Below are 139,848 nucleotides of genomic sequence, written 5' to 3' on the forward strand. Positions count from 1 at the left end.
CTGCCCTAGAGGTTTCTTCTGACCCCCTTGCCTGTCAGCGAGTAGTACGATCTGAGTCGGACATGCGCAGGTCAGACTGCATTTACGCAGTGATGTGATTCCCATGCACATGCGCAGGAGTTTTACTCGCACTGTTTTTGGCCAAGTCTGTTCCTAGGTAGCAATGTTGCGTTTTAGGTGCATTGCCAGTGTATGCTTTCTGTGCGCATATGACCATATAGTGCTATTAGGAACTCCTTTAAAGTGGAACTACACTGTGTCTGATCACCACAAACCAAAAACACTATTTAATTCATATTTAATACTTAAAGCAAACTCCCCCATCCATCCATGTCTCCATGCTTTTTTTGATGAGAAATAACTTTTAAAAATACCCCTTAGCATTGCTGGCCTTGGCCATCTTGAGTAAGGGCAGATGGTTATTGTAGCATTTATTTCCTGGAATCCATCTACCCTTAGCTCAGGCATGCAGTCAGGAGGGTGTGCTTAGCTGAGAAAACCCCTCCTCCCCTCCTGAAGACTCCTGGGATGTATGATATCATTTACCTAGGCATAGAAATCAGGAAGTAACAGAAGAATGTAAAATACAGTTTAAAACAAGAGAATACAATATACTTTCCTATCTATTTACTAAATCTAGAAGCATAAGGATTAAAACTAGGCAATGTTTATTGAGACAGTGAAGTTCCACTTTAAGTATTAGTGAAAATGTAATTAATATGTGTCGCACTCCACTAAATAAATGATATATGTGAACTATAATATGTAAAGTGCAATATGTGCTCAAATGATAATATTATCCAAATAATATATGATCCAAAACCAAAATGCATAAAGATTTATAAAGTGAAAAAATCAAATATATATATATATATATATATATATATATATTATAAATATCAGATGGTGAATAAATAAATATAAATCGATATATAAAAATAATTAAAATAATATCCAAAAAAGTGTCCAAATAATAAAATCCAATAATGTGTCCACTCCGTGATTATATTCAGAATAACTGGATATACTTTTGTTATATATGCGCTCACCTTAATTTTAGCCTAACCATAAATTAGGTTAAAATAGCTTTTTTTCCTTAAATGGACAGATAAGATCATTTCCAATGGTAGTATACTTCCAGGATATGATGAGGGAGTGGATGAGCTGTTTAGTGGTTTCTGGGGTTAGGAACGTGCGTATTTTGGCGATGTTGCGGAGGTGGAGTCTGCATGAGCTTGTTAAAGATTGGACTTGGGGCTGGAAGGATAGGTTGGAGTCCAGAATGACACTGAGTACTCTGGCCTGTGGGGCGGGTTTGATGGTGGCATTGTTGGATGTGATGGAGAAGTCAATGGGGGGTGGTGTCCGGGCTGGGGGGAAGTCAAGAAACTCTGTTTTGGAGAGGTTCAGTTTAAGGAAGTGGAGCGACATCCAGTCTGATATGTCGCTCAGTAGGTGTGTGATTCGGGCGGAGACTGAGGTGGTGAGGTGGGGGGTTGAGAGATAGATTTGTGTGGCGTCGGCATATAGGTGGTAGTTGAAGCCATGAGAGTGTATGAGTTGGCCAAGGGAGGAGGTGTAGATGGAGAAGAGCAGGGGCCCGAGGACAGAGCCTTGAGGGACCCTAACAGAGAGGGGGAGCGAGGGGGAGGTGGTAGCATTATAGGTAACGCTGAAAGAGCGTTGTGACAGGTAGAATGAGAGCCAGGAGAGAGCAGAATCTCTGAGGCCAAGGGAGTGTAGTTTTTTGAGGAGGAGGGGGTGGTCGACTGTGTCAAAGGCCGCAGAGAGGTCAAAGAGTAGGAGCACTGAATAGTGGCCATTAGCTTTGGCGGTTAGCAGGTCGTTGGAGAGTTTAAGTAAGGCAGTTTCGGTGGAGTGTAGGGGACGGAAGCAGGACTGTAGGGGATCGAGGAGGTTGTTGTCGTTGAGGTGAGAGCTGAGGCGGGTGTAGACTAGGCGCTCGAGGAGTTTGGATGTAAATGAGAGCAGGGAGATGGGTCTGAGCTTGTTTGGGTCATTGGGGTCCAGGGAGGGCTTTTTAAGTATGGGGGTGATGTGTGCATGTTTTAGAGGGGAGGGGAAAGTGCCGGAGGAGAGGGAGAGATTAAAGATGTGGGTGAGGGAGCGTAGGATGGAGGGGGAGGGAGGTCGTAGGAGTTGTGAGGGGATAGGGTCGAGGGGGCAGGTGGTGAGGCGGGCATCAGAGAGGATCTTGGAGACTTCCTCGATGGTAGTAAGGTCAAAGGTGTGGAGTGTTGGGGGGGCTTTAGTATGAGGAATGTAGGGTGGGGTGGAAGTGGAGGTCAGAGCAGTGGTGGGGCCATGAGAGAGGGGTGATGAGAGGGTAGCTGAGTGAGGGGGAATGGGGTTGGAGGGAGTTTGAGCAGCGACAAAGTCCCTGCGGGTTATGTCGAGGGAGAGGGGGGATGAGGGGGTAGCTGTGTGAGAGGGGACAGGTTGAGAAGGTGTGTGAGTTGCGGCGATGTCCCTGCGAATTGTGTCAATCTTGTTTTTGAAGTGATTGGCAATCTCAAGGGCGGTGAGTGAGGTGCTGGGTGGCGAGAGTAGAGAGTTGAAGGTGGAGAAGAGTCGGCAAGGATTGGATGAGAGGGCCTTGATGAGGGTCAGGAAGTAGGCTTGTTTGGCTGCGTGGAGGGAGGAGGTGTAGGTGTGGAAGGCAGATTTGTAGCGGGTGAAGGCTTGTTGGGATTTTGTTTTGCGCCAGGGCACGACTGTGTCATTTGAGGGTTTTGGTGTGATCAGTCTGCCAGGGCTGGAGCAGTCGGTGTCTGATGTTGCATGTGGTTAAAGGCGCTAGTGAGTCAAGACCTGTTGACAGCTCGTTGTTGTAGGCTGTCATAGCCAAGTCGGGGCAGGACAGGGGGAGGATGCTGTTGTGGAGTTGATAAGCTGCAGAGTGGAGGGGGGCAGGGTTAAGGTTGCAGAGGTTAAGGCTGGTAGTAGTGTGACATTTGGAGGGGTAGGCGTTGGAGGACGAGGAGATAGAGAAGGTAAACAGGTTGTGGTCAGAGAGAGGAAGGGGGTGTTAGTGCTGGTTCAACATGTCTGGTAGGAGGGTATCGATGTAACAAAAGCACTAATCAAGGTTCAGTAGCTGTTTCTTTTGGAGTCAGGCAACAGGTGGTATGGCAAAAAATTAACTTACATTTGCATTAGTGCACAGCTAAGAATCTTATAGAGCACTTTGTCAGTAGCCTGTGAGGCGGAAAAAAATGCCAAATTTGAATAAGTAAAAGTAAAAGAAACACTAGGAATGCAAATCCTTGTACATTTGTGCCCAAAGATGTAAATATAGATTGTGTGTATAGCACTGCAGTATGTGTTGTAGGATAAGGATATAGTGTATACTATATAGCAATCAAAACATGTAATCCATGAACCAGTATGTAAAAGGCATACAAGGAAACCCACCATTACCTCGTTCACGTTGTTGGTCCCATTCAGGATCCAAGCTTCTCCAGTCATGGTGAGCATACCCTCAGAGGAGTTTTCAGGGTCAGGGTACCATCAAAATGAACCACAGCCCTGAATCACCCTATGGCTAATTACACTTGTTGCTCCATGTGCCAAGTTGAACACTGAACACAGGATCCAGTGCCCAATGCAAACACTACAGAGCATCCTCACAGCGATGAGTTCTTGATAGAAGTGTCAGACAAGGGACGTAAATAAATCTTTTGCAAAAACTCTAACAAAGTCTTCTCCATCTCCTAAGGACACTAGAACAAAACTAGAGCCTCAGAGAGTGGGTGAAGTTATATGGGAACACTTGGGGACAAACCAAATAAAGTTTTTGATAGTGTCCAATCACTTGAAGGTGGCAGCCTACAACCCATGGTCTATGGCTGGATTCCTGCGTCCTATGATAATGATATACTGGTTTTTTATATAAATGTGACACACTTTGAGGGCAGAAATGAACTGCACATCGATGTTTACACAGGCTGTTGTACTATTTCTCAAATCATATATACTGCTTTAATGATACTTTGGAATTTAAGGCTTTGTGTGCTAGTTATTCAATCCCCTGTGAGTAGAAATTCCAGGGATCCTAATCCTCAAGATGCAATTACATTTTTTCCACTGGACAAGAATGCACTTTGTGGTCAGCTATGGCCTAGCAGCCAATCAGCACAAACCATGTCACCTGAAATTAGGTTATAACTTGGTGTAGGTGACCTACAGTCATATTTGCAGCTATCTGTGTCATTTTGAATCAGAAATCTCTTGCAGGACATAAACAAACACCATGATCTATTTATATATATAGAAATGTTGCCCAGTTTGCTACAATGGTTAAGTGCTGCAGTAAGAGAGGCACTCACAGCTAAGGTTTGCTGACCACTATAGCTGGTTTCTTGAGACTAACAGTATACTTACTAAAGATATATAAATCCTAGAGTATTGCTACTTGTTTGGTATAGCAATCTAGGAACAATTATACATCTTAAACAAAAGAGACCATATTAATCCTATACTTAGCATATTCGGAAGGACACACATTAAAAAATCATAAAGTTTGGCTCCGGTATGCATTTTTCAGAAACAACCCTTGAGGGCATGATCACCTTATATACTGTAAGATGGTCATGAAAACTGTTGATTACATGACTTTTCATCATTCATGTTATCATATGCTACAGTGTGTCAATAAAGAGAAAGGTGATAGAGTGCTAAATAGTAGATATGGGACATACGTAAACCTTCATTACAAAATTCAGTCCAAGGATGCATCCATGTATTGTATACTTTACTTGTCAGGTGATAAAGAATAATCCCAACAAGTCATAGCTGAATTAAAGCAAACTTACCACTAAACATCAGCTACCTCTGCAATGCTTTGGTATCCAAGCTGCACACTAGGGTTGGGACAGTCACATCACTTGCAGAGCAGGGTATCAGTTTTGATTAACAGCAGAAGCTACATATAGCCCAATAGTAGCTTCCATCCAATTCTTTTCATGGAGAAATACTGATCTGTGATAGCATAGCTGGGCTGTCTTTAGCCTGATGCTGAGTGCCCAGGGCAGCAGGATAAGGATGACAGGCCTCAACATTTACACACTGTTACTCTATTTCTGTCCACCACCAGGTATTGATTATTACATTTAGCAAGTGAACAGTAGGGGAAAGGAGGTACAGGGGATGTTGGGAGTCATAAGACTCACTATAGTTCAATAAACAAGAAGCCATCTCTTCTCTGTCCTGTTTAGATGTTTGTATAGGTAAAAGTATCTGTAAATACAAACCAGTCTGCATGCTTCTTTGAGTAATGCATTCTCGATAGGATTTAATAAAATAATTACATGACACACTGAGTGGAGTTGGTACAAAAGAATATCATTATTTAGGACTGCCTAGGGCATTCTGTTATCCTGATACATCCCGGAAGCACAGCAAAAGTAAATAGTTGATCTAATTATTTTTAGAATCTGGCTAAATCCTGTAGAATTCTCACTATTTATTCACGTCATACAACTGTAACCCTATGGTTTCCTAAGTAAAATTTTGCTAATGCTGTTCCATTAACAGTAACACATTTTAACCATCTAACTTTATGTTTCTGCTTTCCTTTTTGGAGAACCTTCTGTTACACATAAAAGTCTGCTGTTTAGCACTATAATGGTTCCTGTAATGACTATGGTCAACTACATACCATGATGGGTTTTTGTCTGCCCAGTTGGTAGAGTGGATGGGTGAAACCTTGCCTGTTCTCACATCTGGCCAGACACTGTTGACCTGTATCAACATTTCTTTTTGAGTGAAATTCCTTCTGGAATACAGTTTATACAATGTTACACGGAACTCTTTGTCATTGACTTCTTTGATGTAATTCCTCATGCATACATAAGGACTCTTTAAGGGTTCCCGTCTGAAGCCCTCTTTTTTCATAACACTCATTTTTGATGCTCACTTGTTATCGCCAATGTATACATTTTGAATACGTAGCCAATTCACTTTGGCACATGATTTAGTAATTCTGTACTGCTCCATTACCATTTGGAAACTCAATTAAATGATATAATTAAATGAAACAGAAAAGTAACACCTTTTGGTTGAAAAAAAAGTCATATAATGATTTTCCAGAGAAATGCAAAGCCTCAGGATCGTGATGGCCATTGTAGATTAATTTCACAGTGACATACAGCATGCTAGAAGATTGTCAGATGATGAATTAGTAGCGCATTTTCATTGATAACATAAATACATAGATGCACAATGCAAGGAATATGCACAAAGACTAAGAAAAATGACATGGTCAAATCATGGCATTTTAACTATCCCCAATGGATAGGTGGTAAGACAACCATCTAGCCTTTTTCAGTTTAGACTAAAGGAATGGATCCTAAAATAAGTAAGATGAACACCGTGGTCACATCTAGATGTCTAGTAGCTTCCTACAAATGAGGAAATGTGGCACAGTTTTTTAGATGCATAACTTCAGAGAATGTAGAGCAGTCACTCTGCAAAGCTGAGGTCCATTCATCATCAGACTTGCTTTAGACACCAGATTACACAGCCAGCTGTGCAAGTGTTTCCTTTGTTATTTCAGCAGTTAAACAGAAACTGTTATCCTGAAATGAGAGCTTTGCTATACAGCAGATCAATGATTATAGAAAGTAATGTTTCTACTGGTTCTGTCAGCATCTGAGTTTCAGTTATTGGTATTATAAATAATTACTTCTGGTCTAAACCTAACCAATAGCATTACCCATAATTTGAAATTTCCTATTACTGAAACCAAACCTGTAATCTAACTCTAAAACAATTAACACTGATGTATAGTGCCCAAACCACAACCACCCCAGTGCTCTATATTGGGCCATATGTAGATCTTGGTAGGCCTGGGGCACTTCTGGTTTGAAGGGCCCCTTATACACAGGGTTGATTTGCATTCTCAATGACAGTTACACATTTTTAAAATGCATGATGGAACGCCATTCTGAGGTCACACCTGCGCACACACATGCAGTCATAGCCCTCTATGTGTGGTTCGCTTTAGCCACCAAAATACATTCTTAAAAACCAATATACCAGACCTGTGTAAAAACGTTTACAGATGATGACTGGAAAAATATTACTTCCCAAGATATATTAAAAATTTAATTTGGCACTGGCTCTCTACAACCTAAACTCAGCACCCCTTCACTGCATAATAGGCACCCTGCCTACACTCTTCTACCTCCCCTCATGCTATAGTAGACACCCCCAAGACAACCCCAAACAAAACCTATCCTCTCCGCCTCCCTGCTGTTTAGTAGGCACTCCACCTACACTCACACCCCTGCTATATAGTAGGCACCCTGCTTTTACACACTACACCACTAAAGTTTATTAGCCACCCTACCTTAAGTCACCATCCCCCTGCTCTATATTAAACATCTCACCTATGCTCACCAGCTCCCGCTGCTGTATAATAGGCACCCCGCATATACTCATAGCCCCCTCCCCCCCAAAAAAAACGCTATAGGCATCCCATCTATACACCCCCTCCCAAACCCCCACTGTATAGTAGGTAACTCACATATACTCACCTCTCATGTTTTATAATGAGCACCCTACCTATACTTACTATAATCCCCATGTATATTTATCGCACCCCATCTGTATTCACCCAACCTGCAGTAAGCACCCTGATTCTTCTCAACCACTCTGCTGTATAGTAGGTTCAGTCTACTATACTCAATGCCCCCCTGCTGTATAGTAGATACCATATCTATACTTACCTCCCCCTCTCCACGCTGTGTAGTAGCCATTTTGTCCATACTCACCCTGATACTTCTTTCTTGAAAGTTAGCATCTCTCCTAAAACCCAGTGCCGTAATTGAATAGTAGGCAACCTCTTCCCCATACTAATACTCATGCTGTATAGTAGCCCCCCCACTTTATAGATATCAAATTACAGTGGCTTTTTGGCCATTTGGTTTTCAAAAATGCTTCTGAAAGTCATGTGACCAGCAAAGTACCACTCAAATGCTGCAAAACATTCCATCCCTTCTGATATAAATAAAAGCCTCTCCCCAGAGTTTTTTACTCTTCAGTGAGGGAGGAGGCTGTGTAGGGACAGCTTGTTGTTGCTCGTAGGGAATGTTTGGTGGGGTTAGAGTGGAGACTAGAGCATCTGTAATAGGTTAGCTTCTTAAAGGCACAGCATATATTATGTCTGCACCTGACGTGAGCTGAGTGTAACTGTATGCAGCATCTGTGTACACTGCTGTAGTCTATTTGCCAATTGCTCTCTATTACTTTCAGAGATTGTCACATTCTCATTGTGTGGTGTGTCTGTGCACTTAAGTATTCATATTGGCTATGAAATGTGCAAAACTTTGGAGGTTTGCAAATTATTCAAAAAGTCAGATGACAACCAATCAAACTTGACCTGCAACTAACATCAGCCCTGTGACTGCAATGATAGCAGGCTCCAATAAAATAGGGGCCCCACCTATCACCAATTAAAGATAATTTGACCTTTTTATAAGCATCAAATAAAGGTAGATAATAATTTAAATATGCACAAAATATATATAGCCAGGTGCTGCGATTCCTCCCCACTACACTGCAAAGGGTACAAACCTATTGTCAGAGTCTGTGCTCTACATCCAAGTGAGTGGAGCCAAGACCAGGAGCTAAGTGGACCTGCTTCTGAGTTTTCCAAGTTGCCCAGAAACTGAGCTAGAAAGAGTCGCTGCATTTCCGGGACTGGTACCAAGAGACTGTCCACTGTGTGAGGATCTGGGACCCAACTTCTGGAACCTGCAAACTGCAAAGCCATTGGGACCAGAAGAGCCAACTGCCAGGAGGGGATGAGCCGACCTGCACATCCTAAACTCCCACCACATGCTAGAGACTGTTCTCACCCAGCTGAATACCTAAATCTGTCACTTACATTCTTAAAGGGACACTGCACCACCTAAAGAAGGGCCCCAATGGAAGCTGGCCAACCTGACACATTGCACAAACCTTCTAGGGGTACAGCGCATAGTAATACTTCCAAATACATACAGTTGGGGTATCAGTGTCAGTTTACAGTGTGTTCAAGAACATTCTTATTGCATTAACTGGATATGACCACACTCATTGCTAGTTACCTTAGTTCAAACTGGCCTAATTCTGCATTGCTAAAGAGTTCTATTGTGTAAAGCCAATTTACGCACCATTTGCCTGCAGAATCTTACTACAGTCACTTACTCTACCATCTGGTGGTCTGTGATCTAATTTATGTGCATTGTTTTAGAGTGGTAGTTTACTAACACTTTGGTCACACAGGTGTGAGTGAGGCTGAAGTCACAACCAGGTGCTTCAGTGGAGAAGGAGCCATATACTGAGTCATGGCAGTACAGTGAACCCATCATTTCCAGTAGCTTCTGCTGGGCGTAAGTGCTACATATACACGGTTTGAAAAGTTAAACAATTTACAATCCTGGTTTGAAAATACTCCTTTATTTTGTATTATAGCCTTTTGACCAATAGCCATTTTCTTATTATTATCGAAATATAATACAGAAAAAAAATCCTATCTGTAAAATGACATTTGAAAATAACGATTATCAGTATATAATACAAACAGCTGAAAGAAGAAATAAAACATTGCACAAAATAACAGACAGCCAAAAAAACTTCATTCACCTTAAAGGTCTATTTATAAGGGATAATTTGTGCACTTTCCATGGCAAATGTCTGCGGGACATTCCTCCATCTGTATTTTACAACATTCGCTATCATTTTCAAACAGGAATCACCCTGTTCACCTATCATTTTCAAAGAGGATTCGCCCATCAGCAGCCGCATTTAATACAATAGAGAGAGAATTAAGATTCACTTGTCTTATTTAAAGCGAAGCAAGATTCATTCATCAGCAACTGCATTATATGTAGGGTGAATCATCTTTGAAATGAATTGCCATAAAATATAGCTAGACAAATGTATAGCATGCATTTGCAGAGTGAATTACAAAACAAATCCTTCAAAACTAGACCCCTATGTTCTTCAAACAATAGAATATTTTAATTCACCCACCCTTTTATTTGTAAGGGTTAGTAGTTTTTAAGTCCCCAACAAATATACAATTGCTTGTTATTAAACACTTGAATTATATACTCCTGTTTAAAGCTGCCAACTTGTCTTCTCCGCCTCAATAAAATCTCCACAAATATTTTCTTCTTACCTGGAGAGATAAGTGGGCAAAGATATATGTAAAGGGTATGGGTACCAGCTCAGATACAGTAACCACTGATGTATGTCTCATCTTCTGGACATTGACCCAGCGGGGCAAGCTATGGCTAGTGAGTAAACCAGTTCTCCAGATATTGTACTAGATAGTGAAATTGTGCCTGGAGTTTCTCAAAGAGCAGTCAGTAACCCACCACTGGTTAAACCTGGCCTGGCCTGGCATGAATGGTGCCAAAGGGTGGGAGTAAAGCCAGGGATCAGCAGCAGTAACTAGAGATGAGTATCAAAACCAGGGCAGAGAGCAACAATGTGTAATCAAAGTCAGGGCAGGTGGAGATCAAGAATGCTTAGAAGTAGGTCAACAACATAGGTGAATTCTTGGAAGATCAAAGAGTCAAACCCACAAGTTAGCAAACTCTGAAATGAGTATTCTAAGAGTGAAACATTTTGCTCTTAAAAAAGAAACCTGTGAACATGCTCAGCCAAAGCTCTCCAGGTGGGAAGCCCAATTTATGGCATTAACCAATGTTTGTGCATATGTGTAGATGCAGAGGTAGACTCTTGGGAGCCCTCTTCAGACAGAGTCAAAAGCAGTGAGAGCCAGCAAGATCTGCACACCAAAGGAGGCTAACAGGAGGAAGAATTGTCATAATGATGAGCCAGCAAGGACTGACCCCCAGCCAAATGCTCATTGCCTGACCATTGCACAAATGGCTGATTGCATGGTTAGATGAATAGCCTACAGATAACTACCTGATATCATCGATACAACATCCGAGTAATGGGTAATTCATGAAACTTCAGCTATCAAGTCTTGTTAGAATTTTCAGGGCTCTTTCCCACATTGACTTGTTGCAAATTGCATTGATATTGTGATACCTACTGTACATAGAAATGGGATCATAGAATCCAGAAAGCTTGCTTTCATGTTATTTAAAGGCTCACCTTGGGTCTGATATATCAATGTATTCTTACTGAGAACTGGAGTTATTTAGTCCATACTCCAAACATACGTTTGATTAACCATACCAGAAACAATTTTTAAAATGATACATATCCACAGAGTTCAGATGAGTAGCGTGTCCCTCAAGTGGCTAATTAATAACAAATGACAACTTTTGTCTGACTTCAAAAAGTAAAAACTTAGTTAAAGAGTCTCTCAAATAAAGAAATACCATTATTTCATCCTTAAAGAAGATATCTACAAACAATCATCGTTTTCATGTGGAGGTCAACTCATTATAATGTTCTTTGATGTACAACAGCAGTGTACAGCGGATGCTACAGAAATGTCCAGAATATAACTTCTTAGTGCTTTACATAGATGAAATAAGTACTTAATAAAAATATAAATCCTTCCTTCTCTCTTGTGCATGGAAAAACTCCTTTCTTCTATCCTGGGCATGAAGACCTAAATTGAAGAAAAATATGGTATTACAGACACTAATTTGCAGTGTAAGATTGTACTTTCATTGTTATGACAGATAAGTAAACTGCAGTAAGAACATTATTGTCTTTAATCTGATTTTGAAAGTTAAAACAGCAAAACTCCAAGACAAAAACCTAGATTCAGCAATAATTATGTAAAGTAAAAAAAACTGTTTATCAATGTTTTAACTGAACAGAGCAGAGTATTCCCTCTCTGTTTTTCGGGTACACTTATTTCTGAAACTTTTATGTCATTAGTGTTGCTTTAAAGCGGTGTTAAACCCAAAACCAAAATGAAATATATTGCAGCCTACCAATCCTTAAACATGGTGGCTGCACTTGTGTTTTTTAGGCTTTTTCCCATTATTTTCACATGGAATTTTGGTCAGTAGCAGACTTTCTGTCTTGGGATGCCTCCACTCTGGATGGAGAAGTGAAGGTGACACCTTGGGCAGCAGCATTGTCAGTCTGGATAAACGGTAGTGTTGGATGCAACAGATTTAGATACACTTGATTAAGAAATGAAAGCCAAACTCCAGCTGACACATTTTAAAGTATACAGTATGTGAACCATCACATTGTAAAACAACAAGTTTTAAACAATTAAGCAATATTTAAACAATCAGTTTAAATTAGAAATACAAGGTAAAATATGTGTGTATATACAGTATAAAAATATTATAAATACTTGTCTCTTTTTTTCATAAGTGATCTTAGAGAACTGGGGGTGGAGACTGCAGGGAGTGTATCAGCAGGAGGCAGAGAAACAGCAGTACACTGATCTTAACAATGATTAGCTGTGCAGGAGGGCATGTCAGCACAAGTCTGACCAGTAGAGTACAAGCAGGCTGTGCTCCCAAGTAGAATGCAAAGAGGTAAACTAACCATGCTGGGATGGATGTGTTTCCATGCTTGGTGTGGTCAATTTGAAACTGGAAAGCAGAGACTTGCAGGATCACCAGGTATTTCACACAAAGGAAGCAATGCAAAAAATCTGGATATTTTTTCATACAAGTACCTGTTACAACAGACACCTCAGGAATATGAAATGTTGGGGTAACATACACTTTAAGCAGTTATAGCAATAGGTTTTAAATAAATGAATAAAAGATGACCATTGTAAGCACCCCTGTTAGTGTTAAATGGTCTGTCTCAGCCCTCGAATTGCAACTTTTGCAGGACACCTTGAAGGAAGTTGAAAAATAACATACTTAGAAAACGAATGTAGCCACCATATATAAGAATTGGTAAGTTGCAATATATTAAAATTGCATTTTTGGGTTTAAAGCAGAATTAAACCTAAGAGCAAACATTCATTATATTGCAGCTTACCAATTCTTACATGTGATGGCAGCATTAAGTTTCTTTTTTAGTCTGTCTCTCTTCTATTTTCATCTGGTGAACCAGCCAGCAAGTCTATTGTTTTCAAAAAAACAAGCTCTCCAGCAGAATGTATCAGTTACAGGTTTGAGATAAACCATTTACCACTGAAAGGGGTGCTTACAATGATCAGTTTTAGTTATTTATTTAAAACCTTTATCTCAAAAAGAAAAAAAAACCTGTTATCTGTAACTACTTAAAAAGTGTGAGGTGAAGTTTGGCTTCAATCTGTTAGTGTATCTAAATCTGCTAGCACATTTAATACTCCTTCTCCCCCTCAGGACTGAAAATGCTGAGGTTCAAAGGTGCCCTGTGCTTCTTCATCCAGAGTGGGGGAACTCTTATACAGGAGATGTGTTACTGGCCAGATCAGCAGGTGAAAACAGATGGAAAGCCTAAAAAAAAAAAATTGAATGCAGCCACTACATCTATTGATTGGTAAGCTAGAATATATGACATTTTTGGTTTTGGGTTTAGTATCACTTTAATACTGCTTTAAGGTTAGTTAATATGGCTATGACATTGAAATTTCTGCCAGTTCTACTTGCATTCGTAAAGTGTCAGTGGTCTACAAGTATGACAATTTGAGCAAAGAAAATAAGGAGAGTGATGCTGTTATTGTGATTCTTGTGATTTTCATAAATCGTATGGCAGAACCAGATCGCTTACTTCAGTTTTTTCTTATTTTATGTTATTGTTTTCCATGTTTATGAATCAGTCCTTTTGCAGTATTATATCCAATGGGACCCTTAAGGGTCAATTCACTGTTGTGTGAATTATTTAAACTATGTTACTTATGTTATGTGTATCAAACAATTATTTTCATTCAAAACCTTCAATTCATATACATAAAAATTGCATTAGTGCTGAATCATGATTTTGAAATGGTTTTAAATTGTTTGTGTACTGCAAGCCACTAACTCCCATGAATTGCTATTTTCTCATGAATCACAAGTTTTCTTTGAACCTTGCATGTTTCCATATTTTGCTCCCTCTCAGCAGGCACCTAATTGATCCACACAATTATTGACAGCCCAAAGGCTAGCGGTGTTTTATGGGACAAAAATGTCAGCAATATTCTTCACCTAATTTACTTTTATATAAAAAAAAAACACAAATCAAAAACAACATCAAATAAAGCAGCAGTGCAGTACAGTGCAGGGAGTACAGCTCCCGAAATGTGTCATTTCTCAACCAGAAGGTTCCAGAACAGGACCCCACGATCTCATTCTGAAGCTATATTGATACATGCCTGTTTGTACGTTTGGTTTGTAAGTACCCATTTGTCTTTTTTATAATAACATCTATTTATCACGGTAATGCACGAAGAGTGTGTGCCCTCTTGTGTGTGTTTTTCTAGTGATTTGATGACTCCCCAATCCGAGGAGGGCTGCATGGAGGGAATCTTTCCATGAGACTACATCCTGATTTGAGCACTGATATGATTTGTATGGCTTCCCAATAAAGTGGTATTAAAGTAATTTTTCTTTCCTAAAACCAGATAAAAATAACTAAACTTCCATGTACTTGATGTGTTTTTTTTTAAATGTCCTCCACCGAAATTGGTTCTTTCTGTGCTTGTGCTCTGTACTCCAAATGTACATGCAGCTGCTGCGAGCACCGAACACACACAGTAAAATCCATGCCTCTCCTTCTCTTCCACAGCGGTGACTGAGAGTGGCTTTTGCTCTGTGTGTCTCTCTCATGCCTCTGTGCGTGCGATGCTCACAGCAACTGCATGTAGAGCTGTAGCATAGGAGACTCATATGAAGTGCTGCGTAAATTGACGGTGCTATATAAGTACCTGAAATAAATAAAAAATAAATATGGGACCTCATAGGTCCCAGGGGCACAGTGGATAGACATAGAACAGGGGGGGTGTCTGCACAGCCAGGGGACAACGTAACGTATATGTAAGTCCTCACCTTGTAAAACAACCTATTCAGTTAAAAAAAATGAAAGTCAAAACATTTATGTATAGATCTAAAAAAAATATAAATAATTTTTTACCCTTTTTATAAGTGATCACATTCCCTTTGTTTTCAGTTGCATAAGCTGGGGGAGGAGCAGCAGCACACTGAACTTCCCAGTGAATGACTGTGTGGGGACAGCATGTCTGGACAAGTCTGATCATTGGAGGAGAGCAGGCTAAGCATATCTAAAGAACTGACCACGTTGTGTTCTCCTGCTTAGTGTAGTCAATTTATAATAGGAAAGCAGTGGGACTGCAAAGAGAACAGGATACCTTTTCATACAAGTACATGGTACAGCAGGCACATATCAGGAATATGAAATGTTTGGTTTACATATTCTTTAGGAGTAAGCTCAAATGAAGAAATGAATTGAAAAAAAAAAGATAATACATGGATGTAATTTAATTTGTATCTGCATATGAAAAATAAAAAGATAATACATGGAAGTAATTTTATTTGTATCTGCATGCGCTTACAGACTTACTTTTAGGGCCCCTGAAAATTCTCATAAATACCTGTTGAGTCTTTCCTGTAATGTCCACCTAATGCATCTTCTTGTGATGGTGAGGCAATGATGCTGCACTGCTCCTGAATTCAGACCAGAGAGGTCACTCTCATGTGTCTACTTCCATTATGGTGGAATGAAGAAATGTTGCAGAGGACATTGCAGTCAGCATTGTCACTGTAGCTTGTCAATCAGTACCTGGCCACACCTAGCCCCAATCACTGCTTTCTAGATAGAGATTACTGTCTCTGTTTTTAGACCCCTTCCCTTGTAAGCTGCACTGTCTAGGGAGGGAGTATGTGAGACACAAATGAAGAAAGATTTGACTTACTTAGCGGAGGGTAAAAAAAGGTTTTTTACTTTATGAGACTTGTACATCACATAGTAACTAGACTGGGTACTTGTTTAGACTGTCATACAAGAGGCTTTAGTTGTACATTTAAAACACTTGTGATAAACAAATATCTATACTTTGTAGACCAAGGATAGGCTTGATGGATCATTTGGTCTTTTTCTGCCATCATAAATTTAAACTTGTTCCTACTCTGTGCAAAACTAAAAAATATCCGGAATTAGACTTTAAAAGCTAAGTTCACTTTTCCGGCAAATAGCCTTAGCCGTCAAGGGGCCCAGGTAGATTAAAAAAAACTGTACAGCTTTGTAAAATGTTCATTCATTTCTTTTTCATACCTGTAGAAAAAGTTCCTCCCAGAAGCTAAAAAAACTCCCATTTATCAATCCCCATATTCTGCCTTGTTGCTGGGACATGAAAACTGTTGGTTTTCATTTCTGTAATGTTGGGAGCATCCAACGGTTTCATGTCTTAGCACCAAGACAGGATCTGGGAATTGCTAACTGGGAGATTTTGGCCAGGCTTGCTCTGGGACCCAAATGGCTTACAGGTATAACAATATAATGAATGATTGTTTTACAAAGCCACACAGTTTTTTAATACCTACTGAGGACCCTTGGGTGCATGGACTATTTTCTGGAAAAGTTGATCTTGGCCTTGAAGAAGAAAGAAATTTGCTTTGGGCAGAATTTCCAATCAGTCTGGTTATTGAACTGATTCACTCTTCATTTCTTCTGCTCTCGTCTTCCTCACCTTTCCTTCTGTTATAGCCACAATAAGGTAAGGTGTCTCACTTTCACTTGAGACCAGGAAACTCAACTCTGTATGTCAAAGTCATTGAAAGTTGTTAAATGTCTCACTAGCATTTCACCACAACTGATATAGTCACTTTAACAGACACTTTAACACTGAAAGGCAGAAACGTACCTGCTTGTGCGTGAGTTCTTTGATTCACATTTTCAGATATAGGAGGCCCAGTAGCTGCAGATGTGAGGAGTTCAGGTTTGGAGGCTGACTCCTGCACCGGACCGGAATATCTCTCAGGCTGCAGGAGATTAAGAAATGAACCACATTTTCCATCAGGTCCTGGAACCATTTGAAATTCTGGGACTGAATGGTGGTGATACACAGAATTAACATGGCCAGGGGGTCCAAAATGGTGGAAATGCCAGAGATCTGCCGGCTGCTGGTGCTGCTGGTAGATTACTGTGGATGGGTAGTGTTCAGACGGTGAACCCAATGGCGATAATACAGGAGATGTCATCTGAACAGGGGGGTTGGATTGATAGGGCTTTGTCCAGGTGTAATCTTCCACCAACACATTACTGCCTGAAATGTCAAGAACAGAAAATGCAAATTGGTGGAAATAACATTTCAGAAAGGTAATACTATAGTGTATTTCAAGCCTCAGCGCATATTGAGAACACATACTGAGTACGTCATGTAACGTTTAACTGAAACGAATGTTTGATATGAGCATCTTATATAACCAACTGTGTTGTGCTGTATTTTATGAATATACATATATTAAATTTACAGCTCTTTCATTTTACTTACTGATTTTATATACAAACCATATGCACATGCTCATTTTAAACAGACTTAAAGAAAACACCTAGTCTATGTTGCTGTAAGTTTAATATCTATTTGAACAATCCTTCCAATAATGTCATTTTAGTCGGTACACCTTTTGAGTTGCTATTGTGATGTTTATCTGAGTGACTTTTAAGGCTCTATGTGTTAAAAGTTTGTTGTGCAAATGTGTCAATCATTCCTACAGGTGCAACTAATCTTTACTGTAATTTGTTTAATATGTTTATTTCCAAAGATAATCAGCACCATCTAGTGGAAATAATGTAATATGTTTTCTGGATTGAGGTATTTTAAGAAACATACAGCATTATTGGCACTAGATGGCACTGACAATTCTAGAAAATAAACATATTAAGCAAATTATGGTGAAGATTTGTTGTATTAATGACACATTCGCACAGTAAAGTTTTATACATAGGCCCCTTAGTGTAACTTTCACTTTTTTACATGCTTGCTGCAATATATTTTGACTACTGTATCCTGGATACTGATTTGCACAGTACGTTAGTTTTTGCTGCTGGGAGTATGGTTACATAGTTACATAGCTACATAGTTAGTCACACACAAATAGGAAAGCTCCATATACACAGTCCTATGCCCACATCTGATCCAGAGGAAGGCAAAAAAAAACCCAATAAAGAATTAGAAGTATGCCCCAATGTTGTCAGGCATGCATACAAGCAGGTGGGGGCCATACAAACTACCGAGTACCATTTTAAGTTGCTGCAATGAAATTTCAGCAACAATGGACTAGCCTGCTGCATTTTTTTTTCACTTTGATTTTTGGGGTGTCTTGATGTGTTTTCAAAGTGTTCCTTTAATTTTTTTGAGCAGTGCATTTTGGGCATTTAAGAAAAATCCAAGCCTTTTTAGGGCAAACAAGTAAAAACTTTCCATAACGATTTTAAACTTAAAACATATTTCTTGCCCTAAAGCTCCCCCCATATACAGCCCCAACTAAAAAAAAAAAAATGTCATAAACTCGTAGTTTATTCACAACAGAAAATAGAAAACATTTTAAATGTGAAAACTGAGAAAATGTACCATTTTAAGGAAAAATAAGGTGATTTTGAAACTTATGGCAGCGACACGTCTAAAAAAAAGTTGGGTCAAGGCAAAAAAAAAGCTGACAAAATACAACATAGGTTTTACACAGCGTTCCAACTTTTTCGGATCTGGGGTTGTACTTAGCCCCCAATCTAACTCCTCAAATCTTAACCTCCTTAACTCTCTAATGCCTTAACTCTTAACCTCCTCCCTAACACTTAAGGATAACACTAACACATAGAGTAACCTTTAAATTCAGTCCTGAAACTAAATTAAATCATGGGCAATTACAAGTGAATAGATGATGAAAAATGAAAAAGCAGAGGCTACCTTCAGTGAAGGATGTATAGCAGAATGATCCAGAGACTCACAGATATAGGCAGCATGTAAATATTGACTTTTCCTGTAAAAGTCACACTAGGAAATGGTCCCCCCAGTCTCTCTGACAATCTCTTTGGGTCCTTATATGTGATGGATGGCCTCACTAACCAACCGGGGTAACTCCTGGCCCCTGATGATGTCCACTGTGACAAAACATGTTGAGTAGAGCCTAAGCTGCTGTCTTCATCACATCCACTTGCAAGGAGACTTTGAGCTTGTTTCATATATTGTCTTGTGAGTACGCTCTATACTGAATAAATGCACCAGTATTATACAGTACTATACTATCTGGTGTGCTTTGTTTCTTTCCCTTAATGTCTCCTTCTGCCCTCTTTTCAATGAGCTGATCACAACCTGGATTGTGATATGTGCCAAGCTGGCCATTTCCCTCCTGCAAACACTTTCAGTATGTGTAAGTGGTTATGTATTTCTGGTAAGGGGGTTTCATCTCTTGGTGGTGGTGCACTGGAGTTGGCACAATTGGAGTGTTGATCTACACATGTAGTTTTTCCCAGAACGCATGCTCATTGGATTTTCAGAACACATGCAACTGGAGCTTTTAATTCTCACATGATTGTATTTTCATTTATATGATAGTATTTCATTTTGTTGTCTTTGCATTATTCAAGGTGATGTTTATTTGAGAGCACAAGTTGCTTGTCTTAGGTTGAAAATATAAAGGGGAAGTGCAACACAGATATTTCCCATCAGATTAATTACCTTGTGTTCGGTTACAAGTGAGTGCAGTCTCCCCATCGCTTTTATTTATTCAAGGTTTGATTCAAATTCACTGAGTTTTACAATATTTATTTTAACCAAACTGGGTGTATTGATGAAAAAGAATTAGGTGACACGAGTTTTACACAAAAAGTTGTGCTACGAATATCTTTTCAGCAGTTTATTTCCCTAAATTTGCAAACTATTTTAACATGAAGTCTTTAAAGGTACTTCTGTTACATATGCCATGTTTTGATTTCCCAGGTTTGTGAGAGGTTGATTTAACTCACTTTCCCCAACACCTGACCCTAAAATTTAACCCTTACCTGGAACCATTGGTAATTCCCCTAACCCTTGACTGTAACACAAAACTAACCTAACCTGCAAACTGAACTTTGACATTATACCATCCCATGCTGCAGTATATGTTTTTTAGGACTCATGTAGGCATTCTTATCAAATGCAGCATTTTCCTTTTGAACACTGCTCAAACGCATGGAAAAATAGAATTTGACAAAAAAAGGCTAGATTTTCCCTGTTTTGCCTGCAGTTCAAATACTCCTGTATAGGGCATGCTCCACCCAAAGAAACACAACACAATGCAGATCAAATGCAGCCTCTGAACTTTATTGAAGGCAATAGGAATTTTCTGACCTGCATTTGATGTGTATTTCAAACGCAGGTCAAATAAAGACAAACAACAACCTTCTACGTGAGCCCTTATTTTACACTGGGAGAAGTACCAACATTTCCTCATAGTCCTATGCCAAACACAAGTTGACCAACACCAAGACGCTGCTGCTGAAAGTAATTTATCCACATATTCTCTGTCTAGTGGCTATCTGCATGTCCTATGCTCTGGACCATGAGTACCATTATGGTAAATATAGCCCTGATCACAGATATTATTGTCTGTAGTTTCAGTTAAAAAAACAAATCCAATTTAGGGGTATTAGGATTAACTAATGGCTCTCGTAATCATTACTGAATTCCATTTAATGAGTATGCCTCCTGGGAAGAAAAGAGTCTGAAAAAATTCTAATTGACAGGTTAATGTGTCATTACGTTTGGTGCTATGGCTAACAAGTCTCGCTAATGGATATTGAAACCTGCTAACTGCTAAAAGTTCACACTGTAGGGAAGACCTTAAGCACATCCATACCAACACTTGCAAATGTTTGAAACTGCCTAAACATTCTGTGAATTGTAGCTGAACAATTTGACTGAACATCTATTTGTCGCTGAGTAATACAGAGTTACCAAGATAATGAGGATATAAGCAGTAACTAATAGCATCATTTTTTTTTAAACCAATTTGTTTTAAAGACGCATTTTGGAGTGTCCAGATGATAGTTTGTCACATTTTATTTAAATGTTTGAGTGTAATTTGATGACTATGAAGCACTGAGAGTTGTTAAATACTTTTTTAAAGCTTTTTTTTACAGGGATCTCTTATATATCTCTAAATTGCATGCTAGTTTCAGAGACGTAATGTTACTGTCATTGAAGCTGGATATATTTAGCAACACTGTTACATGGGAGATAAATCAGGACAGGAGTTGGAATGGCAGGCTTATCACACAGTTATTTTAAATTATAAATATTAAATATAAATTTATTGAAAATGTAAAACTCAGCATGAAGAGATATGATTTGTCTGTGTGGAGTTTGATTGCTTGTTTTTTCGTCAATCCACTGATACAAAGCTGTCTGGGCCCCTTCCAGTGACATTCAGGCACATGCTTCCTTCTGCTTCCACTGGATGTCACACTATAGACATCTATAGGGTGCCTACAAGGCCAGCTGCTATTGCTAGTAACATTTTAGGAAGATGGATAATTTATAAATGTATGCTGTAGGTCTCAGAAATGTCTGGGTGGTTTTAGTTTTAAAAATGTACACTCTTCAAATATCATAAGGTAATATCACATCTATTAGAGACAACTCAGGAATTATCAAACGTAATTCCAAAGATGTGGTTGGCATTTTTTGCGCTTATATGAAAGGTTTTTTTTTTTCATCGTGCTTTTCTAACTCTGAGGTATAGGCTGAATTCCCCAAAAGTATACCACCACCTCATTTGAGCATGGAAGATATTAGGTTCATGCACTCTGAAAGATTCCTAAGGAGGTTATTAGAGCTATCATACACTCTACTAGTGCAGAGGCACCAAGCCCTGATCGCATTGCCACTGGTCTGTACACATTTTTTATTGAAGATTGCTACCCAACTCGCATCCCTTTATAACCATACAGAGGGGAAAATAATTATTTGATCCCCTCCAGATTTTATATGTTTGCCCACTTACAAAGAAGTGAAGGGTCTATAATTTTTATCATAGGTGTATTTTAAATGATAGAGACAGAATATCAACCAAAACTCCAGAAAAAAAAACACGATACAAATGTAATAAACTGAGTTGCAGTTCAGTGAGTAAAATAAGTATTTGATCCCCAAGCAAAACATGACTTAGTACTTGGTGGAGAAACACTTGTTGGTAAGCACAGAGATAAGACGTTTCTTGTAGTTGGTTACCAGGTTTGCACACATCTCAGGAGGGATTTTGGTCCACTCTTCTTTACACATCTTCTCTAAATCCTTAAGGTTTCTTGGCTGTCGCTTGACAACTTGAAGTTTTAGCTCCCTCCATAAATTTTCTAAAGGATTAAAGTTTGGAGACAGGCTAGGCCACTCCATGACCTTAATGTGCTTCTTCTTGTGCCACTCCTTTGTTGCCTTGGCGGTATGTTTTGGGTCATTGTCATCCTGGAAGACACATCCATGAACCATCTTTAGTGTTCTGACTGAGGGAAGAAGGTTCTCATCCAAGGTTTTGCATTACATGGCCCTGTCCATTGGCCCCACAATGTGGCAAAAAAGGCCTTTAGCAGAGAAACAGCCCCAAAGCATGTTTCCACCTCTGTGCTTGACTGTAGGAATGGTGTTCTTAGGGTCATAGTCAGCATTTTTATTCCTCCAAACACAGCAAGTCGAGTTAATGTCAAAGAGCTCAATTTTGGTCTCATCTGACCACAGCACTTTCTTCCAATCCTTTTCTGAATCATTTAGATGTGCATTGGCAAACTTCAGATGGGCCTGTACATGTGCTTACTCGAGGAGGGGGACCTTGCATGCGCTGCAGGATTTCAAGCCATGGTGGCGTATTGTGTTACCAATGGTTTGTTTGGTGACTGTGGTCCCAACTGCCTTGAGATCATTCACAAGCTCCTTCCACGTAGTTCTGGGCTGATCCCTCACTTTTCTCATGATCATGCTTACCCCGTGAGGCAAAATCTTGCATGGAACTCCAGCACGGAGGGCAATTGATGGTTGTTTTGTATTTCTTCCATTTGCGAATAATCGCTCAAACAATTGTCTCCTTCTCACCAAGCTTCTTGCTGATGGTCTTGTAGCCCATTCCAGCCTTATGCAGGTCTACAATCTTGTCCTTTGACAGCTCTTTGGCCTTGCTCATGATGGTGAGGTTTGAATAGAAGAAAGAGATTCTGTGGACAGGTGTCTTTTATTCACATAATGAGTTGTCATTAGGAGCATCTTCTTAAATTGGCAGGACTAATCTGTGTACCACGGGAGCACATAGCCAGTCTGTAGGAGCCAGAATTATTGTTGGTTGGTAGGGGATGAAATACTTATTTTACTCACTGAACTGCAACTCAATTTATACCATTTGTATCATGTGTTCTTTCTGCATTTTTGGTTGATATTCTGTCTCTATCATCTAAAATAAAACAACAAAATCTGCAGGGGATCAAATAATTATTGTCCCCACTGTATCTACTGGACCAAAGCTTATTTTCTTCTCGGAGATGGAGGCGTATAGTCATATTTTAAAATACTATGCTTTCAACATATCCTATCAAAGTGTCCCAACAGAGATATGCAATAATAAATGGCCAAAATGCCTGCAATCATGTGGTAATCTTGATCTTCTGCTATAAAAGTGTTCTCAAATAGCAGTCTTATTATAGCAGATGTTTAGATTAATGGCTAATCGTTTAGGTGACATAGGGAATTTGTGGGGATTTTAACCTTCGCTCTGTGTCAGCATTTTATACAACCTAGGGACTGCTGCAACTTCAGTACCAGAATACAGATATCCAAACAAAACCATACCACAAAAGGCTGCGCTGTCCCTTTAAAAATAAAAAGTGCTCAAGTGCAACTAAACATATAAAAATTCATGTAAAAAATTATTATCACAAGTTATGCATCAAATTCATATCGCAAAACTGTGCATCGTTCATTAAAACTTTTGGACCCATATTGGTGATCCTCAGTGTGCTGGTGACATTCTCCCTTGCCGATTCTGTTCGGTTCCAGCCGACAGCACCCACTTATACACACAGCCATTTTTAATGCAGGAACATGTGCGTTTGGGTTGTACACTTACTATTTGCACCAGCCACTTTAGGTCTATTAGCACTTCATAATCAGGTACTGCAGCCAAAACTACTCAAAAAATCCTTTTCCCAGTTGAAATGAATCATATTTGGCTGCTACTGTTGTATTAAGCCAAGCTAAATACAAAAGCTGAAAAAATCAGTTACACATCCAAAATATTTAATGCCAGAATACAGTGTCGCTAATGCTGTCTCTGAAAATCATACTGTTCCATAACGCTACACACTCCCAGGCATGTAGTTAAAGAATTAGTGTTTTTTTCATGTCACTCCAGAAATCGTATCTAAAAAAGAACCCTCTCCCAGCTGTACATTTAATTTTCATTAAATGTCTCTCATGACAGTGCCCACCTCCCAATACCCTGTATTGACATTAGCTTGCTAATTAACCATGAAAATGGTCAGAGTTTAATATCAAGATTTACCCTCCTTGACTTTAGTAGGATGCGCAACTACGTATAGATTTCCCAGATTTCAAGCAGGATTCTTCTAACTCCACATGAACCAGGGCGGATTCACTCATCCCTTCTTATAACTATCGCAGCACCAGCAAAGTAGTGAACCTCCAAAATATGCATCTGGGGTAAGTGTATGGAAGATACCAAATATAGGGGGTTGGACTGACAGTTCATATACAGTTGTGTTCAAAATAATAGCAGTCAGACATCACTAACCTGATCAATCGCTGTTTTTGGTAGAAATGATATTTCTACATGGCAAATAATTTACTAGCAGGTGTAGTAGAGTAATAGAAATACAACAGACCCAACAGTCATGACATGCATGCTGCTGATTCTGTGTAATTGAATCACTAATTGAAAGGGGCATGTTCAAAATAATAGCAGTGTGGAGTTCTATTAGTGAGGTCATTCATTCTTTGAAAAACAGGTGGCAATTATTGCCCTTATTTAAGGAAGTAAGGCAGCAAATGTTGTACATGCTGGTTACAGTGCATTTCTCTCTGAAATTCTCTGAGGAAAATGGGTCGTTCCAGACATTGTTCAGAAGAACAGCGTACCTTGATTAAAAAGTTGATTGGAGAGGGGAAAATATATATAAGTGCAGAAAATTATAGGCTGCTCAGCTAAAATGATCGCAAATGCTTTAAAATGGCAACCAAAATCTGAAAGACGTGGAAGAAAGTGAAAAACTACCATTCGAATGGATAGAAGAATAGCCAAAATGGCAAGGACTCACAATCAGCTCCAGGAAGATGAAAGAAGGTGTAAAGTTACCTGTGAGTACTGTTACAATTAGAAGACGCCTATGTGAAGCCAAGCTATCTGCAAGAAGCCCCCGCAAAGGCCCACTGTTGAAAAAAAGACGTGCTGAAGAGGTTACAATTTGCCAAAGAGAACATTGACTGGCCTAAAGAGAAATGGCGCAACATTTTGTGGACTGATGAAAGTAAGATTGTTCTTTTTGGGTCTAGTGGCCGGAGACAGTTTGTCAGACGACCCCCAAACACTGAATTCAAGCCACAGTACATTGTGAAGACAGTGAAGCATGGTTGCGCAAGCATCATGATATGGGGATGTTTCTCATACTACGGTGTTGGGCCTATTTATCGCATACCAGGGATCATGGATCAGTTTGAATACATCAGAATACTTGAAGAGGTCATGCTGCCTTATGCTGAAGAGGAAATGCCCTTGAAATGGGTGTTCCAACAAGACAACGACCCCAAACACACCAGTAAACGTGCAACATCTTGGTTCCAGACCAACAAGATTGACGTTATGGAGTGGCCAGCCCAATCCCCGGATCTTAATCCAATAGAAAACTTGTGGGGTGACATCAAAAATGCAGTTTCTGAGGCAAAACCAAGAAATAGAGAAGAACTGTGGAATGTAGTCCAATCATCCTGGGCTGGAATATCTGTTCACAGGTGCTATAAGTTGGTTGACTCCATGCAACACAGATGTACAGCAGTTCTCAGATACAGCGCTTATACAACTAAATATTAATTAAGTGAAAGCAAAATCTTCAAACATTTTTCAGTTTATATAGTGAATGTTTGAGTTTGTAAAGAAGAATACAAACACTGCTATTTTTTTGAACAGTCTAATATTCACTTTTCTTCAATTTTTTTAGAGGAACAACACAAATTTGATATATTTTTCTTCATGTTTTGATTTGGAATAGAATGTGTAGTGTTCCCAATGCATTTGTGTGTATGGAAATAAAAGCTATTAGAAGGATTTTGAGCTTTATTCACTTTTTTCAACACACTGCTATTATTTTGAACACAACTGTATATATGCCCACCATGGCAAAAGAGAGATTTCAGTTTGTAAGCAGGTACTTACTGATGTGCTACAGTGTTGGTGGTGTTAAGTATTTCTGAGGTAAAGTATATTTCTTCTGTGCTAATTGTACTACTTAATGTTTCCGAGCAGAAATGGTGCTGCCCGAGAAGCTAGGGTTAACTCTACTAGCCAGACTTTCCCTGGTTTTTCTACAGAGCCCTGCACCCCTGCTGGAGAAACATATAAAAAGAGACCAGCATGTGTGGGAGGAAGAGCTCCATGATAGGAACTAGAGAGGAGATGCTGGCACTATGTGAGTGAACTCTGCCTTTGTGTAACCCTTGGGGGGGATCCTAGGACATGGACATTATGGACCTTATAGGACTTTCTGCATTGTTGAGGTATGATACACACGAAGCAAGAAGGCTACCTGAAGGCACCAGAGTTAGAGAGAGTTACTTGAACTGTGAATCATGCTGAAGGAAAAATGTTGCCTGGTCTGATGAGTCTCGATTTCAGCTGCGACATTGAGATGGTAAGGTCAGAAAATGGTGTAAACAACATGAAAGCATGGATCCATCCTGCCTTGTATCAATGGTTCAGGCTGGTGGTGGTGTAATGGTGTGAGGGATATTTTTTTGGCACACTTTGGGCCCTTTGGTACCAATGGAGCATTGATTAAATGCCACGGCCTGCCTGGGTATTGTTGCTGCCCATGTCCATTCCTTTATGACTACAGTGTACCCATCTTCTGTTGACTACTTCCAGCAGGATAATGCACCATGTCACAAAGCTTAAATCACCTCAAACTAGTTTCTTGAACATGACAATGAGTTCACTGACTCCAATGGCCTCCACAGTCACCAGATCTCAATCCAACAAAGCACCTTCGGGATGTGGTGGAACAGGAGATTTGCATCATTGATGTGCAGCCGACAAATGAGCAGCAATTGCATGATGCTATCATGTCAATATGGACCAAATTCTGAGGAATGTTTCCAACACCTTGTTGAATCTATGACACGAATAATTAAGGAAGTTCTGAAGACAAAAGGGGGACCAACCGGTACTATTAAGGTGTACCTAAAATAGTGGCAGGTGAGTGTGTGTTTGCTTCAAATTCCATACACAACACAAAAAAGTAATTAGAGTTTTCCAACAAAACTGAAAATCTCTAGATTGCTTTGTAAGAAAAAAGATAGGTCCTCACTCCAAACCCTCAATACATTCAGAGGTGTGGATTGAAGATTTCACATGCAGTTAGGGGCGGACTGACCATTGGAAAACTCGGGCTCTGCCCGAGGGCCTGGGGTCAATAAGGGGCCCCATGAGATGGGGCGTGGGCGTGTATGGCTGCCAATGGAACTGGTTCTCTTGTATTTATTGATGATGTGACTGCTGACAAAAGCAGCAGGATGAATTCTGAAGTGTTTCGGGCGATATTATCTGCTCATATTCAGCCAAATGCTTCAGAACTCATTGGACGCCGCTTCACAGTGCAGATGGACAATGACCCAAAGCATACTGCAAAAGCAACCAAACAGTTTTTTAAGGGAAAGAAGTGGAATGTTATGCAATGGCCAAGTCAATCACCTGACCTGAATCCGATTGAGCATGCATTTCACTTGCTGAAGACAAAACTGAAGGGAAAATGCCCCAAGAACAAGCAGGAACTGAAGACAGTTGCAGTAGAGGCCTGGCAGAGCATCACCAGGGATGAAACCCAGCGTCTGGTGATGTCTATGCGTTCCAGACTTCAGGCTGTAATTGACTGCAAAGGATTTGCAACCAAGTATTAAAAAGTGAAAGTTTGATTTATGATTATTATTCTGTGCCATTACTTTTGGTCCCTTAACAAGTGGGAGGCACATATGCAAACTGTTGTAATTCCTACACCGTTCACCTGATTTGGATGTAAATACCCTCAAATTAAAGCGGACAGTCTGCAGTTAAAGCACATCTTGTTTGTTTCATTTCAAATCCATTGTGGTGGTGTATAGAGCCAAAAATGTTAGAATTGTGTCGATGTCCCAATATTTATGGACCTGACTGTAAGTTTACGTCTCTGCATTTACAGGTCTGTTCAACCACTGATTCTTTTTTAACTGCTTAATGTACTAACACAAAATGAAACATTTTATTGATATGTTTTACTTCCTTTTGCTGGCATACTTTTAACATATAAACATTATAATCCCCTCAACCCATCTGTTGAATCGAAACTTATAGCCACTGCTAGAATCTTCAGCATCCAACACTTTTTGGTTGAGTCAGTGTCTTTGTCCACTATTAAAAATTACTGCTGTATACATCAGTTATTCTAGGGATGCTTTTCTATAAGAGATCTTAAAGTGGACCTCCACCCATGCAGAGTTCCACGTCTGGGCAATCGGAAGTGGGAGGTCCCAGAAGACTGCGGGACCTTTTACCATGCACATCACTACTCGCACATGAGAAGTGGGCACCTGGCTGTGAAACCGCAAGCCCACACTGTGAACAGTGAACCTATCTGCAGTGAACACACTGTTGGATTTCTTTCACCAGAGACTGGAGTTCCACTTTAAAGATGTACTAAAAACATTTTAAAGACCATTTGAATGGAAAATGCTCAATTCTAAAGACCACTTTCAGCAGTTTATGGGATGTATAAAGCTGGCCATAGATGAATCGAAATTCAGCCAGTCCAGTGGGGACTGGATGAATTTCAATCCATGAGTGGCCTTTTTGATCTAAGGATCGTTTTCTGTCAAATAGTAATGTTGTAAGGTTTTTCTTGATCAGCAGCTACAGCCAGTATCCCCACAGTCAGAATACAATGTCTCAGCGGGGAGGATTCCTTCATCTATCTCGCTTGTGTGGATGGGGAAATCTGTTAATCTTTTTATCAGTCTGCTGGCTGAACAAAAAAAAAATAATGAGTAATTTATGGCCAGCTTAAAGTGGATGTACAAATATGTACAAAGCACATTCTTCCATAGTGTGTACTAGCCTGAATCTAAAGCGCCCAGTGTGGTTCCTCTCTGATCCCTCTGCTATCTACATGAGTCACTTAACAGATTCTAAGCTGACACAGCAGGATAGAGGGAGGTAACCCGCCCCCTTCAGCATACAGCAGGTGACTCATAGGGGCTGATTTACTAAAAGCAAATAGACTGTACACTTTGCACGTGCAGTTGCTCCAGAGCTTAGTAAATGAGATAAAGCTTCACTTTGCAAATAATACCCAATTACGTACAAGCAAAATAAAAAACAGCATTTTTGCTTGCACATGATTGGATGATGGAAGTCAGCAGAACTTCTGCTTATTTACTAAGCTCTGGAGCAACTGCTCTTGCAGAGTGCAATTCCACTTTGCAAAGTGCACAATCTATTTACCTTTAGTACAGGTTTGCAGTTGTGCCATACTCTTTTCATTTTTGGAACATGGATTGAACAGTGCTCCGTGAGATGTTCAAAGCTTGGGATATTTTTTTTATAACCTAACACTGCTTTAAACTTCTCCACAACTTTATCCCTGACTGGTCTGGTGTGTTCCTTGGCCTTCATGATGCTGTTTGTTCACTAATGTTCTCTAACAAACCTCTGAGGGCTTCACAGAACAGCTGTATTTATACTAAGATTAAATTACACACAAGTGGACTCTGTTTACTAATTAGGTGACTTCTGAAGGCAATTGGTTCCACTAGATTTTAGTTAGGGGTATCAGATTAAAGAGGGCTGAATACAAATGCATGCCATACTTTTCAGATATTTATTTGTAAAAAATTTTGAAAACCATTTATTATTTTTCTTCCAGTTCACAATTATGTGCCACTTTGTATTGGTCTATCACATAAAATCCCAATAAAATACATTTATGGTTTTGGTTGTAACATGACAAAATGTGGAAAATTTCAAGGGGTATGAATACTTTTTCAAGGCACTGTATATCAACCCCATAGCCATGGCTCTGTATGTTTTCCTATGGCAGTGTGTAGAGGAGGTTTATCCCTTTCTGATACTCAGATATCAGAGAACCCTGTCCTCTAGCTTTGTAGTGTGTGTGATGCCAGATCCCTGCCCGCGTCTACTAGAGCTGAGAAAAATCGTTTGATCTGTGTTATTTTAGATGGCTCATAGAAGAAATGGCTGCAGATAAGCAAGCACAACATATGTAGGAGGATGTGTTTCATCTATGTGTATCATCTGAGGCTAGTCACTTCACTGGATCTATTTAGGATTTTACAACCACTTTAAAGTATACGTAAACCCTCACCTTGAAAAACCCATTCAGTTTAAAATAGAAATGAAAAGCAAAACATTTGTGTGTGTATGTATATATATATATATATATATATATATATAAAAATAAATAAATATCTTTTTCCCCCCTTTTTATAAGTGATCACATACCCTCTGTCTGTTCTCACTGCATAAGGAGCTCAGAGAGGAGAAAAAGCAGCACACTGAACTTCTCAGTGAATGGCTGTGCTGGGGGGGGGGGGGGCTGTCAGGGCAAGTCTGATCACTGGAGGAGAGCAGACTGAGTTCCAAGCATAGCTATACTGACCTCACTGTGCTCTCATGCCTAGTGTGGTCAGTTTTTAAAAAAAGGCAAGCAGAGTGACTGGCAGGAACCACCAGGGATTTTATACAAAGGAAGCAAAAAAAGGAGTACAGGATATTTTTTCATACAAGTATGGGATACAGCAGGCACATATCAAGAATTCAGGGATTTTTGGGTTTACATATACCTTAACTCTAGATCTGATAAAAAAAAATGTGACAGTGCAGGGCTTTGCTACTGTATAAAAGTAGGTAAAAGGGACACAGGGTTTGCATGAATGCATAGTGTGGGGCTTCGGAATATTGATTTTGAGTGGAGAAAACTGTTTTTACAAGTTTATCCAGGTTATTTAATTCTCTGGGTTTTGGAGTTTGGAGACTTCAAAGAGTTTTGGGAATGAAGAAGCCTACAATCCAGTGTCCAGGTCTTTCTGGGGACCGATAGGCTGTATAGTTATAGTTTTGGGCATAGATAAGGGCTTCCATTAGCAGACAGGTGTGCTGCACTGAGAAGGCAGTCCTCCATGCTGAAGTTAGGAGGTTTCTTTTTTAGAGGACAGAGGGAGTCAAAAGAAGTGAGCAAGTCTAAATGACAAAGAGAACCTAGAGGTCTGGGAGGACTGAGAAAGTCGGAAGAGCTGAAAGAGAAGCACATACACACTGGTGCTGTGTGAGAGGGTCTGAAGGACCAGCTAAAAGCCAAAAGGAAAAAAGCTTGAAGCTGAGTAGCAATGCTGCTAAAAGAAACCAGGTGGCTTGGTAATATTTTTCCTATTCATGTTGAGATGCTGAAAATCCCCTGTGAGAGCAACTATTTTGTGTTGGGCTTTTTAATTAAAAGTGAGCCAACAAGCCCTGACGCGGTTTCGACTATTGTGGACTCACTGAAAACACTACCACCACTGACCTAGGTTCCCCCATTACACAAATTAAAATTAAAAAAACGCCATGCTTTCCCAAAAGAAAGGGTTTGTCAGCTGGGGGTGTTATCTCCAGGTGGCAGGGGTGCTGTGCTATGGCCTGTATTTTTGCAGTGTCTTGCATTTCCAAGATACATGATATGAAGGGGGATGGTGACTGAGGACTCTGATGTAAAAGTGGTGGGATAGGGGACACAGGACATGATGGGAAAGGGGAGGATATGAGGACTTTGATGTAACAGCGGAGGATACGGAGGACTCTGATGTGAAAGGGGAGGACCTGAGGACTCTGATTTGAAGGTGGAGGATACTGAGGACTCTGATGTGAAAAGGGAGGGAATGAAGGCCTCTGCTTTAAAATATAAGGGGGGACTCTAATGTAAAAGGGTGAGCTTCTGGTGTAATGGGTGACCCCATTTTAGACTGGTGCCTTGAGATTTTGTAAGGGGTGCCATGGCTGAAAAAAGATTAGTAGTCACTTTCTAGTGGTCTGTAGATCACCATCCTCTCCCATCATCTAGGATCTGCAGTGATGTTCCCAGCGATCAGAGGCCCCCTTCTGTGTTAGCAAGGTATTACCTGATCAGGCATGGAATGCATGGTCACTTGCGGTGATCACAAGGCTGGAAGAGATGCATAGACGGTCCGCCCCCAAACTGACATCACTGGGGGCAGACTGCCTCTGCATCTCCTCCAGCCTTGTGAGCATGCAAGCGGCCGTGCATTCCATGCCTGATCAGGTAATGCCTTGCTAACACAGAAGGGGGCCTCTGATCACTGGGAACACCGCTGCAGATTCTAGATAATGGGAGAGTATGGTGATCTACAGACCACTAGAAATTCAAAGACACTAGATTCAGGAGCAGGGCACACAATGGGTGGCAGCTACAGGGTTAAAAAAAAAAGCATAATAGCCTAACAAAGAGGAAAATAGTGAGGGGACCTTACCTGTATAATAAGTGTCCAGGCAAAATAAATCATAATCCACTTTGACAAGCCTAAGGTTTATATCCAACACATGTTGGTCATGATTTACGACGTTCAGCACTGCAGACCAATGACAGCTCCGGAGCAGAGGGGGAAACCACATGCGATTTGGACAGGAATTGCACCACATTTTGTATGGGCTCAAATAGTACTGCAAAGATATCGGTATTCGTACTCGCCGGTAAAGAAATTAAATGGTATTGGTGCATCCCTAGTACTTTTACATATTTTTTGTATGGTGCTACTAGTTTGTTTACATAATACATGTCTTGTGTACCTTGACATTAAACACACTTCAGTTGAATATGCATAGAGACATTCCTATCCTTTCAAAGAATCCATTCAGCCAATAGTTGTCAGAATGCTCAGAAAGTGAGAAGTTTTTTTCGTCCGATACTGAGGCTGCAAAGCGGCTATGACCTCACAGGTGTCAAACTGGTGGCCTTCCAGCTGTTGCCAAATTACAAGTCCCATGAGGCATTGCAAGATTGACAGTTACAAGCATGACTCCCAAAGGCAGGGGCATGATGGGACTTGTAGTTTTACAACAGTTGGAGGGCCGCCAGTTTGACACCCCTAGACTATGTGATGTATTTGTACCGAGGTTGTGGGTTTGTTTCCCACCAAGGAGATTTAATTTCTCCTTATGCCTGTGTGCTCACACTTCACTAAGAGATACAGGTAGGTTGCCATCTAACCACATTGTTCTTATTGCGTGTACACTAGGGGCAGCATACTATAAGAAGAATGGTCTGGAACGTACCCTGTAAAGTGCTGTATAATATGCTGGCACTATATAACTGCGAAAAAAAGAATTACTTAAAGTTCCCAAAACTTACTGTTTTTTGGAAGAAAGTCATCACTCCTATTTTTTGTACTTAAGTCTTGTGGGTCTTTTGTATTCCTTAATGCTCTGGAAAAGTGCTCGTCAACCACACTGTTAATGTCCCCCTGATAATATGTGAAAACTACACAGCGTGAGCCTATTTCGGTGGTCTTCACTGGCTGCTCTTTACTCCTATATTCCGCAGGGCTCTTCCTCAGTTCTTCCATGTCTTAACAACAGTCAGTGCCTGTTAAAAACATAATATAAATTAATTCTACTATACACTCATAATTTAGAATTCATAATATCAAGGTCCATTCACAGAAGATACCTGGGGCTGCACTGTGTAGTCTTCCCCGACACAATCCCAACACAGACAAGTTAAAAAAACACAAATATTGACAGGCTCTGTAGATTCTCATCTATCACCTAAGCAGGCAGCAGGTCATTAGAATGAATGGTTGATTTGCTGTTTTCTGTGAAATTGAACCTTGTGCTGGACCCGTGTCAGTTCAATTTAAGCAACATTGTGTGATTGAGGGGAAGAAAGTGTTGCTCCAATCCACATTAACCAATGTATGCAAGCCGTTTATGGTGATAACTGTTCATGTGAGCACTATGCATCGCTGGGCCGAAAGATGGCAAAGCGGAATATACAAATTGTGTGACAAAGGTGTGGTCAACCTGTGATAACATCTGATGAGCTTCACAAGGCATATGTTAATAAACTGAATAATGGCAACTGCAGATCACTTAACCTGGCCATAGATGGGTAGAACTTCGATGAAAATTCTTGGCAAAAGAAGGTTCTAAGAAAGTTTGTTTTTCTAACTGTTAATAGGTCAAATCGATTTTTATTTTCCACTGCAGTGAGGAAAATATTTGAAGGTTCATTCATTCCAAAATCAAATTTTAAAAGCAAATTAAATCTTTTGAACATCAAATGTTCTGAGAATTTTCCTATCAATTTTCCTAAGACCTATCCAAAGAATTTATTTAAAATTCTATCCAACTATGGCCAGCTTTAGTCGAAAATTACAAATTTGAGAAACACATTTGAGAGAACACAAATTTGGCAACACAATGTAGGACACATTATTGCTATTCATGGATACTGGAAAGTTTGCAGAGATTCCCTTTCACTTTCTGATGCCTCTTTGGGATTTATAGCACACAAAGTGAGGGGAATTCTCAACTTAGGCATTTGTTACCAGTACTTTCTGAGAGAATGAGTCAGAGCACCTGATCTGAATTCTTCTGTAAAAAACACAAAACTTCTGCGTAGACCAGTGTTTCTCAACCTTTTTTCAGTCAAGGCATACTTTAAAATTTTGCACAATCTCGTGGCACCCCATTCTAAAATGTAAAAATTTCAACTAATAGTTCTACATAATGCAGCAACGTGACACGTAGGACACCCAAAGTAAGAGGTGACTTATTTTTACAAAGCAAATACACCTTTGCACACTGGTACTGACAAGTATTCCAATGTTTCTCTTCTCCCTCAGTTTTTCTTCCTCACTCAAGAAATGTAAACCTAGTGCTAATGGAGATTGGTAGGGGAGGGGCAAACCAGGATACTGTGCAGGGGCCCAACACCCTCCTTATCAACCGATGATGGTTGTTAGGACCCAGGTGGCTAACAGGTTGTAATGGTGCACAATAAAAACCTATGGCTTTGTGCAACTAAAAGGCAGGCTTGATCCACCCACTGGCCTGTATAAAATTTTGGGGCAATTTGTAAGCATTTTGCCAAGGAACCCCTGATGAAACTTGAAGGCACCCTGCTCAACAAAGGCTGGCATAGATGATATCATGCAAGACACCTGACCCTATTCAGCCTCTTGCTACAAAGTCGAGATATATAATCTAGAAAAATATTGATTATTTTACTGCTGATTGCTAAGGTAGCATGAGTGGCTTTTGCATTGTTTCAATCTGCTTTAAAAAATATTTCATATTGTATGAAAGATTTACCTTGAAACTTGGTACCATACAAGTTAAAGTCCAACTCAACGCTTAAAAAAAATCACTCAAATCATTGGCCCAGCATGTTTAAACATTTACAAAATTATCTCTGGCTGCAATACTCATCTCCCCAACTGAATTCTCACCGCTCCCTGGTCAACTGTCAATCCTCTTCCAGATGTTGGGCATCATTCGGCTTGCTTCCTGTGAGCCCAGGCCACTGTGGACTCACCCCATGGGGGTGCATCATCATGCTGGCCCAGGTTCATAGTACACCCGGACAGTGCAGTGTTCACAAGTCATTTAGTGAGCTCTGTGATGGGGACTACCCACCACCATCAAGAAAGAAGAGGAAGAACCCATGATGTAAGAAGACCAGCCAGAAGACTATGAGATAAATCATATGGAATATTTGTAATGTGGTTGTGGGTTTAGGGTCAAGGAGAGAGGAGGGAAAAGTAGAGTTTGGCTTTAAGTCATTCTAAATATATATCTTAGATCACACTTCTATGTATATCTGCTGAGCACTAGAACATTAAAACTGACAATTAATTGCTCCATATGGATCATCCTGACACTTTTCCTTAATTCTACAGTTTGTACATAAATCCCCAGTTACTTGTCCCCTTTAAAATATCAGGAAATGTCAGATGATGATTTATTCACATTTCTTCAGAAGGATACATCTGAACTTTAGCCTTGACTTTTGTGTAAACACCATACCTCAGCTATAGTTGTGATTGATCTCATCCTGGAAATATGAAAGAGTAGCATAGCAATCTATAAAAACATGTATGAAGGAACTGCGGTGTCCTTCATAACATAAAGGAATTAATCTCTTATATGAAGAAAGCCTTAACTGCTGTAAATATTGCAATCCTCCCATTCAAAATCACAAACATAAAATGTTCTGTGACCTACACATGGCTCTATATTGTGGTAGCTTTATAAAGGGCTATGATCCAATGCTATGAGCTAATTGAAATCATAAAGGTCTGCAAACCACATATTTTCTTTTCTGGTAAGTATAAATGGTTATATGCAGCAAACTGACACTGTAAAGGGAACCAAACACTATATATACAATATCCTTTAGATGTTTCATCAACTTATAACTTATACAATATCCTTTAGATTTCTCATCAACTTATAACTTATAACTTACAACTTATAACTTATACAATATCCTTTAGATTTCTCATCAACTTTGTAGCATAAGGGCCTGCCTAATTTGATACAATGGAATGAATTGTTTATGTGTGCTCACATTAAATAGCTTTGGTAAACCTAAACGAGATTGTATAGAGATTGTACAATCAGATTGTATAGTGTATGGTCAGGCCCCATTCAGAGAGATTTTCTGCTTTAAGTTCTAAAACACTTAACAAGGCAAATCCCATTACTTTAAATGGCCCCTGTTTACATTTGAGTGATCTGTTGCCTGTAGAAAAATGCCTGTAGCCCCAAAAAGTACATGAGCTTCTTTTTGGCAGATTGGAAGCAGATCTGGCTGCATAGACTTTAATGGCAATACCTGAAAATGTGCAACATGAGCAATTTGTTAGGCATTTTCTGCCCTCCACCCCTAAACTCCTCTCCCTAGTGTATTCTATTGGCTAAAAATAACACCTGGGGCTGTAAAACACTTGTAATACATTTCTTAAAACGCCCAAAAATTCTCAAATAGAAACAGTTGAAAATCACTCTGCTCAGGTGAATGCAGCCTAAGGAGTCTGTAGTATATATATATATATATATATATATATATATACCAAAGAAAGAGGAGGAGCTTATTAAAAGTGTTTAGAAATCTTTCTTCTGAATAGATACAAAATAAATTCACATATTTTTAATCATATAACAAGTAAAATATATAATCAGTGTCAATCTTAATAAAAATCCTTTTAATCTTGCTTCACAACCACCCAAGTCCAGAAAGACACCTCTGCATTCCTACCCACCACCTATGGAAAACAGATCATGTTGTGATATGAACCCTATCTCTGGAAAGGTCAAAAATTGCTTGAATTCACAGTAATGTGACTCAGGATGTCAGGATCTTCACCTCACCTGATAAGCAGAAACTCATCTGTATTTTTATTCCATCCAGAAATAATTTGTTGCAATATGCTCAAAGAAGAAAAAGCAAACACATAATGAAAAACAGCTATAAAAACGTTAATCAAAAGAAAAGATCCATAAACTCACATTAATGTGTAACTTCACTCTCTCGATCAACAATGACTATCTTAATCGATATGCTGCTATCATTTGTAAATAGATAGGAAAGTGTATCATATTTACTTGTTTTAAATATATTTTTACATTTTTTTCAGTTACTTCCTGGTTTCTGGCCTAGGCAAATGATGTCATACGCCCCAGGAGTCTTCAGGAGGGCAGGAGAGGTTTTCTCAGCTAAGCACACCCGCCTGCCTATGCCTGAGCTAAAGTTAGATGGATTCCAGGAAGTAAATGCTGCATCAATCATCTTCCCCAACTCAAGATGGCTAAGGCCAGAAATGCTAGGGGGTATTTTTCAAAGTTATTTCTCAGCAAAAACAAAGCATGCAGACATGGATGGATGGGGGAGTTTGCTTTAAGTTTTAAAAATGAATTAAATAGTGTTTTTGGTTTGTGGTGTTCAGATGCAGTGTAGTTCCACTTCAAAGGACTACCTTATAGCACTGTCATATGCGCACAGAAAGCATACACTGGCAATGCACCTAAAACGCAACACTGCTACCTAGGAACAGACTTGCCAAAAACAGTGTGAATAAAATGTGATGGCATCACCACAAGGACAAGTCCAAGTCATGTACATATATTCACTATGAGCTGGCTTTTTCTTTTTGAGCATATTACAACAAATGATTTCTGGATGGAATTAAGGGGCAGATAAGTTCCTGCTTATAGATTGAGGTGAAGATTGTTACATTCCTGTTTTTTGACCTTTCTAGAAATAGGGGTCATATAACGTGAGCTGTTTTCTGTATATGGTGGGTTGTAATGCATAGACGTATTTGTGGGAGTGGTAGTGCAGCAAACGTAAAAGAGCCTTTGCTAGGATCAATGCTGACTATATATTATATTCTACTTGTATACTTGAAAAGATTATATTTTATTTTGTCTAATTCATTTTTATGTTCATGATATGACTTATAATCACTTGTGAGTACTTCCTCCGTTTGGTATAAATCTTCTTTAAGGTCTGTATTTCTAAGTCCTTATTGCTGTAGTCACCAAAAGAGAAAATGAGGTGACATGCAACCATTGACAGGTGTCACAAGTGAAGAGGAACAAGTAAAACAAATTCTTCCAATGAGGATACCAAGCAGGTTCTTCCGGTACCCAGGGCAAGGATTCAGAACTGCCCCCCAACCCCACTGCTAATGTGTGATGTGAAATGGGTGTACCATCCTGGGCCCATTCACTGTCCCTTTGTTCCACGTGCCCATGGTTGGTATGGAGTGTGTTTGTTTGTGTCAGCTGTAAGTGGATGCGGTGGAGAGTGGATATGTTGAAGCATGGTGTGACAGCCATAGCTATCAGAGCAGACATGGAGCTGTGGCCCACAAGTTACCAGCCACTGGTCTAGAGTGTGCAGTGAGAGGGCACTCCCCCACCACCACCGCACTCAGGGCAATTGTCCCTCCTGCCCACCCCCTCTCCAAACCCTGAGGATACCTGTACCTGTAATAACTGTGGTTTTGCCACCTTTGAATGTTGTCCACCATTATCACAATAATCAATAACAACCTACCAGACCTGATTTATAACATCTCCAAAAACATGAGCCTTGATGGCCATTACAGGTCCCCACATTGTGCTTCCTACACACAAAATCTATCTCCTTATTCTTTTCACAATGAACATATCTAAACTGCATTTCTAAAATAAATATATAAGCTTAGGTGACCTTCGTTTTAAATGGAGCTGCCAGATATACAATTGACAATCCAACCTCCCTCAGTCTAAACTCTCAGCAGATGGCTGCAGAGAGCTTTATAAATATGTATGCCTGGTCTAAGCTCTTCCTTTACAGTCTTTAACCTGTCTGATCACCTGCCCCCCTAGAATAGATGGCTAGTCAGATACAGCTGAAAATATTGCCTAATTTATCCAAAAAGAAGTAGGTCAGAAAAAGGTATTCTCTTGTATATACTGTACAGCTGACTTTACAAGCCTGAAAGGTGTAATCTAATTGGCCTTGATGTGGCCACTGCGGCTTACCTCCAGGCACACCACTGCTATATCTGCCCCAACTTGGAAGACCCTCAAATTATAGAGTTAGGACCACAGTACACTGGGGTTCCTTGACAGGGCCACTACGGCTTACATTTATATTTGCATATTTGTACGACTAAACCCCTTGATTTTACCGTGAACTGTTAGACAAGGTCAGTTTGGTTAAGTTGCAGTCCAGCTGGTAATTGAGCTGGGAATATTTGTTTGTTATTGATATGCGTTGCCCTTCCATGTGCTCCTTGCTCCAAAGGCTAGTCATAGATTGGGCTGTTTGACATTTGTTTGTAATCAAATTTGTCTCCATGTGGCTTTACATCCTTGTCTTCCTATTTTTCCATAAACCCTTACATTACATTTTTGTTCTCATATAATATATACTGTATGTATAAAAACACCTGTACTGCAAAGCACACTGGGAAGAATATGTTTGATTGGTAAAAGTGGAGTTATTAAAAAAAACACTAACATGTGGGATTCTTTTTAACAGAAGAGACCCTATTGGTCATAAACTCTTCTCTTTGACTGTCCTAGCCCTGCAATACTGACATATAAAATCTGACAGGCTGGTTGATCGATCAACTTTGGTACATTCAGCCAGCCCATACATGGTTCAAATCTCAGCTGGTCCCTGCTGAACTGGCTAAGATTTGAACCATCTATGGCCGGATTTAGAAGTATTGTTTGTTAATGAGGAGACTTAGCCTGTCTTTAGGACACAGTCATGCTGACATTTTTTTATAAATCCTTAAAGTCAGCCATGACACCTTCTCCTGAGAAACATCTTAAGGGTAAGAAATAATATTTTTTTGGTATGCTGTGTGAATGGGAAGACATAGTTCTCAAATTCAACAGTAAAAGTGGGCATACGCTTTAGGTGGATACTAGCAATTATATATATAATGTGTCAACCTAATATTCAGTGTGCCACGGAAGACAAACATGCAATGCGCCAAATTATCAAAGCCCAAGACCCGTGTGTCGTCATGCTGAATGCAGCTGAAAAGTGTATAATGATGGAGATGATAGGCAGGGATGTTGTTTTATATGTTGTTTCATAGCCATTACAATGATAACTTGCAAGGCTCAATGGGACTTGGTCTACAAACAGCTAGAATACATACAAGGATCTGACATCTGTGTCAAATCACTATAAAACAATAGGATACAGAGCTATCATTGGTAGGGCAACTAAGATGCAGCTATGCTCAGGGTCAGAGTTACATTGAGCATTGATTTATATACTATTAGATCGCATTTCTTTGTTCTTTGTTCTACAAGCAGGTAAAAGGTGAATCACTCTGAATGACAACTCACTCCAACAGATGGATCTAAAATCTCTAAACATAACATTTGTTTAATTACATGCTTAGATGGATTCAAGCAAAAAGTTTGACTGCCTTCAAAAATGTCTCAATGGAAACGTTTATGCAAACATTCAATGCTATATGGGAATAGGATAATAATGAAATACTGAGCACCACATTCCTGTGCAACTCACATGCAATTTATGTGCGGTGCAATTTGAGCCATACATTTTGTCTGTGCCAGATTCGAATTGCATGGCTGTTCACACCCATGCGATCCGATTCTGCACATTGCACCGTGGTTTGCGAACCAATTTTGGAGTGTTGTTAACTTAAAATACACACCCACAGCGGTTCACATGAATGGGGTGCGATTATGATGCGGTGCGGAAATCGCACGGAAACTAGTGCAAATTCCGCACCACATCAGTGTGAACCAGGGCTTATACATACATTGGCAATAACAGAGTTTCTACAAAAACATAATAGTGCTGGACAATTTGACATTCAGTCATGCAGTATTGACAGCAAAAAACAACAAAGTGGCTACATTTTTCATTGAAAAGTATCTAAAGACAAAACTTCCTTTTTTAACTGTCCTTTTCTCCCCTTTATTTCCTGTTCCAGAGACACAACAGGGAGTAAGTTAAAGCTTAATTGCAACTATTCTAAAAAATGTTCCCTCCCATCTCCACCTACCTATACTGCCTACCCTGCATAAAAAGATCTCTGCACTTATATGTCTTTAATCTGGTCCAGTCACATGATCCTGCAGCTCCAGGCTCTACTTTGTAAGGGAGTACTTGGGCTGTTAAATGTCTGCAATCGCTCCTATCTCCTGAAGCAGATGCTCACTGACACAAGAGAGCTGGAGCTGCAGGATCACGGATCACAGCAGATTAAAAATAGATAAGTATACAGATCTTTTTTATACAGGGTAGGCAGGAGAGGTAGGAGAAGGGGGGAGGGAACATTTTTAATAATAGTTATATTTAGACTTTTCTTCTTCTTTAAATCTCTACAAAGTGAGAAGAAATCCCCTTTTAGGCCACTCTTGCATGGGCAGCTGGGGCATGGTAAAAACACATGGTTGAGATGCAGTTTTACTGACCCTAGCCTAAGGCTGTAACCTAGCCTTAGACAGTAGTCACCAGAATAGATGACCCTGTGACAATTCTCACATTTTAGATTTTCCCTCACTTTTTGTCCCAATGACAAAGGTAACCTGAACAGATAGAGGGATTTCCTCCTCCCAGCAAGGATGCAGACAGCAGAAAAAAATTGACAACTCTTTTCAAACCTCCATAAAAAGTATTAGCTTTATTTACTGTAGACATCAGGGGCAGACTGACCATTTGGAAACCCAGGCACTGCCTGAGGGCCCGGGGTCAGTAGGGGGCCCCATGAGATGCCCCTGGTATCTTTTTCATAGGCTTTTTTGAGTTTGGGCAAGGACACAGGGGCCCCATGATCCCCTATTGCCCGGGGGCCCCATGAGTTGTCAGTCCGCCCCTGGTACACATTAAGGGCCTGTTCACACTTTTGCGACCCCTTGCAATGGGCTAGTACTGTTCACATCTGTGTGTTTTTACATGTGACAATACATAAGAGGATTACCATTCATTTCTATTATGCGTTAATGTTCTTTCAATTAAGGCAGTCCCTTCACTATGAAAGAGCTGCAAATGCACCACAGTGATTAAAAGGGGCACATGATCATTTTTCGGCAATACAGCATTGTGCTATACAGTGCATTAGAGTGCCATTAAAGGAGCTGCACAGAGAGCAGGTGTACCTGTCGTAGAATGAATGTGTGCAGATCCTGCTAATGTTTCCACTTATACAGTGTTCAGCATTTCCTACTACAATTGCTGGCACTCTTCCACAGAATTCTGCTTTCTAACAGTGCTCTTTATCCTAGATGTGATGATTCTAGGATAAATTCTATTTTAAAATATATCAGCTTCCTTTATTAATAGCTGCAAGCAACATGTAATATCAAAGACCTGCCAATGCAATTCAGTTAATGTAGCTTCATTCTATATTTTATATGATTGTTTGCAGCCAGATTCTGCAGGGTTTTCTTGCTGTTTCTGTTTGGGATAGTAGCCACTTGTCTCATACTATAAATCTGTACAGTGCAACCTCCCTCTCATGTTCCGGAGTGTGTGGGCAAGCTGTACTCAGATTAAACCATTGTACACACTGTTCTGCAATCTTGCACATTTCCACTAAAGCGATCAAGGCAGTATGACACTAACAATTGCAGGAATCTATTGGACCGACCACACACAGGCGCTTCAGCATCAGACACGACTTTCAGGAAATGTATAGGGTTTTATATATATATATGCAGTTTAAATCTTTAAGGCTGGTCATACACTATACAGTCTGATTGTACAATCTCCTTTAGGCTTCCATCACACAGGTGATCACCTGCATACAGCAGAATCCAGTGGCAAGGATGAGCAGATTTTTGTGGCTGGGATGACAGCTGTATGTGTGGGTGGCCCCGCAGATTGTACAATCTATTGACAGGCTGACGGTACCCATAAATATTCACATTTATCTGCACACCTAGTGGTTACCTGTGGTTAGGGACATATGTGCAAACCTGGACGTAGTCAGATGCACTAAGGCTAGGATATCCATCCCTAACCACAGGTAACCAGATACATGCCAAAGTGACAGCTGCAATCAGCCAGTCAATAGATTGTACAGGCTGATCGGCCACCACAACTCACATACACCCCCTGCTGTCGATAATGGGGTACCACCAGTCCTCCTGCACGGGGCCCAGGCCAGCAGTGGGGCCCAGGCAGCTGGGTGAATCAGATGTGGGCAGGGAGGGAGATTGGGATGGTGGGGGGGAAATGACTGGAACCGATCGCCTGTATGGCTCTCTCTCTCTGCACCAGCTGAAAGCTGGCTTCTTCTCCTCTCCCTCCTGCTGGCTTTCAGCTGCTGCAGAGAGAGCCATGCAGAGCCCACCGCACCCATCACCCTCCCTGGGATCCCATCAACCTCCCTGTGCACCATACATTCCCCCTGCTGATCAGTACCAATCACTCACTGTGTTCATTCATAACAGAAGCATAGTAAACTGTTTTTTTTTTTGGGCAGGGAGCTGTTAGGTTGGCCGTATGGGGCCCCATGGTTTCTAACATCAGCCCTGCATACACCTGTCATCCAAGCCACAGGAATCCTATGATTTCCTGCTGCTGGAATCTGGTGTATGCAGGTAATCGCCTGTGTGATCGAGACCTGAGAGTTAGCAAAACTATGCACTATGAGGGCAAACCTATACAACCGTATTTACATATAAAGGAGATTGTGCAATCAGATTGTATAATGTATAGGTAGCCTAACTGAGCTAATGCTAAGAATATAAAATCTGCCGTGATTTATTACACCTTGACAACATTTTTGTTCCTTACAAATGTTTTTGAATATGCAGGTAAGAATGTACATTTCAAAAACGTAATGTCCCATCCACACCACAGGTATAGAAATGTGATGTTTCTTGGCTCCCGGGGCAACACTGCAGTACACACAGAGTGCAGCTGAGTGAAGCAATGACTCTGCATACTGCAGGATCACAATGATACGGACCCATCGGGAGGGGGATTAGAGCTATGCCCCCTGAGTGTAAATTGTAAAACAAATGTGCTCATGAGCTGCATGCCTCTCTCTTTCATGTTACTCTCAGCATCCACTCAGCAGGTGCTCACTGTCTGCCTGACTCCTGGGGCATTATACACTATCTAGAACCAGGAAAAACATGTTATATTTGGATTTAAAAATCATTTTTAGGTATTGGCTTTTAATAGAAAAGCCTACTTTGATAGCGCTACCACTTGCCATATCTGAATGTTATGTGCCAGCAAAAGTTGGTGGTCTTCAACTTGTTATACTGTCATACTACACATTTCTATTTTATTCCTACCATACACCAAAGTAAGAATAGTAAATTAATAAAGAGAGAAAAAATCCAATAACGGAGACAATCATTGCCTATCAACCAAATCTGAACAAAAAAGAAAAAGGCTTACAAATTGTTACTTTAAACCAGCTTTTTAGATTGGTTCCAATGCAATATGTGGTAATCCATAGCAACCAGCTGGGATAACTATCATTTCTCTGGCTGCATCAATGTTTTAAAAAAAAAATAAAAATATGTGTGTGTGTTATCTATATATTTTTTAACAAAAAGATAGGATAGATGCCTTCATCATAGTTGCTATTGTGTGTATATACACATATATATATATACTGTGCATACTGTATATATATATATATATATACACACAGTATATATATATATATATATATATATATATTGTGCATACTGTATATATATATATATATATATATATATACACACTGTGTGTGTGTGTATATATATATATAAAATATATATACTGTATATATATATATATATATTTACCTTTTAATATTTTTATAGATTCATTTCTTAAAGATAGCTGTGCTTTCTTTTTTAAAATCTTGCCCCTCTCATGCTTAGTTTCCAGCTGTACAGAATACTACCAAATCTTTGTTATGGGTTTACCTTTTCAGATGCTCAGAGACAGACTTTGCTCCAGCAGAGAACTCTGTGCATGATCCTGTGTGTAGCACTCCAGTTCCAGAATCAGTGCCAGGCAGGGAAGGCTGCAGGGAGTCCAGAAAGCAGAGTGTCAGCGTGATTCCTGCCTGCTTCTACCAGAATCGCAGCATTAATACCTGACCTGGCAGTTCTACTCTGATCTTCCACCCTGAGATCTGGTGTTAAAGGCGTTTCCATTTCAGTGACAAGGAATGCATAAAATGCACCCAAACTTGAAAACCAGGAACAAGGAACAGAAGTTCTTCTGGGTTTCTGCTGTAGAGAACAATGAGTAAGAAACGTTTACTGCAGAGGGCTTTTGTTGAGAACAAAACAAACACACTTTAATTAAGCAACTATACCATCGGAAGAGTGTCCAGTGTAATCAAAGGTCAGATCCTAGGGAAGTCTTTAAGGTGATTTCAGGTTAACTAAATGGATACAGAGTGACAGTTTCCATATCCTACTTTGCAGCCACTTTAAAGTACATCTGTATTCTTCCATTGCTGACCTTTCTTTAGAAAATGCTAGTTTCCTGGCTGTCATGCTGGTGCCTTGGTCTTAAACCTTTCTGAGTTGAACAAGTATAGACATGGGGAATTTTGACACTTTTCTGGCAGCTACAGCAGGCATCTTCTGTGTCTGCAATTCATAAATACTGAAGCCAGCTACAGCTAGGTAACTATGATGCATGTCAGAAATGGCAGCCCTATGCTTTTCTCATGACAGGTCTACTTTAAGTCTAGCCAAGTATGCAAAGTTTATTATGCACCAGTGATAAGAGGGCTGGAGTAACATAGTGATTTACAGTCAATGGCGTAGTAATTATCCTATATACAGTAGCTCCCAATGTTGTTACAACTAGAAATTGGAATAAAGTCATATATTAAGAGGGACTTTTTTGAAAGTGGGGCCATCTAGCCAGAGGCAGAAATTCCTGTGTGAATGGCTTTCCAGGGCTGGAAAGTGGGGCTTTCCCAGCTATTTTTAAATGAAAATCTGACACTTTTGCTAGCAGAATAATTTTAGACCAAGGTGCTAAGCTTATTTCTATATAGAAAAGAAGCAAGCGACTCTGTCCTAAGAGAGCTATGAAGAGTGTTATTGCTGCAATTCGATTCACCTGCATTTTTCTACCTGCACTTGCTACATATTTGTTCCCACAGACCCTTCCAGCACCCCCAGTCTGAATCCCCTTTGTCCCTAGCAGTGTTCTCCAGCACCTACATAGCCCCTGAAGTACTCCCAGCTTCCTCCAATTCCCCTGGCCTTCCTTAGCCTTAGAGGTCCACAGCCCACTTGAATGCCCTTTAGATCTCTGCCATGCCCCCAGGATTCTCGAGTGCCCTCCAGCCCCTTGAATTGATGCTGTTTCTGCTGAGAAAGGACAATATTTTAAGACAACAAAGTGGCTTAAAAGTGTATGCAAAGCCAGAAAGTATTTTTTTAGTTAGTGGATGGTTAAGACCCCTGTCAGTTTTTGTATGCTGTCTGTGCTCCATCAGGGAGATTTCCCTTCATTTGCCGTCCCAAAGACCCAACAGGAAGTTGAGAGGAAATCTCTCCAATGCAAGAGAAAATCTCCTATAAGATGGTTGATCCTGGAACAGTTGTCTTCATTGAAAAATTTCCACTCGTCTTCTGTTACTGTAACAACTGTAAAATGTGGGATTTAGTTACATAGTTAGCCTGGCTGAAAAAAGACAAAAGTCCATCCAGTTCAACCATTAAAAAAAGAAAAAGTTATAGTCCTATACCCACAATTGATCCAGAGGAAGGCAAAAAAAAGCCTAGCAAAGCATGATCCAATTTACTCCTGCAGAGAAAAGAATTCCTTCCTGATCCACTGAGAGGCAAACGAATATTCCCTGGATCAACTTTACCTATAAATGTTAGTATCCGGTTATATTCTGTGTATCCAAGAAAGAATCCAGGCCTTTTTTAAAGCTATCCACTGAGCTGGCCAGAACCAACTCTTGAGGGAGTCTGTTCCATGTTTTCACAGCTCTTAAATCTAAGATACCTTTCCAAGTTTGGAGATTAAATTTATTTTCCTCCAGACTTAAAGAGTGCCCCCTTGTCCTCTGTGATGACCTCGGGGTGAATAGCTCTACACTGAGTTCACTATATGAACCACTGATGTATTTATACATGTTGATCATATCCCCCCTTAATCTCCTCTTGTCAAGAGAGAATAAATTCAGTTCCTCTAACCTTTCCTCATAGCTGAGCTCCTCCATGCCTCTTATCAGTTTGGTTGCCCTTCTCTGTACTTTCTCAAGTTCCTCAATGTTCTTTTTGTGAATTGGTGCCCAACACTGAACTGCATATTCCAGATGAGGTCTTACAAATGATTTGTACAGGGGAAATATGATATCTCTCTCTGGAGTCTATACCTCTTTTAATACAAGCTTTAGAACTCGTAGCTTGGCATTGCATGCCATTATTAAGCTTGTGATCTACCAGAACTCCCAGATCCTTCTCCACCATTGATTCCCCAAGTTGTACCCCCCTAGTATGTATGATGCATGCATATTCTTAGCCCCCAAGTGCATAACCTTACATTTATCAACATTAAACCTCATTTGCCAAATAGTTGCCCAATTAAACAGTGCATTGAGGTCAGCTTGTCAGTTGAAGACATCCTGTAAGGACGTTATTCCACTGCACAGCTTGGCATCATCTGCAAAGACTGAAATGGGATTTATAATCCCAGACCTTATATCATTTCTAAATATATTAAAAAGTAAGGGTCCCAACACTGAACCTTGGGGTACACCACTGACAACCCTAGACCATTCAGATTATGAATCATTAACCACTACTCTTTGAATATGATCTTTTAGCCAGTTTTCTATCCATTTACATAAAGATTTTTCCAAGCCCATAAACTTTACCTTACACATTAGCAGTGTGTGGGGAACTGTGTCAAACGCTTTTGCAAAATCCAAAAAAGCCACCCCTCTGTCCTATGTTTTGCTCACCTCCTCAAATAAAGAAATCATATTTGTTTGACAACTTCTGTCTTTCATGAATCCATGCTGTCTGTTGCTTAAAATATTTTTTTCCAGCAAGAACTCATCTATGTGGTCTTTTATTAAACTCTCCAGCAGGGGTGGACTGACCATTTGGAAACTCGGGCACTGCCCAAAGGCCCGGGGTCAGTAGGGGGCCCCATGAGATGCCCCTGGTACCTTTTTCATAGGCTTTTTTGAGTTTGGGAAAGAACACAGGGGGCCCATGATCCCCTATTGCCCAGGGGCCCCATGAGTTGTCAGTCCGCTCCTGCTCTCCAGTATCTTCCCAACTATAGATGTTAAAATAACAGGTGTATAATTATTTGGTAAAGATTTTGACCCCGTTTTAAATATTGGCACCACATTGGCCTTATGCCAATCCAGTGATACTATGCCAATCATTAAAGAGTCTGTAAAAATGAGAAATAATGGCTTTTGGCTTTGAAATGACAGAGCTCAATTCTTTAATGATATGTGGGTGTATGCCATCCAGTCCAGGTGCTTTATTCACCTTTATTCTGCCTAAATATTTTTGGATTATACCAATTGTGAGCCAATGTGGATCATCTGGAGCTGCGTCAATACATGCCCATTATGGACAAGAGCTCCCCTGTGCTCCTTTGTATACACAAAGCTGAAGAAGGTATTTAATAAATTTGCCTTCTCTTTGTCCCCAGTCACCCACTCTAGATTATTTTGTAATGGGCCTACATGCTCAGGCAGGACCTTTTTACTATTAATATATTTGAAGAATTGTTGGGGGTTGGTCCTGCTATCTTTTGCAATCTGTCATTCATTTTCAATTTTTGCGGCCTTTATTTCCTTTTTACATATTCTGTTATACTCTTTGTAATGTTTAAACGATGATAGCATTCCTTCATTTTTATTTTTAATAGAAGCTCTGTTCTTATTATCTATAGCTTTTTTAACCATAAGCCACATGGGTTTGATTTTAGCTTTTGAAATTTGTTGCCCATGAGAATATATTTTGCAGTTTTTTTACATACAGTCTTTTTGAAGAACTCCCATTTCTGTGTTGTGTTCATCAATGCCAATATTCCCTCCCAGTCTGAGTCTTGGAGACCAGCTCTCAGCCTTGGAAAATTAGCGCTCTTAAAATTGAGCATTTTTATTTTTCCCATATGTGTTTACTGTTTACAGCTAACAATAAATGAAATCATGTTATGGTCACTGCTACCCAGATGTTCTTTTATATGGACATTCATAATAAGCTCTGCATGGTTTGAGATTACCAGGTCAGCAGAGCATCTTTCCTAGTTGGGGCCTCTATGAACTGTACCATAAAATTGTCCTGTAGTAGGTTTAAAAATGTTTGCCCTTTAACTGTTCCTGCAGTACCATCACTCCAGTCAATGTCCCAGTCCTTGCAGCCCTTTCGATCTGTGCAAGGAGCTGAGTCTCCACCTCCTCATTAACACTGGGAGGCCTATAACAAATTCCCATGATTACCTTTGTAGTACAAACCCCCATGTGCAGTTCCAGCCATAATACTTCAGCCTCATCACACTCTCCATCAACTGCTCAGACACCCACCGCACTTAGCACTCCTCACACAATAACCCCCTCAACACTTTGCTCCCTTGACCTCACTACCACCGAAGAGGTCACTAAGATTTTCTCCGAAGCTCGCCTCACCACCTGCCCCCTGGACCCTGTCCCCTCACAACTCCTGCGGTCCCCTTCCTCTTCCATCCTATGCTCCCTCACTAACATCTTCAATCTTTCCCTCTTCACCGGTACCTTCCCCTCTCCTCTAAAGCACGCGCACATCACTCCCATACTTAAGAAACCCTCCCTGGACCCCTCCGACCTGAACAACCTAAGACCCATCTCCCTACTGCCATTTACCTCTAAACTCCTAGAACGCTTAGATTACAATCGCCTGAGCTCCCATCTCAACGACAGCAACCTTCTCGACCCTTTACAGTCTGGCTTCTGCCCCCTACACTCCACCGAAACTGCCCTACTCAAACTCACCAATGACCTACTAACCGCCAAAATCAATGCCCACTATACTATACTCCTACTACTTGACCTCTCTGCGGCTTTTGACACGGTTGACCACCCCCTCCTCCTCAAAAAACTGCACTCTCTTGGCCTCAGAGACTCCGCTCTCTCCTGGTTCTCCTCCTATCTATCGCAGCGCTCCTTCATTGTTACCTATAACGCTGCTACCTCCCCTTCACTCCCTCTCTCTTTCGGGGTCCCTCAAGGCTCTGTCCTCGGACCCCTCCTCTTCTCCATCTACACCTCCTCCCTTGGCCAATTGATAAACTCCCACGGCTTCAACTACCATCTCTATGCCGACGACACACAAATCTATCTCTCTACCCCTCACCTCACCCCCTCAGTCTCCAATTGCATCACCAGCCTACTAAGTGACATATCGGACTGGATGTCACTCCACTTCCCTTAAACTCAACCTTTCCAAAACTGAGCTCCTAGTATTCCCCCCAGCCTGTGCCCCCTCCCCTGACTTCTCCATCAAGATTAATAACACTACCATCAGCCCCACCCCTCACGCCAGGGTACTAGGTGTAATCCTAGACTCCAATCTGTCCTTTCAGCCCCAGGTCCAATCACTGACAAACTCATGTAGACTTCACCTCCGCAACATCTCCAAGATACGACCGTTCCTAACCTTGGAAACCATTAAGCAACTCATTCACTCCCTTATTATATCATGCCTTGACTACTGTAACTCCCTCCTCACTGGCCTACCTCACCGCAGGCTATCCCCACTACAGTCCATCATGAATACTGCTGCCAGACTCATTCACCTTACTAACAGCTCTATATCTGCCACCCCTCTCTGCCAATCCCTCCACTGGCTTCTAATTGCCCAATGGATAAAATTCAAAGCACTAACGTATAAAGCCATTCATAACACTGCCCCTAATTACATCACCGACCTTGTCTCTCAATACCACCCAAACCGTACTCTCCGCTCCTCGCCAGACCTCCTACTCTCTAGCTCCCTTGTCTCCTCCTCCCATGCTCGTCTCCAGGATTTCTCAAGGGCTTCACCCATCCTCTGGAACTCCCTACCCCAAGCTATCAGGCTATCACCTACTCTGCTCACCTATAGGCGCACTCTGAAAACCCATCTCTTCAGGGAAGCCTACCCCACCCCCAGCTAATACTGGAATCCACTACTCCTCCTACTACTCCATCCCCCACAGCTAATTACCTTTTTGACCACTATCCCCTTCCTCCTAGATTGTAAGCTCCAAGGAGCAGGGCCCTCTAATCCCTCTTGTATTGAACTGTATTGTTACTGTATTGTCTCCCTCCATAATGTAAAGCGCTGAGCAAACTGTTGGCGCTATATAAGTCCTGTATAATAATAATAATAAACTAGGTCCTCTTTCACACTTGCTCTGAGATCACTTCTCACATATCGACAGACACCACCACCTTTCCTATTTACCCTGTCTCTCCGAAAGAGAACATAGCCAGGAATATTAATGGCCCAGTCATGTGAAGAATGAAGCCAAGATTCAGCAATGCCAATTAAATCATAGTTCTCTTCATGCACCAAAGCTTCCAACTCACCTATTTTGCTTGGAAGACTTCTGGCATTGGTGAACAAACACTTTAATTCATTGACACCTTGTGCACACGTATTATGCATATTTTTTATTTTCATACAAATGGTACCAATTCCACTGGTTGTTTGTAACATGGGAACCTTCTTATCTGCCCTAGCCTCCCCCCCCCATCTTTCCCCATTCCACCCACCAATAAGTACCGACCCCTGTCTGATCTGTCTACCCCATTATAATCCAATTCTCCCTCCCCCCTTGATCTAGTTTAAATATTCCTCCAGCCTTCCCATAAACCTCTCCACACAGCACAGCACAGCAGACCCCCTTCCATTTAGGTAGATTTCAGAATACTTCCTGTACTGGATACATTAGCATGAATTTCATAAAACACTTATAATATTTTTCTGGTGGTATGGCTTCTTTAAAATGGTCTGCATGTTTCAGAAATCCCTGCCACCAGTTAACTTTACTAACACGTGTAACTGGATGGACTTTTGTCTTTTTTCATCCAGACTAACTATGTAACTGTGTAATGTGCAGCAGATTCAGGTACTGCCTATACAGCCATTTTTTTACAAAATGGTACTATGTTTGCACTTAATTAAAAAATAATTGCCGCCAGTTTCATTATCTCAAAGTTGGCATACAAAGTGCTGTGCATGTTTGCCACTGCTACCCACTGCACTACCAACAGGCTCCTAGAAACCAGTGAAGCTGACAGTGGGCTGATCCTGAAGGGGAAATAGGGAGACTAGTTTCCCATCAGGTCCACTCTTTCCTTGTGATTGACAGTAGGTATTGGGTGGATTCTTTAACCAACAGAAGTCCGACTGCTGGCTAAGCAATACGCCCACTACCTACTGTCAATCACAAGTGGAGCGGACTTCATGGGGAACTAGAATCTCTGAATTCTCATCAGGCTCCACCCACACAGCTAGAGCAGCGAGGAAGATGCTCAGCTGCATTGAGAACAGAGGGTACTGTGCAGACATTCCAGATGGGATGCGCCTCTGCATGCAGTGCTTGTGCCAGATTCATGTACCTCTTTCCAACATTTCTTTTGCACAGCAAGTTGGAATTCTAAAGAGTGTCATACACACTCACTATGAATTCCCTAGAACACAAGTGTCAAACTGGTGGCCCTCCAACTGTTGCCAAACTACCAGTCCCATGAGGCATTGCAAGATTAACAATTACAAGCATGACTGCCAAAGGCAGAGGCATGATGGGATTTGTAGTTTCACAAGTGCTAGAGGGCTACCAGTTTGACACCCCTGCCCTAGAATATTCCCAAGGACAAAAAGATATCTTTGTTCCTTTGGGAAGATTTCCCTTCAAGGCCTAGTGATACAAGCAAGAGGAAGTCTCTCCAAAGTGAGGCAAATAGCCCTCTTGACAGTTGTCCACAGAACAGCTGTCCAGATTGGAAGATTCTTACTTACCACCTATTCTGGTGACTCATTTTGGATTTCCCTCGCTTTCTGTCACACTGATAACTGATGACAACTGGTGAAACTGTTCATCAAAAGAAACAAAGTGACCTTTTCCATCTGGAACACAGACAGACAGGTGTTTAAATCCTTCCACACTATAATAAATATAATAAAAATTAAATATAATAAAAAATAAAAAAGATTGCATTTTACAAATACTTAGGAACCTAAGCCAACAATACAATGAGTAAGGGCTTGTTCACACCATAATGCACTGAAAGTGCATGCACGTTAACATGTGTTTTTAAATGTGGCTGCGTTTTACTGCATTTTTGCATTTTATCTGTACACAGTACATCAAGGATCAAATTTCTAACTTTCTTTTTTTATGATGATAACTGACATGCATTTTTGTGCATTGCATTGCATAAAAATGCAGTTGTGCTCCATTTTTATGCAGCACACCACAATGCACCTTTATGATGTGAACAGAGTACATAGAAAACAATTGTGCTTTATTTGTCTTTGTGTCACATCTGCGCTTATCAGCGGAGCTCAATGGACCGCTGTGAATGAGCTTTAACTGAGAAAGAAATAACAGTGTCAACATGTTAGCAAGTCATAAAAGACCTTTGACAAGCCTGAAATCACACGAATATTCCCCGCGCCTACCAAGTGCCAACAAAAAGAGTGCATTGAAATGAACAGTTCAGCACATACAGGCACTTAGCCCAGTGGATGTCAGGTATCAGTATCCTCTCCTTTCATAAAGGATCACCCATTACAGCTTAGTACAGTCAATAAGTAGGTATTTGGTTAATTGCAATGCAATCAGCAGTCTAAAATATGTTCTCGAATTCCTCCTTGCTTACTGTTAGTTTCTTGAAATTACATAATTAATTAATTAGCATGGATGCAACACATTCAAATTGCAGGTTTGTAGTGACTGGGTGAATTAAAAATAGACTTCAATCATATGCTGAGATTAGTCATTAGCAAAACATCCTGTAAATCTAAGTATGTGGCTGGATAGTATCCAACTTACTAACCAATAACTATTGCTGAGATGTATCAGCCACTCAGGAGACAGAGATTCCAGGTTACGTTACACAATGTAGCAGTCACTGAACTAACAAAGGTAATTTAGGGATTTGCACTTCATAATGACATTTTTAAGGTGAACACCACCCTTTAAGTATGATATGCTCATCTGTTTTCATTTCAGAAAAAAAATGTATATCTTCGCAATGTCAGTAAATTTTTGCAGAGTGGGATGGACTCTATCAAGCAAAATTAAATCAAGGGTTATCAGCTAGTTTCTGCCAAATGGAGCAAGCTACAATGCATCACTAAGGAGAGACACTGCTGGTGTGAAGAAGTAGACAATTATTACCAATAGCCCTGCACAGCCTGTATAGGTCCTTGCGTTTATTGTGTTTATTCTGCACAGATAATATATATACTGTAATGTGCATTTGTTTTGCTGATCTTGGTAGGGTGATAATATACTGCTTCCACTGCTGAATCTGATTTATGACCTTCTATGGTTCAGAGTACATAGGTAAAGTAGGAATTTTCACAATATAAGGTGGGCCTCATTTTCAAGGCTTGGATTCCCATCTTGGGAGGTTTATGAAGTGTCCATTGCTGCATCCTTCTTTTTTACAAGTAAGTCTATTTGTTTTGATACATTCAGTATTTTTAATCACATAATAGAGATATCATTGGCCTGCATGCAGTTCAAATGCACCTCATTAAGAAATAGAGTTGATTTACTAAAGCTGCAAAGTGCAAAATCTGGTGCAACTCTGCATAGAAACCAATCAGATTCCTGGTTTTTTGCTAAAGCTTAATTGAACAAGCTCAAGTTAGAAGCTGATTGGCTGCCATACACAGCTGCAGAAGATTTTCCACTCTCCAGTTTTAGTAAATTAACCCTGCTGTGTCCAAAGAGATGCAACGCAAAACAGATCAAACGCACCTTCTGGACTGTCATGTGTACTGATCAAATGTAGGAAAACAACCCCTGTGAACATGAGCCCTAACACAATTTCAGAAAAGCAGCCCTGTAGGTAAAGAGTTAGACACAACTTCCACAACACAATGACAATTCCATCAAATCAATATCTTTGTATGTAACAGTTCACTGCTATATTTACCCACCAAATAATGATGTTTTACAACCCTTCGATTAATCACACTTATAGTACTGTGCTGTCACTTTCAGTTAGTATTTGAGAGATGGTCTCAGTATGAGCTCAGCTAATGTGTACTGAGGATCACTGATGTGTAATGTTTATTAATCAATGATAACCTAGACATATGGATAGAACATAAAGTGCTGTCCACCTTGATCCAACTCATATTTTATCTAAAATGAATCTTTTAGTTTAACAGTTATCACTCTGCTACAGGGGTCTCCAAACTGCGCCCGTGGGCTGAATGTGGCCCTTTGATTGCCTTTATCTGGCCCTTGTGGTACTATTCCTCCAACTAACACCAATAAGGAGGCACAATTCCTTCTGTTGACATCAACAGTGGGGAACCATTTCTCTCATTAACACCAACAATGGGGCATTTTCTTTCCAATGGTACCAATGACTGGTACTATTCCTCCTGTGATACCAGCAATGGGGCATAATTCTTCCCACTGATAAAAACAATTAGGCACTACTCCCCCCCCCCCCCCAGAGATTCCAAAGATGGGCCACTATTCCTCCCACTAATATCAATAATGGGACACTATCCCTCCTACTAATGCCAATCAGGCACTATTTCTCCTCCAAGTCTGAGACTTTGTTTACTACCACTGACACTGGGGCATTTTTTACTTCCACTGGCCATTCCGTCCCCCCTAAAGTCTGATGGACAGTAGAATGGCTCTTTGTTTAGAGTTTGGAGACCCCTGCTCTATACATGAGGAATCCCAACAGGGATTGTAAATAAGGAATTAAATAAAATACAATAAAAATATATATCACCTCTCATTTATCAAAGAAAGGGGAACTGTCTACATAAATTGACTTGTAAGGACTTGGGTCCTTGGGATTTGGGAGGAACTAAGAATACATTAGAAACCATCTTGTGATTCAACTTGTCAGAAATCATAGAAATTGGAAATATCACTTTTGAAATGAGGTAATATGTAAATGATGTCATTGACCTGCCTAAGCAATTGGGTCAAAAGTAGCCTACATCCATTGGTGACAACCCAGGTCAGCTCACATTCAGAGCCAGCTGTGAATTTAGCCAGGAGAGCCAAAACCTTTATTACAAGTCAAAAAGTCAGCTTAGGTTCTGTTTGAATTTGTGAAAGATATGGAAAAGCATGTTTAGTGACAGTCCCCCTGCGTTCTTCCTACAGAGCCAACCTGGAAATCTATGTCCAGTGGTACAGACAAAATATGTGCAACAGTTGTCCATGTAGTTTAGCCCTTAGTACACAATGACCAGTAAAGGGTTTCATTTGGATAATGTTTGTTGCTAGTGTCTGCACTCTGCATGTACGTCATTGTCAGGTATCTCTGTAGGTAGAACCAGTTTGCTCAAGAATGTAGTTATATCATTTGTTGGTTTGCCCTCAGCGAATTGTCCTTAACAGGGGTGTACGTTTGCACGCCAACATTCACATATTCACATCAAATTAAACTAAAGTAACACAACCTAAATTACTTACAGTATGTGACTGTATGGACAGGGACTGAAAGATATAGCAGTTCTTGCCAGGAGCGCTGTAACATGATATGTAAATACTTTTCCAAGAATACCCACTGTAAAACCTGTCAAACTCTGTATTCAACAGAAAATCACACCAAAGTCTATATTAAATAAGGAATAGGGCAATGGACACATTTACATGCATCTGGGTCTCATGGTGTGCACATGTTAGATTAAACAGATGGAGATTGTATTATCAGTACACAGAGGGAAGCTCCAACCCACATTGAAGAAAAAATACTACAAACACCATTCAGATCCTACAATGTGCAAAAATGCAAACCTTCAAAGAGAGAAAGGGAGCTGTTCTTGTTCATGTTTCTTAAAGTTGCAGGCTCTAAAAGAAGCCATTGTGATCCATGAACAAAAAAAATAAGTATGCAATCTTAATAGCAGCACGCTTTTCTGTTGCACGCACCTGGAAAAATCAAACACCACCAAATATTCCACAACTTATTTCCATTCTTAACCAACATCTAAATATTGAATATATGTTTGCTAAAGCTCATTTAAAAATCCTCAAAAATAGTTATGTACAGTATTCAGTACGTATTTTTTTAATGTGCGGTGGGCATTTTTAAACGGGTAGAAAACAGAAGGGGTATGAATGAGGGCACAAGCCCAAAGCTGGGATTTAAAGAATCATATAAAGAGAGAGATACAAAAGGAGGCCATTACTAATCTGAAGTCGCTGTGCGTTTGGCTGTCTTGCTAATCCTTTGGGGTATATACTGATGCTTCAAAGGAAAATTGAGAGATTCTATCTCCATTTATTCTATGTCAACAGCTGTTCATTATACATTCCTGTCACTATACTTTATTGATATCAGATTAACAATATGCTGATCAATATCAAATCACTAGCAAACAATACCAATACCCCTCAGTTTAAGATTTTTTGAGATAAGAAAGGGGGACACCTTTAAGCACAAAGAACTGCATATGTAAGCAAATCTCACACCCCTGCCATGTGCTGCATGAAGGGTAAGAAGCCAAAAACTATTGTACTTAAGTACTTTTTTCACCTCTACTTTTCCTTTATACTGGTTTTTTCAGCTCCATGCACATGAGGTGTTTTGATAACGCTGGTCACGTTAGCTGTGTAAAGTCACATTAAAAATGTGAGTTTTTCAGCTTTTTAGCAATTTTGCATTAGTGTTTAGCGGCGATTCCTGCGTCTGTGTTTTTTAGTGGTTGTGTTGACCACAAAAAAAATTTTATATGGTCAAAATAAAGTCCAAAAATGCAGATTTTCCGCGCTTTTTAGCGTTAGAGCATTTTTACAGCTAAAAAACTCCTCTAGAAACCCATTAGTCCTGGGTTTTTTTTCCAGCCAAAAAACATCCCAGCCAAATAACGTTGATTACAGTCTATGTGTGTATGGACACATAGGATAACATGCTGGGGGGTTTACTGGCTGTAGAAAATACTGTCAAAAGCCAAAAACAGCCGCTGTAAAAACGTCAAGTGTGCATGAGGACTAAAAATGAAAAATACATAAGACATTTAGTACAATAAAACATTTTACCCACCTCTTGTCAGGCTGCTGTACAGATATGGCCAGGCGGGAGTCTTCTTGTTCCAGGAGGATGTACCCATACGTCCTCCCGTTGTGGGTGCTGTCGTGAGGCCCTCAGGCTGCTCACTGGCGTGATCTGTGATCACTGTGCGCACCGAACACAGTGGATCACAGATCGGGGTACAGAGCCACTGTAATTAGCCCTGTACCATGTATTCACTGTAGCCAAGCACTTTCTCACAGCGTACACACAGGTTGCCAGCTGCATCCTGTGAAGTCTTTCCTTTCACAACGATTGGCCGTGGGAAGAGAGAGAGTGTGTAGTACAGTGCTGGATACTACTACACACTGGAAAACTGAGAAAAAAAAAGAAAAGAAAAACAGCAGCGATCTGACACTGATCCCTGTCACTACAGCAGTGCAGTGTCACTGTGGTAACATTGTACTGCTCTGGTTAGGAATCAGTAACGCTGTTTACCATTGCAGCATAATGTCTCTGAACATTGATCAGAGCAGTATAATGTCACCATATTAACACTGCACTGCTCTGGTGACAGTGATCTTTTTTAAAATTTAAAAAAAAGTAACAAAAAAAAAAGACCTATTCTCACTTATGGTGCTCTCAGAAGAGTGATCTGCGTTCAGATTGCTCTTCAGAGAGCATTACACAGTTTTATCCTCCTAAATGCTAGACTACTGACTTGCAACCACATACAGTAACAGTGAGGCCTCATTCACTTGAATGGGTTGCCATCAGTGGGCAGTAATGGCAGAAAAAGCATTCCTGATCACTGCCAGACATCAGTCTGCCATCTGTACTGACCCTGTTTATTGACCATGTTTCTGCCTGCTGCATTGGCCAATCCTTTGCCTGTTTATTGGCCATGTTGCTGCCTGCTGCCTGAAATGACCCATCTGCACGTCCTATGCTCCTGAGAGACCTTGGTCCCAGCCATCTCCTGTAGACAATGGCACTCCTGGAACCACAAAATATTTTTCATTCTTCCTTTCTTCACACTTCTGTATTTACTGGCCAATGCACATGGCATTCCTGGGGGCAGCCACGTACCAGTAGGCTAGGTTTGTTTGGCTGATAGGAACTGGGGACTGCTATAGGTGAAGCTGCACTAAGTTATATTCCCTGACCACTTGTACAGAGGCGACCATTACAGTACAGTTTTCTATGTGGATTTGTGTGATACACAAGAGACAATGGGGGTTATTTACTAAAATTGCATGGCGCAAAGTCTGGTGCAACTCTGCATCAGGGGCGGACTGACAATGCATGGGGCCCCCGGGCAATAGGGGATGATGGGGCCCCTGTGCCCTAGCCTACACCCAAACTACACCCAAAAAAGCGGCTACACACAGGTTTTTGTTACATTCATGCATAGAATGAAGGTGAAAAACCATGAGACTTTAAACCACTTTAAAGTGTTACTAAACCCAGGACTCTGCATTCATCTATCTGTTCTCCCACAGTACACAGAACATGGAAATGCAATTATTTTAGCAAATATAAACTGCTAAATACCTTTTGTCATTAGTAGTATATAGCAGTCTTGTGACTTCTATCAGTGTTCAGCTGAGCACTGGCTAAAGAAGAACTCCAGGATAGGCAAAAAAAATCACCCCTACACAAAACACTAAACAGTTAATTAAATTCTGAAAATCCTTACCATTTAGGAGAAAAGTCTGACTGAATTTTCATGACCTCATCTCTGTAATTTCAAAAATACCAGCTCTGCCAAGGGGGAGGTGTAAGAGCAGGGATTGCATCATATCCTCACCTCTTTCTCTGCAGTTAAAAGGAAACTACAGTTCCCAAATATCACAGGGAACTGTAGGGAATGTGGGCGGGTACACTAGGCCTGTACATGTTGAATGTGTCTGAGAGTCTTAAAGAAAGCATACAGGTGGTACAAACACCTAGTGCATTATCCAAGGTTTATTAAGTACAAAAAATATACTCACAATCATAGCATGTGTGTAAAGCCTATAAGGCCATAGAGATGGCCACAAGGATGGCAGAGTATCCAACTGATGGTGTGGTCGGCCTCTGGCGTGCTTCAGGGACGAATCCCTTTCCTCAGAGCTATGATATCTCTGAGGAAAGGGATTCCTCCCCGAAACACGTCAGTATGCTAGGTTTGTGAGTATATTTTTTGGCCTTTTACACTTTTAATAAACCTTGGATAATGCACTAGGTGTCTGCGCCACCTGTATGCTTTCTTCCAGTTTTTTGATCTCCTCATCTGAGGAGGGCTGCATCTCCAGAATGTTATCCATAGGCTATTCATGCTTCTAATCCCCTGGCCTTGGTTCCCTCGAGGCGCTGGAGAGTTTATACATCTGTCTGAGAGTCTTGGTCCGCCCACCACTGCAAGTGGGGTTGAATTACATCACTGCATCATGGAGAAAGAACTACAGAAGGGATGTGCCAAAGCCAGTGGGTGGGGGAACAGTAGGCATAGAAGCCACTGGTCTTACAAACAGGAAACCAAAGAGAATTAACAGTCTGATTTGAAAATGAATAGGCTATTTCAGAGCAACTACTGAGTGAACCATAATATGGATTACATATTCAGTGAAGGTAGGAAATTAGCAACAAGGACACGTAAAGACGTTGTTACCTAGAGTTCTGCTTTAACCATATCCTGACCGCCCTATAGCAGATATACTTCTACAGGGTGGCAGGGGTGCGCAAAATCACGTATATATACGTGATTTGGTGTTTCCGGGTAGGAAGTGCGCAATCACAGGGTCCCAGCCGGTGCTGCCAATCACAGAGTCCCAGCAGGTGATTACCCTCAAGCGCCCGGTGATTACCGAGGATCTCTGATGGGGAGGAGGGCTGCTTTGTTTACTAACCTGTCGGCTCGGGCACACTGCTCTGGATGGCTGTGCACAGCACAGCCATCCAGAGCAGTGTGCTTACACCAACACACCACCCCCCAGTAAAACACTCCTAACACAGTAAACCCTTTGATCGCCCCTCATATTAACCCCTTCCTGCCCAGTGCCATTAGTACAGTGTCATTGCTTTTTTTTTTAGCACTGATCAATGTATTGGTGTCAGTGGGGATTTCAGTCACACCAAGTCAGTTGCCCTCAGTGTTAGAATGCCCGCCGCAGTCCAGCTATAAGTCGCTGATCGCCACCATTACTAGTAAATAAACAAATAAATAAAATTCCAGTATATATATTGCCATTTGTAAACGCTATATCTTTCACGTAAACCAATTAATTTACATGTATTGGGATTTTTTTTTAGGAAATGTAGCAGAATACATTTTGGCCTAAATTTATGATGAAATTTGATTTTTTACATTTTTTTACTGGACATGTTTAATAGCAAAACGTCATTCTGCTCTGACTGACCTATGAGGCTGCATAACCCCTGACCCTCTGTCTGGACAGTGCTGATTGGCCCTGGGCTGATCTCATGCACCCTATCAAAGAAAAAAAACTCTCTAATACACATTAAACTAAGCATGTGCAAAGTGACTCCTAGAGCTCTGTACTGTCAGCAGATGGATTGGGGACAGTAGAAGAAGGGGAGGATCAGAGAAGACAGGAGCAGCATTTTTACATAATGCAGAGGATTAACCCCTTAGGTTAAACAATGAGTATAACACGCATGCTTTACTGCATATACAGACTGATTTTACTGTTGTGGGTTTAGTAACACTTTAAGGTGGTCCATGGATTTTGGGTCCTTCTATGTGGTTAGGCTGTGATAAAGTCACACACGTGGTATCGCCATACCCGGGGGTAGTAGAAAGTGTTTTGGACATATAACTATATGTATGCCTATACTGCATTTTATAAATATCTTATTCCTTGACAACTTTATGTAAAAAATACATATTCATTTGGTTTCCGTATTTTACAAAAATGAGACAAAAAAAATATGACATCTTTAAATGACATCTTATGCCTCTTAGAAAATACCTTTGGTTTTTCCACTGTCCTAGTGCTTCAGGGCCTTTAAAAATGTGATAGGCAGTAAGGAATTTAGATGGGTAGTTTTATGCTTCTAAAAAGCCTGAAAGTGCTCCCTGAATTTTCGGCCTCTCTATGCGGTTAGGATGTTAAAAAGTCTTACACATGTGGTATCCCCAGACTTGGGGGCGTAGCAGAATGTTTTTTTTTGGGTTTAACTGCAAGTATGCTTATGTTGTATGTAAGAAATATCTTGGTAAAATGACAACTTAAATAAAATGTTTTTTATTCACTAATTTCTTCATTTTCCAAAACATTGTGCCAACAAATTACAGCTTCATAAAATTCACCAAGCTATCTAGTAAATACTTTGGCATGTCTGCTTTCCAAAAGGGTGTCTACTTTTCCACTTTTAGGGCCTCAAGAAATAAGATAGGCAGTCAGTACAAATTGATCATATATACTGTATATACCATAGTTTGTAGACTTTATAACTTTCACATAGACTAAATATTATACACTGTTTTGAGTTATTTTGACCAATTTTATAATTTGGCCTAAATTTATGAATAAAAATTATTTATTTGCAAAATATAAACAGAAACTAAGAAAAAAAATTTTTTTTCATTTATATAGCAAAAAAAAAACTGTGGCAATTAAATATCACCAAAATAAAGCTCTGTCTCAAAAAGAGATTCATGTTTCATTTGGGTACAGTGTTCATGACTGAGTAATTGTCATTCAAAGCGTGACAGCACTGAAAACTGAGGATGAAAGGGGGTGAAAGTGTCTCATATTTAAGTGGTTAGGTAATGCATTTTTATAGAGATTTATACATATGACCAAAAAGAAGAATGACTGAGGAAGAAAGTGGAGAGAGGGATTTGGCCCTCTAAACTTTTTTTTTTTTTTTTAAATCTTAATGCCTTCTCTCAGTAACCTCCCTAGCAGTCAGATTATGTCAATATTTCTGTGCTCAAAGCAGTAATTTTTTTGCATGGAAATATGTATTTTTTTTATTGTATGCCTCTAATTTTTAGGAATAACTCACTGAAATCTGTCTGAACAAGAGTCTAGTAAACATCCCGGGTAGGATAAAACTTGAAACACGAAATCATAAATAATTTAATAAATAATCATAAAAATAATAATATAATAATACATTTAATTCAATAATATAATCAAACCAAAAACACTGAATTTTGAAATATAGCGCCAAGTTCACACATCACTGAGCAAAGTCGCAAAATCATTTTCAGTGTCTGATGACGAATTTCCCCACAAATCATTATCACTCAATTCTGCAAGTGGTTCTGATTTACTATCGCTGTTCTCTAGCCGGTCTAAAACCGCTTTTCACCTAAAGGGACGCTTTTTGGACGCCATGGACGTTTCTCAGTTTCCAGGCAGAAAGAACAGTAAAAATGCAGGCAGGGCACATAAAATGCACTAGGGACAAAGTGTATGTGAAATGCTTTGATACAGTAATGTTTTACTATGTGATTTTAGTGAATGTCACTTTTTGTCATTTTTAAATTTCCTGCTGTTCCGTCCCCCATACGTCCCGACGTCACAGGGGACGGAACTCAGATGACAGATGCTGGCAGCCGCCGGATTACATTGCCGGGGACACTGCAGGAGGGACATCGCGGGAGCGCAGGACAAGGTAAGTGATCGAGGGATCGCGGAGCAGCGCCGCATGGTAAGCCCGAGTGTAGCTCGGGGTTACCGCTTGTGGTACTGAAACTTTACCCCGAGCTACACACGGGAATACCGCCAAGGAGGTTAAGGTAAAAACACCTCCCCACTGTTTTTCCTACACCCCCCCCTCTCCCCCCAAACACTTACCCGAGTCCTGTGAGCGATCCAGCACTCTCCTGGCTACAGCTCTTCTCTCTTCACTTCCTGGTCTTACAGGAAACACAGGTAACAGTGGGAAACTGAGGCTCCTGCTACTGTCACTTATATCCAGTGAGGAGGGAGTGGCAGGTGTGGCCAGGCTACGCTGTGTGTGTCTCTGGACACACAGCCCAGCTCAGAAGCACATAGTACAAGCCTTATGATTGGGGCACCCACAGTAAGAAAGAGCAGACAGCACTTGAGGGGACTCCAGAAGAGGAATTAAAGGACCGCTTTGTGCATACGATTGCACAGAGCAGGTAAGTATAACCCTTTTATTTTTTAAAATAGGCTTTAATATTACTTGAAATGAGGGACAATTCCTAGCTATGCATCATCTGAAATTGTCACATAGTGCAGAAAGATTTAAACTGACAGAATTTAAATTAAATTAAATTTCTGCCTACAGATGATGGTTTGTTATCTTTGTGTTTAAAGCTGTATTTTAAGAATTCATACATAAATGACTAATTTATGTCACTGAGAATATACTGCCAGTCTGTTTACAACTAACATCTACCTCTTCCTCAACACATCAGTGTCATTATAAAACAACATATTTTTGCCTCCTATAAGAAGTTTTTGACCATTTCCTCTTATTTTTGCACAATAGCAGATTAAATTACTACAGTATTGTGATTATTCATCTGAGAATGTTTTTCAAAACTGAAGAAAACTCTCCCTAATGCTTTCAGTTTTCTGCTTTACAGTACAGTCTCACTGGCTTTTCCTGTCTTATCAATGCATTGTGATGTTCCATGGTAACAAGTCCTTCAAACACCTGTCAGCTTTAAACACAAGAGATCATTTATATGTAAAGTTTGCAGAGTCAGCTTCTAAAGAGTGAAAAGGTTAAGGAAAATCCTACATGTTGAGGTACCATTAGAAGTTATGTTAATACCACATGAATTAGTAAATAGAGCAATGAAATGATGTGTGTGACTTTTAAGAAAATCCTTCACATGGACCCAAGGGGTTGTGTCTGTGCTCAACGCATGATGGGCCTTAAAATGTCTAGAAACCTCAACCACAAACTGCTTTTCTTTGTTGCCTTTTTGGTCAGTTAATTGTATAACTGAAAGTGTTTTACCTCTGTTCAAGAAGTGCAAAAAAAAAAAACATTTGATCCTGTCAGAAATGATGTTCTGTCCCAGGCACTCTGCAGTGTTACTCCAGTAAGACAGCTTAAGGCTCCATGTACACGGGACGTTTGGAAAACACTTCTGAACAATGGAAACTGACTGTTATAAAACATCTGTTTAGCCACGTTTGCATACCGCGTTTATGTGTGTTTGCGTTTAGGATCGTTTAAGATAACATTAGGAGACCTTCCAAAATGCTCAGAATGCACTGAAAAACAGTTAACTATTTCAGACATTTTGAGAGAAATAGAGAGAGCAGAAGCAGAGAGAGCAGTATGTGTTGAGATTACCTGTCTTTTCTGGTTGTATTCACTATGGATCCTATCATGAGCATAATGCAGCACGTTCTACCATTTTTTCCTTCACGCAAAACCTGGAACTGACTGCACTGGTGTACCGGGTCCATTTGAATACATGGAAAACACTTTGCATGCATTTCTGATGATAAAAAAAGGTTCTGGACAGCATTTGGATATGGAACAGTTAAAAACCGCTTCTAAACGCATTTACACACATTTACAAGTGTTTGAAACACTGATAAAATCTACTCCTGAATGCAAGTTTGGTGCGTTCACAAAAATGACTGTAAACTCAAGTGCCTGCAAACGACTTTAAATGACTATTTTTACATGGACACATAGGAAAACATTAGGGAGAGTTCAGCGGCTGCTGAAAAAAATGCAGAGAAGCTCCTGAATGTGAGTTTATCAGCTGCAGTGTACATGAACCCTTAAAAACAGTCCATCATTGATCTCTCTAGCGGCTTGTACAGTACTGTGAAGTAATTCATTCTCAAATATCACAACAAAGACTCAAAAGGCTGGATTTCAGTCAACAGCTTAGAATTCACCTTCTGTTTATGATTCCAAGATTCTGTTCTAATAGAAAATAAAAGGAAAAAAACACCTACATTTTTCTCTGTTGTGAACTTTGAAGAGGACCTTCTCTACGATTCCTAAAACCAACAGTGGGGAACGAGGGCTTGTTTTACTGTTTGTTCACAATATGTAAATACTTTATCACAGTCTGTGCACAGGTTAACATTAACAGTCAATAATGAAACCTCTTTTTGAAGTGTAATAGAAATCATCCATTTTATTCTGTTTTTTCATCAGAAAAAACAAAATCCCTATACTATGAATCTGTAAAAGTAACAACTTTGTTTCTTATAACACAACTTACAATAAATACATGTAGATATCACTCTGTAGGTATTTACAATGTTGGGTTTTATGTCTGCCTAAGTAATTATTCATCAAGCTCTCCTACACACTATGGTATTTATAGAATATAAAAATATTTCTTCTCTATGAAAACATACATATTGCAAACACACAGTGGATGCAGAAAACAGTCACTACTGTTTTAGGTGGACCACCTTTGTGAAAACGAATAATGCTTTATCCTGCAGTTACCTGATCCAAACAGGAAAAAGAGCAAAGCTAATGTGCAAAGTTAGGTTACGCAGAGCAGTGCAATTACAGTGGAAGCAGTGAATGGGCTCTCTACAGTTAGGTCCATATATATTTGGACACAGGCACAATTTTCATACTTTTGGCTCTGTATGTCACCAGAATAAATTCAAACGAACAATCCAAATGAATTTGAAGTGCAGACTTTCAGCTTTAATTCAAGGGGTTGAATATAAATATCAAGTACAAATTTTAGGAACTGCAACCATTTTTATACACAGTCCCTCCATTTTCAGGGGCTCAAAAGTAATTGGACAAATGAATATAATCAAAAATAAAATGTTCATTTTTAATATTTTGTTGAGAATCCTTTACTGGCAGTGGCTGCCTGACGTCTGGGACACATGGACATTACCAAAGACTGGGTTTCCTCCTTTCTGATGCTTTGCCAGGCTCTAAGTGCAGCTGTCTTCAGTTGTTCTTTATGGGTCTTTCTGCCTTTAGTTTTGCCTTCAGCAAGTGAAATGCATGCTCAATCGGGTTGAGATCAGGTGATTGACTCGGCCTTTGCAGTATATTCCACTTCTTTTCCTTCAAAAGCTCCTTGGTTGCTTTTGCAGTGTGTTTTGGATCATTGTCCATCTGTACTGTGAAGCGATGTCCAATCAACTTTGCTGCATTTGGCTGAATCTGGGCTAACAGTATATCTCTAAACTCTGCAGAATTCATTTGGCTGCTTTTGTTTTCTGCCATATCATCAATAAACACCAATGACCCAGTGCCACTGGAAGCCATGCATGCCCATGCCATCACACTGCCTCCACCATGTTTTACAGATGACGTTGTGTGCTCTGGATCATGAGCTGTTCCAAGCCTTCTCCACACTTTTTTCTTCCTGTCATTCTGGTACAGATTAATCTTAGTTTCATCCGTTCAAAGAATGCTTTTCCAGAACTGGTCTGGCTTTTTTTAGCAAAGTCTAATCTGGCTTTTCTATTCTTTGGGCTTATGAATGATTTCCACCTTGTGGTGAACCCTCTGTATTTGCTCTTGTGAAGTCTTCTCTTGATTGTAGACTTTGACAATGCTACGCTCACTTTCTGGAAAGTGTCCTTCACTCGTCGGGATGTTGTGAATGGGTTTTTATTTACCATAGAGAGGATCCTGCGATCATTCACCACTGTCCATGCCTTTTTATGTTGCTGAGCTTACCAGTGCGTTCTCTTTCCTCAGAATGTACCAAACTGTTGATTTGGCCACTCCTAATGTTGCTGCTATCTCTCTGATGGATTTGTTTCGTTTTTGAAGCCTTACAACGGCCTATTTCACTTGCATGGACAGCTCCTCTGAACGCATGATGTAGGTTCACGGTAATAGATTCCAAATGCAAATATCACACTTAGAATCAACTCCAGACCTTTTACCTGCTTAATTGATGAAGAAATAACGAAGGCGTAGCCCACACTTGGCCATGAAACTGATTTTGATTCAACTGTCCCATTACTATTGGTCCCTTTAAAAAGGGGGATGGCTACTCTTAGGAGCTGTAATTCCTAATCCCTTCCTCCAATTTGGATGTACATACCCTCAAATTAAACCTGAGAGTGTGCACTTTCAGCCCATATCCATTAAATAACTATAGCTTGAATATGTTTTGATAAATACCTGAAAAAAACTATAATTGTGCCCGTGTCCAAATATATAGGAGCCTAACTGTATGTTCATAATTTGATCAATAACTTTACAGGGCCCCACAGAGCGTTCTTGATAACGCTTGGGTCACATTGACTTTAGCTTATATAAGAGCAGGGTGTATAGCATGCTTTTGGAAAGTTTTTTGAAGCCTTTAATGCCCCATTTTGCACTGGTTTGGTGAGATTAAACACAGATCTTAATAGGAGTGCTGTCACTTTAAATAAACTGCTAGCCAGCTTTGGCACTACTTGAATTGTGTTGAAAACCAGCTGAAGCCTGCTAACTGCTCCTTTAAAGCGACAGCCAGCATTCCCATTATCTGTTTAACCTCCCCATACAGGAACTAAAGTGTTCTTCAAAGGTTCCAAGAAAGCAGATTGATGCAAGTTTTACAAATGGTTTTCAAAAGCCTGCTGTACACACTGTTTCTATACAAACTGAAGCTGTTTCTAAACAAACTCAAATTTTTATTAATATTTTGAGCCACATGTTGCTTGCAGGGTCACCCCTGTCCATTCTCAACATAAGGGTGCATTCACACCCTAGGTGTGATTATATGCAAGAGCCCCAATAGGGGTTCCTGCGATTAGCTGCAGCCCCATTTAAAGTAATCAAAGGCTGCTGGTGCTCGCAGTTAATTGCACCCACTCACATGTAATCGCAGCATGAGCATTTACATGAGAATGAGTGTGGTTAGCTGTGAGTCAACAGCCTACTATTGCTTTCAATGCAGCTGCTGCTGTTTTATTTCCTGCTGTAGTACTCAGGGATGTTCGATTCCTACCGCCCGACGCCCTGGACATGTAGTTCCGGGCGTCAGGCAGGTAGTTTTTTTTTTCTACCTTTAGTCCTGCTGTGGGCAAGCAGAGGGCTCACCTGTCAGGTCGAAGCCCACCCTCGGCGGTGAGCCAGTCCCGGGCCCGCAGATGGGCAAGCAGAGCCCGGGACTGGCTCGCCCCCATTGCCTAGAGGGGAGGAAGGAGAGAAAACATGTCCGTACCCCTCCCCTTCTTGTCCTGAACTGGAAGTGATGTTACATCACTTCAGGGTCTCCGTTGAGAGATTCTTGGCCATGAAAGCCAGGAAAGAATGTAATGCAGTGCGATGTGCACTTAATTACATTAATTGGAGCACAGGGGAGACAAAAAATCATCACTTAGGAGACTTTGTCCTCTAGGTGATGAAAAAAAAAAAAGTAAAATAAAAATTCACAAGCACACACAAATTTAAGGTTTGACAACTTTGATATTTACTCGGTGCAACCTAATCTTTTATATTTTACAAAAAATAGGGTAATTAATTGTCTTTTTTGTGCCCTAAAATTCCCTTGTATTTTTTACTGAAATCTTGTGGTAATATCATGTGACATAAAAAATTAACTATTTTATTCTCTAGGGTCTCTGCTTTCATAAAATATATAATGTTGGGGGGTTTTATGTAATCTTCAGGCCTAAAATTATTTTTTTAAACTTGTGCAAAAAATGCAAAAATGGCTCTGGCAGCAAAAGGGATAAAGGATAAGCCCTTATCCACCCTTTCCTGAGGAGCAGCCAATTGGTGCTCATTACACTGCAAGGTCTCTCCCCTCCCTGCTAGTCCCCGGGTGCGATGCTGGAGAGAGGCAGGGACAGGAGGAAGAGATAAACAGCGCAATGTTAAAAATATAAAAAATTGAAGTCGCCATAAAGTCCCTTTTGTTTTTAAAAGCCCCAGACATTCCTAATATCACCTCTGATTTAAATACAGTTTTGGTTAAAACTGTATGTTTTTTTATCTGGACAAGTAGATTAGGGTAGTAGTTTTTTCAAAAAATTTTCCACACCCCTGCTAATGCATAAAGGCTATCCTACTAAAGGTGAGGAGACTGTTCACTTTGCATATCTTCCCCTGGCTGGTAAATAAAATTAAGATGTGTTCACGTTCATTACTCCATTTTTATGTCCATGACTGGATGTCTAAAGTGAACAGTTTCACCTTTTCACTAGGTTCAATTTCTTTAGTACATTACCCACTTTCTGGTTTCTACTCCTCTGTAGGTTTTGCAGAAATCCTTTTTTAACTGCCTCATCCCCCCCCCCCTCCCCAAAAAAACAACTTACTGTGTGGAAAAAATAGGGAAGGCCCTTTACTCCCTTTTTTAAAAAGAAAATATACGCTATTGCCAATAGTATTGGGACAACCCTCCAAATCACTGGATTCAGGTGTTCCAGTCACCTCCATGGCCACTGGTGTATACAATCAAGCACCTAGGCAGGCAGACTGCTTTTACAGACATTTGTAAAAGAATGGGTCGCTCTCAGGAGCTCAGTGAATTCAAGCGCGGTACTGTTGTACGTTGTCACCTGTGCAATAAGTCCATCTGTGGAATTTCCTTGCTAGTAAATATTCCACGGTCAAGTGTTAGTGGTATTGTAACAAAATGGAAACAAGTGGGAACAACAGCAACTCAGCCACGAAGTGGTAGGCCACATAAAATGACAGACCGGGGTCAGGGCATGCTGAAGCACACAGTACGCAGAAGTTGCCAACTTTTTGCAGTGTCAATAGCTAAAGACCTCCAAACTTCGTGTGGCCTTCAGATTAGCACAACAGTGCACAGAGAGCTTCATGGACTCTAGAGCAGTGGAGACGTATCCTCTAGAATGACCAATCACGCTTCTCTGTCTGGCACTCCAATAGATGTGTCTGGGTTTGGCGGTTGCAAGGAGAACGGTACTTACCTGATTGCATTGTGGCAAGAGTAAAGTTTGGTGGAGGGGGGATTATGGTGTGGGGTTGTTTTTCAGGGGTTGGACTTGGCCCCTTAGTTCCAGTGAAGGGAACTCTTAAGGCATCAGCATACCAAGACATTTCAGACAATTTCATGCTCCCAACTTTGTGGGAACAGTTTAGGGATGGCCCCTTCTGGTTCCAACATGACTGCGCACCAGTGCACAAAGCAATGTCCATAAAGACATGAATTAGGAGTTTGGAGTGGAGGAACTTGACTGGCCTGCAGAGAGTCCTGACCTCAACCAATACCTTTGGGATAAATTAGAGCAGAGACTGCGAGCCAGGCCTTCTCATCCAACATCAGTGCCTGACCTCACAAATGTGCTTCTGGAAGAATGTAAGCTCCACGAGCAGGGCCCTCCTACTCCTTCTGTACTGAAATGTATTGTAATTGTACTGTCTCCCTTATATTGTAAAGCGCTGCGCAAACTGTTGGCGCTATATAAATCCTGCATAATAATAATAATAACGATCAAACATTTCCATAGACACACTCATAAACCTTGTGGACAGCCTTCCTAGAAGGGTTGAAGCTGTTATAGCTGCAAAGGGTGGGCCAGCTCGAAATTGAACCCTACGGACTAAGACTGGGATGCCATTAAAAGTTCATGTCTCAATACTTTTGGCAATAGTGTATATGTTATGCTTGATTCAAATGATCCTTTCAATGCTTGTTAGATTTTAAAACCTTGTTTCTATGTACAGTTCGTAATTATATAACTGCATGGGGACAGCCATACTTGCTCATTACACACAGAGGCTCCACTTCCTGATACACACTGAGTGTGCTTTAAGTCGGCCATAAACAGGGCAATATTCTTTCCTGCAACCATGGGTTGCAGTAAAGAAAAATGCTTGATTCCCCAATCAACACAGTCTGTGTTGATGAAGGAATCCCTCCTGCAGAGCCATTGTGTCCTGCTGGGAGACCACCTTGATTACTGCTAGTGGCTATAACAGCCACTAGCTATAATCGCTTGTAAAATCAGACAGGCTGGTTGTACCCAAGTTTATCAGCTGATTACCCCAAGTTGCATTTTCTGGGAAGTTCTCCAAACAAAATTAAATTTGGTCAAACCTTAAACATTCCACATTTCAACAAAAACTACAAAAACAAATTCGCTGGAATTTTGTCATGAAACAAGATTTTTTTTTTGTAGTTTGAACTAAAACATCTTATACAACTTACATAACTAAAATAGTAACACACACTCAGCAAATGCCTTCAATTGCTAGATCCAGCACTTGATGAAAAACGGTGCTGTCGATAAAACTTTAGTGCCAATAAAAAAAAAACAAAAAAAACCAAACAACACACACAACAAGCTCAACCAGATTTTTGGGCTTTTGTAAAATACTCACACCTTACACAGCTACTCGATAAACTTGTTGCAAAATCCTGTGATTTACATTTACTTCTGAGTTACGGCAAATACCAGAGGCCAGGTGGTCAAAAAGCCTAAAGGAATTTAAACATTAGATCTTCAGGACGATTGATTTTTATTAGTTGTTATAGGGTTCTCGCCAATTAAGGCCCAGAGTGCACAACATTTAAAAAAAATGTTTATTATGGTGTAAATTTAAGCATGTTCATTTCCTTTGTACATTACAGTGAACTTGAAAAGTGAAGATTTGCTGCTGTTATTAGGGACATTTAGAAATGTTAACTGTACCCTGAAAAATATAACTTGTCTTGACCTGGCCTAACCTGTCTACTCTTGTGGTTATATTCTCATAGCTGTTTATCTGCAGTGTGAGAACTAAGGCACTGCTGCCTCTGACTGCTGGTCTCAGGAAGTTCAGAATGAGATTGGGGATGTCACAAATGTACTACTCACTTTTCTCTTTGCTGAAGGCTCTGACATGAGGAAGAAAACTCCTGTCTCTCAGGAGAGGCAAGTAATAATGGTAACTAGTCATTTGTCATCTGCTGGCTTTTTCTGGGCACACGTTCGGTTCCTCTTTAACAGAAAGCTATTAAATACTCCGGCCACCTTTGATTACCTCCTTATGAAAAGAATAGCTGCATTGATCATCATTCTTCTTCCTCTGGCTTTACTTGGGAGTCAGCGCCAAAGAACAAGTGTGTAAATTAGGAGCCCTGCCTTTATTTGGTGCATTGTACTAGGTCAGTAGTTCAAGTACAGTGTAGGGGGGGTTGGGGGAAATGGCAGTACATATACTTGTTCCATGACAGGCTCACTTTACTCTAAGCACCCCAGACATATGGAAATTGGGGCAAGGGAAAATCAGACCACAAATACAAGTTTGCCTTTAATCTGAAGTAAATGGTAAAAAAGGGACACGGAATATGATTGGTTGTCATGAACATCACCTCCATTGTTCGATTTCAAGAAAAACCCTGTGGAGATCATCTCTTCCAGTAGAATCCTGACACATTCCTTTTAAGAACAAGAATTTTTCACAAGTCTAAATATAATGAGCAAGGGCTCATACACATGGACACATTCAGGCGCACACAGCAAGAATTCAGCATATATCCATGCCACAATTGTTGGGGTATTGGCTTGTGACATGGCTGTACGGCAACACCTGTGACATCTGGATGTGGAAATATGCTAAATTCTTTGGGATATATGCCTGAATGTGTTTTTGTGCATGAGCCCTTATCCGCACAGCAAATAACTGACAGATACACAGGGTAAGATAAAAAGCATAAATTATTCCCTACAGATTTCCTTTCTCATCTTCTTCATCACTGCCACCAATGCTGCTGTCTGTAGATGCTGCATCGTCTGCAGCCTGTTCAGCCTCAGCTTTTCCTGGCAGATGGACACTGCTGTCTTTGCTGTGAGTAGACTCTGAGCCAATGTCCTTCTTTTCTAATTGTCCATTACTAGCGGGTAATGTTGTGCTGGCATTACTAACAGCCTCAGATTTTTTCTGCTTATCAGCATCGAGAAATTTCTCCCATCCCTTGAGCCTCTCTTCTCTTTCTCGAGACGTTTCTTCAATCTGTAGAAGGAAGCATTTAGTTTCTGTCAAAACTTTGCTCGGGTGGAGAGTACTACCTATTGGTTATTGAAGCAGGACCATGGGCAATATAGAAATTAAATATGTGTAGCAGACTGTCATACATTCAATTTGTTTTTGTTTTTTTTGACACCCTTCTGTAACTTTTTTTTTTATTACCTGTTGATCATGTCAGTAGTTTAGTAGTTTTATTATTTGTTCTACTTCCATGCTGCCCAGCAAAAGTAGCAGATGAAAAAAAAATGCGCTAACAAGAAAATAAGCTAGCGTTTTTCACAGCAGAGCTGAAGACAAGACATCCATCATCCTGGGACACTAGCTAGAAACGGAGGCATGCTGGCAGTGGGAAAGGTTATCCTGTGCCAGCCTACAGTTCTTGCTTGCCATTGTGGAATCCTGCTGTAGGCAGCAGTGTAATCCAAAGAATTGAGGGACTTCCAGTGGATGAAAAAGAAATGCCTGTTAACCTTCAAGGTTTCTTTGCACTTCCCAACCGGGCTATATCAGAATGACAGCTACAGCACAATCCTGCAGTTCAAGGAGAGCCTCATCCCAGAATCCCTCCTCCAGCTCACCCCCTTGGGGGGTGCATCAGGAGCGCTCTGTGACTGCAGTGTCCTTTTGACACATCTGATCACAGATCACGGTACAAGGCCAATCACAGTGGTCCATCAGTGCAGCTAATCAGTGCTGCCTCATCACTGACAGTCAGTGGTCATCAATGCAGCTTATCAGTGCAGCCTCAACAGCACACATCAGGGAAGATATTTTTTTTAATTGTCTTTTTTCGTTTGTTTAGTAAAATATTAAAAACCAAAAAAAAAAAAAACATCACCACCAAGAAAACTCGGTCTACAAAAAATAACAATTTCATATAGGTAAAGTGTTGCATGACTGCGCAATTGTCATTCAAAGTGCAACAGCGTTAAAATCTGAAAATTGGTCTTGGCAGGAAGGGGGTGAAAGTTCCCGATATTGAAGTGGTTAAACAGAACTAACAACATACTTCTAAATTCCCATTTAACAGGCCAGACTGGGAACAAATAAAAGAAGTTCATAGAAGTTTACATACACTTTATATCCCAGATTACCTGATAATCTGTAACACCATCCCACGTATCCACAATGAGCTGTCGACCACCAAACCATCTTCCATTTAATGCCAATATACAGGCATCACCTTCGTCTGCTTCTTTAAATGAGACCGATGCCACGCCATCAGGATGCCTCTAATAAAGATAATAAAATAAACAATTTTGGTACTATAGAGAAAAAACTGGCAAATGTAAAAATACATTGAAAAGAAATATAGAGACCTTACTGAAAGCTAGTTTAAAAGGAAAAGTGAAACATTTGCAAAAGGTCAAAGTGTCCACAGAATGTCAGTTGCATTACCTAGGTTCCCAGTAGTAGACATGGAGGGGAGGAAGGGTCTAGAAGGCCAGAAGAGCAGACTTGACCCTTAGCCTCGTTTATAATTAAGTTATTACTGTCCACCCTTGTTGCGAATTCACAGTCAGGATTTTTGTAACAGCCTGGTTGAAAACAGGATCAGAAGGAAAAATTTCCTTTACTGCACCAATCATATTGGATTAGCTTTTCTATCCATTTTGCCAGGCTTTTAAGAAATGCTTTAAAGACATACACCTCACTTGACAAGCTAGCTTGAAAACACAGACTACCAATCCAAGACTTTGTTCTTTCATTCTGAATTTATCCATGATCACCAGGCAACCCTACGATTTTCAATAGTAACCTAACAAGACAGTTATTCTTCAGGCTAAGAACTTTCATCTAGTTATTTTTCAGGCTAGGCTATTTATGAGGATCTTCCAAAAACAAGAAGAAAGAACTTCCCCGACGCCAAAGCTGGATTAATGAGCAACCAAGAAGGGATAACCTGGTCTTTGGTGTCATACAAATCTTGTTCATGTACTGGACTGACCTGTTCCACAATAACAGGATGTTGCATTGCAGAGGTCTAGCGTAGAACTGGACAAATGGGACTCCCTTGAAGGAGGTTACCATCAGACCCAAAGCTTTCATGCAAAAAACAGAGAGTTGGATGACTCCTGGACTAGGAAGATAAAATCTGATATTGCAGTTTGACGTTTCTCCTGTGGAAGAAACACCCTGCCCAGAGCTTTGTCCGTGACTAGACCCAAATACTCTAGATGAGGAGTTGGTCCCAGCAATGGTTTCAGAAGGTTCAGGGTTCATCAAAACTGCTGTAAGGACTGGACAGTCAAAGCAATGAAGTCATACACAGTCTGCACCGACTGTTGACTTAGTAGAAGATCATTAAGCATCCCACAATGAGGATTCAACAAGAGCACAGCAATGCTCGCACTGGACGCAGCACCTTGGGGAACACCTGAGGTGCAGACAAGAGGTCTCAAAGCAAAGCAAAGGAAACTCTGAAAAAATATAGGGACGTGCAAGTATGCATACAGAAAGTACCCCTAGTGATAGGAGGTGATGACAGATCTGCTGGATTCCATGCAAAATTTCCTAACTCGAATGAAAACACTAAGTTTTGAGACCCATAATGAAGCAACTGCCCCCTTGGGCTTTGGGACAGGAAATAGATCCTTGGAACCATTCTGCCACAAGTAGTGGGGCAATGACACCTTAAATCCAGAAGACCCAAAAGGGCTTAATGGAGATCTATTAATCTGTGCATTAACATACCAAGGCTGGATGTGAGAAACAGAGGGAAGCAGGGATCAATGCTCCCAACTTGCAGCACATGTAGACCATTCATGTAACCATGTGTCCAAGATGCAAAGTGTCCCAGTGTCCCCTAATGGTTAAAAAAAAGTCCCCCCACTTTGGAAAATGTTTGCACACCTTTATGCTGTAGTTTTGTCTGAGGATTTGGAGAACTTTAAACCCCAGACTTTGTGGTGGACTGAAAGCAAAGTGTGGGGGTCTGGACATGGATGGTGCAGGAGTGGAGAAACAAAAAGGGACAATTTATAACAGATAAACCGGAAGAATACTTTGCAGCCATTGCAATCCTTTGCTCCAAGTGTTCTATTACCAAAACTAACCACAGTAGCGACCAGTCAGTTAGGGTGTGGCAAAGCAAAGTCACAGCCAAAGTAGGGTGAAAAACAAGCACTGACAATGAGAACAAAGCTCTATAAAAGGGTTTCCATTCATTTATTGGTTGTGTCTTTAAAGACAGGATGGTGGTTGCTTTGTTAAGGCTGGGCACTGCCGGATAAACAGTGGGGCAGACCACTTTTTATCAAAGTCCTCCTCAAAGGAGTACAAAGTTAATAAGTGCTTCAGGGAACAAACATCCTATCAGGCTGCTCCAGTTTTTTACAGGCATGAACCACATCAATAAGAGCTGCAACATTAGCTTTTAATTTCAAGAAATGGCAGAAAACTGCCATTGCTCAGAGGCAAATCTTGTCAGCTGAACAACAGATTGACTCTGAATAAGACAGCCTCTGTGGTCAATCACTCAGAGGTTGCAGGCAGATCAGATACAGAATCTGCTGGGGAGGGTGCAGAAGCACGCTTGTGGCTTCCGCGGTCAAAGTCAGCAAATAACTGGGCGATTTGGGCCATAAAGTCTTGCATGACTGTAGTAAAAACTTCACCTGAGAGGGCAGAGGAACCAGCCACACGTGCCAAAGCTAATGAAGGTTTCAAAGACCGACTCTAGGATCAAAGGGCAAAATGATTCCAGACTACCAACACTAGCCACATTAGTAGTAAGCACTCTGCAAGCAATACCGGAACCATTAGTATGAGTGTGAGCTGGAGGCACCCACAGTAGAGCAGGACTGTCCCCCGTATCTAGAATCAGACATTTTGCAACCACATGGTGCTTAGCCAATGTATGGCTCAAGGTACAAGGCAGGATTCTCAGGTACTCCAAAAGCTTGTAGCAGCCGAGGGTCAGATGGCCAGAGGTGACCACAGTCACTGTAGGTGGACAGCAGGAACAGACCAAAGCTCAGTGTTCCATGTGGCTCTTTGAAAGTGGGAGCTGCAGTGAGGAGATGCTTCATTGCCATTCTATAGTGGGAAAGAGAGCACAAAGCCTGTGTGCATGACGCTCCATCCAGCAGTTGACATCAGCTCTCGGTCCCATACCCCTGCAGGGATAACCAACAGCAGTTGAGTTTGGAACAAGCCTAACACAGATCCCAGTGCCTGAAGGCCACTTCCAGGCTATTCCCATAACATTCAGACCACAAGGACCAGACACAGCACTCCAAAAGCCAGGCTGCAAATGAAGAGACCAGCTCAAACAGTGATTTAGAGTGGTGAATGAAGGAAAAAAAATTCTTGAAGACAACAAAAAATGGTGCTAGTAAAAACTGGGGACTCTTCTAGTTTTCTTTACTTTTGCTAGTATTTTAATCACAACTTTAAAAATGATCAGTTATGGACTACATAACATCTAAATCAAACTTTTATTTTGGCTTCACACTTACAGTTGTGTTCAAAATAATAGCAGTCAGACATCACTAACCTGATCAATCACTGTTTTTGGTAGAAATTATATTTCTACATGGCAAATCATTTACTAGCAGGTGTAGTAGAGTAATAGAAATACAACAGACCCAACAGTCATGACATGCATGCTGCTGATTCTGTGTAATTGAATTACAAATTGAAAGGGGCATGTTCAAAATAATAGCAGTGTGGACTTCTATTAGTGAGGTCATTCATTCTATGAAAAACAGGTGGCAATTATTGCCCTTATTAAAGGAAGGAAGGCAGCAAATGTTGTACACATGCTGGTTACAGTGCATTTCTCTCTGAAATTCTGAGGAAAATGGGTCATTCCAGACATTGTTCAGAAGAACAGCGTACCTTGCTTAAAACGTTGATTGGAGAGGGGAAAACATATAAAGAAGTGCAGAAAATGATAGGCTGCTCAGCTAAAATGATCGCAAATGCTTTAAAATGGCAACCAAAACCTGAAAGACATGGAAGAAAGCGAAAAACTACCATTCGAATGGATAGAAGAATAGCCAAAATGGCAAGGACTCAGCCAACAATCAGCTCCAGGAAGATCAAAGAAGGTCTAAAGTTACCTGTGAGTACTGTTACAATTAGAAGACGCCTATGTGAAGCCAAGCTATCTGCAAGAAGCCCCCGCAAAGTCCCACTGTTGAAAAAAAGACGTGCTGAAGAGGTCACTATGAGCATACTATGGTGTTGGGCCTATTTATCGCACACCAGGGATCATGGATCAGTTTGAATACATCAGAATACTTAAAGAGGTCATGCTGCCTTATGCTGAAGAGGAAATGCCCTTGAAATGGGTGTTCCAACAAGACAACGACCCCAAACACACCAATAAACGTGCAACATCTTGGTTCCAGACCAACAAGATTGACGTTATGGAGTGGCCAGCCCAATCCCCGGATCTTAATCCAATAGAAAACTTGTGGGGTGACATCAAAAATGCAGTTTCTGAGGCAAAACCAAGAAATAGAGAAGAACTGTGGAATGTAGTCCAATCATCCTGGGCTGGAATACCTGTTCACATGTGCCAGACGTTGGTTGACTCCATGCAACACAGATGTACAGCAGTTCTCAGAAACAGTGCTTATACAACTAAATATTCATTAAGTGATTCAAAGGAAAGTAAAATCTTCAAACATTTTTCAGTTTATATAGTGAATGTTTGAGTTTGTAAAGAAGAATACAAACACTGCTATTTTTTTGAACAGTCTAATATTCACTTTTCTTCAATTTTTTTTTTAGAGGAACAACACAAATTTGATACATTTTTCTTCATGTTTTGATTTGGAATAGAATGTGTAGTGTTCCCAATGCATTTGTGTGTACGGAAATAAAAGCTATTAGAAGGATTTTGAGCTTTATTCACTTTTTTCAACACACTGCTATTATTTTGAACACAACTGTATGTGTTGTGGTAAAGTGTGTTTTACTGTTCATTACAACAATGAATGCTAATGAATGGTACTATGTGTGTTATGGTACCATTAATTGAGAATAGCTGCACTGCTTTAGTGTGCTCTGAAAGAAATGGAACATGTTGCATTTTTTTGTTCAGCACATACCAGCATACTGTAACTCATTGCAACGCACTTCAGCAGATGAAACTACTTAGTTTTAAAAGGGAAAAAGAAAAAACCAAGCACTGCAAGATGTTTTAACAATGCATTGCAGTGAGCAATCATACTGCATGCAATAATGTACAATAATGCGTGCTGTATGTGAACACATGAAGATACACAATACATGCGCTTTTATGCACTGCAAAGGCATGGTTACTGGGACCTGCTGCAGGCAACACGCCATGTGCTCTTGGCCTAGCTACACTCAACACAACATTGAAGAGTGCACTATAAGATGCTAACTTGCATTTTTGTAACTAATTTTCAGTGCAGCTTTTTTTTAAATTATATATTTATTGAGTACAAGCCAATATAGTCATAAATACATTAATACACAGTAATCAGACATTTATTACAATTTTCCCAATACCCCACCCTTGCTTCCCCCCCAATTTCACTGTCTTTTTCCTTCTAATAGTTTTCGCTAACCTCTACTATCTTCCTCTAAATCAGATGTATCCATCTTCTTATCATTATATCAACTTTTTTCCCCTTACTTCTCATTCCTGCATTTCCCTTTTCCCTTCTACTCCATCAGTTCTACAAATCTGTTTTGAATTCTTCCCACCTTTTCCTGAATGTATCCATTTTATCTTCTCCACTAAAATAAAGTTATTCATTGTTGTATACAAATTCTACTCTTTTTATCCAGTCTTTTATTCTTGGGATCTCTTGGGCCTTCCAAAATTAATTAAGCGGGGTATCATCATTTTTTTATATTGTTTCGTTATAAGATTGGTATTATGAAATAGACAGACCCGCGGGTCTTTTAATATACTTTCCCTCATAATCTCAGCTATTTGTTGTATTATCTCCTGCCAGAAATCCTGAATTTTGGAGCATTCCCACCATGTGTGTGTTATTGTACCCTCCATCCCACATCTCCTCCAACAATACATAAAATTCTCTGCATGTTGTTTATGGGCTCTACTAGGTGTAATAAACCATCTTGTCAGCAATTTATAATTCATCTGTACAGTATTCATGTCCACGGCTCCGTGTGCAATTATAAATATTTTCCTTCTCTGCTGTTCACTCAACTGAATTCCCAACTCGTTTTCCCATATATGTTGGTATAACCGGTTCAGATGTTATAGTCAATATCTTAGAAATACGTCAAGTACCATGTTTTTGTATTCCACCCGAGTTTGACAATTGCTTGAACGATACATATAACCTTCTCTTAGTGGTTGTGGAAGATATGTGACAAAGTGCTTTAATTGACGATATCGTCAATCATCAAATACATAAAATGAGTCCTTTTTTTGTTTCAACTCTTGTAGCGTGCCTATTTCTCCATTACTCATCCTGTAATCGTGCATTTTTATCTGCAATCCAGGTTCCTGCTATAATAGTTTTACCGGAAAAACATTTGTTCCTTCTAGTGGTATTACTGGCGAGTTAAACCCCCATCTATTTTGTTTATTAAATAAATCCCATACCGTAAATATTTTTTGTTAGAGCAGTGCACCTGTACGTAAAACAATCCTTATCAGATTACTTTCTTTACCTGTTTTCTTTTATTGTGCCAGGTTTTATGTCCAAAATAGAAACGATGTTACATAACCATTAAAGCCCATCTCCAGCCAAAACTGTTTTTTTTTTTCTGTTTTGGATCAAGTGGGGAAAGTTAGAACCAAAATAGTTTTGGCAGGAGTTAAGTTTAGGTATCACTTAAATCATGAACAACATACTTACATCAAATATAAGGACTTTTTTCACTTGTCCAAACTTTTCACATTCTGATCGCAGATCTTCTCGAATTTCGTTCAGAACCAGAGGGTCCTCCTGCATAAGTAAATTAGTTAAATATATATTCATCAAAATAAAATTTATTCTGAAAACCAAGAAACATTATTTCCTGTATTCTACAACGTTTTGGTAGATGCTAGTTTTCCCACATAACAATGGTGAGAATACAGTGCCTTGAAAAAGTATTCATACCCCTTGAAATTTTCCACTTTTTTTCATGTTACAACCAAAAACGTAAATGTATTTTATTGGGATTTTATTTGATAGACCAACACAACATGGCACATAATTATGAAGTGGAAGGAAACTGATAAATGGTTTTTGAAAATGTTTTATAAATAAATATCTGAAAAGTTTGGTGTGCATTTGTATTCGCTCTACACCCCCCCCCCCTTCCCCCGAGTTAATACTTTGTGGAACCATCTTTCGCTGCAATTACAGCTGCAAGTCTTTTTGGGGAAGTCTCTACCAGCTTTGCACATCTAGAGAGTGACATTTTTGCTCATTCTTCTTTGCAAAATAGCTCAAGCTCTGTCAGATTAGATGGAAAGCGTCTGTGAACAGCAATTTTCAAGTCTTACCACAGATTCTCAATTGGATGTAGGTCTGGACTTTGACTGGGCCATTCTAACACAAGAATATGCTTTGATGTAAACCATTCCATTTTAACTCTGGTTGTATGTTTAGGGCTGATGTCCTACTGGAAGGTGAACCTCCGCCCCAGTCTCAAGTCTTTTGCAGACTCTAACAGGTTTTTATCTAAGATTTTAGCTAAGATTGCCCTGTATTTGACTCCATCCATCTACCCATCAATTCTGACCAGCTTCTCTATCCCTGCTGAAGAAAAGCATCCCCACAATATGATGCTGCCACCTCGTTTCACAGTGGGGATGGTGTGATCAAGGTGATTTGCAGTGTTAGTTTTCTGCCACACATAGCGTTTTGCTTTTAGGCCAAAAAAAGTAAAATTTAAAATTTTAGTCTCATCTGACCAGAGCACCTTCTTCCACGTTTGCTGTGTCTCCTACATGGCTTCTCGTAAACTGCGAACAGGACTTTTAATGGTTTTCTTTCGACAATGGTGTTCTTCTTGCCACTCTTTTTTTTTGCTTCGGAGTGTGCATGTGATCAGCACAGGTCCAATCAATGCCGCCCAGACAGAGTCAGGGGTTATGCAGCCTCATAGGACAATCAGAGGAGATTGAAAACTCCTCCTACAAGCTTTAACCAGTGCTCTGCTGGACACTGACAGAAGTCACTAGACTGCTATATACTGCTGATGAGAAGTGGTATTTAGCAGTTTATATTTACTTAAACAATTGCATTTTCATGTTCTGTGTACTGTGGGAGACCAGATATTGTGAATTCTGGGTCACGGGTTTAGTAACAAATTTTAAAGTAATGGTTCTAATAATGTTGGTCCTTTACCAAACACATTCCCAATCATCTGAAGTAATTAATAACATAATAACTGACTGACAGCCGTGAACATAATATATTAGAATTATATTAGATACACTCACACATTGCTTAAAGGAAAAAACTTTCAAATATTTTAACAGTTACTGTATCTACACGATCAACTGAAAGAGCAAACAGTAGCAGCAGGCTGAGCACTGGAGGTTAAACCAGTCACCCAACCCACATTCCACAGGGTCGTAAAAATATACAGCAATCTGGTCTGACTGGTACCTGCATGTCCAGAAGTTCTATTTATTTGTCATCAAGTAAAGCATTTCTCTTTAATAAAAAGACAAGAGATGCCCCAGTTAATGCAAATATTCCAATGAAAACAGAGATAAATAGCAATGATCTTATGCCATCACAATAAAAGCAGCACACTGCTGCCCTGTCAGAAAGTACCTGGAATATCGGCAAGTTTTCTTAATAAAAGACAAGAAAAGTATCTGGTCTTTCCCCTAAAGAAAGACTATGGTGATTTTTTTTTCAGATCACCGGCCTTAAAGATGATTTACATCATAAACAAATTCCATACAATTCAGTAAAGTGTTACTAAACCCAGGACCCTGCATTTACTATATCTGGTCTCCCACAGAACATGGAAATGCAATTATTTTAGTAAATATAAACTGCTAAATAACTTTTCTCATCAGCTGTCTTGTGCCTTCTAAGGTGTTCAGTAGAGCACTGGTTAAAGCTTGTTGGAGGAGTTTTCTCTAGGAGGATGCAGAACCCCTGACCTCTGTCTGGGCAGTGCTGATTGGCCCTGTGCTGATCACATGCACTCTCCCAAGGAGGAAAAAAAAAAATCTCTCTAGCAATATACACCAAACTGAGCATGTGCAGTGTCTCCACACAATATGCCTAGTGGTGCACCAAAATGAAAATTCTGGTGCCGAAACCGAACACTCCTCTAGCCAAAAACCAAAATGGACAATTTGTTGGGAAAAAATACACTTTAATGATTAAAAAAAAAAAAAGAAAAAAGAAAGCACAATATATACCCCAATTTTTTTGTAAAAAAAAGAAAGATGATGTTACGAATAAATAGATACCCAACATATCATGCTTTAAGATTGCGCACACTCATGGAATGGCGTCCAACTAGGGTACTTAAAAATTTCCATGGGTGACTGTCTAAAAACTTCTACAGGTTACCAGTGTAAAGTTGCAGAGGTCTAGTGCTAGAATTATTGCTCTTGCTCTGACGTTAGTGGCGATACCTCACATGTAGTTTGAACACCGTTTACTTATGTGGGCGTGGCCTATGTATGCGTTCACCACTATGCGTGAGTACAAGGGCACTTTGAACTTTTTTTTCTTCTTGCACCGTCCCTTTAAAAAACATTTTTAATCACTTTTATTCCTATCACAAGGAATACATGCATCTCTTGTGATAGAAATAAGTAGTGACAGGTCCTCTGTATGGAGAGATATGGGGTCAATATGACCTTTACATCTCTCTTCTACAATGTAAAGCATTAGATCAAAAAAAGCATTGATCTAGTGCTTTAAAAAAAAAAAAAAAAACTGGCCTCGTTTACAAGGCGCCGGAACTGGAAGTGACGTCGCTCTGGTCCTCCAAGGGCATAGAGATGAGTGGAGGCCATCTTTCCTTTACTAATCTCTATGCCCAGCGCTGGGATCGTTCGGTGGTTTCCCAGGTAAGGCTGAGAACCACCAAGCAGCGGCGGGTGGCGGTGTTATTTTCAGCACCTGTATTGGTGCTTATTTTCATATCGGCCACAGGCCAATAGGGGTGTTTTCAGCCGGAATGTTTCGTCCAGTGAAATTTCAGTGCATCCCTACTTATCAGGAGTTAAAAGGGAGACACTGGAAGAAGGGGAGGATCAGACGAGTCAGAGTCAAACAGTGTTTTTACACAACGCAGAGGATTAACCCCTTAGGTTCCACAGTGAGTATAACAAGCATGCTTTACTGCATATACAGACTTATTTTACTATTGTGGGTTTAGTAACACCTTAAAGATACTGCATAAACAAACTAAAAAGATGACACTTGCGTATGATCGTATTTGTTGGGATAAACACACAATCAAGAAAAATAAATAAAATTCAATCTGTAATAAGCAACTGTCAAATACACATGCATTGCACAACAAATTGGGTAATATTTAACTGAAAATCAAAACATCATCTTTAAATATCGAATACATATTTTTTTTAAATTATTTTAGGCCTGAAGATCACTTAAAACCCCTAAAACATATATTTTCTGAGACCCTGGAGAATAAAATGTTGGTAGTTCCAATTTTTTATGCCATATGATATTAGCGCTTCAATACCCTAAATTTTTCATAGGCGATGCTTTAAAGCCCCTATGGGTCATCGGTGTAGTTAATCGTAAATAATGTCCCTAGTATTACTGCTCTCACACTGGCAAAAATAGTGATGTGTAACAAAATCATTTCTGTGAGCAAGTTTCCCAACGCGTGTTTACGTGCATGTATGCAGGGGTGCTCAAAATCGTTAAATCTTTCCTGGGGGGGGGGGGGGTGTTGAAGTGCTTAGGTGTCATTTTATCATATTTGTTTTTATACATTTTTTTCACTAAACTATTTTTTATCACATAGGACCAAAAGTTCCCTATGTTATACCATTTGTTCTTGTTGGAGTCCTTTAGATCCCGATGTCCCACCAGCTTTCTACTAAAGATAATGGACAAATGTACCAAGCAGTGAGTGGGAGTGATCAGGCAATTTACAGCAGAAAGACAGCTTGTCAGATTTACACACATTCCCAAAATCTTAAGCATAAATGTGAATGGACCCTTAGAGAGGAAACATCTGTATTTCCCAGCATCTTGTGACAAGTAGTATTGTTGTATTTAAGAAGACTTTGTCACTGCCCATACAAGAGAAAGTGACTGTGTCACTGCAATGTCTTACATCCGTCCCCATCATATGACAGTGTTCGGGTCTATCTATAAACTGCTAGCACCAAGCACTGTCACGGGATGGGGGGTGTTGGAGCAGTCACATGCTCCTCCAGAAATGAAGGGGGTGATTTACTAAAACTGAAGAGTGCAAAATCTGCTCCAGCTCTGCATAGAATCAATCAGCTTTTAGGTTTTAAAGCAAAGCTTAATTGAACAAGCTGAAGTTAGAAATGGATGGGCTACCAAGCACAGCTGCACCAGATTCTGAGTGCTCCGGTTTTAGTAGATCTCACCCCTAGTGTCCTGTATTGTCACAGCAGATAAAGGAGCACTGGTAAGATAAATAAAGGTAAATGGGGAGGGCCATTTGCAGGGACAATATTTACTGAAGCTGCTCCTGGTCTTTTTAAAGTCCGGCACTGTATCGTGAAGACTGAGCAGTCCGTATAACCCAAACATATAATTACTATATAGAATTCACTGTAGAGAACTAGAGGTACATGAGCAGCTTGTTGTCAAACAATGATTGAGTAGTATAAATCTTAAAGGAGGAGGCTGAAAAACCATGGAGATCTTAAGGGGTAAAACAATGTTTGAATGGAAAAATCCTTTGCAAACCATTCACTTCATCTCCTAGAAAGTTCTGTGTGGAGGTGTAGGGTAAGGCCTACAAGCAAACAATTGTTCTGTGCTCTTTATATTCAAATGGTTTTTATTGAAAAATTTTTGTCAACATACAAAAGGGTAAACATATTAACATGAAACTAGAAGGGTTCACTCGAAGGATCATAATGCATGAGTAAAGAAGTAGGAGTGGAAGATCCCCACCAATAGGCCGGGGATACTTTAGGTTCCAATTGTGTACATGAGAGGTATGCTCATTGTCATGTGAACCAGTCTAGAGAACGAAAGATTATAAGTAGGGGGGGGAAGTGGAAAATGGGGAGGGAAGGGAAAGGGAGGGAGAGGGAGAGGGCACCAGTGGATGACGGGTTACTTGTATTACAATGGGTATAATTAGTAATCATTTTACAGAACAGTTTGGGTTTTTTAGCCATCGAGACCATTGGGTAATAAATTTGTGAGAAGTGGAGTTTTGTAAGGCGATCCTTCTTTCCATTTCACATTGAAGGTTGAGATCGGAAAAGAGGCGAGACAAAGGGGGAGTGGTGGTAGAGTGCCATAGTCTGGTAATATTGGTTTTTGCTGCTGCTAAAGTATGTATAACAATGGTACGTGTATTTGTAGGAAACTTATCTACGCCAATATGCAGGAGAGCTAAAGCGGGGTTTGGTGTTACTAACGTACCTGTAATTGAGGAAATTATTTGAAAAATTTTGTTCCAGTAAGATTTAATTGACCTACAATTCCAGAGTATATGTAATAGCGTACCAGACTCTCCGCAGTGTCTCCAGCAGGCTCGCGAGTGTTGTGGATAAAATAGTGATAACTTAGTGGGAGTTAAGTACCATTCATGTAAGATTTTTAAATATGTTTCCCAGTGGGAGGAACATTTCGAGGCCTTGTACGTAATGGTAAATGTTTTTTCCCATATGCTTGGGGATATTGATTGGTGGAAATTTTTCTCCCAGTTGGTTAAAGAGGAAGTATATGTTGTAAATTGCCTCTCGGTTATAAGTGTGTAAAAGACAGAGATTCCTTTTTTTGGATACTTGGTTCTATGAAAGAAATGATGCGCAGGTGCAGGAATTTCTGTTGTGTGGGGGATACTTGTTTTGTGGAGTGCATGGGCTATGCGCATATATGTAAATTGTTCATTGTCAGGAAGGTGAAATTTGCTTTGAGTGGTGTAAAAGGAGTCCAATTTGCTTGAGGTAAATATGTCTTGAATGTGATGTATGCCCAGGGTCATCCACTTTGTTAAATTTAGATGAGGTATGATGTGATGCAAGGACGAAAGTGGGGTAGGGGTTTGAACATTGTTTTTTCCTAATTTATTGTAGTCAACAAAATCGTGCCATACCATTAAAGAGGCCTGTATGCATGGGTGTTTGTGAAACGCTTGAATCTGAGCCGCTCGAGGTAGACATAGTATGTCCGTTATCGCGTATGGAAGGTACAAAGATGTTTCCAAGGTGGTCCCAATTTTTTACGGGGAGGGGTGCCACCAGAAGAAGAGCTGGTCTAATAGAACAGCTTGGTAGTAGGATTTCATATGTGGGAGGCCTGCTCCACCTCTGGCGGTTGGACGTATTAGGAGATTCGTGGTGCATCTGGGTTTTTTTGAGTTCCATAGGAATTTGTTTAATATGGCCTGGAGTTTAGTGAAGAAAGAATATGGGACTGGGATGGGGAGTGTTCGGAAAATGTATAGTATCTTAGGAAGAATACACATTTTTAGTGTTGCTATTCTACCTAATGTCGATAGATTAGATGTGCGAAAGCTCTTGAGATCCCGTGGGATATTTTCAAGTAGCAATCTGTAATTAGTTGGGTAAAGGTGAGTAGTAGTAGGGGTGAGTCTAATCCCCAAATAAGGAATGCTGTGTTTTTCCCAGGTAAAAGGGAACTGTTTAGATAGTAAGTCCTGGGTAATAGAAGGCGTATATAAATTTAATATTGATGATTTGGATTCATTAAGTTTGTAATATGAGACCGCTGAGTAGTCTTGAATGTGCGTACGAATCGTCTGGAGTGATTTATATGGATTTGTAACCATCAGTATAATGTCGTCTGCGAAGAGACTGATTTTATGTTCAGTGGTGAGGTATTTGACTCCCATGAAGTTTGGATCGTTTCTAAGGTTAGTCGCTAGTGGTTCTATCAGTAAGGCAAAAATGATGGGGGACAGAGGGCAACCTTGTCTGGTTCCATTGGATATACAAAAGGGCTGTGAGAGCGTGCCATTAGTTAAGACTCTAGCAGAGGGTTTAGAGTAAAGGGTGAGGATCGCCGACAAGATCCAATCCGTAAAGCCAAACTTTTGTAATGTAAGTGTCATAAATTTCCAGTGAATTCGGTCGAAAGCCTTTTCCGCGTCTAGTGATAAAAAAAGGGAGGGACGTTTGTCAGTTTCAAGGTGGTGGAGTAGAGAAATAATTCGCCTGGTGGCGTCAGGAGCCTGTCTATCAGGTATAAAACCCACTTGGTCTGGATGGATCAATGTAGGTAGGAATGGGAGTAATCTTTGAGCAATTATCTTGGCGTATATTTTTATGTCTGTATTAAGTAGCGAGATTGGTCTGTAATTTTGAGCGAGTTGGGGGTCTTTACCTGGTTTCGGGATGGTTGTGATAATTGATTGTAGCATGTCAGGGGGAAATTCCCCGTTAGATGCCACGTGATTGTAGAGGGCAGAGAGATGTGTCTTAAGGTCGGATGTAAATGTTTTGTAGTATTCATTAGTGAAGCCATCGTTCCCTGGTGATTTATTTAAAGGTAGAGTGGTTATGACTTTTTCAATTTCTAAGGCTGAGATTGGTACCGATAGAGATTCGAGTTGAGAAGGGGTGACGTGGGCGAGATTGGTTTTATGCAGGAAGCGTTCAATGGAGGGGATCGTTGGTTGGGTTGTATTAGAGTCGTCTTTTATGTTATATAGCTTCTGATAGTATGTTGCAAAAGCGTTAGCAATATCAAGTGGATTTGTAAGAGGAGAACGTGTGATTGGATGCTGGATCGTAGATATTTTGGTCTTAAGTCGTTTTTGTTTAATGGTCTTAGCAAGAAGAGAGCTAGCTTTATTACCGAGCGCATAAAATTTGGTCTTTGTTTTTTGGAGGTTGGTGTCATAAGAGTGGAGTAAAAGGGTGCGTAATTTGTTTCTATCTTGGTTTAGAATTGCCGAAATAGTAGGGTTAGGATATTTTTTGTTAATTTCCTCATTTAGGTTAATGGAGGTTAGAAGCTGGTCAATTTGTTGAGTGCGCTGTCTGTTTATACGGGAGTTTAATTGTATGAGGATACCTCTCATGTAGGCCTTATAAGTTTGCCAAAGTGTAGTAATTGAGATATCCGGAGTAGTGTTGGTATCAAAAAACAATTTGTGGGCTTCTAAAATATGTTTCTGATTGTCCGGATGTTTCAGGAGCGAAGAGTTGAGTCTCCAAATCGGTGGAAGCGTCGAGCGTCGATCGTCATTTAAGGATATACTGATTGGTGCGTGGTCTGACCAGGAAATGGTTCCAATGTTAGAGGAAGTCACTTGTTGTAATGTCCATTTGTCAGTGAGAAACATATCTATTCTGGAGTATGAGAGATGAGCTGGGGAGTAGTAGGTATAGTCTCTCTCAGAGCCATGTTGGCATCTCCATATGTCATACAAGTCGTGATCATGTAGAAATTGATTGAAGGTATATTTAGTGGGTGGCTTCTTAGAGGTTGAGTCCACGAGTGGGTTGCACATAACGTTGAGGTCTCCGCCAATTATGAGTTTGCCTTGTTTATGATCCGAGATGGTCTTATAGAGCATTCGAAAAAATTGCATTTGGTTGTTGTTTGGGCCATAAACATTCACCAATGTGTGGGTTATGTCATTTATCTGGCAAATGAGGATATAAAAGCGTCCATGTGGGTCGGCCATTTTCGAGATGAATTGGAAAGGGAGAGAGTCATTAATGGCTATAATTACTCCGTTTTTCTTTTTGAGATTGGTTGCCATAAATATTTGTGAGAAATGGTGCAGGTGTAGTTTAGGCGTTTTTTCCGTGGCGAAGTGAGTCTCTTGTATAAAGAGAATGTCGGCTCGGGATTTTCGGGTTTCTTTAAGGAGCAGCGATCTCTTGAAAGGAGAGTTTAGGCCTCTAACGTTAAGAGATGTTATATTAATCATTTATATAAGTTTCTGCGTTGAAAATATAATGTCGGGTTGTTGTTTCGGTAATCTCCTGAGAAAGGATAGTAATAGGATAGTCATGGTACCCGTAAGGCTCGAGTGAAGGTTTAGAGGAAGTGGTCCATGTAGCCTCAAAGACAAGACGATTGGAAGTAAGGAGGGTTAGCTGACGGTGCCGTAGGAAAAAAGGAGAGGAAGCACAAGGGATACTAAAAATAGTTTTGCAAAAAATGCAAATAGGCCAAGTAGCCAACATCGCTACTTTAGAGCTGGGGGGTACAAACAGGCTTTGACCGCCGAGAGGGTCATGCCACACGTAAACTTGGAGGGCGAACTTCATTATATGTAGGCCGATCGCCAGAAGTGTAAGCATTGAAAAATAACCCCTGGGGGGAAAAGGAAAGATGTCAGCACCTGGAATGCTCTATGTAACAGCTTGAGATGTCTCCATGCGTTGGGCAGAGTTAGAGGTGGTGTCATGCGTATCTGCAGGGAGAATGTTCCATGTCCTGAGCAGGTCTAAGCCTGCTTCCAGGTTCCTGACGGTGAATATTCTGCCTTGTCGTCGCACTATTAATTTAGTTGGGAAGCCCCATTGGTAGGCTATGCCATGATTCCTTAGGGCCTTAGTGATGGATATCATTTTTTTTCTATTAAGGAGCGTGGCTTTGGATAGGTCCGCATAGAGGCGTAGATTTGCGTGTGATGGCGGGAGAGGTGGTGGGTTTCTAGCCGCAATCATAATTTTTTCTTTAATGTGGTAAAAATGCACCCGTATCAGCACATCTCTTGGAATAGAAGCCGGCAGAAACGCCGGTTTAGGCAGTCAGTGGGCTCGATCAATCGCAAGCTCTAGATCTGGAAGTGTTGGTAGGAGTAGTTTGAAGTATTGCTGTATGTAAGGTAGCAGATTTTCGCTCGGCACTGATTCAGGGATCCCTCTGAATTTAATGTTGTTGCGACGCGAGCGATCTTCTAAGTCTGCTAATTTTAAATTGATTTGCTCGATATCAGTCGAGTGATCTGCATGGGCGTCAATAAAATCGTTATGCGCTGTTATGATGTCACCTAGACTGCTTTCAATATGGCAAATTCTACGTTCTTGGTGCTGTACCACATTAGTTATTTGGTTTAAAGACGCAAAAATGTCATTTTGTAGAGATTGACGGAGTGACGTCAGCAGGTGTTTCATGGACACCTCTGTTAGCGGCTGATCTGCTGCTGGGAATGCGTCTATATCTGGCAGGTTTAAAGTAGTGGGTGGAGGTGTGATATTTAGGGCTTGGTAGGATGTGTTAGGGTCCTGGTCTAAACGTGGCCTAGATTTGGCAGGGCTGCTAGTTGTGGGTGACAGAGGGGGTGAGAACTCACCAGGGTCCCCTGGGTAAAGCGATTCTTGCAGCCTCGGATCCCTGTGCTGAGCCCTGTAGTCCTCCTCGTGGCTGCTGTCTCCCTGTGTGTCTCTGCTGCGGCCGCCATCTTGGATTCCCTGCACAATAGCAGGGAAGAAGTTAGTGAGCTTCCCTGGATGATCAGGGGCTCTCCTCCTGCGGGGCATGTTGGTCGGGATGCGGGCAGAGGTCGGTGACACTGTGGGGTGATTTATGTACCCCGGGGCCGGTGAGTGCCGCGTTGTAGGTGGCGGGTGGACGGAGCTGTATTCAAAGCGCGTCCATCCCGTAGCCGGCCGCGCATGCGCCCCCTGTTCTGTGCTCTTTAATGTGTGTAGCCACTTTCCTTATACATAATATCCCTGGGTTGAATAAAGGAGTCTACAAAGAGAAATTAATATATAGAGCAGTTGCAAGTGAAGCAAATCGTCCGTGAGCAAAGAATTGCTTAACTGCAAGGGTGACTTAAAAAACAGAAAAATCCAGGAGTCCCCACAAAATCTAGAGCACTATTATGGAAAACATGTCTCCAGCAGAAAAAGTTCAGCTTCGACCCTTCCCCCCCACTGCACCCCACTAGAAGCTATTGTTGCTTCCCATTACACAGACGGGCCAACAGTAAGGTGCGGGAAGAAGGCAAAACTTCGGCTTTTTCTTAGAAGGTCAATATTTATGTAAAAGATTTCTTCAGGTTTGAGGATCTAGGAGTATTACAGACTCATCTAAAAGGGAAGTAACTTAGAGTGAGATAATTTTTCACGTTGAAAGCATGTATGCCAAGTCACTTACATTGTGTAGCAGATATTCGGTATCTCTCAAGAGATCACAGCACTCTCATATCTGTTTTTTCCTCGAGAACCATGCAGCAATCTTTGTTCAGCAGTGCATCCAAGTGTTGAACCAAGATGCCATAGCCGTGTACATCCTGATACCTGGGCAGTTCTTAGCCATGTTCACAAATTACTGACACAGCATAGCCCACTGAAGCAGCCTCTAAGCTTGCGATTTACTACAAAGTTACAAATGTTGCAGTTAAAGCACTGGAATAGAGCACATCAAGGAAATGTTTTCACCTGCCTACAGCAGACTGACAACATCATCTCAGTTTAGCCACAGTCACTTGCCTGGAGGACAAGGATTGCTTTTCAAATGATAACTAAAAAACATCCTTCCACTCACCAGAGGTAAGGAAAGGGCACCAGATCAAGTCTGCAACCACAACCCCAGCTGTCAAGCTGGAAAGGAGATGCTGAAGGTGGGCAGGCAGTGACAGCAAGCAAGGGAAGCCCTCGGTCAGAATGGCAGGCGCGTCACGCTCATCACAGCCCAGCTCTCACAAACAAGCATTGTATCCCGCTCCAGCAAGCAGCAAAACTGCGGCCTCAATTACCAGCCAGCCCGACCTCTTGGTCCTTGCACCCGGGGAGGAAGGGGGGGGGGGATTACATGGAGAAAATCCATGTAATCCCTGCTGTAGTGTAGTCCAGGCATCAGGATGGCGATCTGGCACCTTGGTCTTGTCGAGCTCTGTTTATTCAGACCTCGATAATTAAAGGTCTAATTTAATGTGACCCTGTAGTTTCCGTTAAAAAATGTAAACAACAGCACCCTGCAATAGAAAACTGTGAATGCTTACATCTCCAATGTGTAGCAAATTCAAATTCCTCTGTCTCTCAGAGAAGCAACCTCCGTCAAAGTCTTTAACATTTTAAACTCTTGACAGTGTCAAATTGCTGCATCCCCCACCACACTGTGGCTCTTTCTGCCAACCTCAACATCTCTGCTGAGTTCTGTACTGATGTAGGAACCGGGGAAAGGAGCCATAGGGCGGGCTGTGGGCCCAATCATTCCACAAAGTGTTGAATGTTGAAGAATGAGGATTTTGGGCTCGCTGCCTTAACATTTTTCAGATAAAGAAACACTGCTTTAATGTTAATTGCAGGTAAAAAAAATGCATTTATTTTTTTTTTTTGTTAAGGACCTGTAAAGCATTGCACCCACGATCAGCAGATCGGGGTTGTAATGCCACAGCCCTGCAGACTGGACTCTATAGGCTCTTTGCCTATACCTCCGATACGGGCAGGCAGTTACACTCTGACAGGAAGCTCAATGAACTACCTAGAGTGGTCAAGACCTCCCTGGTAGGCTGTCATCCATCCACAGTGTTCTGTGAATGGATGACGCAGCTGGGTAGGCAGAGCTTAGCACAGCTGCATTTTCTTTCAGATGACAGCTAGCGGGGGGAATAAGATCAACCTGCTAGCTGTCACATCAGCGGGTACAGGGGCCGATGCATTTGTAACAGGTTACATGTTACACCCTAACTAGGGGTGTAACATGTTACAAAAGGTGAACTTTTAACATGAAATCTTGTTGCTATGGGTCACTGCACTTTGTACATCGGCATATGTACGGTTATGTGTGCTGCATTATGTTAAAGTTATAAGCACTCACAGGATGCACATCACAAATGCCTCTGCACTTGTAAGCCATGACTAACTATAGTCTAACAGAAAAAAACTAATTGATGATGAAAAGTGCTATCAAATCTAATGTTCACATTTGGTATCTTTTCACTAGTAGTTCACTTGGCAGGAAATATTTAAGATGCCAAAATCCTTTGTTTTGTCATGAGTTTTATAAGGCTCTGGTTATCTTAAAAAGCAGCAGCAACCTCTACTGGCCAACATTATGTAAAACAGTTGCTGGCACTCTACACACCATATACACTGTATTTTATAATATATAAACATAACATAACATTTTGTTTTACAAAACAAAAATACATAATTGAACCACTTGCCGCCCCGCTACAGTACATTTACTGTAGCAGGCACAGTCATGAATATATAAATGTGATTGTGCCTGCCCTGGTTTAGGAGCATGCAGTTCAACCCTCCTATGACCGATGTATCTGCCAAACACAGCAAATCACTGTTACCAGTAACCGGGTATCATATGATCGCAATGATTGGTCATAGAGATCACATGATAACAATGTAAACAACCTGTCATGATATACTTTCCATTCATGAACAGCTTGCTTACTGTAGTGGTCTGTGATTTGATCACTACAACACCAGTCATATAATGATGCTGTACTGAACTGGTGGCAGTATGTAAAAATAAAAACAAAATTGTGAAGAACAATGTTAATTTCTTAATTTTTCAAAAAAAAAAGTGACAACAAATTACAACTTTAAAAAACTCGCCATACTTTTTATTACCTCAGACTGTCTACTTTCCAAAAAGGGGTCATATGGGGGGTATTTGTGCTGTCCTAGAATTGAAGGGCCTCAGGAAATGAGATACATCAGGAAGATAAATGTTCAAATAAAATATATATATACATACATACACACACACACACACACACACATACATACACATATATATATATATATATATATATATATATATATATTTATACACACACACACATACATACACATACATATATACATACACACACACACATCTACACACAAGATAGCATATAGAGGCTATAACTTTCACACAAACTAATCAACATACACCTTCATGGGACTTTTTCTTACCAAAAACATGTAACAGAATACATTTTGACCTAAATTTATGAAGAAATTTGACTTTATGAGATATATTTTATAACAGAAAGTAGAAAATATTGTGTTTTTGTCTGTCTTTTACATTTGCATAATATAAAATAAAAGCCCAGCGGTGACTAATTACCACCAAGAGGAAAGCTCTAGTTGTGTGAAAAACAATTATCTAAAACTTAATTTGAGTACAGTGTTGCATGATCACACAATCTCTAGTTAAAGTAGCGCCATGCCAAATAGCAAAAAATTACCTGGTTATGAAGGGGGTAAAACCTTCCAAAGCTCAAGAAGTGAATTAGCATCTCTCTTTCAAAAGAAAGGATAATAAATATAAAACATTGAAACCTGTGGGCACAAATAGGCTCTCCTGTTGTGTTCTGCCAAAAAAGCAAAGAAACAGCAGCTCCTTCAGAGATCACAGGAAAAATGCAGCTAGTATGGAGCAGGATAGGGATGCACTGAAATTTTGGTGGCCGAAACAGTCGGCCGAGAACAACACTGCCGAAATGGAAAAAAAAAAGCACCGATACAGGTGCCAAAAAAACCCGCCCCTCGCCGCCAATCGGTAGTTCTCAGCCGTACCTGAAAAACCATCGATCCCAGCGCTGGGCATACAGATGAGTGAAGGAAAGATGGCTGCCACTCATCTCTATGCCCTTGGAGGACCGGAGTGATGTCACTTCCCATTCCAGCCATTTTTTTTTTTAAACACTAGATCAATGCTTTACATTGCAGAGGAGAGATGTGGGGTCTTATTGACCCCATATCTCTCCATAAAGAGGATCTGTCACTAATATTTCTATCACAAGGGATGCATGCATTTCTTGTAATAAGAATAAAAGTGATTAGTTTTGTTTTTTTTTAAAGGGACAGTGCAAAAAAAAGAAAAAAATTAAATAAACAATAAAAAAAAGTTTAAAGTGGCCCCGTCCTCCCGTGCTCGCAGGTAGTGGTGAACGCATACGTAGGCCCAAAATAGCCCAAATCAGTTATTGTTTAGTTGGCAGGAAAGTTATAGAGTTCACAAACTATGGTAAACATCTAAAAATTGATAAATCCTGATGTACTGACAGCTGATCTCATTTCTTGACGCCCAAAAATACCAGGACAGTACAAGTACTCCCCCCAAAAGACCGCTTTTCAGAAAGTAGACAGTCTGAGGTATTTAGTAACAGGCATGGCATGTTTTTTGAAGTTGTCATTTGTGGAAAACGAAAAAATGAAAAAAAAAAAAAAAAAAAACATGTTCACAAAATTTTTTTTTCTTTATACATACTGTCACCAATGCAGTACAGTGTCCTCATAACTGGCCTGGCGAGGATCAGGAACACTGACTGGCAACAGTATGTTATAAAAAAAAATAGATTTTTAAAACATTTTTAATACATTTTTTTTTCTACTCCTGTGACCAGAGCAATACAATGTTACCATAGTAAAATTTTACTACTCTGGGTAAGTGATTAGGATTTTTTTTTTTTTACACATTATGATTGGTATAAAGTAAGCATTTTTACTGAATGAAACGGATTCATGCAGTAGTTTTTGTTGTGATCAGCTGTGATTGGCCATAGCTGATCACATGCTACAGAGTGGCTGTAATTGGCACAGTATGTACATGTGATCAATCACAACTAACAGCACAGTTGTAAGCAATGAATGGCATGAAAGGAAGCCATTCACAACTGTCATGTGATCTGCTGTGATTGGTCACAGCGATCACGACATTGGCAGCGGGCCACTGTAGTGATGACCATGTCCGGTGGACACAGCCAGCGACAGATTGCACCGAAGCGTGGCCCATGGAGCGCACACAAGGTGCAATCCTCGGAGGACGTCATATTCCAGGATAATAGGGTTCCTGTTCAGCCGTCATATTACAATAGTCCGGGCAGGAAGGAATTAAATGAGAGCAGCAACGAATCTTCATCGTGACATCATCTGCCCCTCCTCTCTACCTCACCCAATCAGAGCCCACCTTGTAGTCATTCACAAATACAGGTAGTTCATGGGTGGCAGGGGTAAAGAAGTGCCTGATTCTCTTTTATCTCTGGCAGCAGAGAGAAGTCACTCCTACCACTTTGGAAGAGGACATCTAGCGAATGCTACTAAACTGGATTGTGGTGTCTCCAGCAGCCAGTTATTGCATTTATAAGATCAGTTTTTACTAACCCGGCCCGCAAAAAAGATGGCCATACGTGGATCAAAATTCGCCCACCTCAGCAGGAACTGGCTGAATTTCAATCCATGTATTCCCGTTCCCATTCATGAGAAGTTGATCTATTAATTGACTTTTCATGAACAGGTTTGTTGGAAAGTGTCCACTCCATCAGCACATGCAGCCAATGGGCTGCATGTGCTGATCAGTGTATTCTGATGGCGGGGGGAGTACCGCTGTCAGAATACATCAATATAGTGGGGAGAATTTCTCCATCCACCTTGAATGTGTGGATGGAGAAGTTTAGGTCTGTTATGCGACATATTCCTGAAGTTCTGCTTTCACCCACCAACATCTGCACATACTTAAAACACTTGTTTTTAGAGGGCTAAACTTCATGCACCAAAGGTATTCTGAAGGCCTAAGGCCACCGTTTACAAGATAGGAGGAGGTAAGACAATAATGCAAGATAACAAAAGACAACACAAACATGTTGTAAATGATTCTTTTCACCTCAAAGTCTTTTGGATGAAACATGTTCTTAATAATTATAACTCTTTCATGACGTTTTCTGGCATCAGCATTCTTTTCGGGCCTCCAATCTAGTTGTCTATGTGGGACAGAAAAACAAAAGTGACACTCTCAAAAAAATCTAAATAACACAAGTCACGGGCAAGAAAAATTTCAATGTGTTCTTTTTTTACTGCACACAGTGGCCAGTCTGCTTTCTATTCCAAAACTGGGAACTCTAAACAAGAACCAGTTCAGCTTCAGAGGGAGTGAGGTGCAGGAGGGGCTGCTGATTACTATGGTTAGGTACGCTAATACAAACCATGTAAAAAAAAAAAAAAAAAAAAAAACTTGAAATATTTAAATATATATACTGTGGTACAGTGTTCAGTGTGGACAACTGAGCTATAGTAATAAACAGCAACCAAAGAGGAGTATTTTACAGTTTTGCCCATGGTAAACTGATGATAGCAGAAATTTGACTAGCAATGCATTAACATGTGGAGGCTTAGTTTACACATATAGTTGGCGGCAGTAAAAACAGGCAGTGGAACCACATTTCTACCACCCTGCAAAGCTGCAAAGGCAGCCCTACCCTAGGAAATACAAGTCGCAGTTGTAATGGTTTGCAACATGGACTTTTAGAGATTAAAAGAGGCGGTGAAGAGGCAACTTTATACCTCATCGCCTGTCATATGCCCTCAGAAAAGCAATCCATTGTTTAAATAAAAAAGAAGGTTTACAGGGTATATGCAGTGCATTCATAAAGTGCTCATACCCCTTTCACTTTTTTCAATTTTTTTAGGTTTCAGCCTGATAGTATAATTGCCCTCCTGCACAACGAATCATTGGGAAAAATCAGTATTCTGCTGTTTCTCTGCTTCCTGCTGACACACTCCCTGCAGTCTCCACCCCCAGTTCTCTAAGCCCCTTAGGCAGTTGAGAACAGAGGCCATGTGATCACTTATAAAAAATTTATAATATTTTTATACTGTATATACACAAAATTTTTCCTTGTACCTCTATTGTAATCTACACTCAGTACCCCATAATGTAAAAGTAACAACAGCATTTTAGAAATGTCTATGAATTTATTAAAAATAAAAAAAAAAATGAACTAATCACACTGGCATAAAATTGATAAATAAAAACAAAAAACAGCGTGCCTCCCCCCCCCCCCAATACATACCAGGCTCTTCGGGTTTTAAGGGGAACCCCACGCCAAAAAAAAAAGCGTGGGGATCCCCCCAAATCCAAAACAAACCCTTAGGTCTGGTATGAACGTTGAGGGAATCCCACGTCACTTTTTTATTTTGGTGTGGGTGTTCCTCCTGAAATCCATACCAGACCCTTATCCTGACATGCAGCCCGACAGGCCAGGGAATGGGGGGGGGGATGAGTAGGCATACTGGGTCGATGGTGTCACAAGGGGGCAGGGTCACATAATTTAGTGGCAGAGCTGTCAGACAACGGGAGCCAGCGTCGGGTGCAGAGTTGTCATCAGTTAAGGATGTGGCGGCTGGCCCGCTGCTTAACTAGCTATTGTTAAGGCAGACGGCAGCCACCTGCTCCTACCATTTGTGTTAGAATCTGACTTGCCAATTCGCATCAGAACCATATCTAAATTACTGCTGAAGAGCTACTTTGGAAATTCGCACTACACATGTGTGAACCTAGGCTAACACTTGTTATATGGAAATATATTTAGAACAGCTATGCTCTGCAGCTTTTCAGCTGGGTCACAAGCAGTCAACTACATTATGAAACATTTAGTTTGATGTAGTATACACATTAAAAACAGCACTTCACTTGGGTCATCAGACTATTCACTTCTTCCTAACTATGACTGCCAATCCACAGGAACGCCAATGTGCATACAGCATCTAAAGAAGGTAATAAGAGAATAATAAGGTAGGTGTAATAGTACAGAAAACTGCCAAACAAAACCTGTCCTGAGAGGAATAGTTAGGCTGCCTTGATGACCTCCTTCACAAAATGTGAATCTAGGGGCTGTACAAATTTCTAAATCACTGGAAAATATATGCAGATCCTGATCTCTGATTGAGGGCCAGGATTGGAGACCAACATATTTCTGTAAGTTTCCCCTTTAGCAATCAGTAATATATTCTGGGATCCTCTGTAAAGCTCTAAAGCGTACAAAGTGTACAGGTTAGTGTTGCTATAAGTACCAAAAAATTGTAACCATGCTCAAGATTCTGCATACTTTTGCTGCTGTGACAATTTCTTCCTGTAGTCCTTAGATTTCTTCTTCTTTTTTGATGCATCATATTCCCCTTTGAGCTGGAACTTTGCACTTTCCACATGAAGTCTGTATCCTCTGATTTCATAATCATCAAGAATTTTTAAAGCCAGATCAACAGATTCTCTCTAGAAATGAAAAATACAAAGTTTTATGTCACATGACCAGCCCAGATACTAAATCACACTGCTAAAATACTGTTAATCTAAAACTGGCCATACAATGCTTACGCAGTAGGCTGAATGGGAAAAATAACAGATTCATTTAACGACACAAACGAGGTGGGTAAAGGAAGCCACCATCCATTCCCTTCCAGGACACTATATGTGACACCTGATCAAGAAAAAATCTCCAATGTGCCCCTTTGACAGAAGTCAATCACACAATCAGCTTCATTTGAGCAGGAATGCCACACACTGAAATGTAGATGGTTCAGTAGGGAACTTCAGTTGGTCTATGGCCAGCTTTAGGCTCCATGTACACGGGACATTTGGAAAACACTTCTGAATGATGGAAACTGACTGCTGGAAAACATAGGTTAAAAAACGTCTGTTTAGCCGCATTGGCATACAGCGTTTATGAGCGTTTGCATTTAGAAGCGTTTTTTTTTTAAAGACAGCCTCAGGAGACCTTCCAAAAATGCCCAGAATGCACTGAAAAACAGTAAAAAATTAACTATTTCAGACATTTTGAGAGAAATAGAGCAGAAGCAGAGAGAGCAGTATTTGTTGAGATTAGCTTATTTTTTGTGGTGTTTGGATGTGTTCCAGCTCATTTCTGTGAAATGATTGCAGTAGTGTCTATCATATTTTCTTTCATGCGAAACCTCAAAGTATGGTGTACCAGGTCCATTTGAGTACCAGGAAAACGTTTTGCATGCATTTTTCATGATGAAAGACGGCTCTGGACAGCATCTGGAAATGAAAGAGTAAAAAAAAATTTCCAAACGCTTATAAACGCGGTTAGCCACATTTACAAGCGCTTGAAATGCTGATAAAATCTTATTCTGAACGCAAGTTTGGTGCGTTCAAAAAAAACAACAACTGTAAACGACTGTATTCAACAGAGTACATGGACACATAGGAAAACATTAGGGAGAGTTCAGGGGCTGCTGAAAAAAATGCAGAAAAGCTCCTAAACATGAGTTTATCAGCTGCAGTGTACATGGAGCCTTAGTGTACATAAGCATTTCTTTTAGTTCTCCTATGTTCTTGACTGAAATGCGGATGGTTCAGTAGGGAACTTCAGTTGGTCTATGGCCAGCTTTAGTGTACATAAGCATTTCTTTTAGTTCTCCTTTGTTCTTAATTTGAAGCAAAATTTAAATGGGGCCCCCAGACCTCTTGCCATATTATGCAAAGTCTATGCTCCCTCTTGTCACTTTGTTACTGATGTAGCCACTTCTTTTTCCTGGTTCGGAGTAGTTACTGTATCTCCAACCACAATGTAACTGTTGCACATGTGCATGGGGGACACTTTGACCCGGCTTTTTCACCTCTGTTATACATGGGCTGATTGACAGAAGGAGAATATCCAACTGTGTGCAGATAAAAGTAAAAGGCATTTGCGTTTCACAGCTGAATAACTAAACTGAATACTGGCATAATTTATTATGTGAAGATTCTAAATTCCTTTAAGTAAATCAGCATCAAAGTCTCTTCTGCCTCTTCTGTTGGTGTAACAAGGCAATCACGAACCCTGCAGCATCTACCAAAAACTTGAAATATCAGCTTTGACTGGACTAACCCTTTGAAGTAAACTAGTTATATAAATGTAACAGGCAGCCATTTTGTGGGCTGGGCCAATATATCAAAGGATTTCACTAACTAGCTTATGAAGAAATCATATCTCTGCAGGCTGAGGCATATCAGCCGTGTCATTCACAAGAAAACTGTCCAGTCCACTACTTCACACATGACAGGAATACTTTACGTAGACTAGCACACTACTTGATAGAGGTCTTAAAATGCATTTACTATGTTATAGGGAATATATATATATATATATATATATATATATATATATATATATATATATATATATATATATATGACTGTGAATTGTGACTAAACAGTACCCTTAACATTTACATTTTTTTCTTAAAGTGGAGCTCCACCCAAATGGGGAAGCTGTACTGGTTTGCACACCCCCTCCCCCGTACTTGGTTTTGATAGGATGTTTGGCTCCCCTCCTTCCTCTTGCATCCTTTTGGGAAACTTCAAAGGTCCCAGAAGACTACGGAACCAATCACAAGGCTTCACTTCTGGTTTCCCTTACTTGCAATGCCAATGACGTGAACCCGAAGACTAGTGAAGAACTAGCCCGAGTGACGACAGTGCTGGACCCCTGGACAGGTAGGTGTCCTTATATTAAAAGTCAGCAACTACAGTATTTGTAGCTGCTAACTTTTAATTTTTTTTTGGGGGGGGGGGGGGAAAGAGTCTGGAATTCCTCTTTAGACTGGTTCTGAAAAACAGTAATGTCTGGTATGAAAGGGGGGCTCCTGTGCCTACAGCCTCATAGCTGTATAAAAGAGGTCTAAGGCACTGTTGCCTCTAACATATCTCAGTAAATTTGGAGATTTGGTAAAGTCACCACTGTTGTCTTGTTGGAGGCTTTGAAATAAAGCAAAACACATATCTCAACCAAGACAGCTCCCTCCAAACAGTGCAGAACATGGCATAACAGGCCAGTAATAGAGGAAGATCAGTTCCAAAAATAGCACAGGCAATACAGGGGTGTGGAAATTTAAATAAAAAAAACGACTTGTCCATGGACTAAATAGGGGTCCCAATCTGTCTCTCATGACAATCTGCTTGTATTGATTAAAAAAAAAAAAAACAAAAAAAAAACAGACATAATTCTAACCAAAACCGTATTTAAATCTGAGGTACTTTTAGGAATGTGTGGGGCTTTTAAAAATGAAAGGGGCTTTATTGCAGCCTAAACGGTTAATATTTTTAACATTGCGCTGGTTATCTCCTCCTCACCTCCCTGCCTGTCTGCAGCACCGCACCCAGGGACTAGCAGGGAGGGGAGAGACCTTGCAGTGTAATGACCACCAACTGGGTGCTCATCGGGAAAGGGGAGTGTCTGGCTTTCTTGGCTGCTCAGTACTTGCGCTTGCTGAGCAGCCAAACCAAGCTCCGGTGTCCACTCTGTTAAAAGATAAGTTCACCTTTAAAAAAAAAAAATTATAATTTTAAATGTATTCATTTTTAGGAGCCTGTAAAGCATTGCACCAGTGAGCAGCAAATCAGGGGAATAATGCAGGACTACTGCAGACTGTCAGTGTAATCTGTCTGTCCATACATCATACGGACAGACAGTTTCACACTGGCAGAAAGAATCAAAGAACTAGAAGAGTGCTCAACAGCACCATAGTATTTAATTGAGAACTACAAGCCAACATCCACAAAGGATGTCAGTACCCATAGTTAGTGCATTCACAACTTTGTGAATGGATGATGCGGCCAGGTGAGCAGAGCCCCACACAACCAGATCTTTTCAAAAAGTGACAGCTGGTACGAGGAACTTCTCTCTCAGGGTCCCTGAGGAAGTCAAGTGACCAGTGATGCAATACGTCGGGAGGAGCCTAGAGACCCCACGTCTGGTATCGCGGAACCCAAAAGTGTGGCTACAGGAGCCATATTTTATTTACATACGGTGTTTCACTATGAACTATCCTTTCTTCTTTTGAGCATTATATGCCCGAGTGGATATAGCAATTTTCGGGTCCCTTAAAAGGGACAGGAGGAGTGAAGTAGCTGCCAGCAAACATTATATGTTTTCTGAAAGCAGGCACCCAAGAGAGTAAAATAGTGGTAGTTCCAATTTTTTATGTCACATGATATTACCGCAAAGGTCTGGGAATCGCAAAACTTCAGTAAAAAAATACACTTGTTAATTTTAGGGCACAAAAAGGCAATAAATTTCCCATTTTTTGGTGAAATATAAAAGATGAGGTTGCACCAAGTAAATAGATACCAAACATGTCAAACCTTAAATCTACGTGTGCTCGTGAAATGGCGACAACTTTTAGTACCCTATATTTTATATAGGTGACACTTAACGCCCCCTACAGGTTACCAGTGTTATGGAGGAGGTCTGGTGCTAGAATTATTACTCTCATACCGATGTGCACGGCGATATGTAACGTGTGTCACAATCGACGTTATCACATGTAGGCACCCCAACGTGTGTTTACGTTTGTACAGGTGTATATGCGGGGTCCTCAAAATTTTGGGTGGGTGTTATGTGTTTGGGAGTAACTTTTTACAATTAAAAAGTTACTTTTTTTCCTTTTTTTGCATCACATGGGGGACAAAAAGTTCCCTATGTGATGATTTTTTGGTCAAAGAGACCCTATGTCTCCTCTGGGCTCGGTGCGATGTGCACTTCATTACATTCTTTCCCGGCCTAGACAGCTAGGAACTCTGTCAACGGGGTCCCGGATAACAGCAAGACGGGGAGGAGAGCGAAGTGGAGAGCGTGTGTCCACTCTCCTTCATCCCCACTACACACCAGAATCTGCAGAGCTGGCCTGTAGATGGGCAAGCAGAACCCAGATTAAAACCTGCAAGTGTTCAAAAATTGTGATCATTAACCTATTTATATTACCTCAGTGCCACAGAGTTATGCAATGTAGATATATTCATTATTATACACCATCACACTATACATGGTGCTGCTATACTGTCTTGAAGATGAAATTCAGGCTAAGCAAATATTGTCTGAAATACAAAAGGCAAGTTGACTCTTTCTTGAATCTTGGTGGATTTCTTCCAGGTCTGTGCAGTAATCCAGTGTAAAACTTTTCCTCTGTGCAGGAGCTTCTTGTAATAAAGACCAGTCCCTGCTTCTCTCCTCTTGTTTAAGGTGATTGGTCTTGTATCTTCCCCCTGTAGTTTTCTGCAGGCAGCCTGTAGTGGGTGGGCATGCTGGATTCCTCCTACAGCTCTGTATAGGCTATGTGCATCCCAGTGATGTCACTGCTCTTTTTACAAGGTAAAGACTGGGCTTGTATAGGTATTTGGTACACAAAATGTGGACTTGCATTCTTTGTGCTACTGAGGAATATATTTATAATACATGTTTTTACACGTAAGTATTTTTGTGCCATATCTGTGGGATCCCCAAGGAAGCTGGAAATCACTGTAGTAGCTTTTAGATCAGTGCCAAGCAGCTTCCTTGCTGCTTACTGAACAGAGTTGGTTGCTCACTCAGCACAGGCAAAGTGTTCTCTGACTGAACAAAATAGACATATCTCACTGCCCCTCATCACCACCTCACCCTGTCAGAGAACGCTTTGCATCCATAGGGAAAGTGCTCCTTGAATAGCACCCATTCCGAGCAAGTGACCGCCTATGTTCATAAACCACAGGAGGATCAAAATGTCAACAAAGCTGTTATGAATTAATTCATAACAGCTGTGTTGACTATGCTGTGATTGGCCCACAGCTATCACATGGTACCTGGACCAATCACAGCACTCTGTACCATGGGATTAGTTGTAGCCAATCATAGATCACTAGTGATCACAGCTGTCATGAGTGGTTAACCCATTCATAACAGTTGAAAACTTTGCTGTTATAATGAAGATCATTTTAACAGCAAAAGTGTAAAAGAAAAGAAAAACCCTGATCACCCCATCAGGAGTAGTAGTGTTAGAAATAGTGACACTGAACTACTAAGATGAAAGTACCCGCTTCCACTTCCGGCTCAGTTCGCTGCAGCGAAGTTCAGCCCCCTCCTTCCTCCCGCAGTCTTTGTGAACTTTCACAGGTCCCAGAAGACTGCCGGACCAATCAGGAGGCACAGCGCAACTTGCATATGCGCAGTAGGCACCAGGGTGTGAAGCTGCAAGTTGTCACAGCCTGGGGCCCACAGTTGAGATGCGCTGTGGAAGAAAGAAGGGATGGCGCAGGTGAAAACATCGCTGGACTCTGGGACAGGTAAGTGTATGTTTATTAAAATTTCACAAAAACTGTTGGAACTCCGCTTTCATTTTCAAAAAAATTGTGATAAAAAAATTACACATTCAAAAAACTCATCATGCATCTTTCTAAATACTTCAGAAAAGGGGTCATTTGGAGGGAATTTGTACCATCCTGGCATTTTAGGGCCTTAAGAAATGAGATAGGCCATCAGTACATAATATATATATATATATATATATATATATATATATATATATATATCATAATTTGTAGATGTTTTAACTTTCAAACAAACCAATTAATATATACCTACTGGGATTTTTTTTTATTTTATTTTTGTTAACCAGACATGTAGCAGAATACATTTTGGCCTAAATAATACATGACGAAATTTGATTGTATTGGATATGCGTTATGACAGAAAGGAGAAAATATTGGGGGTTTTTTTCAAAATTTTCAGTCTTTTTTCACTTATATCACAAAAAAAACTCAGTAGTGTTCAAATACTACCAAAAGAAAGCTCTGTGTGAAAAAACACTGCATGACCACACAATTGCCAGTTTTTGCTATTCAGCACAGTGCGGAATAGCAAAGAAAATGCCCTGGTTACAAAGGGGGTGAAACCTTCCAGAGTTCAAGTGGTTAAACATACTTATATTGGTCCAATGTAAAAATTGCCATATCTAAACTTCAGCTTTAACCTTCCCTCAATCTCATCTTTCCCTATTTTCAAAATAGACTCGTGTTTTTTTCATGTTTTGTCCTGTCCCCTAGAACATATTTTCACTTTCAACCCTTCTTAATACTCAATTATCACAAAAGTGCTCTAGTTAAAAGTAAACAGTAGTGTGCCAACGTTTTAGGTAGGTGTGAAGAAATGCTGTAAAGTAAGAATGCTTTCAAAAATATATATTTTAATTATTTTTTAACAATTTACAAAATGCAACATGAGTGAACAGAAGAAAAATCTGAATCAAAATTTGTTGTGGCCAACCTTTGGCTTCAAAACAGCATCAATTCTTACACTTGCAAAGTCAGAGATTTTGTAGGATTAGTGTCAGGTGTACGATTATCCAGTTATACCAATCAGGTGCTAATGATGATCAATTTCATATGTAGGTTGAAATACGGTCTTTAGGTGAAACAGAAACAGCTGTGTAGGAAGCTTTAAACTGGGTGAAGAACAGCCTAACTCTGCTACTAAGATGAGGTCATGGAAGACAGTTTCATGTTAAAGAGCATACACCATGGCAATACTGAGCACAGCAACAAGACATTGGCAAGGTCTCTCCCAGGCAAAGATTTCAAAGCAGACTTGGGTTTCAAGATATGCTATTCAAGCTCTTTTGAAGAAGCACAAAGAAACAGGCAACGCTGAGGACCATAGACAGTGGTCGCCATGGAAACTTAATGCAGCAATTGAAAGACACATCCTGCTTACTTCCCTTTAACACTGGAAGATGTCCAGCAGTGCCATCAGCAGAGAACTGGTGGAAACCAGTGGGACCCAGGTACACCCATCCACTGTTTGGAGAAGTATGCACAAAAGATGTCTTCATGGAAGAATTGTGGTAAACAAAAGCTATACCTCCAACATGAAAACAAGGCTAAGCGACTCATATGCATGAAAACATAGGAACTGGGGTGCAGAAAAAAGTCAGCAGGTGCTCTGGACTGATGAGTCAGAAGTGGGAATATTTGGCTGTAGCAGGAGGCAGTTTGTTCACTGAAGGGCTGGAGAGTGGTACAATAATAAGTACAGGCAGATCTTTAGCCATTGTGCCATACCATCTGGGAGGCGTGTGATTGGCCCCACATTTATTCTGTAGCAGGACAATGGCCCCAAGCATACAGCCAAAGTCATTAAGAACTATCTTCAGCAAAAAAGTCCTGAAAGTGATGGTTTGGTCCCCACAGAGCCCTGATCTGAACATCGAGTCTGTCTGGGATTACATGAAGAAACAGAAGAATTTAAGGCAGCATCAACAGAAGTTCTGTGGTTAGTTCTCCAAAATGTTTGGAAAAACCTAACTGCTGATTTAATTCAAAACATATGTATGCAAGTGTACCTAGAAGCATTGATGCTGGCTTGAAGCAAAGTGTGGTCGCACCAAATATTGTTTTAATTTGGATTTCTCTTCTGTTCCTTTACTTTTCACGTTGTTCATTGATAAAAATAAACTACTTACTTCTGTTCTGAAAGCATTCTTAATTTACAGCATTTTTCACATGTGCCTAAAACATTTGCGTAGTAGTGTATAAACTGAAAACTCCCCAAAATCTATTTGCTGTATATAGTAAGTAGTTTGGTCAAGAGAAATTCTTTTGCAAGCTGCGGAGAGTGCGCATGTGCATACACTGGTAGACAGAAAATCTCTTTTGGAAGAAGGATTTAACCCCTTTCTGTCCAGCCCAGGCCTTTACACTGGGTGTGTGTGGGGGGGCAGGAAAGGCTGCCTGACCATGGATCTGCATGCCATCAGTACTAGATATCGTAAGCGGTCTATGATAGCTTGTTCAAAGAGCACAGTCAGTGCGATCTCAGCATAGAAGGCATATGTTCTGCCTGTAAGCCCACCTGCTTTGTTGTTGCACATATGCATTAGGTTGGCAGCAAGAGGTTAACCTTATCTGTATACATTGGATCATTCCAGGAAAACAGATAAGAGCTGGTTGGGAATGAGGGCAACCCCAGTGAAGTAGTTGTCTCTTAACTGCTTCCTGACCGCCCTATAGCAGAAATACTGCGTGATTTTGCATTTCCGGATAGGGGTAGGCACTACCAGCGCTGCCATTTGAGTCCGCGGCTGTCAATCACCAGGTCCCGGATTGCCAACAAGGGATTTGCCACCAAGTACTAAGTCATGTTTTGTGAAGGGGATCAAATACTTATTTCCCTCATGAACATGCAAATCAGTGCATCATTTGTTAGACATGCATTTCTTTTGAATTTTTTGTTGCAATTCTGTCTCAGTGTTACCTACCATTCGATTTTTAGACTGATCATTTCTTTGTGAGTGGGCAAACATTCAAAATCAGCAGGGGATCAAATACTTATTTCCTTCACTGTAAATCCTCAGGAGGGCAAGTGGTTAACATAGCCCCTTGCAGCAACCTCCAAAAGTCTTATATCCACCCAAAACTAAACTAACCTTGAGATAGCAACACAAGCCATCACCTTTCAGGTTCCCATCCTTGTCTTTGTACAGTTTAATTTTGCATTCCTCTGTCTGCGGATCCCGCATAATGATGCCACACTTTGACATGGTTTCGATAAATTCATCATATGTCATATCCAAAGGAAGCCCTAACAAAAAAACATAATATCACGTTTATGCCTGAAAAAAGTAACAAATGACACACTGCTTTAAGAAAATGTCACTTGCACTAACCTGTAACATATACATTTGTGTTTCTTTCATCTTCCACGTTGAACCAGCCTGTTAAAGCAACATAAGCATACTTAGCTGTCCATCACAAAAAAGCTCAACAAATCAAATATTTTCTTTTTTAAATATTTAATTTAGCTTTTTGAGAGCATCAAACTTAGGTCCCTGACCAGGAATGTGCATATGCATAAACACAGAAAATCTTTGCTTCAACAAGGATGAAAACCCACCCTGGATGCACCTTCAAAGTCATAGAAGCTCCTGTATTTCCGTACCGATAGTTTTCTTAGGAGCACTAGTTAAAACCTAAGCTGTTAAGTTTCTAAGGTGCATTTCAGCTGCAACCATTATGAGGGGTCACAAGCTCCCTGCTGCTACTGGAAAACAAAAACAAAAAAAATTGCAAGAGGAGATAAGGAGACACCCTAAAGTGTATGTTGGGGGGAAGGATTGGCAAACAAAAACCATAGTGGGTAGAAAGATAGCCATAAACTTTAGCAGGGAGATTTCACCTCTAATCTAAAAGCCCATTCACACCACTTACAGTGTGTTAAAATATATGTGTAATCTGCACATTACATGCGTTGGTGAACTACGGTGGCATTCATTTTAAATGTCACCCCAATGCATGGGAGCTGCTGGGCACTACAATATAGCACAATGCACTGTGTCCTATACAGTGCAGTGTACTGCAAAAAAAAAAAAAACGTAGCCTACACCATTTCGCCATGCTTTAGTTTGAGAAATCAATTTGAAAAACATCCCCTCAGAATTTCTAGCCGTGGCCAACTCAAGTAAAGGCAGAAGATTCATGAAGCATTTACATTCTGGAATCCATCTTCCTTTAGCTCAGACATGTCTGCAGAAGGGTGGGCTTAGTGGAGAAAGCCCCTCCTCCCCTCCTGTATGGCATACCATAGAAAAATAAATTCCAGCAAGAGAAACAGAAGACAGGCTTAGGTTGTTAACTGCATTATGTGTAGTGGCTAGCTGAGTGAATAAAGATCAGATAAGGCCCTAGGCAAACAAACAATCAGCTCTGGCCCCACCAAATCTTATACATATCACTTTGTGCTTTGTGTCCACAGCATGAGACAGACTCATTTCACACTTTATATCTGTCATACTGTGTTTCATGTTATTCACCATATTCCACAGCCCCCATCCCTTACCTGAACAGCAGGGTTTTTCTCTCCACAGCATTCTATATACAGTTGTGTTCAAAATAATAGCAGTGTGTTGAAAAAAGTGAATAAAGCTCAAAATCCTTCTAATAGCTTTTAGTTCCATACACACAAATGCATTGGGAACACTACACATTCTATTCCAAATCAAAACATGAAGAAAAATATATCAAATGTGTGTTGTTCCTCTAAAAAAATTGACGAAAAGTGAATATTAGACTGTTCAAAAAAATAGCAGTGTTTGTATTCTTCTTTACAAACTCAAACGTTCACTACATAAACTGAAAAATGTTTGAAGATTTTGCTTTCCTTTGAATCATTTAATTAATATTTAGTTGTATAAGCACCGTTTCTGAGAACTGCTGTACATCTGTGTTGCATGGAGTCAACCAACTTCTGGCACCTGTGAACAGGTATTCCAGCCCAGGATGATTGGACTACATTCCACAGTTCTTCTCTATTTCTTGGTTTTGCCTCAGAAACTGCATTGGTGATGTCACCCCACAAGTTTTCTATTAGATTAAGATCCGGGGATTGGGCTGGCCACTCCATAACGTCAATCTTGTTGGTCTGGAACCAAGATGTTGCACGTTTACTGGTGTGTTTGGGGTCGTTGTCTTGTTGGAACACCCATTTCAAGGGCATTTCCTCTTCAGCATAAGGCAGCATGACCTCTACAAGTATTCTGATGTATTCAAACTGATCCATGATCCCTGGTATGCGATAAATAGGCCCAACACCGTAGTATGAGAAACATCCCCATAACATGAGGCTTGCGCAACCATGCTTCACTGTCTTCGGTGTACTGTGGCTTGAATTCAGTGTTTGGGGGTCGTCTGACAAACTGTCTCCGGCCACTAGACCCAAAAAGAACAATCTTACTTTCATCAGTCCACAAAATGTTGCGCCATTTCTCTTTAGGCCAGTCAATGTGCTCTTTGGCAAACTGTAACCTCTTCAGCACGTCTTTTTTTTAATAGTGGGACTTTGCGGGGGCTTCTTGCAGATAGCTTGGCTTCACATAGGCGTCTTCTAATTGTAACAGTACTCACAGGGAACTTTAGACCTTCTTTGACCTTCCTGGAGCGGATTGTTGGCTGAGTCCTTGCCATTTTGGCTATTCTTCTATCCATTCGAATGGTAGTTTTTCGCTTTCTTCCATGTCTTTCAGGTTTTGGTTGCCATTTTAAAGCATTTGCGATCATTTTAGCTGAGCAGCCTATCATTTTCTGCACTTCTTTATATGTTTTCCCCTCTCCAATCAACTTTTTAATCAAGATACGCTGTTCTTCTGAACAATGTCTGGAATGACCAATTTTCCTCAGAATTTCAGAGAGCATGTACAACATTTGCTGCCTTCCTTCCTTAAATAAGGGCAATAATTGCCACCTGTTTTTCACAGAATGAATGACCTCACTAATAGAACTCCACACTGCTATTATTTTGAACATGCCCCTTTCAATTAGTGATTCAATTACACAGAATCAGCAACATGCATGTCATGACTGTTGGGTCTGTTGGATTTCTATTACTCTACTACACCTGCTAGTAAATTATTTGCCATGTAGAAATATCATTTCTACCAAAAACAGTGATTCATCAGGTTAGTGATGTCTGACTGCTATTATTTTGAACACAACTGTATTGTGACTTCATCCACATCAGGTTTTGTGGATGAAGAACTGCCACTACAGCAGAGGAAGTCATAGTTCGCAATGGAGCACAACGGAGGTCATATCTCCGCACTTGTAATCCAATGATTACTTAACCTAAGGCTACAGGAATAGTTTGCAGCAACCTGTGCATTGCATCCATGATTCACTGATATCGGTTGCAATGCTTAGCAGGCTCCAAAGACAAAAAAAAATATATATATTATTTTTGCAATATGGCTGAATGTATTTTTATTTTCTATTTACATAAATTGAAATATGCTTTTAAGGTAAGGTACATAAATTTTTTTTCTTTACAGGCTGAAGTGATGGCCGTAGAGAAAGGATCTGCACTCCTGGTGCAGTCAACCTTTACACAGGACCCAACAATAAAAATAGAGGTTCCTTTTTGCACTGTATACCTACCTGGGTCGGCTTTTCTTTTTTCTCCCTTCCCTTTTGGTTCTGCTTGTTCTGGTTCGGGTTTAGGTTCTTCTTTTGCTTTCTCTTTATTTTTCACTTCCTTGGAAGCTGGAGACGCGTGTGGACGTTCAGAAGGAGTAGAACCATCTTTATTATCTTCGGAAAACCCGTAGCTTGCTTGATACATTGCCAAGAAGTCATCACTTATCTATCAAATCCATGGAAAAGAAAACAAAAAAAAAAACAGAATACAATAAAGGGTTACCTTTGAGGCTAAAAGTCCAGAATATAAATCCAGGTAGTGACCTTTTTTTATTTGACTTTTCCTCCCATGCAATGTTAGTGTGGCGATCTTCCCTTTGAGCTATTGTGGGACAGCCCCCCTACCCCCACAAAAACAAACTGGACAGTGCTTACAGCCATTGGCTGCCAACGATGATCGGATGATTTCCGAGGATGCCCGTTCTGTCAGACAGGCTGCTGTACACACTGGCCGAATGTCAGCTGATCTCTGTTGAACCTTACCACCCTGTATGTTGTGCGAGTCCCACTGAGGAGAATTCCGTTCACTTCCTGTCTCAGAGATGCAAGGGGAAATCTCTCAAGAGTGAAAAGAATTCCAGTGGTACCCCAATGCACTAAAAGAAAGCGTCTGCAGCAACAACACAAGGTAACACACTACTGTGGTGTGCCATGCTAAAAAAAAAATGTAAAATTTCAAACATGGTCAGGATCATGTGATTAAGCAGGCAAACCCTCCCACTTAGCACTCAAGTTGAGGAGCTCAATGCAATAGTTGCTCTCGATATCTAAAAACATGAATCTGCAGTGATAATTGCTAAAATACACACAGTATATACTTGGCCTAAAAAGGATATTTTTACCTTACATGGAGTACCACATTAAGACTTCTGAACCTTATGCTTACTATAATATATCGGACTTTGTCATTTATCATTAAAGCAGTATTACACCCAAAAGCAAACATGTATTATACTGCAGCTTACCAATTCTTAGATGTGATGGCTGTATTAGTTTTCCTTTTAACGTCTTTCTTCTATTTCAGGTCACCTATTTCATCTGGTGATCCAGCTATTAAGTCTGTTGCGTTTCAAAAGATAAAGCTTCCTTCCAGATGCATCAGTTTACAAGAATGAGACAAACCATTTGCCACTGGCAGGAGTACATACAATAACCAGCTTTTATTTATGCAAAACCTTGTTTGCAAAAGGAAAAAACGGTTTGTTGTAACAGAGTATAAAAAGTGTGAGGTGGAGTTTGTCTTCATTTGGTTAGTGTATTTAAATCTGCTAGTACATTTGATACAACCCGCTCCCCTCCCAGATTGACAAAGCTACTGTCTACTATGCCCCCTGTGCTCCTTCATGCAGAGTGGGGGCACTTTAATACAAGAGGTTTGTTACTGGCCAGATCACCAGGTGAAAAAACAGGGGGGAAAAAAAAGATCTAATGCAGCCACCACATCTAATGATTAATAAGCTGCAATATATTACATTTTTGTTTTTGGGTTTAAAAAGTGTTATTAAACCCAGGACCCTGCAGTCACTATATCTGGTCTCCCACAGTACATGCAATATGGAAATGCAATTATTTTAGTAAATATAAACTGCTAAATACCTTTTCTCATCAGCAGTATATAGCAGTCATGTGACTTTAGCTGAGCACTGGTTAAAGCTTGTAGGAGTTTTCTCTAGGATGATGGAAATCACCTGACCTCTGTCTGGACAGTGCTGATTGGCCCTGTGCTGATCACATGCACTCTCCCAAGAAAAAAAAAAAAAACTCTCTAGCAATACACACTAAACTGAGCATGTGCAGAAGGGCACTGTTCAGTCTGTCTCATCAGCATGGGCATTTGAACAAGAGGAGGGGCAGCGAATAAAAGATCAAACAGCCTTTTTACACAATGCAGAGGATTAACCCCTTAGGTTCCACAGCGAGTATAACAAGCATGCTTTCTGCATATACAAACTGATTTTACTGTTGTGGATTTAGTAACACTTTAATAACTCGTTAAAGCTGGGTTTCTATATTCCTTCCACTAGAGAAAGAGAAAACAACTTCTCCAAAATAAAACTTTTGTAAGCCCGGCTAAATCAGGATTAAGAGTAGCCCTGACCAAATATATAATTATGATCCAGCAAATGACTGAGGCACACAGCTGTCACAATGACTGCGACAATCCCCAACCGCGATCCAACCTGACCTGTTCTGTATGACCAATCTGCAGCCAAGGAAATGTAATACAGGGGATAAGGCAAGCAGCTAGCCAGATCCAACTATTTCATTCCTGGAACTCCAGCGTAGAAGGCATGAACTAAGCACCTTTGCCAATTCTCCATCATGTGAGGAAGCAAAATACAGTTAGGTCCATATATATTTGGACACAGGCACAATTTTCACACTTTTGGCTCTGTATGCCACCAGATTTATTAAAACAAAACAATCCAAGTTAATTTGAAGTGCAGACTTTCAGCTTTATTTCAAGAGGTTGAACAAATATCAAGTACAAATTCTCTCCATTTTCAAGGGCTCAAATGTAGTTGGACAAATGAATATCATAAAAAAAGGTTCATTTTTAATATTTTGTTGAGACTCCTTTACTGACAATGATTGCCTGAAGTCTGGAACCCATGGACATTACCAAAGAGTGTTTCCTCCTTTCTGATGCTTTGCCAGGCTCTAACTGCAGCTGTCTTCAGTTGTTCTTTGTTTCTGGGACTTTCTGCCTTTAGTTTTGCCTTCAGAAAGTGAAATGCATGCTCAATTGGGTTGAGAACAGGTGATTGACTCGGCCATTGCAGAATATTCCATTTCTTTTCCTTCAAAAGCTCCTTGGTTGCTTTTGCAGTGTGTTTTGGATCATTGTCCATCTGTACTGTGAAGCGCCGTCCAATCAACTTTGCTGCATTTGGCTGAATCTGGGCTGACAGTATATCTCTAAACACTGCAGAATTCATAAGGCTGCTTCTGTTACATCATCAATAAACACCAATGACCCAGTGCCACTGGAAGCCATGCAGGACCATGCCATCACACTGCCTCCACCATGTTTTACAGATGACGTTGTGTGCTTTGGATCATGCGCTGTTCCGAGCCTTCTCCACACTTTTGTCTTCCCGTCATTCTGGTATAGATTAATCTTAGTTTTATCCATCCAAAGAATGCTTTTCCAGGACTGGTCTGGCTTTTTTAGATGTTTTTTGGCAAAGTCTAATCTGGCTTTTCTATTCTTCAAGCTTATGAATGGTTTGCACCTTGTGGTGAACCCTCTGTATTTGCTCTCGTGAAGTCTTCTCTTGATTGTAGACTTTGACAATGATACGCACACCTCCTGGAGAGTGTCCTTCACTTGCCTGGCCGTAGTGAATGGGTTTTTATTTACCATAGAGAGGATCCTGCGATCATCCACCACTGTTGTATTCCATGGACGTCCATGCCTTTTTATGTTGCTGAGCTTACCAGTGCGTTCTTCTTTCCTCAGAATGTACCAAACTGTTGATTTGGCCACTCCTAATGTTGCTGCTATCTCTCTGATGGATTTGTTTAGTTTTTGCAGCCTTACAATGGCCTATTTCACTTGCATGGACAGCTCCTCTGAACGCATGATGTAGGTTCACGGTAATAGATTCCAAATGCAAATATCACACTTAGAATTAACTCCAGACCTTTTACCTGCTTAATTGATGAAGAAATAACGAAGGCGTAGCCCACACTTGGCCATGAAACAGATTTTGATTCAACTGTCCAATTACTATTGGTCCCTTTAAAAAGGGGGATGGCTACTCCTAAGAGCTGTAATTCCTAAGCCCTACATACCTTCAAAATTAAACCTGAGAGTGTGCACTTTCAGCCCATATCCATTATATAACTATAGCTTGAATATGTTTTGGTAAATACCTGAAAAAAACAAATTGTGCTTGTGTACAAATATATATGGACGTAACTGTATGTTCTTTCACACCACTTGCCCACCTTGTCCAGTGCTCCACTGTGATATCAGAGTCAATGAATGTCCATTTAAAAATGATAATCTGTCTTTCTCAAAAAAAAAAAAAAAGTTTGATCGACTCCTGTTGATATTTTGAAAAACTTTCCCTGATCAGCGGCTACAGCCAATCAGCTGCAACTGCTGATCAGTGTGGTCTGACAGTGGCAGGTTCCTCTGTCAGAAAGCAGTGTCCCTGCAGGGAAGGGGGTGGATTCCTCTTGTCCACCATGTTTGTACAGATGGAGGAATCTAGCCATACACTTCTGTTTGTTTAAACAAAGGGAGTGTATACGTGCACCTGTGGGCTTCCTGCTGGAATAGTTCAGGCACTTCCAGACCTGTGTCCAAACCCCCCACACAGAATCTCTCAGTTCAGAAAAGCAGGGGGTGGAGAGCTAAACTTACATCAGTGAGGAGAGTTCTGAGAGCTGATTGGACAGAAAGGAAACCCCCCCCCCCCCTTTCACAAAGTGCACAGGAACAGAGCCTAGGTTGTCAATCTGCTGGAGGTTCCTCCCATCACCATTTTTCGCTTGGTGTCAGGAAAGTTTTTCAGCAGTGAAGCATGCTGATAGCAGAGGAATGATCCAGCAGACAGAAATGACACTTAGTGCTCTAGATAGAGACATGTACACACTATAGAGGGATATGCTTTGTTTACATTTCATGTCTCAGGTTTACAACCATTTTAAAAGAGAATTAAGGGATTTCCTTTTTTTAAGAAAAAAAATCATACTTAGGTGGATACAGCATCAGTCCCCATCAGCTCTAAGTGTGAGAACTCAGCAATCACATGACCTTGGGCTCACTGGAGCACTGGGCTGTGGAGGGGGAGGAAGCAGCTGGCTCAGGCTCTCAGCGGATCACTGAGAAGCTAAGCCAGGTGCCGCTCCAGACTCTGGGGTGGATTTCCCCAACCTGGACCGGCTGAGTGAAATCAACCGACAGCAGATTTCAGTCAGCTGAAAGCGGGTCACAGGAGTGCAGAACGAACTGCACTCCTGTGGTCCACAGAATTACAGCCAAAAGAGCTTTGGCTGTACTTCTCCTTTAAGAATAGGTGCACTGCCATAGAAAGTACACGTATTCTTTTTGCCTCCCTCCTCTGAAAAAAAACAGATCCCAACCCTTCACAGAGGCATATTAAATGAGGTCTGATGGTCACAGTCTGTGGACACTGATGACAGCCGAAGTGGTAAGTCCTGTCCTGGCTGCAGCTGCACAGCAGAGCTTTATAGAAGTTTATGGGGCTTGACTCCTTGAGCAAATGGCTCCAACTGCAACTGTGCAGTACAGCCCAACAGATTTCTATAAGGCCGTATCCGGAGGCTGAAGACAAGGGGAGGCAGTGGAAGGCAGCAGCAAGTATGCATTTGTGGTGGGGAAGGATGGATTAGTTTAAAGCGGAGTTCCAGTCGCACTGTGAAAAAATAAGTCAGCAACTACAAAAACTGTAATGCTGACTTTTAAAAAACAGCCACTCACCTGTCCCACATTCCCGCAGTGTCCTTCCCGCAGCCCGTTTCACCAACCATCTGGTGTTCCAGGCACCAGCATCTTCAATGTGGGCACCCGGCTGCGACAGCTTGCGGCTTCTCAGCCAGGTGCCCGCTGCGCTTCCTGAATGGCCTCATAATCTTCTGGGACCTGTCACGTGTCCCAAAAGACTACAGGGAGGGAGAACACCTTCTGCTTCTGATCACAGACATATGACGTCCTCCCAGAACATGCCCTCCCGAATACCCCCAGGGGTGCGCACCTGGCAATCTCCCTGATCACTGTGTACTATGGACACAGCTGATAACGTGATGTGGTAAAAGGCCAATCACAGCAGCCTTTTACCACGTGATTAGCTGTGTCCAATAACACAGCAGATCACCAGGTAAATACAGTTGCCGGTTATCAGCTGCACTTTTACTGCCGGCCATTGTCAGTGAACAGATCGGCACTGATGATCAGTGCCCAGCAGTGCTACCCAGCAGTGCTGCCAGTCAGTGCTGCCTAGCAGTGCAGCTTCATCAATACACATCAGTGAAGGAGAAAAATTACCTGTTTCCAAAAATTTATAATAGAAACAAAAACTTTTTCAAATTTTTTGCTCTTTTTTTTGTTTATAGCGCAAAAAATAAAACACCCAATGGCGAATAAATATCACCAAAAGAAAGCTCTATTTGTGTGAAAAATATACTAAAAGGGGGTAGAAATGCCCGGTAGGCAAGTGGTTAATGGGGAGCCGGGGACCAGTCTTTAAAGTGGAACTTCCCCTTTTGGGTGGAGCTCTGCTTTAAGTGAGGGCAAGGGGACAGAGAAGCAGCAGTGTGAGCCATTGGCTCCTACTACTGTCAATCACAGTCAGTAAGGAGACATCGGGGGTCGAGGCAGAGCTGTGTGTGTCAGTGGACACACACAGCATGGCTCGGGATTGAGCCCATGTAAGTGCCCCCATAGCTATGGGGGCACTTGGCAGGTAAGAGGAGCTAGGAATGCCAGCAGGGCACCCCTGAAAAGGATCTGTACAAATCCATTACATGGAGAAGAAAAGTATAACATGTTTTTTAAAAAACAAATATCTTTAGAATGACTTGAAGTCAAATACTGTTTCTTTTGCAGTTTGGGATAGAGAGGAGAGGGATTACACCATCTCTCAGGTTTTTATTGCTGTCAATGTCCCCATTAGAGAGATCCCCCTTCTGTCTCTCCTGGTTACTACCATCATTGAGACTGAAATAAACCTGATTCTGGGTAGTCACCAGAACAGGAAGTGTTGTTGTGTCACTGTTGTGGCCTGGGGACAGGAAGTGAAGGAAAATCTCCCCAAAAGGACTCAGATGGTAAAAAGTTAGTTTTTTTTGTCTCTTCTCCACGGAGGGGGTGATGGTGGCAGCCCAGCTCCAGGAATGGCTCCCCATGGCAGTCCCTCACCAAGGACTAAAGTGTGCTGTGTGCCTACATGGAGTGCACCGACCTACAATGGCGGATGAAGCTCTCACCTTCGGGAACCAGGCTTTCTTGTCATGGTCCCATTCATACTCAGTGCCATCAGTGGGGTCCTTAAAGGTATACGGATCCTGCCCGTCCCCCCGGTCACGGTTCCCATACAGCTCCTGAAGCCGCAGCTGCTCGTAGAAGGCTTCGTTGCTGTCCATGTTCTTCTGGGCACCTACAGGAGCACTACAAATCCCAGCTACTCCACTTCACACTGCCCCTATACCCCCACACTCTACAGATGGGCTCTGAGCATGCGTACCGCGCAAATCCCCGTGCGTAGTCAGTCGGCGCAGACACATTAAAGCCATAGCACGCATGTGCATCATTTCCCTACGTTCTCGAATGCTCACGCACACCACTAGTGTCTGATAAAGATGTCCGTAAGATACAATAGAGCTCGGCGGAGTCGCCATTTTGTTGTAGACTGGAGTTTACCGCTAACTTATAACGCGAAATACAAGTTTGGAAGTATGAGTGGAGTGCAAGTAGACAAACTGGGAAAGAGTTAATTAGATGAAACACTACAAATTATATTTTTGCTGTATGAAAAATAAACCCTTTGTATTTATAGCATATTAAAGTAGAACTGTGGAATATTAAAGTAGAAGCAAAGTAACTTTGTATATTTTTCCATACAGGTAAGTGTACAATAAAGCTTACCTGTATTTATTTATTTCATGTACTTATATAGCGCTGTCAATTTTACACAGTGCTTTACAAATATATATTGTACATTCACATCAGTCCCTAACCCTCAATCTAAGGTCCCTAACTCACATTCATATACAAGGGACAATTTAGACAGGATCCAATTAACCTACCAGCATGTCTTTGGAGTGTGGGAGGAAACCGGAGTACCCATGGGAAACACACACAGGAACAGGGAGACCATGCAAACTCCAGGCAGGACTTGCCGTGGCTGGGATTTGAACCAACGACCCCAGTACTGCCAGGTGGAAGTGCTAACCATTAGCCACTGTGCTGCCCCGTAGGTAAAATGAACATCTAAAGCTCACAGTTTAGCAGCTATTCTATGGAGCAGGGGCCAGTGACAATACCTGCGAATGTAGTGTGAAGGAACGGCATACCCATGTCATTCCTTCAACCGTGGCCCAAACTCCTGTGGCAGCACCCAGATATGGCAGAACTCCCCTTTAAACTCTAACACTTCTATCAGCCTGTGTTTGTAGAACCAAGGTTTTTGGCTCATCCCCCCACCTTATTTTTTTGTGAGTATTATGTGTACCGGTTCGTAGCTGGTATTTTTTATCTGCAGCTGCTGTCCAAAGTTAGGGCTTAAAATTTCGAGTCCAGACCTACTAGCCAGGCACAAACCTTACTCTCCATCAGTTGCTGCACCCTTTCTTGCCCAGGTCTGCCTCCAACCCCACCCCTGGCCCATCCCTCAACCCCAGCTCTGCCCTAACCACGCCCCCTTAAAGCTTATGAAATTAAATTTTTCTTTAGAATAGAGTCCAAAATATAAAAAACTGCAATTATAACATAGCTTTATTATGTCAATTTAAACATAACAGCAATAGCTTAATAGCAATAGGGTGCAATCAAAATATCAAGTTTTACAGCTTTAAACATGTAGTGAACATTTTGTATTTTTTGGGTTTATCTCCTGCATCTTTAAAAAGAGACTTTAGTAATTAAAGTCTCTTTTAAAAGATGTAAGTTTAGTTTACAGAAGTATAGCATAAGAAAAAGTGCTTATTTTGATGCCAAAAAACATGGAATAATAGTTACTGGAAACATGTTGTATTTTTTTTATCTCCAGCAGAGACTTTAGAGAAGTGTGGCATTAAGAAAAGAGTGCCTCTTTTGATGGCCAAAAAACATTGCATAAATAAATAACAATAGTAGATAGCCAGTTTCACATCAAAATTTGCAATGGTTTTCGTTGTACAGCAGGACCAAGAGTTGTGTAATACCCTTTTTCTGATGCACCCGTGGTGCTGGAGAGGGTGTCTCCTCTCAGTGGAGGAGAGTGGACCTCTCCTGCACCTGTCCCCACAGCGGCGCTGTAATGGCGGTGCCGAAGAAGCCGGAAACCGGAAGTTGGAATCTGGAACTCGGCTTCACAACGAGGCTTGGAGTGTGCAGTCACAGCCCTGCTGGGCACTGATGGGTGGCACTGCTGGGCACTAATGGCTACAACTGTTGGACACTGGTGGGTGGCACTTCTGGTGTTTTTAGAGTTCAATGAGTGTGTGTGTGTGTGTGTGTATATATATATACAGTGAGAATCGAAAGTTTGGGCACCCCAGCTACAAATTTGTATTAATGTGCATAAAGAAGCCAAGGAAAGAAGGAAAAATCTCCAAAAGGCATCAAATTACAGATTAGACATTCTTATAATATGTCAACAAAAGTTCGATTTTATTTCCATCATTTACACTTTTAAAATAACAGAAAACAAAAAATGGCGTCTGCAAAAGTTTGGGCAAGGTCAGATGAGTCTGGGCATTTAAAACCTTTGAGATTGACATCACCTGGTCTTCCCAGACGATGATTGAGAACAATCCATGACACTGGCAGGTCTCAGCTTTGCAAAGGGGGCAGTGCATGCTATAAATTCTGCAGGGTGCCAAAACTTTTGCAGACGCCATTTTTTTGTTTTCTGTTATTTTGAAAGTGTAAATGATGGAAATAAAATCGAACTTTTGTTGACATATTAAAAGAATGTCTAATCTGTAATTTGATGCCTTTTGGAGATTTTTCCATCTTTCCTTGGCTTCTTTATGCACATTAATACAAATTTTTAGCTGGGGTGCCCAAACTTTCGATCCCCACTGTATGTGTGTGATTATCTCTCCTCCCTCTCTCTTTCTCTCTTTCTCTCTTCCTTCTCTCTTTCTCTCTCTCTCTTTCTCCTTCTATTTCTCTTCTCTCTCTCTCCCCCCTCTCTCTCTTCCCTCTCTCCACTCTCTCTCTCTTCTCACTCTCTCCCTCTCCCTCCACTCTCTCTCTCTCTTCTCACTCTCTCCCTCTCTTCCCTCTCTCCACTCTCTCTTCTCACTCTCTCTTCCCTCTCTTTTTTTCTCTCCCTCTCTCTTCCCTCTCTCTTTTTCTCTCCCTCCCCCCCCCTCTCTCTCTAGCAAATAATCTAGCAAATACCACCCCCCTTTCCAAAATCCACATTACACTTCCTTGAAAAAGTGGAGAGGAAAGAGCCAGGAGGAGGTGAGCTGTGTTGTGTTTTCTAGGCTCTCCCTCCTGTCGTCCATCCAGCACATGATACACAATCACTGATAGATCATATGGGACTGTATACAAACACACAGTATGATTACCTCCCACCTCCTCCAAGGGTTGCTGATCTCCGGGCAGCAGAAAAATGTGGGCAGGGGGTGGTAATCATACTGTGTGTGTGCAGTCACAGCCCTGCTGGGCACTGATGGGTGGTACTCCTGGGCACTGATGGGCACAACTGCTGGGCACTGGTGGGTGGCACTTCTGATGTATTTAGGTTTTGTGCTGCCCTAGGCAACACAAAAGTTGTGTGCCCCCCCCCCCCCCTTCACAAGAGAGCGAGAGTTCAATGAGTGTGTGTGTGTATATATATGATTCTCTCTCTCTTCCCTCTCTCTTCCCTTTCTCTTTCTCTCTCCCCTCTCTCTTTCTCTCTCTTTTTCTCTTCTCTCTCTTCCCTCTCTCTCTCTCTCCTCCCTCTCTCTCTTCCTTCTCTCTCCTCTCTCCCTCTCTCTTCTCTCTCTCCTCCGCTTTCTCTTCCCTCTCTTTCTCTGTTTCCTCTCTCTTTCTCTCTCCTTCTTCCCTCTCTTGTTTCCCTCTCTCTTTACTACCTTCTGCATGAGAGAGCAAGAGAGTTAAATGAGTGTGTGTATATGATTATCTCTCTCTTGCTCTCTCTTTCTCTCTTCCCTCTCTCTTCTCTCTCTCCCACTCTCTTCTCTCTCTCTTCTCTCTTGGTTCCCTCTCTCTCTCTCTTCCCCCTCTCTCTTCTCCCTTTCTTTCTCTTTCTCTCTTCTCACTCTCTATTCTCACTCTCTCTTCCCTCCCTCTTCTCTCTCTCTCCCCCTTTCTCTCTTTCTCCCCTCTCTCTTCTCTCTCTCTTCTCTCTCATCTCCCTCTTTCTCTCTTTCTTCCCTCTCTCTTCTCTCTCTCTCTCTTTTCCCTCTCTCTATCTTCCCCCCTCTATCTTCCCTCTTTCTTCTCCCTCTCTATTCCCTCTCTCTCTTCTCCCTCTCCTTCTCTCTCTCTTCTCCATCTCTTTCTCGCTCTCTCTTCTCCCTCTCTCTTCCTTCTCCCTCTCTCTTTCTTCTCTTTAACTCTCTTACTTATCTTTCTCTCTCTTCCTTCTCCCTCTCTCTTCCCTCTCACTCTCTCTTCCCTCTCTCTCTCCCCTCTTTAGCTCTCTTTTCTTTCTATCACTTCCCCCCTCTCTCACTCTCTCTTCCCCGCTCTCTTCTCTGTCTTTCCCTCTCCCTCTCCTCTCTCTCTTTCTCTTCTCACTCTTTCTTCTCTCTCTTCTCCCTATCTCTTCCTTCTCTTTCTCTCTCTTCTCTCTCCCCCTCTCTCCTCCCCTCTCCCCCCTCTCTTCTCCCTCTCTCTCTTCCCTCTCTCTTCTCCCTCTCTCTTCCTTCTCTTTCTCTCTCTTCTCCCTCTCTTTTTCTCTCTCTTCCCTCTCTCTTTCCCTCCCTCTCTCTCTCCCCCTTTCTCTCTCTCCTCTCTCCCCTCTCTCTTTTTTCCCTCTTTCTTCTCTCTCTCTTTTCCCTCTCTCTCTCTCCCCTACTAGCACATATTTCCCCCATTCCTCCTAGCAAATACCACCCCTCCTTCCCAAAATCCACATTACACTTCCTAGAAAAAGTGGAGAGGAAAGAGCCAGGAGGAGGTGAGCTGTGTTGCGTTCTCTGGGCTCTCCCTCCAGTCGTCCATCCAGCACATGACACATGGTCACTGATAGATCGTATGGGACTGTATACACACACACAGTATGATTTTCTTTTACTTTCAATTCTTTTACTTTTCAATTTCACTGATAATAGTAAACAGGATAAATTGAGAGGTTGGATCTCTCTAACGGGGGCACAGAAAGCAATACAAATCTGACAGCGGTTCTAATCCATCTCCACGCCACTCAAAACTAAAAAAACATTTTGCCTTTATTTATACTTTAAAATAATGCTTTTCTTTATATTTTGGCTGGAATAACAGAAGGTTATAAACCCAGTCAGTTTTTTTGTACCATATGTGTTTCACTAGGGAGATTTCCCTTCACTTTCTTTCCCATAGCTGAGTGAGAGGAAATCCCTCCAGAGTGAGCCTTGCCTTTACTTATATTTCTACCTTTTCACTGTCAGAACCATTTTTGCATCTTGTGCATACGTTTAAAAAATCATTTCAGGCAAACCCCCAAAACATTATATCTTTTCTGAAAGCAGACACCCTAGAGAATAAAATAGTGGTAGTTGCAAATTTTTTTGCAACACAGTCTAGGAAAAGCAACATTTCAGTAATGAATACACTAAAGTTAATTTTAGGGCACACAAATGCAATAAATTACACTATTTTTTTGTAAAATATAAAAAATGAGGCTGTACTGGGTAAATACAATCATGGCCAAAAATATTGGCACCCCTGCATTTCTGTCAGAAAATGCACCACATCACCCAGAAAATTGTTGCAGTTACAAATGTTCAGGCATTCTGATGTTTATTTCTTTTGTTGTATTGGTATGACACAAAAAAGTGGAGAAACAAAAAACCAAATCTGAAACATTCCATGCAAAACTCCAAAAATGGACTGGACAAAACTATTGGTATCTTCTCAAAATTGTAAAAAAAATTAATTGCTTCCCAGTTTGTGATGCTCCTCTAATTTATAACTAAACTCACCTGTATTAATTAACAGGTGCTGACAATATAGACATCACACCGACAACCAGTTAAAATGGTGAAAACTTGACTCAACCTGTCTGTAGTGTGTCTCTGTGTGCCACATGAAGCATGGAGAAGAGAAAGAGCAGCAAAGAATTGTCTGAGGATTTGAAAACAAAAAATGTAGAAAAGCATGGGCAATCTCAAGATTACAAGTCCATCTCTAGAGATCTTAATGTTCCTGTGTCCACTGTGCGCAACATTGTCAAGATGTTTACAGTCCATGGTACTGTAGCTAATCTCTCTGGATGTGGATGAAAGAGAAAAATTGATCAAAGATTGCAACAAAGGATTGTTCATATGGTGGCTAAAGAATCTCATCAACCCTGATCAACTTCTAGACAAATTCAAGCTGACCTTGGGCACAGGGTACAACTGTGACAGCTTGCACTATACGTCGCTATCTGAATGAAAAGGGACGCTATGGTAGGAGGACCCCACTGCTGACACAGAAACATAAAAAAGCCAGATTAGAGTTTGCCAAAACTTACCATAAGAAGCCAAACTCCTTTGGGAGAATGTGCTGTGGACAGACAAAACAAAATCACAGCTTTTTGGTAAAGCCCATCAGTCTACTGTTTTCAGAGAAAACAGTGAGGCCTTTAAAGAAAAGAATACAGTCCCTACAGTCAAGCATGGTGGAGGTTCACTTATGTTTTTGGGTTGCTTTGTTGCTTCAGGCACTTGATGTCTTGACCGTGTGCATGGCATTATGAAATCTGAAGACTACCAAAGAATTCTGGGGTGCAATGTAGGGTCCATTGTCAGAAGTATGGGTCTGCATCAGAGGCCATTGATCTTACAGCAGGACAATGACCCAAAGCACACTTCGAAAAGCACCCAGAAATGGTTTCAGACAAAGTGCTGGAGAGTACTAAACTGGCCAGCAATGAGTCCAGATCTCAATCTCATAGAGCACCTGTGGAGAGATCTCAAAACAGCAGTTGGGAAAAGGTACCCTTCCAATCTGAGAGATCTGGAGCAGTTGGCGAAAGAAGTGGTCTGAAATTGCAGAAGTGAGGTGTAAGAAACTCATTGATGGTTACAGGAAGCAACTGATTTCAGTTATTTTTTCCAAAGGGTGTGCTACCAAATATTAAATTGAGGGTGCCAATAAATTTGTCCAGTCCATCTTTTGGGTTTTGCATGGAATGTGTCAGATTTGGCTTTTTGTTTCTCTATTTTTTTGTGTCATACCAATACAAACAAAAGAAATAAACATGAGAATGTCCAAACATTTGTAATAACAACAATTTTCAAATGAGTACTTCCATACCTGGGATTGTAGTTGCACCTCTCCAGCCGAGCTTCCACGGGCATTTCTCTTCATGTCCATAACACATAACACCTTTGAGGCCTAGTAACAGTAGCTTCTTAAGGTCACACATGCTTCCTCCCAGAGGGGGGAAGCCCCAGGGGAGAGAGACCCTGATCAGATCCTCCCAAATATTTATCTTCTCCTGAGCCACACCTTCTGTGTCAGCCTCCAAAGGATTGGCTAGAGTCCAATAAACGTACATAACCCCAGATCCTCCTACACTATTGCTGGAATATTCTTCCTGAGGGGGTGAATATTCTTCCCTATGCTGCCTGAGAGGGTGACTTTGTGGCTGTACAGGGGACTGGATTTAGGGCCCAGCCTGTGGATCAAGAAGCCATGGAAAATCCCCAGATGTCTCAAGGGGCCAGGAGAAGCCCAGATGTACAGCTTGGTTTTGACTGGAGTTTGGTGTCTTCTATCCAAGGTGCTGGCAGCTGATCTAACAAGTGCTTTACAGTCAGGAACTACCATCACAGAAGGCCGGGTCGTCTTCAAGGTCCTCTATGTGTGAAGACTGTTTGAGTGTGTGGAGATTCAGTGTGAGCAATAAACACCTTTTTGTTTTGCACCTTAAACTGAATGGTGCCAAGGGCCGACTAATACAACTCATGGGGCACCCAGGCAATAGGAGATCATGTGGCTCCCACACTCAAGCCACACCCACACAAATCCTCACCTACATATTGCACTGCTCACATTACATGCATTCATCACAGAATTTCTCTATACTATGTGCAAAATAAATGTTTATAAATTAAGAAAATAAAGAAAATAAACTTACTATAAAGAGTAACCCCACTTTTGTTGAGAAAAAATAATTCCATTCTGAGTGATCTATGTATGTGCAACCCACTGAAATGTTATTATTTACAATACATTAAAATGGACATTAGGTGGTGGTCGCCTGTCATTCAGGTTCACTCACAAGGACAGAACAGCTCTCTGGAACTTGTATGCTGCACAGCAGGACTCAGCTGGTGAGGAGGGCAGTCAAGGACTATATTTCCCAAGAGGGGTACTGTGTGGACTCAGAAATATAAATATCAAAGCCTGAGAAATTGGGCAGGAGAGCGTGGGGAGAGGCTGAAGGAGAAGGAAGTGTGCTAATGGCTAAAGTGCTGAACTAGATGCTGAGCCATGGTTGGAGAGAGAGGAAGAACAGAAACAGCTTACTGACCACCTGGCCTGCCACGCTGCCCAGTAGGTTAATCTGACAGCAAGAGACGGGACACCGAGTCTGACCTGGAGAGTTCGTGGACTGACCCTGTTTGCAAAGAAAGACAGACTGCTATGATCTCAGGACTACTTTGATTGGGTGAGGCAGGGCCATCTTTAAGGAGGGGCAAAAGGGGCAGCTGCCCTGGGCCCAGTCATTGTTGTGGAGCCCAGAACAGCTGCCCATACTTGCCAACTGTCTCGGTTTACATTCTCTTGTCTCAAAACATCTGCCCATACTTGCCATCTGTCTCGGTTTACATTCTCTTGTCTCAAAACAGCTGCCCATACTTGCCAGCTGTCTCGGTTTACATTCTCGTGGTCCCGTGCTGTGTCCAGATATCTCAATGTGAAGTGCTGTCACTTATGCTGCCCAGTTCTGCCCTTTTGTCATGTACAGATGACTCACATGTGCAGACCATGTCAGCATTCACCCTTAAATAACTGCATTCATATGTAAATAGCGGTGGCAATGTGGCATTCATATGTAAATAGTGGTGGTAATGTGGCATGGATATGTAAATAGCGGCAGCATTCAAATGTTTATTATGCCCACCTGAGGTTCTAGCCACCATCTCCTTTGCTGAATGCTGCCCCCTGGGGAGCTAAACAGGGGCATGCTGGAAAGTCCTGCCTGCAACTGTGGTCACTGAGCCTACCATCATCCTGTTTTGCAAATGTAAGAAAAGTGAAGGGGGGGTTGCAGAGGTAGGCAGAAAAGGAATTACAGTTCGAGTGCACAGATGAGCAAGGAGGGGGTGTCCAGAGGTAAGGAAGGTGGGTGCAAAGATGAGCAGAGGAGGCATGTAGAGTTAAAGAGGAGTTCCAGTCACTGTGAAAAAATGTCAGCAGCTGAATGACGGCTACAGTGTGGTTGTCTAGTTCTGGGAGGGTGTCACATGACGTGCATGTGACACCTACAGACACAGCTGATCATGTGATGTGGTAAAAGGCCAATCACAGCGGCCTTTTACCACATGATCAGCTGTGTCCAATTACACAGCATATCACTGGGTAAATACGGTTGCCGGTTATCAGCTGAACTTTCCGCACATGTCACATCGTGAGGAAAGTACTGCCGATAACCGGCAATTGTCAGAGAACAGATCAGCACTGCTCATCAGGGCACTGATCATTAGTGCCCTGATGATCAGTGCCCAGCAGTGCCGCCTACCAGTGCTACCCATCAGTGCCCAGCTGTGCCACCCACCCGTGCCCATCAGTGCCCAGCAGTGCCACCCAACAGTGCCACCCACCATTGCCCAGAAGTGCCCGCCATCAGTGCTACCCAGCAGTGCCACCAGTCAGTGCCAATTAGTGCTGCCCATCAGTGCTGCCTTTCAGTGCCCATCAGTGCCGATTATCATTGCCCATCATTGCTGCATATCAGTGCAGCATCATCAGTGCCGCCTATCAGTGCCCATCCATGCTGCCTATCCATGCCACCTCATCAGTGCTCATCAGTACTGCCTATCCGTGCCACCTCATTATTGCCCATCAGTGCTGCCTATCAGTGCCCATCAGTGCTGCCTATCAATGCAGCCTAATCAGTACACATCAATGAAGGAGAAAAATTACCTGTTTGCAACATTTTAGAAACAAAGAAAAACTTTTTTTTTTTCAAATTTTTTGCTCTTTTTTTGTTTATCATGCAAAAAATAAAACACACAGTGGTGACTAAATATCACCAAAGGAAAGCTCTATTTGTGTGAAAACAATGATAAAAATGTCATATGGGTACAATATTGCATGAAAGCGCAATTGTCATTCAAAGTGCGACAGCGCTCAAAGCTGAAAATTGGCCTGGGCAAGAAGGGGTATACGTGCCCAGTAGGCAAGTGTTTTTTAAAGGGACAGTGCTCAATTTCATATGAGAATTCTCTTTCCTTCACATCTAATCTTTGTCATCCAGTTCTGAGGACCCACAGTGAGTTTACCTGTTTCTTGATAGTTATTTCTGCTCACTGGGGATTTGCAGTCCCCTCAGATTGGAGGTAGTGGATTATATGCAGGCCTGCTAACAGTTATTGTTGTTTTATGGTGAATGTTGTTAGTTTTGTTCACAATTGCCAAGAGTGATTATATTTCTGCATATATTGGTGTTGTTTTGTTCTTTTAGAACAAATTACTTTTAATTACAATATAAACTTCATATTGGTTTATCCTGACTTGTGTGTGAGTCCATTTTACAGTTGTGATTTTCTTTGGTCACGAAAGCACGGTGGTGTCAGCAGAGGCTGATCTTTCAACAAAAGGTTCAGATTGACAGGGAACCCCCCAAAAATGACTAAGCAACCATTAAGGGAGTAGTGCTACATATATTGCAAGTATTTTAATAAACTTTGTTGCAAAGTCCTACCTTTTGTTATTCTGAAAAAAACGTTGTTTGTTGTCTGTGTTAATGTGCAAAGTGACTCTGTATGGGAGTGGTTTTATAATTATCAATCAGCTGCTATACCTGCAGGGCTCTAATGAGGAAAGTGGCAGTGTCTGCATCCCTTGATTTCCCTTTGGGAGTATCTCACCAAACATGACATTTTTGTTGCAGGGGATGCCAAAAATCTGACTTGTATCCTAGTGTGACTTCTGGGAAAATCAGTTAGTCAATCACATAAACAGGAAATTACATTTTCAGGGGCGTTCTGTACACCATCTGAGTACAGAACATCTCCAGGTAGCCATATCGCATTGCATTTTACAGAAAATTACAGACTAAAAAGGAAAGGTTATTTTTAATAAAATTCAATTACAAAATGACTTGAGCCGCAATTGTATGCACTATATATATTTATCCTGTATAATAATAATTATATATATATATATATCCTGTATAATAATAATATTTGTTTTTTATTTGCTAATTTTTTTTCCCACGACAGTGGAGTTACCCTTTAAAGAAAGTGCAACAATGGTGCATTTTCAAAATTAAGGTTTTAATAAATTAACACAATATAACGAGAGCAACAAATGTCTTCTTAGCTGAACATTATAACAAGATAACAAAATACAGAATAAAAACTTATATCACAGAAAATACAAGTGTCTTTCTATTACCTAAATGAGAGCGGCAATTTCAGCACATTACTATAGTGGATCATAACTACTACTAGGGGCCCCCTACTGGCCCTAGGCCCTCAGGCAGTGCCTGAACGGTCAGTCTGCCCCTCACTGGCACCCATCTGTACACATCCCACTATTGCCTAAGTAATCTACACCCTGAGGTGAAGTGTTGGCCTGTTCTGCCTCTGGCAGTACCACCAGGCCAGGGGGATGCTACACATATTGCTACATTTAGCCATCCCAGTACAGGGTGCTACATACGGTATATCTGTTTTGTAAACTAGAGTCATTTCACATTACTGCAATAAAATTGCAGACCTCTGCAGACACTGGGCTTTAGTTACTAAGGTGTCCGTTTATGAACCAGCAGTAATAGATCGCTGCTCAGTTCTCCGGCATTCTTGGAGAACACAGTTCTCCTGTGAATGCCGTTTATGAAGCATATGTAGATCAGTTCTCCAAACGAAGGGAGAACGGTCTACAAACGCTGGAAAACGGCTGATTTTACTATAATTTCGCGAGATTACAGTAAAAGATCAGTTTACTAAGCAATGGTAAATTATCTCTGCTTAGTTTGCGGTCCCTCCAATTCCCCAGCTCTGGGCTGGAGAATCTGGAGGGAGAACACAGATCTCCAGTGAAGGGCTGAACATGTTCTCCGCTGATCTCCTGAGTGTTATAAACTGTGAATGACCAGAGAGTAGCTGCGATCCTCTGAATCACAGCTATTCTGTGTCATAAAAGGACACCTATAGCTGGAGAGTGCAAAATCAGGCTCACTTCTGCATAGAAACCAATCAGATTCCAGGTTTTATTGCCAAAGCTTAATTGAACAAGCTGAGGTTAGAAGCTGATTGGTTTCTATGCAGAAGTGAGCCTGATTTGTACTCTCCAGCTTTAGTAAATTTACCTCTGTGTATTAGCTCATTTTAATAATAATTTTACAACCATTAGCAGAAGTAAAAAACAAGAAACGGGATGATTTATAGACTGTTCATTTTTCTAAAATAAAAAAGAGAAATCTGCCTAAAATACAACTTTTTTGTAACCATCTGCAAGTCAACATATGGTGGTTTGAAAAAGCATCTGCTGCTCACAAAAAAAGGTAAATTCCAATGTTTAGGGCAGTTCACACTACATGCATTTCACTTGCTTTTTTTATGCATCCAAAATGCACAAAAAGTAGGTTATATGGTTGACAAATGCATAGCTCACATCAGTGCTTGCAGTTCCAGTGCGTTCCGGTTAAGAAAATAAAAGTAGAGCAGGCTGCATTTTCCTGCACAGAACTGTACTGAAACGCGGTAAAATGCATAAAAAAAAGTACCAGAACCCACTGGAATGCATCAAAACGCACCAAAATGCACATGTCCCTATTTAAATTGAAGAAAAAGAGAGGGGGGAAAAATAAACAGGAAAGCATGAAAAACGCACTGGAACGCATCCAAAACATGCATGCAGAAATGCATCCGGAAAAACATCTGGACTGCGTTTCTATAGTGTGAACTGGCCCTTAGTGTATGATAAGCTTTGGTTTAAAATTGTATGTAAATCCAAACCTTTTGTTTATTTGCATGGAATAGTGAAGAGTTGAAACCTCCATCAAATTTTTTTTACCAACTAAGGAAAATTCCCTTACCTTCCTGTCCTACACGCTAAACAGGAAGCAAGAGGAAATTGCTGCAAAACGAGAGTAATGTTCTCTTAGATTGTTGACACTACACATGCCTCTATTGGTACATTTCCCCCCTACCTCCTGCAGTTCATAGTTTTGTCTTTTCCTTAAACTTCAGCCCCAGCAACAAAGGTTACCAGGAAAAATAGTGTGGATCTCCCTAGTTGAGACACAAACCGCAATAAAAAACAGAGGTTTAAACTGCCCCCTACTCTATTCAAAACTAAAATGAAAGAAAAGCGTTTTGGCTTTAAAAACATTGTATTTTATAGTTCTAATGTGGGGTGATCTGACTGATTGTCCTGAAAAATACACTGACACTTGGGGGTCACAATAAAATAACAAGTTTATATTTATTGAGCCTGCCTCTTTCTGAAAACCCATGGTCATCTAATCAAAGTATGGAAAGATGGTGCTTTTAAATGTCTATTTGCAGCTATAACTTTTTTTAAACCATAAACTCACAGCCCGAATGTCAAAAACGTCCTTTTACCCCTTTTTGAGTTGACAAATATATTTATAACAATGAGAGTGTCTTCTGCCTGAAACATGTGGTCCGTGTTCATGGCAGAAAGTATGGCCCCTTTCACACGGATGTTCCGATTAGTCTGTCTGCATATTTTTCAGGCAGATCCAATTAGAACCTCTATTCTCCTCTAACCCTTTGAGGATCAAGGGACGTATTTGTCCCATGTTTTTAATTGCCTGTATCATCTGATTAAGAACTTAAAATACTTTTTTTTTTGGTTTGAGTCAAAATATTAGTTCTTATCAACAAATGGATCTAGCTTTTTGCCAATTATTTCATGAAATGGCTTAGTCACAGCAACTGAAGTGTACAAACTTTAAAAACAAAAAATTGATTCTTTTGGCGTTCTGTAATCGTTCCGTAATCTTATGGTCCTCAAAGGGCTAAGGAGTGCACCCCGTGTGAAAGAGGCCTATGTTACCAGCACACCAAGAATCTCCAAAGCAGGTCAAAATATTTTAGTGATCACAGCAAAATGACAGCAGCAACGTTTGGGGGCCTCACAGGACCCCTTCATCAGGCATGTGACGATCAGGGGGTACTGTGAGGCTTTGAAACATTGCTTCTGTCATTACAATTAGAGATGAGCGAATCGAACATGACGAAGTGGAATTCGTTCGAAGATTTGGAAAAATTCCATTCGCGACGAATCCGAAGATTAGCAAACTTCGGATGCACGAATCGAATTTTCCCAAAAATGGCGGCGACATGTGTGGCCACGGAGAAAATGGACAGAGAAGATGGGGCGGGGATCTCTGGGAAGGCGCGCAGACAAGGCGCGCTGACCCATAATGCATTCATGACATGTGATCGCATTAGCCAATCAGCAGCCAGCCAGCACTATAAATCGCGGCCATCTTAGAATTCTCCATTAGCCTCCGGTCATTCAAGAGAGACAGACCTGTGTGTATTAAGGGACAGAGTTAGGGCCACAGAGACTTTAGGGCCACAGAATCGTTACTCAGGGACACAGAATCGTTACTCAGGGACACAGAATCGTTACTCAGGGACACAGAATCGTTACTCAGGGACACAGAATCGTTACTTAGGGCCACAGCTATCAAAGAATCGAAAGTTTAAAGTGACATACACCCTTTTTTTTTTTGGTGGCTGTCGTGCACAGTTGGTGCTGCAGTTTGCCGATTGTGCAAAATAAACTGACTTTCTGCTTCACAACCACTATTGTACGTTCAAAGAGTTAAATCCATTTACACGCCGGCTGGCGGTAATATTTTTTGGGTGATTAGTGCATTCCAGTGACACAAACGTACAGTTTCCAGCCAACGGCAAGCTGCAATTGACCGATTGTGCTAAATAAACTGACTTTCTGCTTCACAACCACTATTGTACGTTCAAAGAGTTAGATCCATTTACACGCCGGGTGGCGGTAATATTTTTTGGGTGATTAGTGCATTCCAGTGACAGAAAAGTACAGTTTCCAGCCAACGGCAAGCTGCAATTGACCGATTGTGTACAATAAACTGACTTTCTGCTTCACAACCACTATTGTACGTTCAAAGAGTTAGATCCATTTACACGCCGGGTGGCGGTAATATTTTTTGGGTGATTAGTGCATTCCGGTGACATAAACGTACAGTTTCCAGCCAGCGGCAAGCTGCAATTGACCGATTGTGCTAAATAAACTGACTTTCTGCTTCACAACCACTATTGTACGTTCAAAGAGTTAAATCCATATACACGCCGGGTGGCGGTAATATTTTTTGGGTGATTAGTGCATTCCAGTGACATAAATAGAGATGAGCGAATTATTCAAAAATTCGATTCGGCTGATTCGGCGAATTCGCGGAATAAATTCGATTCGAGTCGAATATATTCGCTGCGAATTTAACTTATAAAAAGGGTGTTTCTAGGCTTCAGAGAGCCTTTATATTAGTGCAGAACACTGTACCTTTAATTTAAATGCCCTTGGAGTCTGCTGGGGAAGAGAAATAATACTGTCAGTCAGTATGACATGCAGATGAGTGCCGTCGATCTTAGAATCACCGCACACTTCACTCATTTGGGCAGTCACGGGGCCAAAATCAGAGTGTGGAGCCACAGTGTGGCGGTGGAGGCAGCAGCAATGGGAGGCCATACAGCACCCTATGAAAAAATGGAACCCACCAGCAGTGTGAGGAGACCTGAAAGTGGCACATGGCAGAGTGTGGCGATGGAGACAGCAGCAATGGGAGGCCGTACAGGGACCCATGACACACTCTGGACCTGGCAGCAGCATGAGGAGGCGGTACAGGGGCCCATGACAGATTACGGGCCTGGCAGCAGCATGAGGAGTCGGTACGGGGGCCCATGGCAGATTACGGGCCTGGCAGCAGCAATGGGAGGCCGTACAGGGACCCATGACACACTCTGGACCTGGCAGCAGCATGAGGAGGCGGTACAGGGGCCCATGACAGATTACGGGTAGAGATGAGCGAATTATTCAAAAATTCGATTCGGCTGATTCGCCGAATTTCAGGAAGAAATTTGATTCGATGCAAATTAATTCGCTACGAAGTTAACTTATAAAAAGGGTTTCTAGGCTTCAGAGAGCCTTTAAATTAGTGCAGAACACTGTACCTTTAATTTAAATGCCCTTGGAGATGAGGAAGGAGAAGGAGAAGGATGAGAAGAAGGAGAAGGAGAAGGATGAGAAGAAGGAGAAGGATGAGAAGAAGGAGAAGGATGAGAAGAAGGAGAAGGATGAGAAGAAGGAGAAGGATGAGAAGAAGGAGAAGGAGAAGGAGAAGGATGAGAAGAAGGAGAAGGAGAAGGATGAGAAGATGGAGAAGGAGAAGGATGAGAAGAAGGAGAAGGAGAAGGATGAGAAGAAGGAGAAGGAGAAGGATGAGAAGAAGGAGAAGGATGAGAAGAAGGAGAAGGATGAGAAGAAGGATGAGAAGAAGGAGAAGGATGAGAAGAAGGATGAGAAGAAGGAGAAGGATGAGAAGAAGGAGAAGGATGAGAAGAAGGAGAAGGATGAGAAGAAGGATGAGAAGAAGGAGAAGGATGAGAAGAAGGAGAAGGAGAAGGATGAGAAGAAGGAGAAGGATGAGAAGAAGGAGAAGGAGAAGGATGAGAAGAAGGAGAAGGATGAGAAGAAGGAGAAGGATGAGAAGAAGGAGAAGGATGAGAAGAAGGAGAAGGAGAAGGATGAGAAGAAGGATGAGAAGAAGGAGAAGGATGAGAAGAAGAAGGATGAGAAGAAGGAGAAGGATGAGAAGAAGGAGAAGGAGAAGGATGAGAAGAAGGAGAAGGATGAGAAGAAGGAGAAGGATGAGAAGAAGGATGAGAAGAAGGAGAAGGATGAGAAGAAGGACAGTTCTGTGACAGTTTCTGTCTATTTCTGACAGTTCTGTGACATTCACTCCATACAGCGGTTTCAACCGCTGTATGGAGTGAATGTCACAGAACTGTCAGAAATAGGCTATTTCTGACAGTTCTGGGACATTCACTCCATACAGCGGTTGAAACATTGTATCTATTTGTTTCCATAAATGGATCCATTTATGGAAACAAATAGATACAATGTTTCAACCGCTGTATGGAGTGAATGTCACAGAACTGTCAGAAATAGCGGAGCTCTGCAGATACACTTAGAGGAGCTCTGCAGATACACTTTTTGCCGGCTTGGAATTATTCTTATTTTCATCCTACTTCTTCTTCTTCTTCTTCTTCATCCTCATCCTCTTCTTCTTCTTCTGAGGATGAGGATGAAGAAGAAGAAGAAGAAGTAGGATGAAAATAAGATTAATTCCAAGCCGGCAAAAAGTGTATCTGCAGAGCTCCTCTAAGTGTATCTGCAGAGCTCCTCTAAGTGTATCTGCAGAATAGAGGAGCTCTGCAGATACACTTTTTGCTGGCTTGGAATTATTCTTATTTTCATCCTACTTCTTCTTCTTCTTCTTCATCCTCATCCTCATCCTCTTCTTCTTCTTCTGAGGATGAGGATGAGGATGAAGAAGAAGAAGAAGAAGTAGGATGAAAATAAGATTAATTCCAAGCCGGCAAAAAGTGTATCTGCAGAGCTCCTCTAAGTGTATCTGCAGAGCTCCTCTAAGTGTATCTGCAGAATAGAGGAGCTCTGCAGATACACTTTTTGCCGGCTTGGAATTATTCTTATTTTCATCCTACTTCTTCTTCTTCTTCTTCTTCATCCTCATCCTCATCCTCTTCTTCTTCTGAGGATGAGGATGAGGATGAAGAAGAAGAAGTAGGATGAAAATAAGATTAATTCCAAGCCGGCAAAAAGTGTATCTGCAGAGCTCCTCTAAGTGTATCTGCAGAGCTCCTCTAAGTGTATCTGCAGAATAGAGGAGCTCTGCAGATACACTTTTTGCCGGCTTGGAATTATTCTTATTTTCATCCTACTTCTTCTTCTTCTTCTTCATCCTCATCCTCTTCTTCTTCTTCTGAGGATGAGGATGAAGAAGAAGAAGAAGAAGTAGGATGAAAATAAGATTAATTCCAAGCCGGCAAAAAGTGTATCTGCAGAGCTCCTCTAAGTGTATCTGCAGAGCTCCTCTAAGGGTATCTGCAGAATAGAGGAGCTCTGCAGATACACTTTTTGCCGGCTTGGAATTATTCTTATTTTCATCCTACTTCTTCTTCTTCTTCTTCTTCTTCTTCATCCTCATCCTCATCCTCTTCTTATTCTTCTGAGGATGAGGATGAGGATGAAGAAGAAGAAGAAGAAGTAGGATGAAAATAAGATTAATTCCAAGCCGGCAAAAAGTGTATCTGCAGAGCTCCTCTAAGTGTATCTGCAGAGCTCCTCTAAGTGTATCTGCAGAATAGAGGAGCTCTGCAGATACACTTTTTGCCGGCTTGGAATTATTCTTATTTTCATCCTACTTCTTCTTCTTCTTCTTTTTCATCCTCATC

The 139,848-nt window shown here is 41.0% G+C and overlaps 2 protein-coding genes across 2 annotated transcripts; both read right to left on the bottom strand.

Moving 5' to 3' along the window:
• Positions 1-9,445: 9,445 nt before the first annotated feature.
• Positions 9,446-45,825, bottom strand: VGLL1 (vestigial like family member 1). Its single transcript, XM_089661405.1, has 4 exons — positions 45,606-45,825; positions 33,532-33,765; positions 16,760-17,161; positions 9,446-11,605 (listed from the first exon to the last, which is right to left on the bottom strand). Exons 2-4 carry the CDS (start codon positions 33,743-33,745, stop codon positions 11,532-11,534), a joined length of 690 nt encoding a protein of 229 aa, XP_089517531.1. The 5' UTR covers positions 33,746-33,765; positions 45,606-45,825; the 3' UTR covers positions 9,446-11,531.
• A 27,486-nt stretch (positions 45,826-73,311) lies between these two features.
• HTATSF1 (HIV-1 Tat specific factor 1) lies at positions 73,312-121,568 on the bottom strand. Its single transcript, XM_089661406.1, has 9 exons — positions 121,264-121,568; positions 114,265-114,469; positions 111,006-111,053; positions 110,766-110,920; positions 101,639-101,802; positions 99,418-99,514; positions 82,570-82,659; positions 75,847-75,984; positions 73,312-74,737 (listed from the first exon to the last, which is right to left on the bottom strand). Exons 1-9 carry the CDS (start codon positions 121,417-121,419, stop codon positions 74,450-74,452), a joined length of 1,341 nt encoding a protein of 446 aa, XP_089517532.1. The 5' UTR covers positions 121,420-121,568; the 3' UTR covers positions 73,312-74,449.
• Positions 121,569-139,848: the final 18,280 nt, after the last annotated feature.

The sequence above is a fragment of the Staurois parvus genome, unplaced genomic scaffold, assembly GCF_062004578.1.
Source record: "Staurois parvus isolate SC_StPar_1 unplaced genomic scaffold, SC_StPar_1.0 ptg001333l, whole genome shotgun sequence".
In the NCBI taxonomy this organism is placed as follows: Eukaryota; Metazoa; Chordata; class Amphibia; order Anura; family Ranidae; genus Staurois; species Staurois parvus.

Coding starts and splice junctions, on each gene's coding strand:
- VGLL1 (XM_089661405.1), bottom strand. CDS start 33,745: ATGGAAGAACTGAGGAAGAGCCCTGCGGAATATAGGAGTAAAGAGCAG. Junction 17,162..33,531: donor TGACTTTCTTCCAAAAAACA/GTAAGTTTTGGG, acceptor TTGACATTTCAG/GCAGTAATGTGTTGGTGGAA. Junction 11,606..16,759: donor AAGAACTCACGCACAAGCAG/GTACGTTTCTGC, acceptor TCTTCAATTTAG/GTCTTCATGCCCAGGATAGA.
- HTATSF1 (XM_089661406.1), bottom strand. CDS start 121,419: ATGGACAGCAACGAAGCCTTCTACGAGCAGCTGCGGCTTCAGGAGCTG. Junction 110,921..111,005: donor CACAAATGTATATGTTACAG/GTTAGTGCAAGT, acceptor TTTTTTTGTTAG/GGCTTCCTTTGGATATGACA. Junction 99,515..101,638: donor AAATTGTCACAGCAGCAAAA/GTATGCAGAATC, acceptor TGTCCCACATAG/ACAACTAGATTGGAGGCCCG.